Source organism: Argiope bruennichi, chromosome 5 (assembly GCF_947563725.1).
Source record: "Argiope bruennichi chromosome 5, qqArgBrue1.1, whole genome shotgun sequence".
Classification (NCBI taxonomy): domain Eukaryota; kingdom Metazoa; phylum Arthropoda; class Arachnida; order Araneae; family Araneidae; genus Argiope; species Argiope bruennichi.
The window spans coordinates 50,050,483-50,194,661 of record NC_079155.1 but is presented as its reverse complement, the minus strand read 5'-3'; the positions used below and the strand labels follow the sequence as shown (position 1 = coordinate 50,194,661).

Below are 144,179 nucleotides of genomic sequence, written 5' to 3'. Positions count from 1 at the left end.
ATATATAGCAAATTTAGGACATGGGATATATCCGGATATAAACCCTGACAATGTTAAAGTTTTTGTTGATAGCATACATGCGGTTTCTGATAAACATAACAAAAAGAATTTTTGAAATCTGTTATATATTTTTACTGTTGAGAAAATCTTCAAGAAATTATATATTTATTTTTGAATAACATTTTATTAGTAATGATTGTTATTTTTTTAAATAGTATAAATGATATTTATATTTTTCACAATAAATATACTTATTTCAAAATACACAACTTTTTATTTTAGAAATTTTTTTTGGTTTTATAAGTACTTTTTAATTTGTATTTTATTAATCATATATTCATAATTTTTTTAATAAAATTTCTTTAGTTTTATTCTATATATAATTTGCATCTAATTTATTATAAAATTTAATGTTTGGATCTGATAAAAAATAGCATTATTTGCACTTATTGGAGTCTAAAAATTGAATAAACTATATGTTTTGAATTCCATCTTTGTTTCAGTGCAAGGGAGAAAGAACTGGACACTGAGGGACTATATTTTAATCTATTCTATACTTTGCATTATGTTCTTTAGGTAGTAATTGTTATTTACATTTCATTTTGGTTCTTAATATCAATTGAGATACTGGTATTATATATAATTATTTTATTTAGCATAATAAAGAAAGTTTTTTTTTTATTAGTGAATGTTTTGTTAATAAAAAAAAATTACTGTACTAAATAATTTTCAATATTTATTTTGTAATGTTTGAAATAGATAGAAATAGATTGATTACTACAATTCTGTCATGTTTTTCAGTTCATATTTATCTGAGATAATTTAATAAAAATATGGTGTTTTTTCAATTACTCCAGAACTTCTTAAAATACAATCAATTTTATGCTATGGAATATGTTTTTTGTGTGTGTGTGTGTGTGTGTGTGTGTGAACCTTTCTCTTATACACATTGCTATGGCTACTATATTAATTCAAATATTGAATTTCATCCATTATTTATGTTTGATGATAACTATCGTTGGGATAAAAAGAAAGAAAAACAATACTCATTGTGGCTTTCAGTTTTGTGATAGGTTTTATTAATATTTTGTAATATTAATCTTGAGTGATTAAATTGTCAATTCTGATGAAGTAAGCAGATACATAGAATTTGTTTACATATAGTGTTATGAAGTATACTAATCTTGTTTTATTGAACCATCTATTTCATGCCTTCCATTAAGAAAATTGTAGAGCATATTATTTTTTATAGTCTAAAAGTTTTGAATGATTGTTAATCAGTGCAATTGCTATCTTAACTAATTATTTGAATAGCATTAGAAAATGAATCCTATTCATTGATGAGCATATTATCTACAACTTATGTATTATAATATCATATTTCATAACTATATATATACATATAGCTTTTTCAGTTTTTAATGCTTAATAAAAACATAATGATTCATTTTTTTTTTAAAAAATCTTAATATATTTAATTGATTCTTATATAAAATTTTACTACAGCATTCTAATGTAAAATTTTGTTAAGCTAAACCAGAAATTTAGTTATTTAGAATTCTCTAAAAAATTGAATTTTTCACATAGTAAATTGAAATTATCAGAACTGAACTTTTTTTGTGGGCTGAGTAGATAATTAAAAACTGTAAATGATAAATCCAGTATTACTATGTACTTGTAGTGTTTTATTATATTTGTCATTCCATCTTCATTCCACATGCAATTGATCTGTATTAAAATTGAAAATACATACTCACTAACAACGCTGTTTTATATTTTAAAATTTATCCTTAAAAGCAATTTTGAGAATTACCTATTTAATTCTCAGAATAGTATATACCAAAATAAAACATAAAAAGATTTATTATTCACTATAGAATGAAATGGTAGGAATTTTTATTTTATTGTTTACATTTGTCATATTCTCCATATTCTATATCCTCCTAATAATTTCACCATTTTTTTTTTTTTTTTTTTTTTATGCAAACCACTTTTTTTTTTTGCCATCAATAAAAAAATCATAAGAAAAACGTATTTCATATAATTTTTTTGAGAAAAAAGAATTAAATGAAAAATTTTCTTTTTCTTTTTAAATTAAAATAATTTTTTTATTTATTATTATTTATTTATTTAATTTCCAGTATCAGTTCAGCATTATCATATCCAAAAGTACCTTAAACTTCATAAAATTACTGTAATCTATGCCATATTTATTTGCATTTTAAAACTATTTACTGATAATAGCATTGAAAGACTTAGAGTTCTTTTGTACAATATATATATTTCAGAAGTAAATATTTCAGTTTTCTTATATTATGGATCTTAAAGATATTTTTTACGTATGTAGGATAAATTGTATGGAATAATCAAGAATTTTTGTCAAGCATTTTATTATCACTTCTCCCTCATCCTCATTAATTTAATGGATTATTGAGTTTAGTTGCATTAAAACTATGTATGGGATATGAAATTGGAAAAAAAAAAGTTACATTTTGTTTTTATTAGGTTCTGAAGGGAAAAAGAGAGAATAATTTTAGACAATTCTAGGGGAAAAAACCCATCATGCAACTGCTTATTATAAATTTTTAAAAAAATGTTCCAATTACAAAATTTAAAAATTCTCTTGACGTATTATCCTTTTGGCTGCTTAGAGACAGAGTGTTGAAACTGGAGTAATAGGAAGAATGAAATGGAATAAAAATAAATTAAATGATAGAGCTTAACAAAAGGATTTTCCATGTATATGAAAATACATATTAACATATTAAATAATATTTGTATCCAAATGAATAGAAATATAATATTACTTAAAGTAATAAATCAATACATAAATCTGATATTTCTTTTTGAAAGTAATGATAAAGATTTAATATTTAAACAGCAAATGGGGATTTCTTTTCATCTTTTAAAAGGTGTTAACTAAGTTTTGTAACCATTTAAAGGGGAAATATTTGAGAAAATGTATGCTCTATTGCTTAAAATTCTCAATCAAGATGGTTTTAAAATAAATGAATTTTTTTGAAGTGAAGAAAATTTTACTATTACATGTAATTCTGTAATATATATATGTAAACATAACTTTTGAAACAGAGTCATGGTCGAAGACAGGGAAAACACTTTGAATTTCTTTTTATTTCATCTCGGGAGGCATGATTTGTGTACAAGAGGCTCGGACGAGGCACGTCCGTTCACAGCGTGATGCAAGAACAGATTAGCATAAAAGAGAGGAAGAATATTTTCCCCAGTGTTTAAATACTATGAGATTCTGATAGGGATATCTTTACACATGTCGAATTAGCTAAGGGAATTATAGGAATCTTTTAAACAAATGCGCTTGGCTGGAGAGTTTTTTTTTTTTTTTTTTCTATTTATTCGGAGTGTGGGAACCGCCGACCTAAGCAATTTTACAGAGCTTCAGTTGAATTAATTAAATAGAAAAAGTGGAATGGGATAAAAAAATAAGAGAGTATTTTAAAATGAAGTTAATATGGGCTAAATTAATTTAAAACTTTGGAAATTAATTAGAATTGAAATTAGAGTTTAAAATATCATTATATGTATCTATAATATATGTCTTTTTTTTAACTCAGAGAATTTTGATCTTTGTTATAAGAATTGAGTATATGGGAACTCTGTCGAGAACTTTCTCCGTAAAGAATATACAATAAATTATTTTGATTTCGAATTCTTATGGAAACTGAGAACGCTGGAACACAGGCAACCCTTGATCATGTAGATCAAGAAATCATGAGTTTTCATATGAAATAAAAAAAATTTGAAATCGTTTTGATGATTTAAACTGGGGAATTCTGTCGCAAGAGTTCCCCATAGAGAATATATATATATATATATATATATATATTTCGATTTCTCTCAAAACTTGAACTGGTGGAAACCACTGACGACATATCTGGAGGGTATGAAATTTCATATGAATTGGTAAAATCAACCCATTTGCTGGTGCTGAGTGACTGGTTCATTTGTTAACCTTACCGTTTTATATATACAGATGACTTAAACGTTCTCTATTGAATGCAACAAAACCATACTGATGTAATGCACGAATGCTTTTCATTGCCATTCGTGAGTGCTGAAGACGTTTGAGAGGTAAATAAAATAATAGGAAATGAAGAATAAAAGGCAAAAGTTCCCAAGATTTCTTCAGGCAATCATGAAAAATTGTTGGTTTTATGAACAACCATGAAAAAAGCTTCAATTCAGAAAGAGTTGATGATAGAATCCTTAGGAATTTTAATGTTAGTTATAGTTATGATTATAATTACATGAACAATCAAATATTATTATAGAGTGTAATATATGTATTCAAAATTTATGCGTGGGTAATATATGCATTCAAATCGTGCTGTTTCAAAAAGCACGCGATATATCATTATCATCTTTGAAAAGAATCTCGCCCACGTGCTTCAGAGAGAAAACACCGTTTAATGATTAGTTTCAACTAATTATTTGAAGAAATTTTTGAAATTTGCTTCTCATATAAGACTGTGGATGCTTCAAATTCAATCTAAAATGCTTGACGCGACCTTCAGAAATGAAAAATCAACGAAAGTATTCTTCCATATTTCACGTATGTTTACAAAATTCGACACTTTCTACTTTTTTGTATATCAAGTATGAAGGAAGTATTGTAATCATCAGAAAATTCGAACTCGAGAGTTTGAATTTTTTCCATTCCTAGGAATATTAGTCACATTTAATTTCACTGAAATCGTTTAGGTATAACTCCACATCTATGATTCCGTCAAATTGTCCCTTCAAATTAGATATGTGTGAATTTAATAGTCTCACAAATGTTCTGTTCATCGAGTACATGAACATTTCTAATGGAAATTAGTCCCATGACATCATAGCTCTATTAAAAACTAAACGTTTCTTTTCATCTATTTCCAGCTTTCACAGTATTGTAACTTTACTTTTTTACTTTCTCGTATATCTAGTATAGAGAAAGTATAGTATTCATCAAAAAAGTCGAACTCAAGATTTTGACGATTTTCCATGATTTAGATCTCCCTGAATTCGAAAAAGACATTTTTGGTTTTATAGTTGTCAATCTCTCTGTGAAAAAAGATAACTCAAAAACTGTGTCAGCTAGACGGATGAAATCTGGTATGTAGCCAGTATACCAAATTTGTTGGTTCCTGTCAAATTTTTAGCATTCAGAGAAATTCTATCTGTCTGGTTATCTAATAACAATAATAATAGGATAACAACAAAACGAAGATTGCTAGATGGATAAAATTTGGCACACAGATTTAACATTTAAATTTTAGATATCTGTCAATTTTGGAATGAATTCCATCGGTGAACTTTCTATTGGTCCCTACTTCCAGAAACATGTAAATGCGATAGCTCAAAAATGTATTGAATTAAATATATCATATTTGGTATGCGATTTTGTGATTGCAAGTGTAGTTCTGCGCCAAATTTTGGATTCAATCGGTGAGAAAGATAAATATATATCTGAAATACAAATTCGATTTTCGGATATCATTGACCACATATGAGGGATTAATCGCCAAAAAAGCGCCAAGGAATACACAATAGATTCAAAATTCACGCCAAAGGTTAATATTTATTGTTCGACATGTAATGCAAGGCATTCGCGGTTTTATCTAAGAACCACAATTTTATATCGGTGGAGAGGGATGACACCTTTATTACAGGATGACATCTTTATTACAGGTTATGCGAGAAAGTTTTGGGGAGATTACTTCCGCTGGTTGCTTAAATATCATACTATTATTCTGAAAGGAATTCTGTTCTTTTTCTTCATTCAATTAGGAATTAGGCTTAAAATTTAACATAAATCTACAATGTATCATATTTTCTTTATCTAGATTGTATTGCTTTTTAAGGACCTTGTTTATACTGCGTATGTGTAAAAATATACCTTTTGACAAATTTGAAGCAAAATGGCTCAATTTTATTTTAAAGATCACTCATCTGTCTAGTTTATTGCGTTTCCAAGGTACCGAATTTACAAAAACATGGACAAACAAGTCGACAGACTGTCAAACCTTTAACCAGTAACAGTTTTAGGTATTTTGCGATTATCACGAGTGGAAGTGTATATCACGAGGTCCTTAAGGTGGTCGATTTAGACCCACACTTCGGCACATTTTGGATTTGTTACTAGTTTATTTGTCGATAAATAATTTTTTATTTTAATAACTCTGTGAACAGCATATACAAATTTACGTTTGTACATAATACTGTTGCTAGTAGATGGCTATTGCTCATAAATATTGTAATACTTAACTGATCATAATAATAAAGAATAAATGAGATTGTAAAAAATAAAAATTCTATAAATGATAAAATGCTTGGATAATATTAAGCTTAGTTACATATTGTTGATAAAATCAATTACAACGAGCACCATCTGGATGAAATTTGTCACACAAAACAAAATTTAATGTGTACCAGAGAATTATGCACACAATGGATCATTGGTAGAATCGGGTTTCGAGCTTAGATCTCTCCGATTACAAAACCGAGAGAAAAGGTGGTTAGAAGAAACCGTATCTTCTACAAATTTCAAATATCTCAATTTGATATCTAACGGAATTATAAATCTTGTAAAATTCCATCTATTATCTATACTTATAATAAAGCTCAATGTGTGTGTGTGTGTGTGTGTGTGTGTGTGTGTGTGTGTGTGTGTGTGTGTGTGTGTGTGTGTGTGTGTGTTGGCGCTCTACAGGCCAGGTCATTTGACATACAGCTATCAAATTTGGTACATGTATACCTTAGAGGTCGGGAATGTGCACCTGGGGTCCCTTTTTTTGAAATTTTAATTAGAATTTTAATTATTAATTAAAAACTAACTTTCCCGCCAAAAAAATCTTCCATTTTCCCCACCGCCAACTTTTCCGCCAAAAAAATCTTCCATTTTCGCCACCGCCAAAAGAGTAAGGCTTCCGGATTTTTTTTCTCCCAACAGTAATGAGGCTAGGGTTAGTATTTTTCGGCGGATTATTTCAAACGATTCTGTTTATTTTCTTAATGTTCGATGCATTTAAAATTAAACATTGTTAATTAATCGATCCTTCAGATTCATTCTGAAGAACTTTTGAATAAAAATAAAACAGAATAAAGGAAATTAAAAATTTCTAATCCGCATAGCGTTACCCCAAATGGCGTAGAAAAAAAAAATCACGTATTTGCGTTACGTAACTGGCGTTGAAAATTCACGCATGCGCTTTGTGTTTTGAACTCCGCATTGTGTTGACGAATTATTATCAACCAATGCGGACTGGATTTAAATTTTTTTTAGGTTCGTTGCATGTTTTTGTAATTAAAATGTATTTATGTTAGTTATATATTTTTTGTATATGCTTATAGTTTTAAGTGCATCGTTTTTTAAGTAGTTTTTTTAAAACCTGTTTTAAACCGTCTATTTTAAACGATTCGTTTCATTTTCTTAGTGTTTGATGCATTTAAAAGTAAACATTGTTAATGAATCGATCTGCTCATGATGAATCTAAGAAAATTTTGTTGACAAATTCTTGAGATAATACGTAAATTGAAAAGGATATTCTTTAGTGCCCATAAAGTTTAAACGCTGAGTGACTCTATTTTCATTAATCAGATTATAAAAAAATTCTTTGTTTCAGTAAAAAATATTATTATATTAATTGCAGATTAATTCTTTCCACTTTAATTTAAAACATAAATTCTACGGGTGCTAACCGAAAATTAGAGAGATACATATTACGTTATGACTGAAGGCCTTTATAATATTATGAGTGAATTATATGACTATCAAAATTTGAAGTTTTAAAATATTTTGATGAAGAAGCTATTAAAGTAGGAATTGCATAAAATATTTAAATATAAAAATTTTAACGAGCATTAAGATTGGCGAACCGGTTGGTCTACAAATTCTTGAGATATTACATAAATTAAGAAAGATATTTTTTAGTTCCCATAAGGTTTAAATGCTCAGTGACTCTGTTTTCGTTAATCATGTTATTAAAAAAATTAACATTTATTGACGAACACGAACACACTGATATTCACCGTTACTCTGATTAGATATTATAAAATCTGAATAGATAAACATAAACGTGTAAACAGCTGTGCGCCGGTTTCTATGGCAATACAGCTGGAAAGGGAAAAGAAGTTTCCGAAGAAAATTCACGCATGCGCATTGTTCTGATTGTTGTCATGACAACCACTTTCAACAGACGATTTAAATTATTTTTAGGTGAGTTACATGCTTTTGTAAGTAAATTGTATTTATGTTAGTTATATATTTTTTGTATATGCTTATAGTTTTAAGTGCATCGTTTTTTAAGTAGTTTTTTTAAACCTGTTTTAGACCGATTATTTTAAACGATTCATTTTATTTTCTTAGTGTTTAATGCATTTAAAATGAAACATTGTTCATTAATCGATCTGTTCATGATGAATCTGCGAAAATTTTGTTGACAAATTCTTGAGATATTACATAAATTAAGAAAGATATTCTTTAGTGCCCATAAAGTTTAAACGCTCAGTGACTCTATTATCAGTAATCATATTATTAAAAAAAATGCTTTGTTTCAGTAAAAAATATTATTATATTAATTGCAGATGAATCATTTACACTTTAATTTAAAGCATAAATTCTACGAGGGGTAACAGAAAATTAGAGATATACATATCACGTTATGACTGAAGGCCTTTATAATATTATGAGTGAATTATATGACTATCAAAATTTGAAGTTTTAAAATATTTTGCTGAAGAATCTATTAAAGTTGGAATTGCATAAAATATTTAATTATTAAAATTTTAACGAACATTAAGATTGGCGAACCGGCTGGTCGCCAAAGGCGGCTAGTTTTTAATATTTAGCTACAACTAATATTATCGATATGTATGAATATTTAATACTTAAGAATTAAACTTAAATAAAAACATTTTTAGCATCTCGGATACGTAAAGTACAAAGAGAAGTTTTTTTCTAATCATCAATCAATCAATAAATAAATAAATAATTTTCAAGCTTTTGGTACATCTTTACGTTTCAGACCTCCATGAATTTATAAAGGATATAATTGGAGATATATTTGTCCCTGAACAAAATAACCTTAAAATATTTTGAGATAGGTAGATGAAATTGGATTTGTCGTCTTCACATAAAATTTGTAAGTAATAAAATTTGTTAAATTTTGTATGAAATTCATAACCAAAAAGTTCAATAGTCCGACTATCAATATTGTGTCCAAAATTCAATATACTATAAATCACAGAAAGCTTATGTGAGGGACTCTGAAAATAAAAATCTGAGCACTTTTGACTTTCAAGATTTTGCTCAAGTTCCACGATATTTTAGATGAGAGAAAGGAACATTACATTTATAATGAAGTATTTGGAAACATTTCGGTGAAACCATTCCGTCCAGTTATTAAAAGTTTTTCCAAATGCACCAACTAAATGTTTAATACTTGCTGGTATACTAACTCAGCCGCAATAAATCCAGGAATATGCATTCCAGTGAAGAATTTGTGAATTTTGGGATCCTAAGCATTTATGAGACTCTCTTTTTAATAAATTAGTCGATTTATTTTCACATTTCAATCATTTTTAACATGTGAATGTTTTATTTTAAATTAATTTTGTATTTTATCAACTTTTTGAAAATATATTCGTTTTTATTAATTTATTATGACTTTAGACTGCCCAGCATCTACCTTTGCACATAATATTATTGAACTAAATCCCAATTTTATTCAAATAAATATTGTAATAACAAAGTGAATGTAGTAAAACATAAATATCTGACCAATAATATTTGATAAAATGTTAATATTATCCTAATTATTTTATAATTTACAGAATTTGTAAGTTTTAGAAACTTATTTATATGGCAATTAGGAAAATAAAGGATAAATGGATCTACTGCAGTCCCTTCTCAGTCAAGCTGCTTAGTAGGAAATCCGGATCTGTAGACAATGATTTTAACTAGCTTAACGAAGAACACTTTCCTGAAAGTGATTTTATTAGTAACTCATGGCGATAATTAGTAGGCCTTTGCCCGCCTTTTTTTATGTATAATATGTCGACCATGCCACTTTTTTTAAAACAAAAATGTTAACGCGAGCTTAGCGCGTAGAGTACCATAAACGTTCTAAAGCTATTGTGCTCAATCGATCTCCATTGTCTACAATGAAGGACTCACGAACAGGCCGAACCTTAAAAGAGTTTTTACACGAAGTTTTAAATGCCTTCTTATAAAAGAAAGACATTTGGGAAATGAAAAAAATAAATATCCATTCATCTGAAACTATTCAAAGAGGAGAAAAAGAATTCCAAACTGGGCACTTTTCTTGCGCGGTTGGAAAATAATTTCGTTTGTAATCTAATTGGATAAGATAAGTTCTTTAACCTTTTTATCGTTCTAAGACTGCCTCTTCTTACACTACAATAAAAAAAAAATCTTGTTTTATTAATTCGAATTAACTTCGCTTCTTGTCACGGATAAAATTTCTAATTCCTCGCTTTAAATTAATCCTCTGTGATTCGTATTCTGGATATTCCAGACGATAATAATAATATTAATTGAAAAAATTATTAGGAAATTTAATTTTAATTCTTAGAAGATTCTGTTGGCAGAAACGATCATAGAAAGGAAAGAAAAGACAATTTCTTTAAGGTATATTATTAGTAATTTACCTCAAATCTCCTTTTAATATCTGAAGAAATCGAGATTTCAAGATTCAATTGCAAAACTGCATGGTTCGTGTAATGTATTTTTTCTTTAAATAAATGGTTTTTACTTATTTGGAAAACTCAATTCCCTTTAAAAAAGGATATATAATTGCAATATAATACTGTATTGTTCAATAAATACCTATATTGTACAAATTCATTATAATAGTACAGAATGTTCAATGTTACTTGGGATTTGTAGCTTTGAATCAAATTACATGAAAATTATTCTCGTAGATTTCAGAATGAATAAAAAAAAGAATAGTGACATTTTTATTGTAATATTTTCTATTGTACTAGCCACCTCTGGCGAAGAGCTGGTTTGCTAGGGATGTTGGTTATATTTAATTTCAATTAAATCATTTAGATATAACTTCATGTCCATAATTGCATCAAATTATATAATTAATTATATATTATGTAATATATTAAAGATATATAAATGTATTAAAGATATATTTTAATAGTCTTACAAGAAGTTCTTAGTCTTCCATTAAGAGTCTCCAAGAAATTTAATAGTCTTCCATTAAGAAGTTCCTGAACCTTCTTAATGGAATCCATTCAATGACGTCATAATGCTATTAAAAGCGAAATTATCTTTCTTGTCTATTTCCAGCTTTCACAGTATTGTAACTCTATTTTTTTTTATTTGTAATGAAAAACTACCCAGATATGAAACAAAATCTTTCTTCCTTAGCTTTCAACAGCGGGAAAAAGGCATTAGGTAAAATATTCGATGAAATAATAGAAGTCCTTTAAATTATAGTGCAATAAAGTAATCTATTGTTGGAAATTATGCAAAAACTTTTTTAAAAAATTGCTAAGAATTGGGAAAAAATTTCACGACTAATAAATAATCATCATTAAAAAGACATTTTTAAAAAGTTTTAATCAGTAAATATTTTGCATATTCGTATGTCTGGAAGTTTCTATGAAAAAAAAACGCACTAAAGTTCAGCTTAACTTTTAATTAATTAAAACTGTAATTTAAATTTCAAAAAGACAGCTTCAAGGTGTATATTTCCATTTTCCAAGGTATATAAGTGCCAAATTTTATAGCTGTAGATCATATGGTCTAGTCTGTAAAGCGACAACACACACACAACTCACACATACACACACACATACACATACACACACTTTTATCTTTATTACTAGTAGAATTTTTTTTTTTTAAATCTGTTGGAAAATAATTTTTATGTTATAAATAGCGAACGAATGTTTCTATCCTTATTTAGTGAACACAACATACAATAAAATATTTCTTATAAGACCAAATCGTGTGGAATATTTCTTATAAGACCAAATCGTCCATGCTAGAAGAAAATAATTCAAATGCCAGTAAAATATGTTTTGAAACTCTCATTTACCCCAACGATTCCAACGAAAACCCAGGTAATCTATATTCATAACAGAAGTAAATTTGACTTCATTGCTTCTAAAATTAAAACCCCGTCACAAGCTAAAACGAAGACTTCAGAATATTGAAATGGTTTGCAAATCTGATTTAAGAATAATTTCATTTTAACACACCTTTTATTTATGTTAGGGACAAATTGTCTTGACCTTGCAATCGTGAAGCGTAAAAACCATCTGCTTACAAACGACAATGGTATTGCTGTTTGAAAATTCCCCATTATATCCATTATCTCCATTTCATTTTCTGAAAAGAGTTGCAACGAAGACATTCCGATGTCACATCAATGCCACTCGCACAGAATGCGCAATAATTCACCGAGCTGGTGTGAAGAAAGAATCAGCTCGCCGGAACCACCGAATGATCCGGTGTTTTTTCCGCAATCGGCACTGTCAAAGGCATTGTGGTCGAAGATAGTCTGATTCTAAATATGCCAGAAAATAGACAGAACAAACTAATTGCACCGACACGTGATAAATCGCAGGTGTTTGTTAAAACCTCTCTACTTTAATAAGAGAAATACCTTCCCCAAATATCGCAGAACAATACCCTATAGGACCTTGACCCTCGTTGGACAATCAGAAGGCTACCGGCAATGTTTAACCACCAGCGTGCCGTGGCGTGACATGCCAACTGAAGATAATTATAGATGTGCCCATGTAATGGATGATTAGCAAACAATGAAAATATAAGTTGATTGTTTGTGTGAGAAAACTCACACGTCTTGCTTGCGTTTCTAAATTATTTACAGAACCTTACTCTTGAATATTTCGATTTCTATTTATTTTTTTTTAAAGAATTAATTGCGGTAGGCTTTTATTTGTTTCTCCCCCTTTTCATTGCAGTTTACCAAACAAGATTTTTTTTTTTTTTCATTTCAATAAAAATAGTGATAAATCTCCTTTGCGTAACCCGGAATACTTTTTTGCCATTACATCAACCAGAAGTAATTATAACATTTCCTGATTTTGAACGTCTGCTCATATTTTGACATTTTTAAGGTTTAGGCTTTTATCGTAGGTGTTCATTTGACTAGATTACCATACTAAAAGATAGAGAACTCTATTTTGTTTTGTGGATTTAATGATTGTTTACTTTTTAGAGGATTATGGCATTTGACGTTTCTGAAATAAATTGTAGAACGTAACCTGCATTATTTCACTTTCAATTTACATTTCTCCTACCAAATGTCAGAAATTGTTTTCAGAAGTTTCAGAAACACCAAAAGACGTTTCGCAAACTTCAATAAAGATGTAGGCGCTTAGAAGATAATTTTAAAAATTTCTAAACATTTCATTCAACTCTCAATCCTTTCCTCAAAAATTAGGTTATACTAGAAATAATCTATGTTTGATTAATATTATTAATATGCAGTATTTCTTAGATTGGTTAAGTTAGAGATTGCTGCTTTTTCATAAAGCTTGAAAAAAATCTGAAATTGCAGTAATTTTGAAAATTTGCTTTTATTAGATCCTTTGTAATCTTCTAAATCATAACAGAAGTCATTTAAATAATTTCGATAATATTTTCCAATAATATACAATACGATTATAATACAATAAATTTCTTTTTAATTAAGAATTCGATTTAATTTCAGAAGCACCAAGAGAAATTTTGCAAACTTAATTTCAATAATTTTTAAAGATTTCATTCAACTCTCCATCTTTTCCTCAAAAAATTAGCTTATATTAAGAATAATGCATCTTACTTCTTCGTAAGGCTTGAAAGAAATTTGAACTTATGGTAATTTTGAAAATTTGCTTTAATTAGATTCTTTACAATCTGCTAAGTCATAACAGTAATTATTTAAATTATTTCGATTATATTTTCCTACTAATTATAATACAATAAACTTCTTTTTAACTAAGAATTTAATTTAATTTCAGTAGCACAAAGAGAAGTTTCGCAGATTTCAACAAAAATGTAAGAACTTAGAAGATAATTTCGATAATTTCTAAAAATATTCAAATCTAAATTTTTTTCCTGAAAAAATTACGTTATATTTGCAATAATGCATATTTGATTAATATAACTAATCATATAATATCATTCAAATTGGTTTAAGTTAGACATTCCTGCTTCTTCATAAGGCTTAAAAGAAATTTGAAGTTGGGACAATTTTGCTTTTATTAGATTTTTTTACAATCTGCTAAAGCATAACAGTTTTTATTTAAATTATTTCGATAATATTTTCAATTAACTATAATATAATAAACTTTTTAATTAAATAATGCTTCTTGTTTTTATTTTATTTATCAACAGAATATTTACACCGAAAACTTTAAGAAATTTTCTTACGTAACGGAGGGTAAAGCATTCATGTAATCTTTACTCGATACAAATATGGGAATCAATGAATGAGAGACGAAATTCAGGAATATTGTTGAGTTAATTATTAACAAAATCATTAAAATACATTCGCACTCCTTTTTCCGAAAAAAATTCTCTCTAATACGAATCCGGAATTTTAATAATCAATTCAAATTATAGTTTCTTTTTCTTTATGATACCAAGGAACGAAAGATTTATAAACTTACAACTTCTCTTTCTATCTCTCACTTTAACCCTTTAAAGGGCCATTTTTTTATAGTCATATTATGTTAAAATATTTTTAGGCTTGAAATTAGAATAAGAAAAGGGATTCATTTAGCTTATTAGATAAATTTAATTTGATTAATTAATAATTAAGTAACAAACCAAGGCGCATCATTTTGTGTGTGATAAAGAACTGAAGCATCTAAGTTTCTGTCTTTCTAAAAAAATTTGTCAGAACTTATGCCAACCTACATAATTTCATACAAAGATTGATAAATTTGGTGGGAAGCATACTTCCCACGGCCCTAGAAAGGGTTTACTGGAAATAATAACAAAAAAAAAAAAAAAAAAAAACAATAACTTTCAATATGTTTCTCTAGTAATATGTAATTATAAAAAGAAGCGTATATGTGTGTGTCTGCAGAGTTCAGGAAAATCTATCTCACTTATAATCACGAAATTTGGTCATCATACAGTGACTTAATACATTTGGAAATTTTAAAATTCAATGTAGAATTCTTTTTAATGTCCTGTGTTGTGGATGACTTTCCGAATGTATTTGTCTTTAGCGCCGTTTGAAATGATTGTTAAAATAATCCATGCACCGCCGAAGGAAGCAAACAATTGCCATTCTAAAAAATTTGTTTTATGTTTCTGACATAATTTATTGAATTTTGAGAATTTTTTTTAAAAAAAATCAATCACTTAAAAAAATTAAAAATTGAAATTAAAATTCCTGCATCCGTTTTTCTTATTTCTTTAATTTCTTTCAAATTTTTTGAAACGATAATTTTAACATTTCTTTCTTATGAAAAGCAAAAATGTTCAAAATACTAGATTGATTGATTTTTAATTTTTTTTCACAATATGTTGTTTACAACAAAATATATCAAAGAATTGGAAAAACTTTAGGTCTTCGATGGTTTGATAAGATGACAAATTAGGAAACTAAAAATTATGAAAATTGCTTCCATTTAATTTAAATTCTAATGTCAAGCAAGCTTGCAGGGAAATTTCTATTTCCATTCTCACTCTCTTTTTTTACTGCAACTTCAATTTAACTGTTTCAGTTTTTATCATCTGTAGTTCACTTATCATTGCCACAAAGAAAAATAAAAGTGCAAAATCTATCTATGCAAATAATTGTTATTTAATTTTCATGGATTTATTTTATGCTATTTGATTTTGATTTTGCTGAAGTCATCATACAGAAAGTGCGAAATGATTTCCTTATAACCTACTCCTTTTTTTGTTGTTGTTACACTCTTTTTCATTTCCCATTGCTTGTTTTGATTTTAATCATTTATGATTCATCAAGTGGAATAAAAAATGAGTTCGCAAAACCAATGCTAAGTATTTTGGTATTATAGTTTTATTTTATGTTATTGTGTCTTTGATTTCGTTAAAATTCGATATGTCATGGGCAAGACAAAGATTTTTATACATCTTTTTCAATTTATTTTTTCAGATCATTATTGAAACATTTCTCTCTAATTTAAAACAAAAACGAACAATTTTTTTTTTTCATTTGCTACAAATTAATTGTTTGCTGATATTTCATAGATTTTCTTTCCGGATTTAGAAAGAAGCGAAATTAGAAAATCAAAAATCGTGAAAGCTTATTTAAAATAGTTTGAATTGTAATAGCATCGATTGCGGGGTATTTTCTATTTTCATTGTATATATGTAAGCAATATTTTATGTGAAGCAGAATGCAGTTTCGAAGACAGTGAAAAGACTTTTTATATTTTTAAATTAATTTTTATATCCATTCGGGGAAAGCATAATTATTTACAAGCAGAGATGCAGACAAGGGACGTCCGCCACCACGCGGAACAAAAGCAGAAGTGGAAAAGGGACAAAATAAATTATCCCTCGTCTTATATAACCTGAGATTTTGATAGGGAAAATATTTCTTCATAGTGCTAATATATTAATAAGATTCTGATGGGGATTTCTGACGCATGTCAATCACAAGTAAGGGAAACACAGGGATCTTTTAAAAAGAATGTGCTTACTGGACATTTTCCTATCCCTTCAAGTGGAGCGTGAGAATGTGTCGTCGTTTAACCAATTCAGCAATTTTATAAAGCTTCTCTTGAATTAATTAAGTAGAGAAAGTGAAATTTGGATTAAGAAATAAGAGAATAAACTTACTATGGGCTAAATTAAGATAAAACTTTGGGAATTAATTAAATTGAAATTAGAGTTAAAATATCATTATATATATATATATATATATATATATATATATATCTTTTTTTTTCTGCGCGTTTTCATTTTCATTTTTTTTTTCATTTTTAATATCTGTTATTCATCTGTCTGAAAAAAAAGTAAAAATAGACACGGAAAATTATTATATACACATATACATTCAAAGGAAATATAAGATCAAGATCAAAAATATCCATAAAAATACAAACAAAAAATCGGGGTAAATGTCCTACAGACAGCCAGGGTTAAAAAGCAAAATGCAAATATTTCCAAACGAGCAAAACATGGAAAAATGGTGGGAGAAGGGATATATAAAGCACAAGCGCTATGCAAACATTGATTTCAGCCTGTGATTACATGACGATGTGCTGCCTGCATTTTCCCACCTTCTACTTCTTTGTTTTTGCATATTGATTTACGATGTCTATATTTATTTATTTACATAGCTTTATTTTTGGTTGTAGCGGTTTTGATTTCGCTAGCATCCATCATGTTGTACGGTTTCTACTAGTTTCTATTAATAATCAACGAGTATGTGCATGTCAGGACGCTTTCCAGGGCAAACTGTTAACCTAGGATTACTAAATTTATTACAGATATACTTTGAAGAATGGAAATATATCTCTCAGAGCAATTTTTAAAAAATTTCAATTGATAAAAAATTTAGCTAAATATTGGTGTTTTTCGCAATAACTTTCAAAGATATGATACAAAAGAAACTATTTAATATTTTAATGTTTTTTTAATGATATCAATTTACCTGACTTGCAGTTTTGATAAAAAAAAATTATTTGTTTGCATAACTTTTAACAATAGAACCCATTATTGAACTAAATTTCAAATTGTCTTCAATATTCCATCGAATATTTAATTGCCTGAATTTCTTCAATCGTTGAATACTGAAGAAGAATTCTCTTTAGTATCTAAATAGTAAATATGAGGAATAAAAACGTAAAGCTAAAATACCGCAAAAATTAGCAGCTACAGACAATTAATTACCCAGACAATTACATTTTTTTATTCGCACTATGATGTCATGGGACTTGACTTCATTAGGAAAGTTAATGAACAAAACAAATATAAGGGTAATATAAAACGACTTTAACCTCTGTCACAATTTGACGCTTAAAAATATTGTCTTGAGTTATATACTACTTGAGTTGAGAAAAATATTTTCTTGACCTTCTCAAGGGCATTAATTTATGCATAAGAGACTTAAATGAATGTAAACATAACCAATATTTTCGACGTACAAGCTGATCTCCAAAGGCGGCTAGTGTTTAATATCTACATAGTTTACATGAAGAATTGGGAAATTAAGTTATAATTCCATGGAAGTTAGTGAATAAATACTTTTTTAATAATAGTATGACGTCATGATCTTTACCTCTATTAGAATTATCCGTATAGACGTTTAATAGAACTTAATTAAACTAACATAGCTATAATGTCTGCCACAGTTTGATGCGCTACAAATGTTGAAGCAAATCATAATCATAAAATTATGCATAGCAGATTTAATTGAAATTAAACACAACCAATATCCTCGGCTGACCAGCTGACCGCCAAAGGCGACTGATACTAGACAAAGTACCTTTCAGAAAAATTTGGGCACAGCATTATTGTTCTTTGAGTAATCATTTAAGTAAGTGAAGCTGGGAAAATAATTGATCATTTTCATAAACCTGTTTTCTTATAAGTCGATAAAATGTTCATTTTTGGCCGACGAATAATTTTTTTGTTGTCCTTCGAACTTCATTCTCATTTAGAAGCAGAAAGGTTAATATTTTAATATGAAACATGGCCGGATTATCAAAAAGGCAAATACCTAAGTTCCCGCAACATTAAATGACCCAGAAATTTCGATATTCTTTTTAAATATCTTCTGAGTACATTAATTTTATGCTTGCATTTAATTTACAACGACTGTGCACTCGAACTGATTTAAATTTAATTAAATATCAGTTAAATGCTAAAACATTATTCTGATATTCTTAACTAATTATCTTATGCAAGTTTTATACTAAGCTTTATATATATATATATATATAATTGTCCAATTCATTAATTAAATAGTATTTAGAATGTATTCAAATTTTTTACAATTTTGTTTAAATTATTTTAAATTTCAATCTTGATTTTTTTTATATGAGATCTATTGAAACCAATAATTCTAATCCAGCAATTAATTGCTTTATCAATTTCTCAGAATTTGCTTGTAAAATAGCTTGTCAAAATAATTAAGATCAATAAAAAAAAATCAGGTGCCCGAAGTAAGGGATTGTAAAAAGAGGCCCAAAAGACTTGCATCGTCTCAAGGCTGTTAGAGGCTTTAATCCGGTTTTGTTACGAAATCCTACAAAAGGGTTATTTGTTATTGTGAACATTACTCCGGCTTTCTTTTATCTCTAAAAATCATTTTCAATTTCTTTTTCTCTATTACTAAACAAAGTTTATTTTCTAAAAAGCATGTAGTTTTAAATTACATCTCTTTTATTCTCGGTTTATGGTTGTAAAATATGAATCCCATTATGCCATAGCAAGGAACATGACATAGGGTATTAATATGATTTTTTATACTTCAATTGTCAGCATTATTCTTCACTTATTTTAATTTTTGTAATAATATCTACATATAAATGTTTAATTTCTATGTTATGTCTACCTATATGATGTTAGTTTAATGTTTATCTGCATATTATTTTTTTAGCAAATATCATTTATAAACCTTATTTATCATGAAATATATTTATCATTTTTATGGATATCTAAATATTTATATGAATATATTTGTAAAAAGTAAATTTAAAGAAAAATTTTAAAAAAATAGTATGTTATCTAAAAATGCATGTCAAAATATTTGTTTTTAACGAAAATGCTTTGAATATATATATATAAAGAAACAAATCAGCAATTGAGACAAATATAATTTTTTCCAAATAGCAATTATGCTGTATAAGAGAAAAACTTAATTTTATTAAAAACACAATCCCAGTGTTTGTTCAAATATTTTCAATAAACATATACAGAAAAAGGACAATCTCCACAAAAGCTTCAACACAGTAAATATTTTTAAATTCTTCACTCTAGACTGTCTTCCTTTTGTATATTTGAAAACGTCTTCGTTGTTGTTCCATTCAAATAAAAATGTTTCAAATCTTTGTTATTGTGAAACGTTTGCATCTCAAATAACTGGTGCATTGACCCACGTTGATTTTCTTTGAGGGAGAAAAAAGGGTTAAGAAATTATATGCTCTTAACTCACGAAAGGTCAATCATTAATATTGTTCTTTCAAAACAATATTCCCACTCCGGGGCAAGTTTCGCTTACATATGAAGAAATTTCTGTGCCCTAATGTTGCTTTACGTGGATTTTGAGATCACGTTTTCTGTGGCAGTATGGATATATACTCTTCTTTCTGGGCAGTATTTCATAAGCTCTGTAAAAACAGAGTGGATCCAAACCCACAATTAAGTTTAATACCGCGTTCAAAACACTTTCTTCACCAAGAATAAACTTTACAAGTTGGGTTTGCTATCCGCTTGCTCATAAAAATAAATGCATATTTTTTTTCTTTACTTCTTTTTTTTTTTTTTTTGTAGTTACAAATTCTTTTCAGAATTCACGAAATGAATAAATGTTCTTTCATCTTGTCCAATGCTGTTCTTTTATTAGCTGTTCTAGAATTTTAGTTCTTGTATTCGTGTATTCTTACAAGTCAATAAGTCAGTTAAGTACGAATATTACTTTTAACATAGGCAAAGAAGCAACTAGATTTTTATGACTATTATTATAAAGTTCGTATAAGCTCGTATTAGAAAGATTATTCTATTTCTGTAGAGAAAATAGCTGGTCTTGTTGAATTTACGCGAAGAGGTGGTGCAGATTTATTAATATAAAAACGAAAGAAAACACTTTTCATATCCGGTATAGTTACATTTATGAGGATTGTTCAATGTAGAGATCTTTTTATGTCTACTTTCGACACTGCTTATTAAAGTGATTTAGAAAATTCTATACATTACCGTGTTCTTCCTCTAATTTCAGTGAAAGAGATTCCATATACAATTACAGCGAGTGAAACGAGTTGATTATTTTTCGATTTTAAGAGTTGGTCATTACTCTAATAAAAATGCCATCTCAGTGAATGCCTTGCATAAAATTGGCATACAATAGTTACGAAATATTAATCTTTGGCGTGAATTTAACATTTTTACTGAATCTATCGTATCATCCTTGGCGAGTTTTTCAGCGATTGATCCTTGGCGTTTTTATCAAATTTAAGTTTTAGATCTGTTTTTTCTACCTGATTGAAACAAAAATTTGATCTAAAACTACACTTGCAGTCACAAAATCTCATTCCGAGTTTTATGTATTTAAATAATTCCATTTTTATTTCCGTGTTTACATGTTTCCAAAAGTATAGACCGATAGACAATCAAACCCTAGTTGAATTTGGCTCAAAATTCGATAGGTGTTATAGACTATAGAGGTTAATTCTTCGTACCGAGTCTTATCTATACAGCTCTCTTCATTTTGTAGTTATCGGGTTAAATTATATTCGAACAACCGGACAGACAGATTTCGTATGAACGGATTTTGCTTAAAATTTGATTGAAATCTACAAATTTGGTTTTAAGCAAATATACCAAATTTCATCGATCTAGCTCAAAACGCTTTTCAGTTATCTTTGTCGCATTCAGACAGACATTTTACAAAAATGTGTTTTTGAATACGGAAAGGGTTAAAATGGGAGGATTAGTCGAAATCTCGAGTTCGAACTTTTTGACGGCTACTATACTTTACCTGTACTTTGCATATGAGAAAGTAAAAAAAACAAGATGTCACTTTATAAAAAGAAGTATTATAATCTGTGAACAATGATTATGACTTTGAAATGCATTTTGTTCTAATTCTTATAAGAGAAGCGAATAAAATTAGTGTTTTTTTTTTTTTTTTAATATGGTAATCGTACAAAATATATTTCATTTCGAATTTGATTAACTACATCTAAAAATAATTTAGTTAATAATAGTTTATAGAATAAATTAGCCTAAAAGCGTGTGTACAATGATTTCTAATCAATAATATTGAATGAGGATCCTTGTTAGAAGTTTTGTTCGTTTAAATTTGAAAAAATGTGTTAGAAATTCGACGATTCCCAAAAAAAGATTTTTTTATGAAGAATTGATGGGTTCCCCCCCCCCTTTTTTTTTAACAATATGTAGTGTCGAAAATTGACATGCTTTCGTTAGATATTCTTGTCACCAACTAAAACATATAGTCGAAACAAAAGCAGACTCCAGATGAAGTCCAAACTAAAAGTTTTTTTTAAATATTTTGGGAGAGCAAAGAAGGTGGAAGCCTGTTTTTCCGACTTTATAATCACAGAACTGATTAACTTTATTACAAGCATGTCATATTTAACACCCATGATGACTACCGCCACCGTCAAACCAGTGGCGACTTCAAAATTGCAGCATAATTACTTTAAAGCCTTGTCTTCTTATTTTTAATTCTGTACAGTTCCTCTTTATTGAACACTGAAAATTAAATAATAAGAATTATTATTAATATTAATAAAACCAAAGAATACAAAAAAAGCAATAAGTAACAGACACATAAGAAAGAGCTACTAGCAGACCAATCCCAGAAAACATCAAAATTTCTTCATTATGTAGCAGATGTGCAAATAGCAGAAAAGATCTCTCCCATTGAATTTGACAATGGAGGAGCCGTTATGGTCTTTCTTCCATGAAAGATTAGCCTTTGCTCTCTTGATTTATTTTTCTTCGTTTTTTTTTAGCTGTTTTTTGTTTTGGTTTTGTTTTCACATTACAAACGACTGAAATTTATCTGCTTAAATACACATTTATATTCATTTGTTAGATGTCATTAAAAAATGAGTTGGTAATTTTCTAAAATATCTTTCAAATTATTAAAATTAAGATATTGAGCAATTTAGAGATAAAAATTTTTAAAGAACTGCATTCTAATTTTTTTTTTTTTTTTTTTGTACAAAATAATTTTTAAAGCTCTTTTTTTTTTTTTTTTTTTTTTTTGAATTGACAAGCCAAATTGCACTCAATCAAATAAAATTTCCATTTTGTTAACAGACTGTATTTGAAATAAAAATTGCTGATTTCAAATCTTTGAGGGACGAATTTTCTTTGTTTTGTTGTGCTTTTCTTAGCTCATTTAAGATCCGAAGAAACCAGATATAGCAAATCCAAGACACAGTTTTAAATATTTAATATGGTCTCTGTGAATACCAGTTGTAATTGATCAAAGCATATGTCGCTCATATATATTGATTTTTTTTATTACCTTTGCATCACAACATTTGATGATGGCCTTTTCTACTCAATATTATAATCCTGTATATGATTGTAGCATTCAACCTTTCCAGAAGTTCGTGCACATTATTGAAACATACTGTATATAGATTACAAAATAAAATTATGTTTATCTACATTGCAATTGACATTCTAATTCCTTTATCTTTTTTCAAATTTTTTGCCGTTTTTCGAACATTTTTCTCTTATTTAAAAGATGAGTGATAAAAATATATGTATACATTCATATTTGCTTAATTGCTTTTCAATTGAATTCTAATAACCTTCGTTAATAATGGCAGAAAGCGCAAATCGCAGGGACAAGTTTTTCTTCTTCACTGATTCCGCAATGATTCAAATTAGGAAATTTAGAATGATTAAAAGTATTTTCATCTAATTTAAATTCTAATGGCATCGTTTGCTGAAAGCTTTTTAATTTCATTTTCTCTCTCTCTCTTTACCGCGCCTTCATTTTTAACTATTTGTTTCAATTTTTATCGTCTGCAGTTGCCAGACGATATAATTGAGTCTAAGGAAAAAAAAAAAAATACATTATTAATTTTTCTATTGCGTTTTCATAGTTTTTTTTTAAATGCTATCGTGGTTTTAATTTGGCTGCCGTTCCTCATGATACTGATAATACAGTGCTCATTTTGCTAGTATCCTTTTATAATAACATTCTTGATGGATCACTATGTGGTCGCTCAAAACTTTCTTTTATATTGGATTCCACCAGTATCAAACGCAGTGCAAGTCTCAGTGGCATATCGAAAAGTAGGCAAGAAAGTTGTGAGGAATAATTAAAAGTTGCGAACTTGGACAATGATTACAATTCTCGAGCCATCTAATTCTCCTGCTACAATCAGATTAGGCAAACAACAAGTTGGATTCAAATCTCCTAAAGTTTAGTATCGCCGATACTTAGAGGGATAATTTTATGGTGGTTCATGATGAGATGTGACACATGATTGATCTTCAAACTTAACCATCAACTAGAATTATGTTTCTGAGCTGCACTGAATTGTAGGGATCTGAAAATTCAGTTTATATAATTCTAGCAAATCTTGGTCCACTTTCCAATTTGATTCCTGGATCTTTAAAATCCATGTTTTTATAGCCAGTAAATAAATTATTCATTTTTTATTCCATTGAATACAATTCCAGGAATATTAAACAATAAATATTCGATAGTATAATATTCTTGATTCTTTGGGTGCTTAATATACCTTTTTATAGACTTGATTCATTAATCATCGTCCACATAATTTAATTCCACTTAGACTAAAAAAATTATTATTCGATCTTCTAATGAAGTTAGTGGAAAATTGACTGAAGTGTTTCAAATATAAGCCCCAGTCGCCAGTCATGTGGGGAATGGGGGGGGGGAGAGAAATATTTTCTTTATTATTTTATAAAGACATACGTATATAGGCGAATGAAACTGGGAGGGGGGGATGAATTTATCTATGATCCAGGTATTATTTATCCTCGTTATAGAAATGATAGGTTTTATGGGACTACTATAGCAACCATTGCGAATTGTATCAGTTAAAGTCCAATATTTTCATGAGCTTCATGCAAGTACAAAAGTTTGAAAATTGTTGTTAATTGACAGAAAAAGTTCAGAATAAAAGAAAAGAAAGCACAGAATGAGTGTCTACAATTGAGCCTGGATATTTCCACTTTTGACTTTTCATTCCGTTTTTGTATAAAATGCCCAAAGTTGTTAAGACTTCTTTGTATATTAGTAACGCATGTTTGAAATTCTTTCTAAACATGACTAAATTTTTTAACTTAAATTTTGATAATATTATCTATCTATCTATTACTTATATAAAGCTCAATGTGTGTGTGTGTTGGCGCTCTACAGGCCAGACCGTTCGACCTACAGCTACCAAATTTGGCACTGCATACCTTGGTGGTCGGGAATGTGCACCTGGGGTCCCTTTTTTTAAATTTTTAATTAAAATTTTAATTATTAATTAAAAACTAACTTTTCCGCCAAAAATTCTTTTTATTTCCCAAACGCCAAATGAGTAAGGCTTAAGTTTTTTTTCCCACGCTAAAGAGGATAGGCTTAAGAAATTTTCGGCAGATTATTTCAAAGGATTCTGTTTATTTTCTTAAGGTTTGATGCATTTAAAGTTAAATATTGTTAATTAATCTATCTTTCAGATTCATTCTGAAGTACTTTTGAATTAAAATAAAACAGAATAAAGGAAATTAAAAATTTCTAATCTGCATAGCGTTACCCCAACTGGCGTAGAAAATTCACGCATTTGCGTTACCATAATTGATGTTGAATTAAAATGAAACATTAATTATGGTTGTCAACAATCAGAACACACGCATGCGCATTGTGTTCTGATTGTTGACAACGGATACGGACTTGGTTTTGACAGATTATTTCAAATGATTCTGTTTATTTTTTTAGTGTTTGGTGCATTTAAAACTAAACATTGTTAATAAATCGATCTGTTGATGATGAATCTGAGAAAATTTTGTTGAAAACTTCTTGAGATATTATATAAATTAAGAAAAATATTCTTTAGTACCCATAAGGTTTAAATACTCAGCGACTCAGTACTCATATTAAAAAAAAAAATGCTTCGTTTCAGTAAAAAAAATATTATTATATTTATTGCAGTTTAATCATTTCCACTTTAATTTAAAGCATAAATTCTACGGGAGCTAATAGAAAATTAGATACATATTACGTTATGGCTGAAGGCCTTTATAATATTATGATTGAATTATATAACTATTAAAATTTGAAGTTTTTAAATATTTTAATGAAGAAGCAATTAAAATGGGTATTCTATCAAATATTTAATTATTAAAATTTTAACGTGCATTAAGATTGGCGAACCGGCTGGTCGCCAAAGGCGGCTAGTACTACATAAAGTAAAAATAATTTTAAATTGTATCTTAGAAATTTTGGACTGAAAATCTGCTATCTTTGGGAAAATCTCAATTAAATCTAACTAGTTTAAAGAGATAATCATTCACTGCAGTTCAAAACTGTATGAATACTTGATTAACGCGCACATCGAAGTGATGTATCAACAGCAGGAGGTAATCATAGTTACCAGAAACTAATATTCATCCAACACCTCCTTTCTGTTTCTGTCATCTTCGATAGATTTTATTAATAATTTTTCTTTTCCCCCTTTTTAATAATTCCCCTTTATGTCGATTACATATCATTTAAATACTTATGTTTTCTTTTTATAATTCTTTTATTTATATAAAGACAATAGTCCTTAAAATATATATACATATATATGTATGTATGGAGGTATCATATAAAGTTTTGGTTTTAACTCGGAATATAGCAAATTAATTACTAATTATTTAAATATAATATTTAATAACTATTAAAATGCAGAAAACCGTAAACATCTAGCATTTATGGTACGGATGTTCGGCTGATACAAAGTAAAAAGCATTTTTTACTTTCTCTTATAAACGAAGTATACAAAAGGAAAAAATGTAATCATCAGAAAATGTTGAGTCTCAACATTTCAAACCTTCATGAATCCAGAAAAATCATTTTTGAAATTATTTCTGAAAGTGTGTGAGCACATAAAAAATACTTTGAGCTAGATAGACGAAATTCGGCATATGGCATCTCCAAATTTATAGATTTCTATTACATTTTGAATTAAATCCGTTCAGAAGAAGTTTGATTGTCCGATTTTCGAATACAAGTTTATACAATAACTACAAAACATAAAAAAATTAGTTGCATAGAATTTGGTATACTAATTTAGCACCTAAAATACAGATCAATTTTTGAACGAAATTCAACAAGGGGTTTATCATCTGTCGATCAGGACATTCATATGTATATAAACGCGTTAATTCAAAAATACAATGATTTAGATAAATGAAATGTGATACAAACTTCTATTATTTTAAGTATTGATCCTTATCAAGCTTCTGATTTAAATCCGTCAAAATTTTAATTATCTGTTGGCCTGTACATTCGAATGCATGTAAATTCGGTAACTGAAAAAAAGACAACAATTTAAGTAGATGAAATTTAGTATGTGATCTCTGCACAGAAATTGTAGTTTTATATCAAATTTTGGTTTCAGTCTACCAGGAAAAAAAAATATGTCGGAAATGCATATTTTTTTTCACCATACAAAAATGACCAAAGCTCTTATGAACAAAACACTGAAAATAATAATCTGAGAACTTATAGCGTTCATGGTCTAAGCTAAAGGCCCACAATTTTAATGAGGATGAAGGGGTATAAAACTTTTATTAGAGAATTTGCGAGAAAGTTTCAATGAGAACACTTCTGCTGACTTTAAAATATATCTTAAGCATCCCCACTCTTTCTTCTTTTGACAAGCCACAGTCATTAATAATGTTAAATGGTGTCTTACCGTCTAATTAAATCCTTTTGCCATAAATCACCAATATCAAACTGGCAAATAAGATAAATAAGAGTAATAAAGATGATTATCTCACGTGACCTCAACCAACATAATAAGTATGGTTGTGATTGATAGAATTCGTTACATAAATGTCGTAACACTAAACCCATAAAAGTATATGAAAAAAATTATTGATAGGTCTTACTTCCCCGTGATTTCTTTACCACCCAAGGTTTCAAAACAATTTCATTTCGCCTCATTCATCATTATGGCAATTAATTGTATACTCGTATCTAATTGACACAACCCTGAACCTGGACCTTGAGTGGACTCAGCCTTGAGAATCTGCGGCCCCAGAACTCCCGATAAGACGGACATTTTCATTTTATTTTCGTCTGGTGAAGTCAGCAGAGTATATATTCTTTTCTTTACCGTATTATCTAGCTTCAATGTCAAGGAAATGTTTCATTTATTCTTTATAATAAATTGGAAAAAATAAATAAACGAAATCTTTATTGATGCTCAAACCAATGAGAGTTTCTTAGTCTAAGATTCGTTATAAGACTTTCTTAGTAAAAATTATCCAAAGAATAGAAATGTACCAATACAAATGTTTACTTTAAAGTGAAAGTCGTTCTTTTTTTATATGAGCGCTGTAATTGGACGCAATCATGCAATAGGACATCAAATTATTCGCCGTGTAGTTTCTAATTGGGACCAAAGTCTAATTAAATCTAATGCGTTACAATTAAAAAAATAGACGTATAGAGATGTAACTTTTGTCACGAAACATTATCCAAGAAATTCTTTAATTACAATTACTCAACATTTATTTTTGCATTATAAAAAGTCGCTTACGGAACGAAATTGTAATTACTTAAATTTTTCAAAAGTAAGTACTACATCGTAGAGTAAAATGTTCAACAGGGAGATCGATATCCAAGAAATGGTGGTTGGCTGTCAATTAATTGTGTGATGTGTCCCGATGCAGAAACATTCGACAAAATACAATTAAATGTTTGATATCTAATATAACAAATCAAGTGTGGATTTAAGATTAGGAACCTCAAAATAAAAGGAGGCACTAAACTACAAAAAAAAAAAAAAAATATTGAGATAGGTTTAAAAAATTGTGAAATCTCCAAAAAAAATTTTTTAGTTCAGCAATGCAAAACTGATTGACTGTTCATTAACAAATTATATCTATTAACAAATTACAGAATTATGGCTCAATAATTATTTTCTAAAGCTTGGGGAAAATATTCATTGACTATAAAGAAAGGACGTTTTCTCAGGAAGTTGCCGTTTCATTGATCAGATTAAAGTATGAATTTTCATTTTCAATGGTTTGTAAATATTTCAACAATAAATAATTGTAATATAGTTCTATTTAAATTCACCTGTATTCAATTGAATGTTTAGAATAATTGTCAATTCGGGAAAAGGAAATCTACCACTATTGATCCATCTATTTCTTCGACCTATTGATGTTGCAATACTATTTTGTGTCTGCTCTTCCGTCATATTATGATATTTAATCCATTAAGGGATATCTCTGAATGCAGAAAGGATGTTAATGTTAAATGTTAAATGATGAAATATCATCGGTGATTTTAAATTTTGTTATTTAGGGAAAATTTACTGCTTTCTAAATACGTTTTAAAAGTAATAGCATTTTAACCTGTATTATGGCGGCGGTAGGTCTAATTCTGACGGTATTCCATCAAGTAATAAATTCGTCCATAGTGAACAATTCGAGAATAATGGGCCATATTAACTATAAAAATAAATGTATTACAATTAATACAAATGATAAAGGATCAAAAATCCCCAAGAAAGTAAAAGCACGTCTACTTCGTATGATTAGGACTTGGAAAGTGACGTATTTTTTAACACACACACATACACGCACACACACACTTGTTTAATAATATGTTTGTTTTGAAAGATATTTAATAACCAATCAGTTTAATCTGATATCTTATCTTTAAAATAGCATATTATTCAGAAATAAACATTTCATAGAACTTTCCTCCTGTTAAATTTATTTAATTACAAAATAAATAAAAGAAAAGAATAACAAAAAAATTCTTATAAATTTCTTAAAAATACAAAAATAAATAAAAAAAATTACGAATACTCGATTTTAGCATTATAATCTCAGTTTTATTAAATGGATGCAACATATGCAGCACTTTTTCATTGTGCCACTGTCTTTATTTCATTTATAAAATAATTAATTCATTTAAACACATTAAAATTCTTCATTATTTAACAATTTGCATTCTGTTTTCATATTTTTACAATTAATTATTCCGATAGATTTAATTTCATAAATATAAGGCATCGACTGATTTCTTTTATAATACCGTATAATGAAGAGCATTATAATGTCATTTGAAATTTAGCTGTGAAACTATTACATAATAAATTTTAAGTAAAAGAAATTAAAACGAAATAAACAGTTTTTACATTATTGATGACAATCCATAGTTGGATGAAATTGTAATCAAAATTTTTTATTGTTTTAAAAACATTATTTTGAAATTGGATTTCAATTTCTTTTAACAGCTTATATTTTCAAAACCACACACACACACAAATAACAAGTTGTATATTATTTAAAAGGCGCTTCATCTGTTCAAAAGAGAGTAGTGCTGCGAAAATATCCGACAAAAGAATATAATTAAGATACAATTCTTTTAAAAAATACTGTTTTCCTTTAAATAGCAAAAAAGTTTTTATTGCAATTCTTTTTTGTAATATTTAATGTAAATTATTAAAAGGTAAAAAATATATATATCAGAAATTCAGATAGATTACAAAGTTAAATTACATATATACATTCTTTTAATACAGAATGAAACACACTCTTTATTTTGCGAGCTTCTACATTTAAGTTTATTATTTTTATCAACTTTATTTCAATCTTATTTCAATATTTACTATCAAATTAAACCTTTTTTAAGCTTCATGATAATGCAATGTTACTTCTCAAAGGAAGTTATTTAATATTTAGTTAAGCTGAAAGTAATTTTCCGGCTAAAGACCAATTCTTTTGTATATATAGACTAGTATATATACACATTTACCGTGAATATGTGAGAGAATCCCATATATGATTGTTTTTTTTTTTGTGTTCTCATTTACCAGATGTACATTGTCAAGCTACATAAGGCTATATTACATTGGTGTGCAGAACTTAAGCAATAGGTGCTTTTTTGTCATAACTCCACGAGAAATCATATGAGAGAGACATGAAATTCAGAAATGAGAGACAGCATTTTGTACTTAAACGATGACGAATTCATAATTACGCAAAAATGAATACAATGCATATAGTATGGAATGAAATAAAAAAAAGGCTTTATTGAACTCATAGTATCGCTACACATGATTGTCTGTCCAAGAGGAAGAAAAACAAGCAGATGTTCCTTAATATGGGATATACCTACCTTTTACTGCAATGGTTGCTTCGCACCATGCTCAACACCAGATTGTCCAACAGTTCTTGAGATAAGAGTGCCCATTCCTCAATCAGCATCTGTTTCAGTGTTCTCCAGAAGATGTAATCGTGCCGCAAGGCGTCACCCGAAAGCATCCAACACATGTTCTATGGGGTTTAAATCAGGTGAGAATGCTGGCCAATCCATTAGGCTGATATCTTCACTTTCCAGTAACTGCTGAACATCAGCAGTCCGTTGTGGCCGTGCATTGTCATCCATAAAAACGAGGTCTGGTTCAATAGCACCTCGGAACAGATGCACATGAGGAAGGATCACCTCCTTACAATAGCGATCTCCGGTTAGCGGTGCCGAAAACGTGCAGCTCAATCCGACAGTCCATCATAATGCCTCCCCGACAATTCCAGGACCAACGTACCGGTTTCTTTCCGTGATGTTACTGGGATGAAACCTTGCCCCGACCTCTCTCTAAATCAATCGACGTTGAGAATCACTTGTGGCACTGAAACGACTCTCATCCGTAAAGAGGACACGACTCCATTGAGGAGATGTCCAGTTTTTGAGTTCCTTGCGCCACTCTAAACGGTGCCACCGATGGCCAACTTTCAAAGGGATGCAGTATTCAGAACGGTGGGTGAATAGGCCACCTTTGTAAAGACGTCTGACCACAGTAAATCGCGACATTTGTCGCCCTGTTGCTATACACAGTTGCTGAGCTGTGGCGCTTGCTGAATGGTATAGGTTCTTTTCGCCTGCTGGATGATATATCGGTCATCAAATGCAGTTGTTTTCCTAGGGCGACCACCACCATCAACCTTTCTAACAATTGTACCTATGGTTTGGAAGGCTTTCCAAGCACGTGAAACGGCACATTTGTTGATTCCGAACTCTTCAGCTACACTGATCAAACTCTACCCCTCCTCCAACTTTCCGATCATTCTTCCACTTGTGAAGTCATCCAGGTGGTTTCTACTAGCCATATTTCACGAAAGAAATCAGTTGCGCTTGCAGCGAATGTCTTTAATTGCGCTTCCGTTCTTCCTTTCCTTGAAGTCTTGAGCTGCGCGCGCTGACTGTGCGCGTTTTGCATACACTCACGTTGCCTATGGTGTTTTGTTCCTGACATTTGCATTCGCATCACTTTTCTACTAAATTGCCTGTTCATTATACGGATAGTAATAGCTCCTTTTCTGCAATTTCATGGCTACCTGCTTAAAATTTACACTGTTGCTAAAGTTTTGCACTCCAGTGTAGTATCTCTAAATTCTATAACGATATTAGATGATGATGACTGCTTCCCCCATCCATTTGCCATTAGACTTACCTGAGACACTTGATCATTAATGGAGAATTGCCGAGTATCAAAACCATATATAAAGCAAACAAATCTCCAATAGAATCGGATATTAAATTCAAAGTTTTCTAAACATTATCCTCTACTAAAAATACAATCTTCCATATAATGTGAAGTTTAATGAGAAATTATTGCATCTTTCAATATCATTAATGCTATAAAATTACAATTCAATTCATTTTTATTAGTGTATACACTTTCCATATCACAGTGCAATTTAACAAAACCTGCATGTAACTACTTAGTTAAATTAAGTTCATGAATAATATGTATATTAAGGTTAAGATGCGAGATATGACAGCTTATTCAAAGATGATTGATGTATTTTAATCAGTTATCAATGTGCTATTTTTATACATTTGTATATCATTTAAAAAGTCGTTAACATAATAGGCTTCTTAGGTAAAATTGCCATTATAAACTTAGTTCACATTTCATCCATATTTTTAAAGCAACATTCAATCGCATTATATTAAAAAAATTATGTAAATCACTGCAATCTGTTATTAATATTTGATAACTATATTAGGACTTCGTCAATAATCTAACATTCATAATAATTAGTTTAAAAAAAACATATTCTTTGGACCGAACTAAGTACAATTGTAGCAAAGAAGTACTCGTAAATGAATGGGCAAAGAAGAAATCCGAAACCATTAGCTTAAAAACTACAGGACTAATCTCTGACATTATTCAGAAAACGATAGATTTTATGCATATGTCTTATTCCACCTGTAATCATCCTCAATCTAGCCAAGTAATGCAAAATGCCCTGGTTCCATTAGCAATCGTCGAAAGGTGTTCATTTCATTAAGTACTCTTGCATCATTTGCCGCACCCTTCAGGCACTCAACAGGTGTTTTTTTTTAACAACTCAATTAAGGAACGTTCTATTCACATGCAAGGTTTCTGCATTGCATACACTTTCATAATTTGTTCAATTCCGGTTTGGTTTGAGGAAATTACGCAAGCATTTCGAGTGAGATAAATTTTTGTTCATCGCTAAATGCTTCAGGTATGTATACGAATATTAGCAAATTAATTCAAAGAATTTTAGTCGCAGACATCATCCAAAAATTAGAAATTCTTTTTTTTTTTTTTTTTTTTTTTTTTTATAAAATGTACGTTTTAGTAATATTCAGAAACGAAAATGGGAATAGATACTTACTGAATAATTATTCCTAATCGCTGAAACGAGAAAATTCCAAGAAGCCAAGTCAAAAATTATCAGTACTTTAATTTTGGAAAATAGATAAATAAAGTCAGTGTGTACATAAGGATGGCCATAGTCTCCTGCTTTTGTGATACATTTAGTCCAGCAGTCCTCAAATTTCTGGATTGCCGGAAGAGAACGGTTTTTAGATGGGAACCAACCATTGTTGCCTCGCATTTGAACAATCTTTTACGTAGCAAAACTATATATAGGCAATACATCTTTGAGGGGATGTAAGAGATAGATAAAATGAAATCTGCATTCATAAAAGTATCTCAGGTCAATGAAACTCAAGCAGTTAATGACTGCAAGGATTTGCATGTTATTGTATGAGCCTACATTGTCATGCAACAGGCTTCGTAGTTGGCGCGGCTGGTGAATTTCACTTTCGCAATATTGTATGGGAAGATTCCTGATTAATGTAGGTTCTTTTCGACCAGAGAAATTTTGTTATTCCTTCTTGGGATATGTTGTTAATAGTGAAGTTGGAGTCAATCATCTGGGAAGTAAGGTACACTGACCCCATAATTTAAGAATGCCTCTATGTTCAATAAGTACTAAATGTTCACTTTTGTCTCCTATTTTTAAAAATCAAAAGTTATACAACACGAGTTTATTCAGCGGTGCTCGCGAACATTTTTTATTGAACCTATACATAAAGAGCCTATACATACAAATACATAAAGGTACGTAAGATAATGCAATTATGAATACGTCAAAAGCTCAGTCGTAAAACCACCCATGATTTTCACATATTGTCAATCTTGCTGACCTGGTGACTCGCTTCAGTGATCTTCGATCTTCTAAAACATTTCTGTCACACCTTTGATAATGACCATTCTAGATTCTTCTCATTGTAAGAGTGGATAAAATTTTAAGAACTTTAGAGTAGGGGAGAAAAAATGGAGACATGTCTGAATGTAGACTATCTTTCATTACAGCACCGTTTTCGACAGCTTTAAATGTAATAAATTATTATGAATTTCTAAGTATGATGTTATGCACCATCCCAATTAGCACAAAATGCCCAATGACATTTTGATATTCTTTGGCATACAGAATTTCAAATGACGTCGTGGGAATACTGTCAAATGTGTTAATAGGGATAGGTCACCACCGCTTCTGTCCTACATAAGTCACCCAAGTAGAAATAAAGATATTTAAGTAAATACAATTTTCGTCAAACTTGTTTATTATTCATTTTGAATTCTCTTATTTGTATCTTTGAAAAAAAAAATGTTTTAGGGTTGGTCCTGAATGTGGTACAATGGCGTAGCGATGGTTGACAAAGAAGTACAGATGTCTCATCCACTAATTTCAGGGGCAGCCAAGAACTCAAATCAGAGCGTTTATTTCACTTTTTGATGTTAAATATGAAGGGGCAAAAAAATAATAATACTGCATTCCAGACGTAATTCATATTTTTTTAAGTCGCTGATGATGGTGAGAAGGAACAAAAAAAAAAAAAAAAAAAAAAAAAAAAAATATCCTATTATGCCTCGGGCGCCGCTTAATTTCACTATGCCACTGGTATGGTCATGTATACCTTCAACAAAATGAAGAAAAATGATGATATCACAATCAGTCTTCATTCCTGGGACCACAACATTACAGACCATGTAAATGCATCCAACACTCAATTTACTCATTAGAACTATTATAAAACTGAGTACTGAACTTACTTCAGTAAATAAATATATATATATATATATATATATCGGTCACTGATTGTTACCACTAATGTGACAAAATTCGTGAAAACAAAATACTTAATATTCAGCGTAACATAGTAGATGCTATATCGTATTATGTTTCCCTTTACCGATCCAATGAAAAGACAGTTTAAATTTTCTAGAGGTCTTAGACAATGCAAGCTTGGAAGTTCCTCATCATGTTCAACTTTCAAAGGAAGGTATTTTTACTGACTTTAGTTTAATCTTTATATAAGCAATTTTACATATAAAAAATATTAAGGCAAATTTAAATAACAAAGCATTTAATTGAGGATCACCTTCATAAGAATTAATTTTGGAAACTTACATAAAAAATATAATTTTAAAGGAGTTTTAAACAAAATGGTTAAAAAAAATGATTAAACATTTTTAATGCATTCTAAATATTTTAATAAAGAGTTTTCTAGGTCTTTCGATTTGTAAGTCAGTTAGCTAATTGCGAGGAAGATTGAAATATTTGTTTGTAAATGAATTTGGAAGCATGAAAAGTAGTATACTAAGAATTATGATCTGAAGTTTAAACGATAAAATGATTGATGCTAATTTGTATAAGCTTGAAAAAAATGGGCGCTGTAAATAAAATGAAAATACAAAATTAAAATAATCTGATACTTCCAAAAAAATATTCCTCATAGGCAGTTTAGTTTGCTATTTTTGATTTTCCGCGTAACAAATATAACTATGAATATCATTAAATCACGTAACTGCACGTTGTTCCATCCTATATTGTAACATCATAAACTTTTTCTTCTTGGGAACTTCCCAATGGATTTGAAAACTATTGTCGCGATATATTCGGCTTTGCCAGTTGAGCATGAAGTGGTTTCATCGAGAACTTCCAAAATGGTAGATCATAGAAACATTATCCTACCTACTTTGCCTACCAGAAGAGGACTACAAGTAATTGCATGAGAACTTGCGGACTAAGTAGGTAGACTCGCTTCCTCATTTGGTATAGCGATGTTATGGAGTCATGTCTATGACTATTTCGAGCTGCTTCTACTTTCTCTCCTAATGAATGAACGAAATTGTACTAGGCCGGTATTGGCATTAAGAGCCTATACATTTCGGAGTCACATAGCAATACCCAGACGGAAATGCTCTTCAGACAAGGAGGGGCTGCACTTGCGCAGAATTTTCGAATGTTTCCTAGGAGATTCTTAATTTCAGCATATCTTAACGATTTCAATGATCATAACCAATGAACTCAAGTCAATTAAGCGAACAGAGCGTTATCATAATGAATGATGTAGCAATGGCGTCAGCAGATCCAAAATTTCGATACCATATGCACATTTTATCTATTAAAACACTCTTTTCACTCTCGCACATCCATATACCGGTATTTCATTTGATGATAACATCAATGCTATTAGATTTTTAATTACAAGAAAAAATCACTTCTTTGGCATCTACTTGCTCGTTATCAATTCTTTTTTTTTTCCTTTGAGAAAAAATATGTATCGAGTAAATTTCTCCAAGTTTTACTGTCGTCTCAAGGTGTCAACCGCCAAGGTGTTTTTCGCAACTTAGTTACGAATTTGACATTATGGATCCGTTGACGTCATTCATCAATGATCACATTCTGTTCAGTATGATATTGCGATGCCACTGCTTAAGATCTTCGAACATGAGATTCTCTTAAGAAAAGCTCGGGAATCCCAAGTATGTGCAACGCCATCTACCGTGTGTGGCAAGCATTTCCGACCTAGCATTACTATGCGATTCCGAATCACTTAAGTATATCCTATCCCTCCTAGAAATTTGTAACTCTGGTACTTAGATACCCTGCATAAAAACGACAGCTGAAGTGATTTAGCCATTTCTCTTTTAGGAGTGCTGATCGTACTGCGAAAACGTGATGCCGTGCTCCGAATATTTAAGTTGTTGCTGTTGTTTAATTAAAGATTTACTGTTATTGTTTGTGTTGTTGAAAATGCGATTCTTTGCATGTATGGCTGTTATTTTTATATATCTTTAGTATTTTCGTAACTCTATACAATAATAGAACTTCAAAAAGATTTCCCTTACCATATTACTTTTACTGTTAATTTTACCGATGACAATGTTAAGATTAACAAGTTTTCATTGACCAAAACTAAAAGGAAAACTTCCTTAATAAACAATAGCAATAATTATATATCTAGTTTTTGCACATAAAATTTTTGTCACTTCTTATGCTATTTACGTTTTTCATTGTTGTAATTTTATTATATTTTTTTTAATAATGCATGATTTGAATACATCTAAAGATTCAAAGTGTTGAACTCTAATTTTTTTTTCTCTGTTATTTTTAATAATTTTGAGAGTTATTCCATTTTGAGGAGATCAATGTTAATTTCCTTCATTGTTTGGTATCTTAAGTCAAATAGTCAAAAACACTAAATTCACTGATGGACCACTGCATTTTTGAAAATTTTTTGATTCATATATTTGATATGCAACTACTTTTATATTAATTCATATTTTTTTTAACAACTTTAACTTTCTTTCTATAACATTATCAAAGCCTCAGCATTTAAATAACAATTTAGTAAATTTGATAATGATTTCTTTTTGGATTTGTGGAAGATTTATGTGGTAGTCAAGATCTATAAGCATTATTAATGTGAATTTTGAAATATTGCATTAATTAATAATGAAAATTTGAATTTCTATTATTTTATGAATTTTTAATGCCAAGACAACCGTATGACACACAAGCAATATAGTGCAGTTGTTTCTAAATACTTTCTTATTCATACAATACGAATTTAAGGAGAAATTTTATAATGTTTATAAATACATAATTTCTAATAAAAACAGTTATGAAATGAGCAATAATAATTACAAAAGGTTTAGAAAGCAAATACATAAATGAAAATCAACCCTTTCACTTTTCTTCATTAGATTTAAAATTTTGTTAAAATATGAAAAATTGATTACAGCCCTTAATTTCATTTCAGATAAGAGGGAGGGGATTTACGGTTGTGTACAATAATAAAATAGAACTTAATCCAATTTCATGAAATTAGATCCTTTATTTTTCAAGCTTATTATTAAAATGATAACAATCATGTAGGCCTTATTACTCTAAACTAAAACAGGTTTAAATCAGGAAGATGCCAATGGATCATAAAATGTTCTACCAAGCTGCAAGAGTTCATCACCCAATTTTTTTTCATTACCACCATCCAGAAAATCTTCAGCTAGCTCTCTAAATGTCATTGCGAGTCTACGAGAAGTAATGGCTTGCCTTTTGATACTATGAAACCAATTGTACCTGCTACAACCAGCAAGAACAAATAAAGATCTTGGTAGCAACTCAACCTGAATTTCAACTGGTATTACATTAGAATTTTTTCGATACACAGAACACATGTCTATTATTTGATCTTGATTTTCAGTACTGTCAACCGACTGTTTCAAATGTGAATGTGTACAAGTATTAAAAGTAGGCAATTTATGTTCACAGATTGAATATTCAATATGCTTAACTTTCTCCTCCAATATAACTTGGTCTATAAATGCTTTTTTGCACTCAAAAGTACATTTACATTCTTCTAGATTTGAAGGTGAGATTGTGAGGACAGTAGATGATGCAAGATTAATTGTGACAAGCCTTTCTCCCCATATCCAAAAATCATCTAAATGGGGATCAATGGCAGATCCTCTATCTGGAGAATAGTCTAAATGACACAGTTCAACAGGTTTGAAATCTGATAAATCTTCAAATTGCTGTAATCGTTCTACCACGGCTTTAGTAAAACATGGAAGTCCTTTGAAGTCACCTATTTTTGCTTTCTTTTTCTTAAAGTTCACTTTGGGTCCAAAGTCCTGGATGGGAGGAAAAAATCCATGGATTAATTATTAGAAGAGAGTTTTAGCAGATATAATTCGTATTTTATCAACAATAGCATTAAATCTAATGTCATAATTTAATGCTATGCATGTCAATTTCTGAAAAATTACTTCTTTGCTTATTTAAGTACAGTAACTTTAAAATAATTTTCTACAAAATAGTTAAGTTATGTAGTTAGCAAGCAGGTTCTTTATATTTGAAATATAAAAGATCTCTAAATACTCATTTGGAATGATTTTGATAGACTAATTATTATGTGAAGAAAATATTTTATACAATAGTCATTATCATTTTTCTAAGATTTGCATATTATTTTCAAATTATCTTCTAAAATTATAATTCATGATGCAGATAAGTCTTAATATCAGAAGAGCAGGTAGCAAACTGTAACATCTATGGTAATTTGTTCCTTAAAATTACTTTTTTAAAGATGTTCATAACAGCCTGCATTGTTTTATTGCTAATATTATACAATATACTTTTTAATTTAATTTCTTAACATATAAAAATAAAACTTTTTAAAAACAAAAAAACATTTAAAATTACATTTATATCATTTTTATAATTGGAAATCAGTTCATAAAAATGTAGTTCTCTTAAAAAAATTTCTAGTTTGTTAATGCTATTTATTACAGTAGTCATTTGCTATTTTTTATTATGGCTTATGTTCAAATAATATGCAAGAGTAAAGGTTCTAAGCATAACAATTTTATCATTTTTCTACACAGATATCAGATCTTTTTATAAACAGCATCCACAAATCATTAATTAACTTCCTTAATGAATTCTAAATTATTAGATTTAATAATATCATTTAAGAATGAAAATTTACATATTTCATTTACTTTGACAAAATTAAATGCTGCTTTTATCAATAACCAATAAAACAACCAATGTTGCTAGGCAATCAGCAAAATATCATTTTGCAATATTATTTAATTCGTTAGATTTTTCAAAGAATTCTAAATTATAATATATCAAGTGATTTTGATTGCTGGCTTCATCATCCTTTCTTCATACATAGATATTTATATTAGAGATATCAATGTTCTGTTCAATTATTTAGTTAGTTGGATGGCAGCCATTATGCTGGGGTGAAGGAACAATCTAAGATTAAATTCTAATGCCCATCATTGGTCAAGGTAAAAATCCTCCTGTAGGAAGTACACTTGTCATTGGTGTGGTAGTAATTCAACGCCACACACTCATACCATTATTATGCTCAGCAAGGAAGCAAGAATCATTCCTTGACTTCTCAAATACATATTTGCAAAGACCTTTCACGGTAGGAGTTACCATTAGATCAACACTTTAGCAGGACATTAATGTTTTCTCACCCTGAATCAAGATAAATCAGAAAATTCGTATTAGAATATCCATTTCTGAGCAAAAATAAGACGCTGGCCTTATAATGATTCTAGATGTCTTTTATCTTGCAAATATAGAGTTGATAAATATAGGTATCATTAATCTATGTAAAACTAAAGAATAAAATTGTATTTTTAAAAAAATTAAAAACTTAAATAACATAGTGACTCTTTTCTAATTTTTGTCATTCTAATAATAATAATAAAAGATAAATATATTTTAAAATTTATAGTCAGCAAAATAATAAACTTTGTATTATTCTAACAACAACAACAACAAAAAAAAAAAAAAAAAAAAAAACACATTGTTATTATTTTTAAAAAAATGTAATTTTAATCAATTTAAGTTCAGAATAAGAATAACTTTAATATATTTTTTTGAAAAGGGAAAATTTATTTTTACTGTATAATAAAATCAAAAAGAAAGTCAAACCTGTTTTTTCCTTCCTGATTGTGATGGCATCCAAGGTATTTGATCAATGCTAGCAATAAGAGATTTTTCTTCTTCTTTGCTAATGAAATCCGGAAACAACTTCAATCTGCCCAAATATAGAGGACTTCTGCACTTTGTACTTGATGCATTAATTGGCCAACACAGATTACAATAGTGACAGTAGCTGTATTGATCAACTTCCTATTAAAATTGAAATCTTTTTAGATATAAGTATGCCAAGAGAAAATATTCATTTTCAATAGTATCTTATTGAGAAAACAAACAAACAAACAAAAAAAAAAAAAAAAAAGGTTTATTTTAAAAGAAAATTAAATATCTAGTAGCATATGTTGAGATGTGCGAAAAAAGAAATTTTTTTTTACAACATTCAAGTAGGCTCATTGTGAAAAATGTGTCACTAGGTGTCAGAAACTGAAAATTTTTTAACATTTTCTTAGTCAAAACTTTAATATGCTACAAGCATTTTAATCTTTTAATTCTGAGAGGTAATATGTAATACAGGGAACTAAGTCTTTAATGCATCTGATATATATAAATCATGTTACAGATATGGATAAAAGATAAAATTTTTAAAATTATTATTAATAAAGGCTTTGGGACTGAATAATGATAGTAATGAGAGCAAATACTGCATATCATATAAATATTTTTCAAAAACAAATCAAAATTGCTAGTATTTATTTTATATATTAGATCATTATAACCAGAAAACACCTTGTAGAAGTGAATGCAATATTTGTAAGAAATGTTTTCAAAACATACAAGGAACATAAGAATATAATATCAAAACAAAAGAGAAAACTGAAGAAAAGCCAGATTGACTGCAATTTTATTTTATACTAAAAAATGATACCGAAAATCAATAATATAATTGTTGACCTAGAACTGAATTTCTTTAAATGTAAATATTATATTTAAAGCATTATGTAGCTTTTGCTTCATTAATTCTTCAGATCTGAAGAAAAATGTTTGGTTTATGTTAATCTGGTAAGATTTAGGAGATAATCATTTTATACTATATAATAATCTGGATAATCCAATTTCATATTATATTAAAATCAATATATTTGTATTTAATTATAATTAATTAAAGGCATGCATTATAAGCGATTTTACTTAGTACACAAAAATATATTAAATTTGGGAATGAAGGAATAACAGAATGTTAATAATCATACATTAATAAATAATATTCTTACCAGATTTTCTTCCACCGACTTTATAGATTCAGATTTCTCACAAAGTAAACACATTCTTATACCTTTGCAGCCACATATTTTATTTGGATCCATTGATAAATTACACTTTATTTCTGTAATTTGTTTAGTATTTACACAAAGAAACCACGTTTATTTGTTTCCTATGATAAGAGCACGTATCGCCATCTAGTGATAAAATTTTAGATTATATAAAAATTTAATGATTAATATGATTTCACCTTAGTGACCTTTTCTAAAAAAAAATTAACAAGAAACATTTTGCAATGAACCTAGCAGATAAAACAGCAATGAAAAATCAAACTGTCATCGAATTTCTCTAATAGTTTATTCCTTAAACTAGAAGAAATTAGTATAAACTAACAAACGAAAAATTTTTTATAATAGCAATGTGCATTATTTCATTATCACCCAATAATTTTTCATTTCAATTAAATTATAGCGAAACTTATACTTTTACAGCATCTGTAGGGACTAAATTAGGAATACCATTCGCTATTTTGAATCCAATACCAAGCTCATCATTAATCAAAAGTTGGCGCTCAGAATCATATCTTAACTTTTTCTTGGTTAATGGGCAAACAATGAGATTCAATACACGGTCATCAAGTTTCTCAGAATTTAAAATATTTGGTTTTTCAGAAGTAAAAGATTCTTCATTTGAAAATTTTCGGCTAAATACATTTGGTAATAATATTCTGCTGCGGGAAAATAACAACTGTCTCAGCATATTGTTAAAATTTTTAAAGATTTTAGCAAAAAATCACTAATATATTTTAATAATAGGCCTTTTGTAAATGAAAACTGTCTCAGACAGGTATTAATATTACTATTTAATTTATCAATACAGGAAAAATTTCTTTTCACACCGAAAAACAAAACAAATACACATGTAATAGAAGTAGCAGTTATTCACTGTCAAATCTCAGAGAGCACATTTTGCTTGAAAAAATTTGAAGAATAATTCTTCTCTTAAACTTTAAAATATAACTTGGAAAACATTCATTAATTTTTATGTGATCATACACATATAATAAATTGAGATTTACATTTCTTGCCATTGGAATATTGATGATTTTCTACTGGTTCATTCATGATTTTCTTGTTCATTTTCATTGATTATCTTTGTTTTGTTTTGTAATCTGACAACCTTAGGAGCGGGAAATATTTAAAAAAAAAAAAAAAAACTTGAATAATTCATAAAAGCATTTTTTAATGGGTATAATTTTTATTTAAATTTGCGATTCTGTAATTTTAATTTCGGATAATACTTTATGTAAAATGAGTTGTAAAATATACAATGGGCTTATCATTTCGCTATGAAAATTCATTTGAATCTGAAGTATAGATATATTTTATATATATATATGTTTAAGTTTTATTCAAACTATTTGCAAGTAAATGTTTGAAAATTTTTTAATAAATAAATAAGAAAATGTATCTTCAATAGACATAGATAAAATTGACTGAATATTCAATTTTAATCATTTGTATGTCAGATAATATATAAAATTAAAAGATACAATTTTTAACACAGCATGAAAAAATTAGTAGGTTGGGAAATTACTTATACATTTTGGCCAGTGATATTTAATATAAAGAAAATTGCCCTGTAACGAATATTTATTACGGAAATTCTCTGTTAGATTATCATAGTATTTTCATAGTATCATAGTATTTTCATAAGTATTTTTAAGAACCGAGAAGGAAAAATAAACCCTAATATTATGCATATAATGGGGGTTCCAATGCATGCATGAAATTAGTATGAATTTTGATCTACTATAACTGATATTAAGTTGTAAAACTTCTTATGTAGATGCAAAAAACCATTAAAAAAAAGAATAATATTACTTTATATATGTAGATTTTGAGATAGTTTTATATGATTAAATGAAATAATCTCTTTGTTTTTTCATTTCCAGATGTTCTCTTTAAACATAATATAATTCATTCAAGTATTTTCTATGTGTAAATATTTATGCAACATTGTACATGAGAACTTTTTCATTATATTTTCTTTTAATCTTCTATCTTTTTCTTTTTATTAAAATGGCAATTAATTTATTTTTAACAAGCAAAATTATATTATTATCTCTTAAAGAAACCGATTTTCAAATTAGAGGATCAGAATATGAAAATGGCAATTTTGTTATAATTTTCCTTCTTAAAATATATATTCCTTTAGGGACAAGTAATAATAACAATAATAAATTCTTATATAAATGTATATAAAATATACATTTATACAATTTATTTGAATATTTATATAATGGGTAAAAAATAAATTATAATCTTGTATAAATGTAATCAAAATTAATGGTTGTGGAATTTCAATTTTGGAGTTCTGTTCAATATAATATTATTTACTCCTTAGTATTTGACATTTTCCAGCTATCTTTTATTTATATTAATTTTATTTAATAAACAATAAAACAAGTTTCTTATTAATTAAGTTAATTAAAGATCCTGTTGAAATTGAAATTTGAGGATAAAAGTAAATTAAATTATTATTGTTTCTTTTATTTATATTTTTGGAAAATTACTTTGATTTTGATTTAATATCTCCTATTTAGATATTTTTTTTCTGGAAGAAAGGGAAATTTTAGTAAATATTATTGGTCAATTTTATGAATTTTTACTTTTTGAAGATATTTAGAGTACGATATTTATGTTTGTAACAAGCTTTCTTTCTGTTTTAAGGATATTGGAAACCATATTTTACTTTATAAGGCAGCATGTCTCTTTCATCTAAAATCACAGATGATGAGATGAGGTACTTCCAATTTAAAGCCAGGCAACTGTATCTGCTTCGTAAAGAAGACCATGAATGGAATGAATTCTGCAAGAGGAACACTTGCACTTGTTGTACATGTCAAACAAATTCAGTTCCTAAAGTAAAGGAAGTTGGTGTCCAGTCTTTTCCCAAAAGAATCCTCCCTTCTTCAGGTATTTATCTATTTCATATAAACATTACACTAAAATTTTAAAAAATTTATTTGAATTTGTGGAATTTTTTATTTTAATTTAGATTCTTTCTGTTATTTAATAAATCTATGAAATAAGTTGATATTTAGAACATATTGTATGTACAGAAGTGATAGTATAAATTTTCCGACAGGAGAGCAAGACATCTCTGATAGAGTAGGGGAACACATGTAGGCACAATTTCTCTAATTTGGTTTCAAAATAGCATACAAAATTGATACATATTAAAATCAAGGTGATTACGTATTTTATAGATGATTTAATTATAATAAATAATTATTTACAATAAAATAAAATATAACAAATCAGTAATTTTATCTCAATTGAAATGTATTGCTCTGATATTGGAAACAAATTTTCACCTTTATTTAAATTTTATAACAAAATAAAATAATAGCCCAAATGAGCAAAGATAATTATTAGTTTGTTACTACTGAACAGTATATCAGGTAAATTAAATTAAATTTATCTGAATTAAGTGAGTATGACATGAAATGAAATCAATCCATTCAAATTTTAGTGAATTTTCAAAATCAAATTTGGGTTGTTTACGAAAGTATCAAAAATATTTATTGTTATTATTTTTGATGAAATAAATATTTATTTTTCAGCTATACACTTATAAAATACTTATACTTATTTGACATAAAGGTTACTATTTCTCAGCAAAAATAAGAGTATTTGTACCATTTTTTAAAAAACTGAAAACTATTTTAGGGTGAATATTTCTTCTGATAAATGTGTATTTTTTTTTTTCTTTTTCTTATGCTTAAAGGTTATATTTTTCAGTTCTTCAAATTAAACCAACTATTAATTCTTTAAAATAAGAATTAAGATGAACAACATAAAAAAGTATTCATATGTTGTAAAATTCTTGCAAATAATCTCTTAAATATTATAATTGTTTGAAAAAGGTTTTTCTGGAAATTTAATGTACATTAAATGGTAACAGAAGAAAATATTTAATTAGGGAAAAAAATTTACTCAAATTACATTCAAAGTATAGAATATTCTAATTATTATTTGTTGGTTATTTGAGTAATTAACATTACATAAAAAATAGTTTAGTGATATACTTTAGGAATATTTTGAGTTGTCATAAAAGTTGTCTTGCAAAAAAATAAGGAATTAATTGAAATGCACCTTTTATAACATTCTAGTGTGTCAAATAATCAGTAGCAATTAAAAAATATAAAAATAATCAAAGAATTTTCAAAGTGTAATCATTTTAGTACAGGATTGATTAGTGTTTCAATGTTATAAATGTATGTACTAGGTTTTCATTAATTACAGTTTTAAATGGAAATGACTTTTGATTTGTTGCAAATTATAAGTTTTAATTAAAAATGTGAAAAAGGATTCAATAGATAATATTTAATAATAACTGGATTGTATAAAGTGACAATTTTCAGGGGAAACACAAAAGTGTAGCCTTGGACCTTCCTCCTAAAAATATTCTTTTTTAGAAGTTATAACCAACATTTTCAAAATCTCTTATTAGATTATTTATCATTAATGTTAAATACAACTTTATGAGTATTGAATCTTCAGCAGAAAATAGATTTTTTACTAGCAGAAATGATTTTTTTTTTTTAAATTGAATATTATAGTTGAGAAACATAATAAAATAGGGAAGAAGTCATCTTAAATTGTTTCCTTTTTAGTCCTCTCTCATTATAAATATTCAAAATGATATCTAGTGATGGAATGGAAAATCATTTTATTTTAGGGTTGTTGGTTGATTAAGATTTGCATTATATTAGTAATAATGTATCTGTTTCATTTTTTTCAACAAGTATATCTGATAAATGTATTTCATTATTTACAGCAAAAAGCACAGCTGCTATATCACATTCCAATAATAAGAATCTACCACAGACTCTAAATGAAATAAAAACAAAATTGGAAAAAATTGATCTTACTTTATCTGAAATGAAAGTACCTGCAAATGGGATGAAAGAAATGACAAGACCTAAGGAAATCTTTGATAAAGTATGTGAATTTTTTAATCTAAATGCAATTCTCAATTTTTAAAACATGTTGTTTTTATTAAATTTGCTGTCACCTACTTTTACTGTAATGATTAAAATAAACAAGTAAACGTATTTGCACGTTAACCTCATGCCAGTAATTAATTATTTAAAAAAAAAAATCACCTGTGATGTCATGGGTTATGGTAATCAACTATATGAAAGCACTAAGTTGTTAAAGATCATATTTGTAGGTTCTGATACTATATCTGCCTATGGATATGGTGTTATTTATTAGCTGGCATGCAGTTAATAAATAAATAGCAAACAATTATTAAAAGTATACATTTTTTTTTGATGGAGTTAGATACTCTGTGCAGAAAGTTCACACAAAAAGAAAACTTTTTATAATTTTTCCTGGATTTTTATTAAAAAACAGTTGTAGATGCTCCCAAATAAGAATAAAAGTAATGAGATATTTAGATTAAGATTTAATGAGGCACAGTTATTTTAATAAAATCTATAATTTAAGAATGGTATTGAAGAGAATCTCTTAAATTGAAGCACAATTTTGAATTATTTTTGTTTTAAATTCATTTCTTTTCTATGTTAGTTATAGAAATAAGATGGAATCTTGTTATTTTTATTCAAAAATTAAGTGAGTATTATTTTTATTCAAAAATAAAATAAAAAATCTTACTGCATCAACAATTTCTTTCTTAAAATTTTATTTGATCCATGTTGATGTTGTTTTTGTTCACACTTTTACTTTTAACTATTGATAAAGACAAGACATTTATCAGTAGTAAAACTCTACATTAATCCTTATTCACTTTCTGAAATATTAATAGCTTTTTTCTTTTTCTTTTTTAGCAACTAACATTCCCAATAGAAAGTGATATGGCTGAATCAGTAAAAAGTGTTATAAATGGTAAGCTAAAAAATAGTTAAAAAAAAAAAACTGTGCGATATGTATGAAGGGAATATAAATTTATGTTTTAATGTATAATACATTTTCCTATGAAATGTTAATGAAGTATTTAAAAGTGCGAAATTAATTATGTGTAAAAATATCAAAAGTGATGTATTCGTAGACGATTTTTATGATAATAAATTGAAATATTCATTTAATTTTTAATTACCATTCTATGAAATTTTCTGGCTTTGCTATCAATATTTACCTTCTTCTGTTTTATTTAAAATATGCATTATTATCTTCATTATAAAAAATTAATATTAAAGAAATCAAAATAATTTTTCCCCAAGGACAAATTTTTAAATTTTTATTTAAATTTTGGTCAAGAGTTTTTTTAATAATAATAAATTTTTTATAATAGAATTTTCAATAAAATTTCTTTAATCATTTTTTATTAAGTTCTTCTATGTTTGGTAAGGATATTTCTAACATAAGAAGTTTTAAAATATTTTTGTTGGCAATTTAGTGTTTTAAAGCAGATTATTTTTGTCTGAAAGTATAAAGGTAGAAAAGTTCATCCTACCCCATTGCTGTTTTTGCATCTAATTTTATAAAACTGGAAATATGGGAAAAAAAAACATAAAGGAATGTAAGCAAAGAGAACTGACCAATGAGTTGTCATATAGTTTTGGGCTTTTATCATTTAGTTTGAAACAATGCACTGAACTGTACTGAATTTTTCTCAAAGTCCTGTCATGAGAACTATTACAATAAGTAGCTCTTCTAGAAGGGATCCACCTAAACAATTTTGCTGTTATTTATAATATAATAAAATCCTTACTATTTTATCTGAAATCACTTTAAAATATTTATTTAAGTTAAAGGGTAATAACACTTTATTTATTTACTTGCATTTTATTAAAATTTAACCCTTTACACTTAAGAGATGACTCAGTCAACATTTTTTTTATTGCAGCAATGTATTAATCAAAGACAATGCAGTTAAATAGCTGAACATAAAGATAATAAAAAAAGAGTTTATTTGAACATCATTATTTCATTCTACTTCGGTAGCGCATTCCTTTTAAATATGTTGTTCGGAAACTGGTGCATTGTAAGAGAAAATTTAACTGGAAGATTGATATTAATGCTAAACTGCTCAATTGAATTGGAGTCTTTTATTTACTAAAAATGCTTTATTCATGCATTAAATTAAGGATCAAAGTTAACTGAACCATATTAAATTATTGAACTATAACTGCTCATAAGTAAAATAAATATATATATATTTTGCAATTTTAGATTTTATTTAATCTTTTCTAGAAAGAAAAATGCATTTGATACAAAATAGCCTGAAAATGAGTTTGCAGAGACTGCATTCTGCTGCTGTAAAGATCACAAGACCCGATTCTAATGTTAAAATTAAAAAAAAGAGTACTGGGTATTTCATTCCTCGAGAGCTGGAGGTAGTATTATTTTTACACCCACTCTAAAAATTTATTAAGTTCAATAAAAAAAAAAATAATAATTTTGTTGTTTTTATATTTTTCAACTGTTTCTTGGTAGCAAAATTAATTTTCTGAATTACTAATTATTAGAGATAAATATAGAACATTGATGTGCATGATTGGATTTTTCTGATAATAGATTCTTATGGGATAAGGATCCAGTTGTATAATGCATAAAATTGATTCTGTGTATATATAGGATACTTGGAAAACATCTAGTAACATTTTTAAACATGTAGTAAGGATAGCACTCAATATTTTTTTATGATGGAAATCAGTACTTTTTTTCATAGAATGCATGCCCAGAAATAATGTGTTTAAGTATCAGTAGATGGTGCAGGCATTCAATATAATCTAGGAGTAAAGGTATCGCTTTTTCATGGATATTTTCATTCAAGTTATGGGCTGATACATTGCATGATTACTGATTGGACTTGAGTTCTTAGTGTACATCAGTATGTATGTTTACATCACTTAGATGGACACACATTTTCCATCTTCCTGCAAGAGATATTGCTGAAACTGCTAGCTGAAATTCATGTTTCTTTTTGGAGCTGAATTTTTTCAATAAGATGATACTCCCACATATTTTATTATTGCCCAGAATTACCTGAACTCAATGTGCATAAATATCAGGATAGGCCGAGGTGGATTTGTTGTTGGTCATCAGAATTGTCGCATTTATCAAATTTAGATTTATTTTTTTAGGGTATTTAATAGACATCACTTATAGTATATTTATTGATTTGCTGCTAGACTATCTGTTGCTGCTACTGGAGATGTGAAGTATATGCCTGGCATCTCTGAAAATATACAGTCATCTATGCACTGTGAGTGTGAAATATGTATTTATGTTAGTGGTCATTCATTTGAACATTTGGTATAAAGTAGTGCTCATTAAACATTTTGTTGTTTAATATCCATTGATCTGTTTTTCTTTCACCTTTTGTATTTTCCTTGCAACAAGTGCTTAAATGAGTCACTTCTGAACACACATTCCACGACACAGTGGATTAGTGCCTTTTACTTCTCCTCTTTTAAAATTTTGCCATATTTTTCTAAACATTCTGTATTTTGTTAAAGCACATTTTATGTCTTTGCAGAGACAGAGAGTTGCTGCAAGGCGAGCATATTTGGCATCTTTAGGCAAGACTGTTGTTGAACCAAAGGTTTTACCTCACTCTATCAAGGAAAAAGCTGGTGCTAGAAAAGATAACCTGAAACCCAAAGTATTGAAAACTACTGCAAAATCTAACTTGTGAGTGATATAAATAGTCATAAATTTTTAAAACTTTGTTTGACTTTAAGATTAAATAAATTATCTGACTTTTTAAAATCCAAATGGGAATGATGTGTCTTTTATGTCACTTGATTTTAGTATCTGAAATAAGCAAAATTAGAAAGATACATCACAATGTCTATAAGCAAAATTATGGAATAATTGTCCATTGGCATATTTTACTATCAAATAGACCATATAGAAGATGCAACATATGTACAAAATATAAGTATAACAAAACTACTTGGGTATGTAAGAAATGTCTTGTTCCTGTGATATTCCTGATTGAAATAATTTCAAATAATAACTATTTCTATTTGATCCGAACAAGTTTGCAAAGGGTATCTACTAATTAACTTACTGATTAAAAGATTGAATGGAATATATTTTTAAATTTTTATCTTTCAAAACAAGTTATCCTATCAGATTCAGAACAAATTTTTGGCATAATTGCAAATGAATACAAACTCATTACCATTTTGATATCTTATTTTGCTTAATTTTGAAATCAAGCCATAATATTAAAATGATCACTATTTTCGAATTTTCACTTTTTATTGTCATTTTTTATTAATTCAAGCCTTAATTTATTAGTGAAATTTATTAATCAAACCTCAATTAACAAGCACCTTACATAATGAGCAAACAAAATATATATAAAAAAAGGACTCTCTTAATGAGAGATGTTTCACAAAATGATTGTCGAAGAGACAGCATGACATCAATACTGGATTGTTTTGTATCAATCTGTGTTGAGTGCTTGTTTGAAGAAAACCTTTATATCTGTCTAGAAAAACTTTTGGTCCAATAGCTTTATTGAACATGACTCTGAGGGGTTTTAGGAAGTGTTTGTGGAGCCTTAATCAATTAGATTATGTCTCTGACCAATTTTATGGGACTGGAGGTGGTTAGCAATGGCATCGATGAGCTGGTGGAAGAATATAGCCAGAACTACTGAATGCAGCTACATTCTGTATCTGCAAAAAGTTCCGAAGGGCAGGAAAAAATAATAAATGCATCAAAGCAACAATCTTTCTGTAAAATGAGGGAAATATTGAAAGCATGTGAAATTATTGCATCATATTCCAAGAAGTATCAGTCTAAAAAGATAATATCTATGCACACTACAAATTTATTTAATGATAATCTGTGCCTCATTCTTGACAAATTTTAAAGCATAGCCAAAGACAAATTTCTTTATATGTTTTTCTTATTAAAAAAATCACACATTATAGATAATATATTATTTTATTACAAATTTGAGTAATTTTTTTCTGGTAGAGATTGCATTGCTCTATTTTACATAGTTTTCTATGAAAAAATTATTTCTCCTAATGATTGTATTGCATTATGAGTAACTCTGAAAATATAGTTTATTTTTTCATGATGAATAGATTTCTATTTAAAGCATGCTTTTAATAAACTTACAAGATTTTTTTTTCTTTACTTATAGTCAAGCAAGGTTTAATTTAACACATAAACAGTGAAGACAAATGTTGTATATGTGTCCATTTTTAAATATTTCAGCAAGAAAGTTTTTATATTAGTTGAAGTTTCAACATCTGTTTTTCAGATTAAAATTCAAATTGAAGATAAGATGAAAAATATTAGGGAAATGCATAGTACAATATATAAAATGATGTAAGGCTCTGAAATAATAGATTACATGTCACTATTTTGAAACTTTTTATTATTTCTTTGCAGGCAAAAGTTTAATAAGAGTAATAATCAAAAAGAAGAAGAATGTACTTTAGTTGAATCCAACGACTCAGCTGAGACAAAAGTAATTTTTTTTCATGGTTTATTTGCTGATTACAGTTGAAAATGTTGGTATTCATCTAAAAATTCAAAAAAAAGACATTAATCTAATAAATGTAATCTAACTTATCATTTCAAATCATTTTTTTTAAATCAATATCTTATAAAATAATTTATTATGAAATTGATATCAATATATACTTATTTAATCTTAAAAACTGGTTTTATGACTTTCATGTACAGCTCCAGATTTTCAATGGCTGAAGAAATTTAGATGTAATCAAATGAATCATATAAATTATTATCATTATTTTTTTGATAATTTTTTGGCATCTGTTTTTTTATTGTCAAGTTAACGATGTTGTTTTAAAATTGAGCGAAACGAAATTCTACATTATTTAACTTTAAAATGCCAATCAAATTTTTATTCAATAAGCTTTTAGATGATCATTAATTAAGAAACTTATTACATATTTCTTCTTTCCTTTTAAATTTTTATCCTATGTCTGCATTGTCTGTTTTTATCTTTTAAAAAGTTGCATTCCAAAATGTTACAGTGTTTATCAAAGAGACCAAATCACACAAATACTAAGTTTAACTATGTAATACATAATTTTGCTCCTTCTCTCTCTCTCTCTTAAAAACAAAATTCTATTTCTGTATTTTTAATTTTAAGAAAGAGAAATTTTCATTAGTATTTGCATTGCTTTCCAATTGTCTATTTGGAATATTTTCAGTTAATCCATTTGTTATCATTTTTGAGGGAAGAAGGGAGAATATAATTTATTTCTCAAAAACCTTCTTTTGATGTAATGTGTACTTAAAAAATATATAGTTTATCATTATATAAGAAAAAAAAAAAAACCAAACTTACTGTTATAAACATAATAGTAACTCAATAACTCTGGGGATAAATAAGAAAAACATGAAGTGTGACTGAATTCATTAGAATATTTTATTCGAAAAATATTTTAATAGAAACTTCTGCAGATATTTTAAAATATGTAATTAATCTTTCTTCATCAATAATCACTTGTTAAAATCATAAATATTAATTTACCATCTATAGCAAATCAAAAGTTCTTAAAAAAATTTTAAAAAATGATTAAGGATATTTAGACAAGTCTTATTGCATATGGTTAATGCAAAAATAATATACAACCATTTGAAAGGGCTGCATTAGCTGTACATAAATGAAAAGAATGGAATACCATTTATAATACTAATATTATGTCATATAATTTTATATTGGTTTCATTCCTATATTAACTTAATTGAATGAATGATGCAGCATAATAACAAAGAAAAGCAAGCTTTTACTGTGTTTGTGTATATATATATAAAGTAACAATAAAGATGAAACTTTTGCCTTGCCATATCATCCAGATGAATTGAATGACCAAGCTATTGCAATACATAATTTTGGGATTGTGATCAGCTCATATGAGCAGCACATTCATATTTGTTGTCATTTTATTTTATCCATCAACTCAAACCAATTTTACAAGCTTTGGGATAGCTGGACATTTGGGGAATAATAATAATAATATAAACAGCATACTAATCCCTCATACTATGATGATCAACTATGGGAGTCCATCTAGAGAGTAGCACAACAATAATGAAAGCTTGATGTCTCTGCATTTGAGGTGCTTTTCAGTAGAATAGATACTTAAAATAAGTTGTCTGTTTTAATATAAATTTCACAATGTTTATGGATGAATGTTGGTCACTTTGAAAATCTCTGTGTGTCACCACTGCACATTATTTTGGGACATTAGAAATTACATGATGGTAATACTTCAAATAATCAATCTTTCTAAGTATAGTACTTTGTTGCTGGGACATCATGAAATAACTCTGGAAATGCTTTATATAAAAATATACAATGTGTTCTCTTTTGAAGTCACACTGACCAAGTATGGGATGGGTAAATAATCTCGCTCAATGCCAGCATAAATGTTGTTGGCCACTAGTATTGATGATGTATTTTAAAATGCATACATGTTATCATTTTTAATAATTTTGTTAAAATGACTTGCCTATGTATTCCAGACTTAAATTTTGTGTATGTATGTTTGTATTTTCATTTGATGAATTAATTTTATGTATTTATGCTAATTCAATTTTTTATTCTTTGAAAGCGCATATGTAGTTTATAAATGGAGTGCAAAATAAACGGATGAATTCTATATGATATGAAACTATACTTTATTAATATGTTTATTTTTATATAGGATGAAAATATTGAAACTGCCATAGATGCAATAATGGATGATGTATTGGGTGAAACAGTTTTAGTTATTAATAAAATCAAACAATCAAAAAGTGGGAAATCCACATCCCTTATACAAAATACAGAGGTATGTGAAATGCATTATAATATATTTGTATATGAGATAAGTTTCTCTAGTAAAACTTTGAGAAATTTACTACTTTAATTTTTCAATGAACTGTTTATTATCAATTCTGTTTTATTAAAACATTACTAAAATTGTATATTTTCATACCATATGAAGAGTAAGCAATTATATTGAATCCATTTCTAATAAATAAATTGTTGATATGTGAACATTTAACATCTTTTTTAAACTTTATTTTAAAACCTTGATAACACAATTAAGAAGAATTTAGAAATAAATAATTCATAAAATTGGATACATGCATTTTCTCTAATACTATATATCTAAAAATTATTTATTCAATTCAAAATTGTTTAAAAGAATAATGAATAAGTTTTGCCAGTTTTTCTTTTTCATTCAAGTTTCAATTATTCATGACATATTCAGCAATAATTTAATCTCAATGAATTATTGAAAAATTTAATATTGTTTTGTGTTCCTCCTCTTTGTAGTACATTTTAATTCATTTTTCATGTTTTCCAAAAAAAAAAAAAAAAAAGCTACTAATCTTTATTTAACAGAATCATTCTTATTTAGCAGGTTGCAAATAATTCATCTTTAAGGAATCTGTCAGTGAATTTAGATTCTAAAGAAGCTGATGCTGCAATGGTAGAGCAATTTCAGAATAAACTGGAGAAAATCAAACATCTGCATTGTGCTAAGAACGGAAGTGAACCAAGGTATGAAGTAACATATTCATTCTTGTTCATAACTTTAAACATATCTTTATAATTTATCATGGATTTTGTTATAGTAATTGTAGTGATTGGATTTTGAAGCGTTAAGAAAATAAACGTTCATAGATGGCGCTAGGCAACTAGCGCGAGTATAATTCAAAGAGTGATGTCATTCGAGTGTTGGCTCTTGGTGGAGAAGGAGTTTCTGAGCAGAGTAACTCGAACGAATCTGAAATAAATCTGTTAAGTTTTCTATTTGCCTAATTTTTTTCAAAGCACTCACGAACCAGCCACGACATTTGGCGCAGTCGACCAGATTGAGAATCGAGTGCTATTTTTGACGAACTTGAAATCGAACTTTATTTGATAAAGGTGTGTGCTTTCGTTATCGATATGGCCTTCCTAGGCAGTGCGAAAAAGGAAGATTTGAAGTTGTTGGCGGAAGAGCTGGGTGAAACTGTTTCATTAGAGATGAAAATTGTGGACTTAAAAAAATTAATTATTGGAAGTGAAAATTACAAGGAAGAGTTTGTGAAGAAACAAATGATAGTTATCATAGAGGATAGAAAAGAGAGAGAAGATCAAAAACGAAAGCAAGAAGAACGAGAATTTGAAGAAAGAAAAATTAAAGAAGATCAAAAACGAAAGCAAGAAGAACGAGAATTTGAAGAAAGAAAAATTAAAGAAGAACGAGAATTTGAAGAAAGAAAAATTAAAGAAGAGTGGGAATTGCAGGAGAAAAAGGCACAAGAAGAACGAGAATTCGAACTTGAGAAACTGAAGCTGCAATATTCCAGTGTACCCGTGGATGTCGAATTACGAACTCCCAAGATAGAACTCAGGCACGTGATGCAAAAATTCGATGAAAAGAACAGTGATATCAGTTTATATTTGCTGTTGTTCGAGAGACAAGCCGAGTGGGCTCAAATAAAACGAGAAGATTACGTGTCGCATCTATTAGGATTATTGCCAACGGATATAACCCAACTCATCGCTCGAGAGCCAATCGAGAAAGTTAAGGACTATGACCACATCAAGAATTTATTAGTGAAACGATTTAAACTCAGCCCGGAAAAATTCAGGCAAAAGTTTATGACTCATTTTAAAAGACCGGAGACTACCTGGTGCGATTTTACTTACGAACTTAAAAATTATTTTGAGCAATGGATTCAAGGATTGGAAATAACTACTTTTGAAAGTTTGTCGGGTTTAATCATAACAGAACAGATAAAGCGAAAAGTACCTACGGATATTAAAGAACATTTTATTGATGTTTGGTCACAATTCACGAATCCAAACGAAACTGCAAGCAAATTAGATGATTATGAAAATGTGCGATCAAACAGTGTGAGGAAAAAGAAAGAACTATATCAAGAGAATAACTGTTCTAAACATCAAACCTACGACGAAAGAGAAGAGAGATATTTTTCGGAACGGAAATATGTACCCCCGCATCAACGAGAATTCAGAAACAAAAACTTTCATAAAAACGAAACTACAAATTCAAGAAAAGTAACAAGGGACTGTTACGTTTGTGGATTGTCGCATTTTGCTAGAGACTGCCCAAATAGACATAAAAAATCGCAGTTGAGAGAATCTGCGGCAGAAAAGAAACGGGAAGACATTTTAACCGCGGAAATTCAGTCGGAATTAATTAATGGTGAAAAAAGCTTAAATATCAACCCTTTACAATACGTTGATATTTGTGTGGACAATAGAGAACTGAAAACCCTATTTAACTCAGGTGCTATGATACCTGTTTTAAATTCTAAATATGTGTCGAGTGAACAAAAAGAAAAAGGAAAAATCATTTTAAAAAGTGCATTTGGAGAAAGGATTAACGCTACTCTTTCGAGTTTCCAAATATCATTAAAAGATAAAAACAACGAAGGATTTTCCAGACCTATTGAGATAGTTGCAGCTGTCACGGATAGAATTCAAGAGCAATTCATCATCCCCCCCCTCTGTATTAAATTTATTGGGAGAAAGCATAAACCACAGCCGCAGCAAAACTCGTCTGGATTAGAGGCGCCGATGGAAGAGAGCTTTGATGAATTTATGATTTGTTGTGGAATTAGTCAGAGCGAAGAACAACCGATCGGAAATGAAAGCGATTCTTTGGATAAGAAAAACAAAATTAATGCGTTGAAAGAAGAACAAAGAAAATGTGATACTTTGCTGTCAGTAAGAAAAAATTTATCCCTTGGAAAAGGAAACTTTTTTATGAATGATGAATTAATATTCCACCGGGATAAAATATTAGGCGAAAAAGTGAATCAGTTGGTTTTGCCCAAAAATAAGAGACAGCAAGTTCTTAAATTAGCACATGAATCAATTTTCGGATGCCATATGGGATTAAAAAAGACTAGTGAAAGAATTAAATACAGTTTTTATTGGCCAAATATGACAGATGATATTAAAAACTTTTGTAAATCCTGTAAAGAATGCCAGTTGAGGAGTCCGGAAAAAATGATTGATAAAATTCCTATTACTCCTGTTCTCCGTCCGGAATTGCCATTTGAGATAGTAAATATAGACTTAATAGGACCCATTGAACCCCCTTCTGCTCGTCGGCATAAGTATGTATTATGTCTAATGGACCAGCATTCTCGATGGCCTGAGGCTATCCCTCTTCGTTCGTTAACGGCTAAAGCTACGTGTGATGCTTTATTGGAGATATTCATGCGGACTGGAATACCCAATGTTATTGCAAGTGATAATGGAACGAACTTTATTTCTAAGTTAACCCAGGAATTTATGAAAAGATTAGGTTGTGCTCCCAGATTTACTACGCCTAACCATCCAGCTGGGAATGGCCTTATAGAAAGATATAATAGGGTGTTCAAAAATTCACTCCATCACATTATCAGAACTGATCCGAGTAATTGGGATAAATACATCCCGTATATGCTTTTTGCGTACAGGGAAGTTCCTAACTGTACGACGGGTGTATCACCATTCAAGTTGATGTATGGACGTGAAGCAGGAGGACCTCTCAGTGTTCTAAAATCGAGCTGGTGTGGTGATATTGCCATTCCGTTAAACATGGAGAAATCAGTTGTGGATTATTTACAGGAGCAAAAAATAAACTTAGAAAGAGCTGCAGAGGAAGCATATCTCATCGCTTCTGGTAAACAACAGGCATATGCAGAATATTTTAACCGCCGAACCGCTTCTAAGGAATTTAAGCCAGGTGACCAAGTTTATTTATTAATACCTGATTCATCGAACAAATTGTATGCCCGTTGGACTGGTCCTGGAGAAATGATCGAGCATTGCCGTCCACATTCATATAAAGTAAAACTTAGCAATGGAAAAATTCGGCATTGTCATGCAAATAAAATTCGGAAATACTATCCTAGAATTAATGCTGTAGGCATGATCTTTGAAGATGATGCAGACTTTGGAGAAGTTTATTCATCCCCCAGTTATAAAAATGTATGTTACCGGAAAGAGATATTTGATCAAGTGGATTTGCGACATCTTTCTGAGGAAGTGAAATGTCAAATCCTGAACTTATTGTGGAATCATCATTCAATATTTACCGGACAAGTTAGAGTTGCAAAGGTTGGTCATCACAAGATAAAATTAGAGGACGATAAAGAAAGGAAAAAACCTTACGTGTACAGGATTCCTGAAGCGTTGAAACCTCAAATAGACTCCCAAATCGAAGAACTCCTAAAACTAGATCTAATCGAAGAGAGCTCAGCTGACATTGCTTATCCTATAGTCTGTGTAAACAAGAAGGATGGATCTATCAGGATGTGCGTGGATTATCGAGCTTTGAATGCAGTGACTAAAACCGACGATTTCCCCATGGAAGACGCAACGGAATTAATATATTCCATAGGACAGGCAAATGTGATTAGTGTGTTAGATCTTTTGAAGGGGTACTATTCGCTTCCCATGGAAGAAGATTCGCGGGATTATACATCTTTTAAGACCCATAGAGCACAATATCGTTTTAAGGTAATGCCTTTTGGGCTGAAAAATGCAGCTGCAACTTTTCAAAGGGAAATGAACAAAGCATTGTCGCCATACAGAGAATTTTGCCGTGCTTATATTGATGACATTGCTATATTCTCCAATGATATTTCCTCTCACTTGAAACATCTTCATTTGGTGCTGGATAGATTGGAAGAGCTGCAATTCACTGTTAATCTTTCAAAGTGTGCTTTCGCGAAATCTGAAATTTCATACCTGGGACATATAATTGGCTCAGGAAAGCATCAAGCTGATCCAGCTAAGTTAGAAACGATCTCTTGTTTGCCCGTACCTGAAACCAAGAAACAACTACGTAGTGCTCTTGGCCTGTTCAACTATTATCGTGATTATATTGCGAATTTCGCCGAGATTGCCTTTCCATTAACGGAACTAACAAAGAAAAGAAGCCCTGATGTATTAACGTGGTGTGAAATGCATAGTGTTGCTTTTGAAAAATTAAAATCAGCATTGTTACACGCTCCTACTCTACACACTCCGAATATGAGCAAACCCATTGTGATTCATTGTGATGCCTCGTCAATCGGGATTGGCTCGTGTTTATCACAGACTGTTGGTGGAAAAATGTGCCCTATCGCTTATGCAAGTCAAAAATTAAACAAAAGCCAACAATCTTGGTCGACAATCGAACGGGAAGCATTTGCTATAGTTTGGAGCTTGAAAAAGTTTGAAACCCTTGTGTTTGGATCCGAGATCCACATTTTTACCGATCATAACCCCCTTCCTTATCTGACCAAGTGCGCTCCTCAGTCATCTCGACTACAAAGGTGGGTATTTGCCTTGCAGAGATTCAACATAACATTAAAACATTGCCCTGGTTCTAAAATGCCGCATGCTGATGCCCTGTCACGTTTATTACCAAAATAGACTGAAAAACATTTTTTTAGTACTAATATCATTTTTCTGTTTTATATATCAATATGGGATTAGTGACTATAAAATAATAATAATTTATGCTTGATATTATGTATATTTGTTTTAATGTTTTTTTTTTGTTATTATCATTTTCTTAATATGTTGAATAATTGGTATTCGCAAGTTTAAGAGTATAATGTGCAAAACTGTTTGAAATAGGATTGGTTACAGGAATATAACTTTTTCTAGTGTTTGTTATAAATTTTCATTCAGCAGTTTTGGTTATATTTGAAATATTATTTGAGTAATGTTTATCAAGTGAAATCCTTTCTTAATTATGTATTAATGTTTACTAAGTGATTATATTCATTACAAATTTTTGTTTATTAGTTGATAAGTGATTATATACATTATTAAGTATATATTAACTGATAAGTGAGTTTCTTATTATCAAGATGGTATTTGTATTCAATTGTGCATTTCTTATTTTACCTCGTTGCTTTCTTAAATGTTTGTTAGTAATTAGTTATTCATTCGAGTTAACTTTGCATTTGTGTTTATTTTTATTTGGATAATTTGATGTTATTAGATACGTTTTAAAATCCAATTCATAATTTTAATTCAGAGGTATGTTTATGTTTTCATATAAACACTACTCTTACGTTGGGGGTGTAGTGATTGGATTTTGAAGCGTTAAGAAAATAAACGTTCATAGATGGCGCTAGGCAACTAGCGCGAGTGTAATTCAAAGAGTGATGTCATTCGAGTGTTGGCTCTTGGTGGAGAAGGAGTTACTGAGCAGAGTAACTCGAACGAATCTGAAATAAATCTGTTAAGTTTTCTATTTGCCTAATTTTTTTCAAAGCACTCACGAACCAGCCACGACAGTAATATTAAGTGCTTATTATTGATTCAAAAGCAGTAAGACCCAATATATATAAAAATATTAGTTTTTTTGGGGGGGGGCAAAACTATGAAACAGCTATCAATAGGCAGTTATGCTCTTTGTTATGTATCGGTACTAGCATAAACTCGACTAATTAGTTAATGTGCATATATAAGTTGGAAAAGAAGGTTATAACTTAGCTTCCATAATACTAAGTTAAGACAATTAGATATAAAAGAAACAAAAATGATAGCATGAAATCAAATGAAGAATCTGTGTAGGTGCAGCTAAAATAATTATTGCAAGAGCTTAAACTTCCAAGGATATTTACTGTATATCATACAGGAAGATTTGGTTAGAAAGAAATTAGCAAATGAGTAGAAGTTAATATTACTTAAATATTAAAGAAATGAAAGTTAACCTTTCTGGCATGGGTCGTTAAAATTCTTGAAAAATAGTGGGGGAAACAAAACCAATCAATGTCATTAATAGGTTGTGTACATATGGATTTTGCTGTCAAATTTTTTTTTAACTTGCCTCCATTTGCAAGAAGTGGTGTCTTCAAATGAGGACATCGCCCATCTAGAGCAAACTCTGTGTAAGAAAATCTTTCGAAATAATTGCTTAAATTTCTTATGACATAAGCAGTAATTATAAATATTTTAGGTTTGCAGACACTTTTATTCATGTTCTAGGTAATTTGAAATATTTAAAGTGTTAAATATACAAAATATAATATATTTACTACAAAAGTTCTAAAATAAATCTTATAAATATAAACAATTAAAAAAATAAGCACTATTACAATTTAATACAAATTATAATTTAATTCAACTAAGAGTAAAAATTATCCAATTAAAATGCTAATAATAATTACAATTAAATTTTATTAATTATTTGTTAATTTTATTAATTAATAAAATGAAAAATATCAAATAAAAAAACAAAATGAAAAATAACTTATTATTTGGCATAAAAGCAGGTGGAAGTGTCTTTTCGTCATATATAATAAATTATAATAATAATAATGTTTATATAAGTAATGTTTAATCTCTCTTTAAGTGATCTAGAGTGTTGCCTTGTATACTAAATCAATTAATAAAATATTTATTACCATCTATTTACTTATTCTAAAATGCTTAAAATAATTTTGAATATTATGTTATACTGAAATGTAAAATATCAAATTTTCTACTTAATAAGCTATTGCTGATTGTTAGATCTATAAAGTATCTGCTTTTATATATGTTTTATGTATAACAAAACACACAATAATGATTTTTCATTATTCATTTTATGAACAGTATGTACGCAATTACTATTGAGAAATATCTGTGTCAATTAATGACACTTCTAGCAATTAAACAATTTAGTCAAGTTGTAATCGCTATATGCTTATCTCTTGAATCTGACGTATGGATAATGAAACATAATTAAGTTATTAATATAATCAAATTACTTTCAAACAAAGTAAACTACACTCATTTTCATAAATTAGGGATAATTCAGAGTCATGCAGAAATCGAACTCTAAAATGCATATATCACCTGTAAAATAACTACACACATCTTCAAAAATCATATGCAAATTGCAGGAAGCTACCAGATGACACCGATAGTACATCATAATGACAAGAGTGTAAGAGAGTGATGTATAAGGAATACAGGCAAAGAATTAAAATTGTTCGCAAGTGCTTTATAAACCTTTCAGTGCAAAAACCGCATAGTTATGACACAAAGGACACATTTGGATGATTTTTTACATGGTAGAATTATCAGCCATCTGGAATGTGGGCCTACCCAGCTGGAAGTGTCCAAGGAACTTGGAATCACCCAGAGTGCCATCTCCAGGCTTTGGCAACAATTCCAAGATGATGGTAATGTCAGTAGACATTATAGCACAAGTTGTCCCCGAGTTACAACGCCAAATGAGGACCGATATTTGGCAGTTACTGCCAAAAGAAACAGATAGAGCACAGCATCAGACATGTCTCGTTAATTCTCATCAGCCATTGGTATGACACTTTCTAGGCAGACCGTGTACAGACGTTTAGGGCAGATTGATCTATATGCTCATAGGCTTGTCAGATGTGTTCCACTTACTGCAACTCACTGTCGCCTGCGGTCAGCCTGGAGTAGAGAGCATGCATTGTGCACACTGCAACAATGGGCTTGTGTGATGTTTTTTGACGAATCCAGGTTTAGCTTGCATTCTGATTCTCCTCGGACTTTCATATGGAGAGAGCCAGGTACCAACCACCAAGAGAACATCATTGAACAACACCGTTACAGTGGTGCAGGATTGCTTGTTTGGGGAGGAATTATTCTGGGTTCCAGAACTGACCTGCTTGTTCAAATTGGTACCCTGGCAGGCCAAATCTATCGGGACATCATTCTGGAACAACATGTATGTTTGTACCATGTCTGGTACCATGGGCACAGAATTCGTGTTTATGGATGACAATGCCCGTCCTCACTATGCAAACATCGTAAACGAATGCCTTAGATCAGAGGATATCACCCGTATGGACTAGCCCGCATTCTCTCTAGACTTGAATTCAGTAGAGCATGTGTGAGACAAGCTTCGCTGACAAGTTTCAGCCCGTCAACCCCCTCCTACATGTCAGCTGGAACTTCAGAGAGCATTGCTTGATGAGTGATATAATATTCCCCAAGATTAGAAAGATAATTTAATACTCAGCATGCCTAGTTGTTGTACGGACTATATTTCATCGTCTGGGAGGCATATTATGCGTTAACCATCATACCAAACATGTATTATTGTTTTTGTGTGTGTGTGTAATTTGCTCCATGGAGCAAAAAATCGCAATTCTTATTAATGATATCAAACATATAGCATCTTTTTTGCTCTTTACCTTTTCTTTAATAAATAAGCTTTACAAATAAGTCACATTTGTTTTGCTTTTGATTCTTTCTTTTCCTGAACTTGCATTATTCTTAATTTATAGACATGAGTGTAAATAGATTTTACCATTCTGTAATTACTGGAAATTATATTATATGCTCGTAATTTAAATAATGTAAAAGAAAGAGTTATTCAAATAATGATTTCCAAACTCTGGAGAAGCTCAGTACCATATACAGATTGCATAGGAAAATCTAATAGTTTCTAAATCAACAAATGTTAGCAAAAAAAAAAAAAAACTGTGTATGCAGTATTTTTATATTCTGTATTGTTCAACAAATGTTTTGAAATTTATTAGTCCATTACCTCTAGAAGTTATTTACAATTATAGAAAATTGTTTGATAAAAAGTATTTTATTTTTACCCCTTGTTTGTTTTGAAATGCAGAGATAAACAGGGACCTGTTGAAATCAAGAAGATAACAGAAGCTGCCAAGAATGCAACTGAAAGTGAACTGATTATTTCTTCTAGTACTAATTGCAGTATCCAGCCTAAAAGTATACCTGAAATCAAGCATAAACAGATTCTAAGAGAACTTACATTTAACCCATTAAAGGGTAAACAAATTTCCAAATGCAGGAAAGATTTTTGGAGTTATTTGGATAGAATATCTCGCACTAAAAAAGGAAATTTTGATCCTTGGGCTTTATCAAATTTGTAAGTTTATTGTTTTTTTCCCTAAAAGGTTTTATTGAATTCATTATATAATTCATAATTTTACATCCAAAATTATTTATATTTTTAAAAATATAGTTCATTATTAATTTTTTTTTGTAAAATTAATCTACTCAAACCAATTTTTTAACTTTTTCCTTTTATAATTTTAACTACTATTCCAATTTATACACAAGTAATTAATTCAGAAATCTAGAAAGGGCAGGATAAGTAGTGATAGGAATTTTCAAAATTTCATTTTCAGTAATTTCTGTTTATAGAAATCTTTTTTGAAAATGTTATTTAAGAATTGTTAAAATATCCATAAAATTTGATTTCATATTCTGGATATAAAACATGATCTCTAATGAAATTAATTTTTTTTTTTTTTTCAAAAATAGCATTGCAAATTTGGTGGAGGACTTACCTACATGAAATGCATCATAAATGGTGCTGAAGTTTGTCAAGCTAATAAACTAATTCTTATTTCAAATGGAAAATAATAATAATAATAATAAATAAATAAATTTTGTGTAAATTTAATCTTTTAACCGGTTGGGATGTAGAAAGTAATCCCAGTGAATTACCAACAGTAGCTGAAAATAGTAAATCATTCTTTCTGTAAATCTTAAATCTTCAATTTCAGTTTTTTTTTACTTGTTCGATATAAAATTGCAGACTACTTTTAATAATTATTTATAAACACACAAATATGTCCTAATACTTTATAACAAAGCATATTTTTACATGGAATGGCTGCCAAAATTTATGAAATAATTCAGAAACAAATCTGGTGGTAGATTTTCAAAATCAGAACTTTGTATAATAAGAGAAGTCTATAGAATAAACTATTTGTTTCTATCTTTTATTATATAATCAACTGGTATTTTTCAACAGAACATTAGAAATTTCATTTTATTCCTAATATAAATTCACATTTAATATATAAGATAAGCTTGGTATTTGTAAATTACTAAGATTTTAGAGAAAAAAAATCCATAGGCTACATAGTTGATAATAAAAAGAGTTAAACAGTTGGAGCTCTTTAGTAATGACTGATTTAATATTATGATAAAATCATAGTCTTTAAAAGGAAAAGAAGAGCAAGATCAAAATAACTTATCCACAGTTCTTTCTGTATTTGGTTCATCAATTTTGCTTAAAGTATGAATCTATAGAATATGAAAAAATATTTTTACTATTTAAACCACAACAATAGTTTAATGCTTGCTGCTTCTTGTGTATATTTTTTTTAAAAAAATGTTTCTGTAAATGATTTTGCTGACTAGTCTAGATTTGGAGAAATGTCTGATTTACAAAAGTGGGTATTCATAAAATGTTGGCACTCTTATTTAGTTACGTTCTACTTTTCCACTTTTTGCAGAAAAATTGAATGTTTGGAACTTGTATAATTATAAGAATGCATTATGAAAATACGCCTTTACAATAATACTTTTAGAAAAGATTACCACTTATGTTATAACTAGCAATATTTTTCCAGAAGTTAAATTTTCAGCTACCAAAACCTATGCAATATCAAGCATAATTTAAACTCGTATTTTCTTCAATAGGGTTGCAGAATCCTTATTAGATGACTGCATTCAAGAAATTGCTGAAGAACTTCAAGATGTGCCAGCCTCTTTAATTGCAGATTTATATGACCAAGAATTTCTTCAGTCTATATAATAAGTGATTTTTAAACTATTTATTCAACACTAAAATTTTTTTATTTATTTTTTATTGTTTTATCTGTGATGCATTCAAAACATATCAAAATCTGTGATAAATGGAGCTACTGTATATTTTGGTGTTTTTTAGTTTCAATAAATGAAAAATTAACTTTTTAAATAATTGAACTATATGACAAATAGTCTAACATAAACAGTTTTATTTTCCAAATGTTTAAAATAAAAAAGAGAGAAATTACTAAATCAGATATTATAAAAACACTATTCCTTCTACATTTGTATAATATATAGCTTTAAGAAAACATAATATATAACAATATAGAAAAAAAAAAAATTAAATCAAACACTTCAAATTACATACAACTTTCAATTTAAAAATATGATTGCAATTGATGGATAGATACAATAAAAGTAGAATTGGAAAGCTCTAATAAAATTTAAATTTTCATTGTCATTTCATTTTATTGGCATTATTCAACAGAAAATTGTAACACATTTTGTCTACTACATTTAAAGAATCTCAATTACTTGACATATATGAAGACTCCTGATATTGGATAATCAAAAAAGAAAAAACACTTTTTTACATAAATGTCTTGTACTATGTATTAGCATGTTTTATATTCTACATTTCAAGGGGAAGGAGAGGGAGTTAGATAATCTTTAATTTTCTAGGCTTATCTCAAGAAAAGCAAACAGCACTAGAATGATTTTAAAAATACAACTTTCTTTTATTGTTAAAATTTGTATAAATAGAGTAGCAGATTTAGGGATTTTGCAGCTTAAGTAGTGCATATTATTTTCTTTTAATTAATGGTAAATTTAATTTCACATTTCAACAAATTTAACACTAAGGAATGATATTATTTTTTATTTAATAATCATGCAGATTTAATCTATTTTTACAAAAATGTAAATTTCAGGTTTTTTTAAAATTGAATTTTATCATTCTTGAGATCAATACATTTTTTATACAATTCTACAATATTCTTAATATTTCAAGCACTTTTTGTATAAATTTATTCATTTTATTTTTAAACTTGTTTGTTGGTTATATTTGGCTCAATTCATTATTTTATGAAGTTCAGCTCCCCCCACCCAAGCCTGTGTCATGTCTACGCTAATGACATTTTTGAAAAACATGCCCACTTCAACTCAATGGTTCTAGGCAGTTACCAAGATTGAAAACAACCACTGAGTAAGTTCCTTCCTTGAAAATCAATGTTTTCTAGCTGCTAAATTGAATTTTGTTACAAAAAGCACTGGATCTATACTTGAAGCTCTTTCTTACTGTTTGGTATGTTTAAAATTTGCTTAGTCTTATAGATCATTTTAGCATCATTAATCTCTTTTGATTGATCTTCAAGCATCTCCCTATCCATTAATATACAGATCCTTTTTCTTTTAATTACCATATTAAAATACTCATGTATAAAATTATTGACACTGAAATGATTGATTTAAATATGGAATTTTAATAATGAGAGATTCACTATTACAGTTGTCTATTCAGTCTGCAGTTTCATCAAAGACGTTGTCCATCACTCGAATATCTTTTTTCCCCCTCGTTTATCATTCACAATAAGATATAACTTTAAAAAAATGTATTTCCATTAGTTAACTTTACTAACTGAAAAAATATGTAATATTTTATAATACAAACGTTATTAAGAAATTAAATATACAGGCCGAAAGTATTTGATGCAATTTTTCTGCTTTCTATAAATAAATAATGTTTAAAATCTATTCGCAAAAAGTATTTAAAGATAATATGAAATAAATAAAACAAACAAATTTGCATTCAACAAAAATCTTAAACAACATAAGTAATGGAAATTATTATTTCTACAAATGAAAATACTAATTTTTTATATAATTATGTCTAATTATATAAAATATTTTTAAAAAAAGATGTTTTAATACAACAACATTGAATTATACCTACTTGATGCCAAAAATAAAAATTTCAATGTAGAATATTATAAGAAATAAGGGATTTATAATTTTGACACACATTAAATTAATAGTATAAGGGGGGGGGTGAAACTTTATAAAATTAATTCAAATCTGTTTTATACATTTATAAAAATATTATAAAAGTTTATTAAATATATTTTCTCTTTCCTTATCAAACACTATAGAATAAGTGTAATGTGAAATATAATATTTATACAACTCTTAATAATTTGGCAGATACTAGACCAGAGATTGTTGGATTCATAAAGATTCATTAAAAAAAATGCATATTAATTACAAAACCTATAATTATTGGATAAACTATAGATAATTATGCAATAAATATAATTCAAAACATGAGCAGTAATTTTTATTTATTTTACCCATAATGGGATGATGGATAATTATTTAGATCAGCACTCACGACCACGTTTTTCTTTTAGCACTCTTTTGTCTCTTTTAAAAATGTAGAATTACTAGTGTTGCCAAATTATAGAAAAACTTCTGTATCTTATATTAAGTAGCTCCTTTAAATACCATTTTCATATTGTAATTTTTTAACATTAAACAATTTAATTTCATTGGGAAACATTTATTTAAGAAAAGCTTGCAAACATTAATTTATTAACAGGATGAATTTTTCTTCTTTAATAAGTATTTTAAGAGCTGCAGTCATTTATTTTTACTTGGATAAAATTTATAATACTCTGCTAATAATAAATTTATATAATACTATCATGCTTAATAATTTAACAATATTTTTGGACAAGCAAATTAAAATCTTTTTTAGGAATCTTTTTTTTAAAAAATTAATAGCAAGATTTTGTTTCTTCTCAATCTTCCATCAGATGGTTACAAATATTAAAAATAAAAGTGTCCATGATGCATATTAACTGAAATTAATAACCATTAACAGAATTTTATAAATTAAAGAAGTAATTATTATTAATATATTTTATATAAATTATAAAATATATTTATCAATCTTAGAAAATTATATTTGGCCTTTACATCAAGTTCCAAGTGATGTATTTGTTTAAAAACTGTTGACCTTTTATTCATATAAAGTTTCATCACAATAAAAATGTCACAAAAATACTTAAATCATAAATTGTTCATATGATTTTACAACAGGGCTTCTTAGTAATGGGAACATTTTAAAATATATAAATGTTGACAATATTGTAGCATACAAAATTCTTTAACTTTCTAATTCAAATTTACATCTAAATATATAAATAAGGTAACGTTGCTTCAACATCATAGCTAACTAGCATCTCTCTTAATTTATTCTGTCTCATATTCTTCTTTTTTTTTTAATTTTTAAATCATTATATTTGATTTTAAATTCAGCTTTACATGCCGTAATTAAATATGTTAGGAATATTTATTTGCTGATTAATTCATTAGTCATGCACCTAGTTCTATTCATATCATTTGAATTGCTGGTATCATACAAACTGATAGGATCATCCCGTTTCATTATCTTTGATGTTTGTAAATTAAAACATAAAAAAATTGATTTAAAGGAGTTTAGTGAAATTGCTGAATAGCTGATTTTAATTCTTCTGGTTTTGAACTAATATTTATTTTATTATTACTCATTAATGTGAAAAAAAAGTAAGAAACCCTGTTTAATACAATATTTTTATGCATTATAGAAGAAAGCATATGATAAACAGCAAATATAGCTTTTAAATTAACAATAACCAAATCAGAAAATTGGTATATATCTTAACAAATTTATATTTCTAACATTCTCATACAAATTTAGTCTAAAAAATCTAACTGTATAAAAATAAGCTCAGTTTAAACCGAATATCGGGCAATAAATCATTATCTCATAAAGTACATATGAGTTTCAAGGAACTGGAATGTCAGATAATTCATCATCCCATTCACCTGGTGGCAAAAGTGCCACCATTTCAGCATCTATTTTTGGTTTTTTCTTTTTTTGAAAAATCTGTCTCAATGATTTAAATCTGTGCTCCATCACATCTGAAAGAAACATAGAAATTAAAAACACAAATAAAAAAATGTCATATTAATGTGCCATTTAATTCCTTTAATAGTCAAAATCAGTAGCACAATATTCTTTTTTAAAAATAATTTTAATGTTCTTGTCTATTAACCATATGCTAGGGATTCATTATCAAAGATCACACTGTATCAGGCTCTTTCATAACTAATGTTCATCAATAGCATATGATTAATAGTAAAATTTGCCAATGGTGTTTAATATTTAAGTACCAATTTTAATATTTTATCTTAAGGAAAAGTTACAATTACCATATATTCATACAAATCATTAAATGTAACAATTTCAAGTTAGACACTCAATAAATCATTCCAAAACTAAAGTGCATTTAATTGATTTTTATTATCATATTTTAGCTGCAGATTTTATATATTGGATGAAATAACGAAGGAAATGAATAAAATATTTAACAAAAATAATATAAATATAATCAATTGCAAATAATGTATCAAAATAATCTTCAGAATTTTTTAATATAATTAACCCTTTTCAAAAGTGAATAAATTAGAAGAGAAAAAAAAAAATATGTTGCCTGACGAGTTTTTGCAGTTGAAATACATATAGCAGTTATAATATGTATCTCAACTGCAATTGTTTAAATCAATAATTAATGATATTTATAATAATGAAATCTAAAAATACTTTAAGTTCTGAATAAAATTTGTAAAAACTGTGTATAGCATTTACAACAGGGGAAATTTCAAAAGTAAAGTTTACAATTTTGTGATCTAATTGTGCAGAGAGAATATGTTACTCACTACAATGACTATAATTTTTGTCTTCGGAAAGTAAATAGCCCAATCATTATAAGAAAAGCGAGTGGAATTATGATAATTTTGGAATACAAAAAAAAAAAAAAAAAGATATTCAAACCAGTTTCTATATCATTGAATGATATTCCTTCATCAAAGAAGACACATAGAATTTTGTATTTAATAGTAAAAATGAATATCAAATAATAATAATAGTTCTAAGAAGAAATTTGACCTATCAAAGCAATGTTTAGAATTTAAATAATCAAGATACAAAAGATGGAAAAAAAAAAAAAAAATCAAGTTAAAATGGTTGCTTAAAACAACTATTATTATTATTATTATTTTTTTTTTTTTACAAACTATTCAATTGGAAGTCTGAAATCACGGTTTTAGAAAGGCAGGTTTTTGTATATTAACTACATGCCAGAAATTACAAAATAATAATAATAAATAATATAAATAAAACCAAAGATGTCATTCTCATTACAATTAATTGCCACCACAATAACATGCTGGTCTACTGACTATATTCACCAATAATATATAGTACTATCTAAAATTTGCCAATGGTATGTGGTTAATATACAAAACAATGAAAATAAAATAAATTTTTTCCCTTATTTGTTCATTCTGTAAAACTTAAGAAAAATATCTTAATGTAGGGTCCGTAGTGAGAAACTGCAACAAAAAATAAGAACTTTTAAGTACCTTAGCCAAAAAAATTAAGCACCTCTGTACATGTACACATATGTAAACCTGCATATTTTCTAAGCATGTGATATTTTGTTATATAATAATGCATAGTTTTTATTGAAACTTTTTTTTAAAAAATTAATTTTAAGTGTGTATTTTTTAAATTTTAGTATTTATTGCTGCATTTGCATAACATCTTCTAATGTAATGCAAATGATGACATTTTGGTTTTTGAAAGAAAACAAAACTATCAATACCAAAAAATTAAATCAACTTTTATAAGATGAACAATAAAAATATGTTATTTTTTTTCAGTATTCCCTAAAATTAGCAAACTACCAGTTTATTTAGATGGATACATCATTTCTGAAAATATCAACATTGATGTAGAAGCATAGCATGACCAAACAGTTTGTACTTGATTTTTATATATGTAACAACAAATAAGTTAATAAAATAAACTGCAGTTAGATGCAAAATGAAAATAAAAAATGTTGGGTGAAGCATTTTTTTGAAGCCAGCACAAGACAAAATATCGCATTGTTTCAAAATTTAACGAAACTCATCAAATGAAGAATCTTATTCACTGAACTGCTAAAACTGTTTTTATTTTTTAAATATAAAAGCAATGAAAGCATTTTTCCTCTTTTATTATGACTTTAATCACGGTAAAATAACCCAAATGTGACGATTTGATGAAGCAATGACATTGTTTTGAAAATCATCATAATAAAAATCATTTTTGTAAATTGCAAGCAAAACTAATTTTTCAAAAATTACTAAAAAAATGCATTTATGCAAATAAAATTTTTATCATAAAAAAGCTATTTTTAAGCTTTTAAAACTGGTATTAATTTCATTAAAATTTTGGTTATAATTTCATTAAAATTTTGAAAAATTTGTTTTAGTCGGCCTCTAATATTACAAAAATAACTTCCCAAATTTCATGCTCCTTGAATGGTTCATGCTGCACATTGCTCTGTCAATCTGAACCAATCTTTATATGTACAGATGTTACATTGGGAACAAAATTTCTATAAGAGTTATAAAAACAGAATATATATATATATTTATATATATATATATATATATATAGAATGATAGAATTCAGACCTTGAAAAATAAAAGTTTTTGAATATAAAATTAAATAAAATTATTCAATGAATTGCTTGAAAATTTAAATTAAGACAAAGAAAGCATTTCCCCCTTTTATCATGATTTTAACAGTGGTAAAATAACATGATTCAATGAAGCAATAACATTGTTTAGAGTTTCATTATAATAAAAATTATGTCCAAAACTAATTTTTCAAAAATTGCTAAAACTGAAGAAGAAAAATGCATGCATTCAAACAAAATTGGAATAATAAAACAGCTATTTTTTTAAACTTTTAAAATATAAAAATAATTTTTGTGTGATGATGCTTTGATGTTAAGGCGACTGTTAAAATTCTATTTTTATTTTTCTAAAATGTTGAAATATCCATTCTTAGTGGGCCTTTAATACCCAAGAAGTAATTTTTTAAATTACATGTTTCTAATTTCAATGGTTTATGTTGCGCATTGCTCTCTCATTCAAGAGAAACCTTTATGTGTAGGAAAATTCTATAAAAGCAATAAAAATAAAAAGAGAAAATTGTTATAAAAAGTTTTGAAATTTTTTTTATTTCATTAAAAATTTTAAATACCAGAACTAGCAATTCTTTTTTCTTGGTAAAAACTAAAATTTGGTGAGATTGGTCCAACACATAATAATTTTCAAATGGATGGGGTCATTTTGAAAAGCACATCGTGAAAGAAATCACAATAATTGAAAACTTATGGCTTCAAGTTAAAATCTCATCATACTAGATTTTACATGATCGACTAATATAATTACACATAGCATTTAATTACATTTCAGTATAGAACATTAAAATCAATCTAATAAGTCTTTCAAGGGATTGGACCAAAACAACATATTAATGATCATCGAATGTGTAATGCACTAATGAGGCTTCTCTGCGTTTTCAAGACAGTTTCTCCATGTTCGATATCTTTTTGGTACATTAAATTCATCCTGCTGTATTTTTTTCCCCATTAATCGCACCAATCTGCATATTCTTCTTTAACAATACATGATCGGTACCGAGGCATAACTTAAATAAATTTTTCAACATCTCAAACACCAAGAACAAATTTTTCAAGCAACAAGCACGACACAGTATACATTTCATACTGCATCTTCCGGTTAACTATTCCAGTATTTCAATAAGTGACAATGCACATTGTTGAAGTAAGAGGAAGTGGGAGAAAAAGTTTCATGAGCATTATCTTAAGTTGTGCTGACACCCCTGGATTCCAGGTCCAAATTCTTCCCTTTTCTTTCTTGATACACACCTTTAGACTATGCTTTCAAATTATCGTATTCAACATGTGGAGAAACAAGAAGAATAAATTTGTACTTCTTGAGAAAATTAAGCCCTTTTCTTTTCTTTCTCTTTTCTTTTTACAAAATTAAGCACTTATCATGACACTATGCATTTTAGGTCATGCACAAACTCAACATAAAAATATCTGTATTTTATTTGTGCTGCTCTAAATAAGATTAATTTCTGACTGAAACAACACAGCAGACCTATTTAGTAGTATTGTTACATTTGCTAGTAGGATATTGTGTACACAGATATCATGGAAATGAGTGAAATAGCTTTTACAAGACTTGCTGATTTTAGGTACAGTAATTATTAACAAGGAGACTTAGTTTATTTATTCTTTTACCACTTAATATAAAACTTGGTTTAATAGAACAATTCATTGACTACTCCTACAGCCTTTGTAGAATGTTTCTTGGACAGATTAATGAAAAGCTGCAAACAGTTTATTACTTGAAATTTTTTAATGGTTCTTTAATTTGTAACTCATTAAAGGCTAAAAAAATCGCACCAAGGGTGACCGTACAGTAAATCTGATCCAAATTCTGTATTTTTGACTGCTATTGCTCAGTAATTTTTCATATTTAATAAGAATTTTTTGGGTAACTACATGAATGAAAAAATGCATAAAAATTACAAGAAACTTTATACTAATATTAGAACAAACATGTATATTTACATACTTTGACAAATTTCCCAACAATCAGATTATTTAATAAAGGAATGAGGATATCATATTGGAACAAAGATATTAAAGCAGGCAAGTTACATATTTGATGGCAGGTTAATGTTGAAGCTTTCGACATGTAATTTCCATGGCACATTCAATGAAATCATCAGTACTTTACCATGAACAGACTAATTTTTTTTTTTTAGACTGAATGCAACATTATCATACATGTTATTCTAGCTTACAATTATTACTGATATACTTTGATTTGCTGAACTTTTCTTTATTTCATATGATTTGTGATTATTATATTGATCATTGATTGATGTATGTCATAGTTTCAATCCACATTTAATGCTACATACATATTAATATAGAAATTTAATTTTCAATTTATCTCAAAAACCAATATCTAATTCAGAATCAGCAACATGAAATTATCCTAAAAATACTAGAATATCATTGGTAAAAAATAAAAATAAAATAGGCAGTCTCTTTATGCATATTTTATGCATTAGATTTTGGGATTATTGTCAGAAGATATTTTTACATTAAAATCTTTATAACAAAATGTCTAATATGACATTGAACTATTTTTTTTAACGAATTAATTTTTTAAAATTATTGGAAATGGTCAGATATATTCCTAATACTTAACAAAAAGTAATAATTCGATATATAACATGATATATTTGCTATGTCACAGTTATGAATAGATGATAACTAGTATGATCCTAAATGATAAAATTATATCCTGCATTGTCATTATTATCAGATAAATTTGTCAATTATTTTATCAAGTAAGTTTGTTCTATGGCATAAAATTGCTAACAGACTGATCCATATGTTTTCATTAATGCTTTATTTGAATATATTTTAATCAAGATTTTCATTAAGCCATTTTATTTATTGATATATACATATCATCCAATTATATGACACACTAATTCAAAAGAGAGCTCAGTGAATACTATAAGTGATGCAATAATACCAGAATATATAAAAGAACAAAATGTATACATATGCATATAAATTTGTTTGTTTTTCCTGTCAGAAATTCCAAATTTTTAACCTTTTTATAACAATTTATGAAAATAAATTATAAAAAGTTAGATGATTTTATAAACCCACAGAGACAGATCACAGCTTGGAATGATTAATAAATAAATTTTTCATTGAAAACAGAAACATAAGTAATAAAACATTTACCTCTAAAAAGGACTCGTTCATTGAAATTTGGTAAAGGCACACCTTGTGTTTCTGGACCTCGATAATCCTTCCACATTCGTGATTGAGCAACAGCAACAAGTAACAAAACACATATGAAAGTCAACGTGATAGTAGCCCATACAGCATCTTTAGATCTGGTTATCGTCCGATGAATTTTTAACAAAAAATGTGGTGCTGGTGTTTTTTCTGTTTGGCGTTCTACTATAGATAATCCTTGAGTTGCAGTAGAAATTTTAGTTACTATATTGTGTTCCGATAATGTTACATTTTGAATCCGTGCTGTCACATTGTTTTCAGCAGTATTTACATGCACTGCCGAATTATTTAAATGTGCTACTGTTCCTGAAATGGAACAGATCATGATACAAAAAGCTTTATACATTTGATTAATTAAATCAAAAGCATTGTTTTAAAGACAAAAATATTTCTCTAGCATCCAACCAACCAACAAAATTCATTTCAACAATTATTTCAAAACTGAAGACACGTCTACAACACAATGATCTACTTACATTTTTTTAATGTTTACATTTACTTCATAGAGTTTAAAGCCAGGACTTGTTTCTACCTTACTCCAATGAGAAATGAATGTGTATGAAACATGTGCTTTTGATTGGTTTACACACGTGATGTCACCAGTAGCAGATCAGTAAGATTTAACACAAAAATGTTTATCAACAATGCTACAAAATTGTTTCGTGTATATAATAGTTTAGGAAATTATAATTACTAATTTTGGTAAACGGCTTTTTCTTTGATGCTTATTGAAAAGAATTTTTAAAAATGTAAAAATTTTTTCAATTCGTTAATAATTTCTAAAATTCCGAAGAGATACGAGGGTGGGATGGGGGAACCCCATATATCGAACGTGAATTGGAATTGACTTAAAGTTAATCTGTGATTTTTGTAATCAGTATATCTGCTTTTCCTGCTGTACAGAACACAATGTAAAAATAAAAATACGACACCAAGGTACAATGAATATTCTCAGAATTTTCACCTTTTCATAGTTCAGAAGAAAATAAGTAAAATTGAATGGCAATTATTAATTTCATTTTATTTTACTCCTAGTTAATCTACATTTTAGAAGATATTTGAGAAGTCGTACTTTTGATTTAGATAGTAGTATTTTTTTTAACTAGCTATTTATAATTGATAAAAAATACTCGCAATTTAGGAAAATCGGGAATAGCATTTCACTGTGATCAAGATCTACAGCAATAATGGAAGATCTGTAACTAAATAGAATGTCTTTTAACCTACTAAAAATCTGCATATATGAAAGAGATATCATGCTTAGTTTATTCTTTTTTAACTTGTGATCATTGTAGCAGAACTTGGAGAATACCTGTATCATGTGATATGTCTTTTGCTTATTACATGTTCCCTTTGATTGGTCAAGATATAGCGGATTCGCGCTATCGTCAACAGTACATTCATCTATCCTGTCTGCTCTGTGGCCTATTCTATTGCTGTAGATCCGAAACGAAATATTTATAAAACTCGTGTGCGGTGTGGAATCATGGCTGCAGTAGTAGGCAAATTACTACGAAATGACTTTATTCGTCTGCATAATTCCTATCCTTCTCGCAAGGTAAGTTGTTTTGCTTTTTATAGTGTTCGATTGAAACTTACTTGAACCTTTAATACCTTTAACGAGTGTTTGACCTTGTCGTCGGCACAATTTGTATTTTCCTTTGAACTGATTTGATCTGATATTTAATTATTGTATAAAAATTCTTTATAGTTTATTTCTTATGCAGAATTTATGTACGTTTTTTAATGTTATTATAGGGGCATTTTTCGCAAGGTTGTTATGTAATCATTTGGCATGGTAAAAAGAGGTTTATTTTAAGATACTTAGTACGTTATTTATCTGAAGCTAAAAAAAAAAAAAAAAAAAAATTGTTCTGTACTTACATAAACAATTCCATAACCGATTTAAAATACGCATAATAAAACAAGTCTTTTGGAAATTGAAAATCCGATCAATACCATCGGTTTCCCTTTAAGAAACGAACAAGTTCTAATGTAAACAATGAATTATTTAAATTCTACCTTTTATTTATTTAGGTAATATTCTTATGTGGTTTACAAAACAATTGTATTATTTTGACCTTGCATGAAATGTTTGTTTATTGAGCTCTAAAACATATAATATGATAAGAAATTTGGAAGCTTAGGATAATTTAACTATTATAATTTTGAAACATAGATATAAATTGCAAGAAAATATCTTTGAGTAATTGAAGTGTGAATTTGGTTTTTATAGTTGAACATTTAATGGTTATTTTTTTTTAATTTTATTCAATCGGTAAAAAAATCAATTATAAAAGTTTTCTTTGTGTTTGAAAACAGCCAGGATTGTTTTTGTGCACTAAGCATATACTGGATATGTAAGGTACAAATGTTTTCATTTTTAAATGAAACTTTCCCAGAAGTTTTATTCCTGCTTTTAGACTTTCAAGAAGCAAGGTCAAGTGCTAGTCTTAATTTCTAGGTCAAAAGATTACAGGTTTAAATTATAGTTTACAAAAACAATATCTTGTATAAACCATGGTCAAATGCCCTCGTATTAGTGTAATGCGGAATTCTGAAGAGTGTAGTGTCAGTTTATATGGATAGTTAAAAGTGGAATTTTATTGCAAAATAATACAGTATTATATATATAGGGGAGAGTGGCTCACCTTGGGACGCTTTTTTTCTCAAAATTTTTTATATTGATGAATTATTTTCAAATTTTTACCTTGTATTTGTTTAACCTTTGCCTACATTATTTAACAGCTTTTAATCTTTCATCCATTATAGAAAATTTTAAAAAAAATATTTAGTAAACTTGTATTTTTTCCCAAGGTGTACTACCTGGTGGCTCACCTTGGGACAGCTGAAAAACAGATATGAAAAGATCAATAATTGAATTACATTACACTTGAAATTGTTTATTCGAGAAAAGAAAAGTATATAAAGTGATAAATATAACTAATTAGAAATTAATATTTCCTAATTTTGTTAAGAAAGCTTTTTATTAGTTGAACACACAAAAAAATTAACAAATTTTATATTTAATTGTAATTAATTGTTGGAAATCAAATACCAAACCCAAAGAACGTTCGGTACTTTGCTTTGGTTCTTTAAGTTTTAATAAAATGTCATTTGAGTTTACATAAGATTTGTCCTCTTTTTCAGGATAAATAAATGTCAATGATTGATTTAGTCGTCTCTAAAAAGATAACTCATATTCATCGCCATCAATTCTTTCCACGTGACCTATGAAAGCAACAACAGACCTTTTACCAGCAAATTTGGCTACAACAAAATCACCAACATTTAATTTTTTTTCATCCTTAGTTTCATCTAAACTGTACACATCATCATCACTGTCATCATTACATAAATCACTAATCACTGGTTTTCTTCCAGTTGTATTACTTCCTACCAATTCTGAGAGTATTAAATCTTCATCTTCACTACTGCTACTAATGATCAACTGAAACTGTTTTTTAATCCTTTTTTTCGCTTTCATATTCATACATTCTTTCTCTTTTACTTGAGTGTTCTTTTCATTATTAGTGATAGCATCTTCAATTGCTTTTTTTTTTAGGAGAGTCTGTATATATAGCTGATCTTCCTCTTTTTCTTCCTCGGTTACTTGCCTTTCGAGCTGCTGCCTTTGGAAATGGTCGCACACATTCAGGTGTTTTAGGCACGGACAATTCTGCAATTGGGGACTCATCATTACTTTGAAGGGATAAACTTGTTGATGGAATTGGCCTATCAGTGACAAAAGCTGATAAAAATTCGCTGTCATCAAAAACCTCTCGGTTGAAAGGATAAATCCCAGTTACTTGAAAACCAGAAACAATGTTTTTTGGTGTATAAGAAAGGGGGTATGCATTGCTTACACATTCTGCAACATCATAAATTGATATAGGCCTCCCAGCATGATTAACCATCCATTGACTACAAGCTCTATTATAATGCACTTTAAAAGAGCTAAACACTGAGCGGTCCAAAGGTTGAAGTTTAAAACTCGTGCGAGGGGGTAAAGTGAGCATAATAATTCCATTTTCTTTGCAGAAGTCGATAGCTTCAATAGTTATATGTGTGTTATGATTTTCTAAGATTAAAATAATACTGTTATCTTTGGATGTTTTAACATGCTTCAGAAAGTGTTTGAGATAAAGCATAAATATTTGTGGTGAAGTCCAACTACTTGGATTTGCAGCCCCAATAGATCCAGGTGGTGCTCCTTTCAACATATGATCCTTGAAAAACTTTCTGGGGAAAACCAAAAGTGGGGGAACTGAGTTGCCAATTGCATTTACAGCAGAAATAATAGTAACAAGTTTCCCACGTTCTCCGGATGTCATTTGACCAACTTGTTTTATGCCTTTTCCAGCAATAACTTTAGGTGGAACATGTACAGTTGTAATTCCCGATTCATCAAGATTATAAATCTCACTAGGTCTAAAGTTCTGACGATGAAGAATTGCTTCTAAGTTATCATAAAACTTATTTAGATTCTCTTTTGTAAAGCTGGTGGCACGAGAAAAACTAGTTGCTTCTGGTTTTCGAAGAGAAAACATAGCACTATGTCTTCTTTTAAATCCAATGTACCAGTCCTTTCCAGCTTTTTTTTCATGCTCCCAGCTTGGAGGAATATTCTTTTTATTTGCTGAAGCATATTCATATGCAAGGGTACGTGCATCATTAATTGTTAGTCCATAGTGATATTTCGAAGCTTGTAAAATGTAATCTACTAGTTTTTTTTCCTCATCGTTGATGAATATTTTTTGACCTTGAATCTTTGATACGTACTTGAAGTTAGAATTTGGCTGTTCACTTTTTTTAAAAGTACTAACATGGCGATTCAGAGTTGTCTTACTAACATTGTAGACTGCAGCAGCTTCCCTAAAAGACATTTCTCTTGATAAAACTTTTGCAGCAGCTTTCTGAATATTGTTACCACGAACTGTTTCGTTTTTCTGGTATTCTTTATTTCTAATCCTTGCCATTGTTAAGCCTAATGAGTTCCTAAAAGTAGAAATAATAACTATTAATAAACACAGATTATGTAGATTAAATAAAAAATATTTTAAACATAATATATTTTTGTAAAAATATTTGAAATAAAAGTTAGGTAGTTACATCATGTGTCCCAAGGTGGACCATTCACACACAATGAAATTTTAGAATGACATGCTGTTAGGTTTAGCATCAGAACAATAATTACACATGAGTTTTATAGAGAAAGCTTTAAATTTCATTATAGTACCTTTTATTTCAAAATATTTTCATTAAAAATCCACCTAACTACTTATCAAAGTTTTACATGAAAGTTACTAGACATGTTCTCAAAATAAAAATCTTAATAAATTTTTACCTGCTGTATCAATGGAATCAAAACACATCTGAAGATTTGACTGTGCTGCCGTCTATCTGCATCTATAAAAGCTAAACATTAATTTAAAATCTAGGGCAAAAAATAAAGCTGTCCCGAGATGTACTGTGTCCCAAGGTGAGCCACTCTCCCCTATATATACAGTAATTGCAAAAAATTGTTTACAGATTTTAATGATTGGTGGTCGATAATTTTAATGCACCGTACAAAGTGTACAAGATAGGTTTGATGGAATTCAAATTTTCAATTGACTGAACTTAAGATTAATGTAGGTCACCAAAGCTTGATTATTTTGGGATGATTTCTCAAAAAAATATAATTGTGATGATTCTTTATTGCAACTCTAAAACCCATTTGTTATGACATATGGTAGCTATTCAAAGTGACAGACTTTTTACGAGTTTTTGACAATTGAAAATCATGAAATATGTAGTCAGATAGCAAGTCCTACTTGAATTTGTATCTGTCATGCTGCATATGACTTGTAATGCTGTTATTAATATATATGAATTTTAATTATTGCTTGTAATAAAGATGAATATGTGTGCAGAATTGGTATTGAATGCAGAACTTGATGTGTGTGTATATATATATATATAAGGTGTTGCCGAATTCGACCAACAAATTCAGAGGGGTGATAGTAGGCATCAAGAAGATAAAGAATCGCCATACAACATGAGGTCCCAAACAACGTTTAGTAGGTGAAAATCACAAAAATATAGGGAGTCGGAGGACTGTTGGAAACTGTAAAAAATTAATAAAAAAATAAAAAATGGTGTTTCAATTATGAATTTGAAAGTGAAAGCGCATTCTTAAAAGTTTTTTTTTTTTTTTTTCATGTTGGTAATGTAGATTTGAGGATTTAGGGGGTCGTAATTATTGAAAACGAAAATGTAGTTTAGAACCCACGTTTGCAAAAATATTAAAATTGGAAGAAAAATTAAAACTTGAAAATGTAAGAAAGATTATATTTTATAATTTGATATAAGTGTGTTGTGTGAAAACTGGGGAGTTTTACAGATATTCAACAAAAACTAAAATAGGAACCAGAAAACATTGCTGCAACATCAGTATCGATGTTTACAGAGATTGTTGTCAAATTCAAAAGAAAAATTCAGAGCAAGGATAATAGGCATTAAGTAGATGAAAGATTACCAGAAAACATAGGGCATTTACAGGCAATGTTTTTCAATGAAAATCGCAAATTGGGATGGAGTTTGCATGCTAGATGCTTGATGCCACACAGGAAGATGCACATTTTTCTCTTAGAGTTTCATTATCAGATGAAGCCTGCTTTACAAGAGAAGGTCTTCAGCATGCACAATGCCAATATTTAGTCATTCAAAAATCTTTACATCAATATCTTGTCGAGTGTACAACACAAAGTACCTGGTTTTCTTCCAGCACGTTCCTCCAGATTTACTGCAGGAAATGCCGACAATTGTACGCCAGAACATGTGGTTAATGCATGATGTTACACCAGCACATTTTAGTTGCATTTGTGAAATCTGACTTGTTGTTTGCGAATGAAGCTTAACGACCATCAATTTTGCAATGCTCATTAATGAATACTTGCTAGCTGTTTTTATTTTTCTCAAACGCATGAAAAATTTACATACGAGAAGGCTTCTTTTTCTTGATTATCTTGTTCCTAATCCTCGCATTCATAGGGCATTCTCTTCACTAGACATTGTCTTTTCGACGTCTATTTTTGCGATTTTCATTAATTAAACTTTATCTGTGACCCTATGTTTTCTGGTACTTTTTCATCTACTTAATGCCCATTATCATTGCTCTGAATTTATCTTTTGATTTTGACAATACTGGTGTTGCAGCGATCACTGCGAACATCAATACTGGTGTTGCAGCAATGTTTTCTGGCTCCCGTTTTAGTTTCTATTGAATATCTTTAAAACTCCCCTGTTTTTATCAAATATAGCTTATATCAAATTATAGAATATAAAATTCCTTACATTTTCAAGCTTTTATTTTTCTTCCAGTTTTAATATTTTTGCAAATAAGAGTTCCAAACTAATTTTTTGTTTTCAATAATTTATGATCCCTTAAATCCTCAAATCTGCATGTTACCAACATGAAAAAGAATTTTTAAGAATGTGCTTTCACTTAATAAAAATTCATAGTTGAAATACTATTTTTTTATTTGTTAATTAATTTTTTATAGTTTCAAACAGTCCTCTGACTCCCTATATTTTTGCAATTTTCGCCTACTAAACGTCGTTTGCGACCCTATGTTGTATGGTGATTATTTATCCTCTTGATGCCTACTATCTACCTTCTAAATTTGCTGGTCGAATTCAGCAACACCCTGTATATATACATATATACACCCTGCATATATATATGTTCTTTGGAAGGTAGAAATTTTTTGATTAAAATTAAGTAAGTTAAGTTTTGTAATTAAAAATTAAGCTCAATTTGGGAGTTTTCTGTGGTAGCTTCTGAAAAAATTATAGTATAATGTATTATAGAAAATATTATTTATATATATATATATAATATATAATTTTGTCATATAAAAATTCGAAAAATTATTTTCTTAATGATACCATTAATTTTTTTTACCATATGAATATTTTTCTGTATTGAATCATTAAAAAAAAAATATTTTAAGCATATTGTACAGCAAGAATATAAAGATGCACAAGAATTCTGAGCGATTATTACTTGCACCGTGAATCACATCATCATATTACAAAAATATTAACTGACTTAATTAAAACTCGCAACTAATGTTGCATATATATATATGTTTCACAATGTAAATTATTACCCATATAAATACAAAAAGAAAAAAAAATGTCCAAAACAATGACATTATAAATTTCTGCCTTTAACTCAAATCATTATTGACAAAGCAGATTTCAGGAAAGCAAGTAATATGTTTTCTTAATTTTGAAAAGGATCTGTTAAAGATTGATAGTTAAAACATATTATTTACATGAAGAAAAATTCTAGGTTTTATAATGTTGTAGTTTTAGGTTAGAAATTAAGTTTGTTAAAAAATTAAAAATAGCAGAGTGTAATTATTTATTTTTAATATTGTAGGGGAGCTGACAGAAAAAAAAAAATTATAATAAAATGAACTGTTTGGCATAAGGCTTCTAAAATGATGTAAATTATATATCTATAAAAATCTGTTGCTTAAAAATATTTTGCTGAAGAAATGAACACCAAGTTACATAAAATATGTAATTGAAAATTTTCCGGTGCTGTTATAAATTTACTAGCTTATAAACATGTATTGTACATTTCTTATTTATTTTTCATTCTTGGAAATTTTTAAAAAAATTTCATTGTTCTTTTAAAATCAATTTTTATATTAAAAAAAAAGCTAGTATTTTTAATTAAACTGTACAATTTGAAAGCTTAATTTTAAAAATCCTAAAAATAATGTTAAAACTTTTAACCCTTTTTTGCATGATGATGGAAATTTCCATCATAATATTTAGTGAACAAAAAATTGTGCTCAAACAGATGTACTGCGAATTGGTTGTTGCTGACATTTTTTTTTTTTTTTTTTCACGACTATTGCATAATAAGGAACATAGCTGTTTTAAAAAAAAAATCAAATGTCACAATCATTATAGCGGCTTTGAACTTGCCATTCCGCTGTTTGTTGTGGTTAGAAGAAACATATTCTTTTTTGAATATTTTTTTTTAACTAATCTGAGATTTTTTTTTTTTTTTTTTTTTTTGCTAATAAAAGCGATAATGAGTGGAGAAATTTAGAAGAGAGGGACATTGAAGATTTTGTATTGAGCTTAACATGCAAATTTGTATGCTGATGAATATTTTTATTATATTGTTTTTTAATTATATTATATATTTATACTAGGAGTTTTTAAAAACATTTTTTGTTTTATCTAGAGCATGAATTATATCATCTTGATCCATCACACACACAAAACCATGCAAAGAAGGGTTGAAATTATATTTTTACTAATTTATATGTTTAGTGGCTTAAAATTAGGTTCTGTGAATTTAATGCTATGCTTGTTTCTCCACAATAATGGGGCTTAATATTATGATTATTTTTAATAACAAGATTTTTTATTTGTTAGATTAATTTTACTTTTTCTTATTAATTTCAGTTCTCAAGCTTCCCTAAGTTTACAAGCAATACAAAAAAGGTAAGAATAATAAATTTTCGTGTACTTTTGTAATCTGTATATATTTATTTTACTTACTTCCACAATACAATTGACATTCCAGATAAGAGGTTGTATATCAGAGCCTCTAAATTATACTTTTTTTTATAAATTAAAAAAGTTTAATTGAAAAATAGAGATAACACTTTGGTATTAATCCCCAGAAGCCAGAATTTCATTATTTTAATTTGGAAATAGAGTATCTTTTATATATGTGTAATGACAGCTCTGAATATTGTTTAAATCCTAATTAATTTCCTAATTTTTATCTCAGTTTAACCCATAGTAACTTCATTTTAAAATGCCCTCTTAATTCCTGATCCAGTTCCCACTTTTTATTTAATTTTTAGTGCATATACTAGATTTAGCTTTTAGCTTTCTCTCCTGCTCCAAGTGAAGTTATTAAAATTCCTAATGCTTACAGCATTTTTTAAAGATGCATAAGATTCTCATTCCTAAGTCTTCACGTGTTAATGAAATCCCTATTAAAATCTCATTGTCAGTTTCTTCTGCTGTTGTGGCGCAATGTAGACTGACACATCTTTTATGATTTTTTGTTTTTGTTTTTTTGTACAAATTATGCCTCCCAGGATAAAATAAAACAAAGTCAAAATTTAAAAAAATCTGATAATCTAATAAATCATAACTGATTAAGAAATAACTTTGATGTTTTTTTAGTAATTAATAATTGATATTATTTTTTGCAATTAATATTTAAAATAATAATAATTTGTACTTATTGTTTGTTTTTTACAAGGGAGCATGCTGTTCAGTTCATTATAATATATATTTTAGGACTACTAGATTTAGATTTTAACCATATCTCTTATTAAATTAAAATAAAAGTGTTAAGAAAATTGCAGACTTTTGAGTTCTATTATTTTGCAGATATAAATTACTTTACTCGTGGAAAAAGGCATTTTTGAATAGGCTCGTATAGCATTTTTGAAACCACTGTGTAATGTTATTCCAATTGTTCTGAATAGATTTTAAAATTTCATCTTCATATAAATTTCACTGTGTCTGTTGCAATTACTGAATAAAGCTAATGATTATGGGATTCTTTCACTTTAATCAATCTTCATATGATAGAAATCTAATATATAAAAATGAATTTTTGTTTGCTTATGTTTTATTTGCTGCTTTACTGTTCATCCAGTTGCGATAAAACTTTGCCAATTTGTTGCTTGCATTTGCACGAAATGCATAGTCCAGTTATTGTATCAATAATAATCAACAATAATAATCAAATATATAAAAATGAATTTTTGTTTGTTGATATTTTATACATTGCCATACTATTCAACTAATTGCAATAAAACTTAGCCAACTTATTGTTTGCACTTGCATGAAGGTTATAGGCATAGTACAAGTATTATCATTTATTTTGATTGCAATAAAATTTACAAACAAATCATTACATATATTTCTATTATTCAACTTTATTTTTAAATTGGCAAAAGACAAAAACTAAATGGCACATGTCATTTGGAGTTAATTCCACTTATATCAAACAAAATGGAATTATTATTATCGATGCCAATCAAGGTCAGTTATTTATAATGGGAAATTTTCTAGTGCGAACAGTAATTTTTCTATTTATTCAGTGAATCAACAAATGATATTTCAGTTATACAAGTGTATATCATGTTGATTGCTTCATCAAAAAATATGCCTTCCAAATGTTTGATCTACCACTGCAACATGCAGAAATAAGCAAATTCGAGTTTCTCAAACAAATGAGGAATGACAAGTGAGCAATGAAGCAGATCATTTACGAATTGTAAATTCACATACTTCAGATTCTCAAGATCAACATGCAGCAAGAATCGAAAGACAATGTTTATATACTACCTGATCACATGCTTCAGAATCAGAAGACCAACATGTGGCAAGAATCAGGGCAAATATTCTAAATGGAAAGTCGAATAGGAGAGATGTGTTCATTTCATGCATTCCCATTATTTCCACCAACATACTTTTTGATTTAAAACGACAGCAATTTCCCATTTGACTTGCATTCTTCATGACCATCAATAAAGCGCAAATCAATCATTTCAAGTGTGTGGATTGAACTTAGAAAATTCATGTTTTTCCCATGGTCAGTTGTATGTTGGATGGTCAAAAGTTGGACAGCCAGAAAATTTATTCCTTTTTGCTGAAATAACAACAAAAAAATATTGTCTACCCTAAAGTAAAGAATAATAAAATTATATATACTTCTCTTTTTTTTATAACATTAAATTTCAATGAATGTATTCATTGTTGATAAAAAATAAATATTCTATCATCCCTAATTAAACAATATACCTATTCAAATTGCAAATGATATATCTAGAATTATTTCTTCTGTGGCAGCTAAGTATTGGGTACCAGCTAGTATACAAATATAGTATACAATAAAATTAGAAGAGACCCCCCCCCCCCCCCCGGCAGAACTTATTTAATCGATACGATTTGACAAAAAATTGTTTGAGAATCTTTACTTCTATTTAGACAATCATATTTTTCAAGGTATTTTTGAAAGAAAGTATACTTAGTTGATTCTCTATGATTGTTGATTTATTCATGTTATATTTTATTTATGGTATTCTTTAGGTATTGGCATATACAGGTTTAGCTTTAACTGGGGCTGCAGGCTTAGCTTTAGCAATCCATGAGACGGTGACTATATCTGCAGGAGAACTTGTTGTTCACCCTCCAAAGCATCCTTGGAGTCATAATGGACTAATAAGTTCATTTGATCATGCAAGGTATACTTTTTGTAAATATTCACTTAAAATATGATAGTATTGAATGGATTGTATCAATTTGAATTCACTTTTTGTATGTAACTTAAAATATGATAATATTGAATGGATTGTATCAATTTGAATTCATTTTTTGTATATAACTTAAAATATGATAATATTGAATGAATCGTATCAATTTGAATTAACTGTTTATTTTAATTGGGAAAAAAAGATTTTCGATTAATTAAAATACTTAGAACATTTAATATTTGCAACAAAAGTTTTTGTAGTGATGAAATTACCAATTAATATTATTTGAACAATATTTTTACGCTTTATTTATAAGTAGAAAGTTTCAATTCCGCAATAGTTCTTTTTTTCCTTTTATCCTCTTTTGCAATGTGAATGATACAAATGATATACCAGCAGAATTTTCATCACTTATAAACTATACCAGTAAATAATTAAGATCTCACTATCCTTATTTAAACTAATTTGTATTTATCTGATCATTTTATTCCAGTTATGATAGATAATTTGATTGCTAATATGAAGAGACAAAAATAGTATTTCTATTAGTTGCAGAATTTGCAATTATTTCAAAAGAGGGGAAAGCATTTTCCTCACTCTTTCTCAATATTCTCAGAGTAGAAATTTTCCTATGTTTTATTTTTTGCTTTCAATCTAAAGATTAATAACATTTTTGAAATACATTTAAAAAAAAAATTCCTTTGCTTAACATTTTTTTTTTTAATTTCCAGTATACGGCGAGGTTATGAAGTATACAAGCAAGTTTGTGCAGCATGTCATAGTATGCGATATGTACGTTATCGTGAATTAATAAATGTATCTCACACCGAGGAGGAAGCAAAAGCAGAAGCTGAAGAAGTAAAAAGTGTTCTGTTCATCAAAATACCTTATTTTTAAATGAAAATTTTACTTTATTTCTAATAATGCCAATTTTGTCTTTCATTACAAACCACTGAAAAGATAATTCTGATAAAAGTGAATGTTTTTCTTCTGGTTAATTTAATATTTGGAACAGTACATCTTTAAATTTTGCGTTTAGTTTACTATATTTCAGAATGTCTGTTGAAATTAAAGAAATCTTACGTTGAATTTTAAATCTCAATTTCATAATTTTCTGCCTAAAAATTATAATATAAGCATATGTCTGATTATGTTAAAATATTTTATTAATGCACATATTTTATAGATAATGGTACTTGATGGACCTGATGATGAAGGTCAGATGTTCAAGAGACCTGGCAAGCTGTTTGATTCTTTCCCCAGTCCTTATGAAAATGAAGAACAAGCTCGTGCTGCAAACAATGGTGCATATCCACCAGATCTTAGTCTTATTACTAGTGCCAGACATGGTGGAGAAGTGAGTGAACATTATATTTTTAAATGTTTTAAAATACACAATATTATAACTCAATTTTAAAGTTCACATTTCAATTACTTCCCAAATTTCATTATTCCTTGTAATGAATCTTATGGTCAGAAATAAAATTGTAATAAAGTTCTTAAATGTATTTCTAAATGTAGGTATAATTTTTTAAAAAAAATTAAACTAAATTTCTTAGTTAGTTGGCCTTTGTATTAAAATTTTATTTTTGAAAAAAGTAATGTAAAATATATCTTAAATAAAACATTTGTCTAATTTTGTGATTTAACTCTTCTTAGAAAGCAATTTGTAACGAAGGAAATGTTATACTGATGATTACAATTATTTTTACAATATTATAGATTGTGAAAAAAATTTAATTTAGTGCTAAAGACATTGGTGACCAAATATTAAATGAATAATAATATAATACTTAAAATGTACAAATGTTCTATTTCTATTTGGTAATTTTTTTTTTTTTTTTTTTTTTTTTTTACATTTAAAAATCATAATGTAGCTTCACAATTGTTAAAATTGTATTAATGCATTTATTTTTCTGTCTATATTTATTGTTTTCATTTGTCAACACTTCCATATACTCTTTTATTTATTCAACCAAATTCAAATAAGAATAAAATTTAGAAAAACAGCTTACTTGTATTGTAAGTTGGAATAAAGGCATTTAAAATAATTTCAAAGGCAATTATATACATAAATTAATTTATTTAATAGAAGGATCACGAAAGATGAAGCTAAACTACTTATTATCTATCAAAACTGACTTGAATAAAGTCTTAAAAAATGTAATGAAAACTGATTTAATCAACATAGAAGGATGGAATAATATTTCTAAATTGAAATAATCTGAGAATATCCCTGCCCATCCCTTATTTTGTTTAATTTGTTAGTTAACTGAAGTAAATAAAACAATTAAATACAAATAATTTGAAATTTGCTTTAAGATGAAAAAATTGCAGGGGGCTCCTTTATGAAATGATTCTATGATTTTTCCCCCCCTTAAGAGTTTTAAAGGATAGCTCCTTTAACCATTTGTGATAAAAGTGATTAATAATAATAATAATTATTATTTTTTTAAGGATTATGTCTTTTCTCTGCTGACTGGATATTGTGATCCACCTGCTGGAGTGGAACTTGCAGAGGGTCAGTATTATAATCCATACTTCCCAGGAGGTGCCATTGGCATGGCCCAAGCATTGTACAATGAAATAATAGAATATTCTGATGGGACACCTGCAACCCTCAGCCAGCTGGCAAAGGATGTGTGCACATTCCTCAAGTGGGCAGCTGAGCCAGAACACGATACTAGAAAAAGGATGTTCATCAAGGTATGTTACAAATAAGATATTTGCTGGTAAATATTTTAATATGTCTTATCTAATATAGTAAAGAGCACAGGAGCTGTTTGTACACTTAAACATTCTATCCTTAATCATTGACATGATCCAAATTATGTAGAGTGTTGTCCATGTTAGCATATGAAAATTATATATTTTGCATTATCTATGTACTATCTGTGTGTAATATGATAGTAGTAAGTAGATAATAGTAGCAGGTTATCTATGAACTAATATTTTCTATGAATTTCTGCCAATCATTTTGCTTACTACAAAATACACTGAAATCCAAAGGCTTTTATTTAAAAATGTATTTTGCGAGAGATGTTTTGGGAACATATTATTCCAAACTCGAAATATTATATTCCCTTTGTTTAGGATGTCTAATAATTTTTATATCAACCATAAATTAATTTTTAAGTAAAAAATATCCATTTAACCATGATGAAAAAAAATTATCACAATTATTTATGACGATGAAAGTTTTATATATATTAATTATTCAGTGTAGCAATAATTTTAGTGTTATATGTTAAAATGCTGTATCTCTGAATATTGCTTAATTTGCAAACTGGATTAACAAAACTTCTCAATGCAAAGTGAGTAGAATATAATTTAATTATCTGGATATCAGGTTAAGGGAATTATTGATATATCAAATTTTATAGACTTATACCTTTACTTTTCTTTATGTCATAATCAGTAAACTTGTATAAAAAATAATATACAAAATATTTATTTTCTTAAATTATTATTAGAAAGACATTAATTGTAAAATTTTTATACACTTGTTTTCTTAATTATTTACTTCCTTTTAATATTCCTCTGGAAAAAAACTAAATTTAAATTTAGATGTTAACTACATTATTAAAATATATGACCTTCTTGAACATACTTTTTAAAAATATTATTCAATCATGATGGTTAAAAAAATTTTGCTCCCAATCATAGTCTGAGCCATGCAGGAGAATTTTCATAGATTGTAATATATTCTAAGTTGGGAAAAAAAAAAAAAAAATGTTGAATCCTTTAATTTTGTTTATTTCTAATTTAATACTTTTATCTCAATTGTTCATAATTTTTTTTCTATAAACTAAGAAAAATATGCATTATTAACTTTCTATGGTCTTAAATTCTTTTAAGCTATTCCAGCAGTAACAATTTTTAATGTCTAGCATAAAAGTGTATTAATAAAGGAATATTGATTAATTTTTTTATTTTTTGACTATGATTTAAGCATGCTTTTCTGCTTTGCAGTTTAAGTATAATACAACATATTTGTTAACAAAATTTACAAAGAAGTGTGAAATATTTTACTGAATTTTTTTCAACATTTCAGGTGATGGTAGTTCTTTCACTGCTTACTGGAGTCTCCTATTACTATAAAAGATTGAAGTGGGCTCCTCTAAAAACACGTAAAATAGTTTTCAAGAATCAACAGAAATAAAGAGTAATAAAATGTCACTAAATAAATGAAAAATAAATACACTTTGTGCATAAATTATTTATGGATCAATTTTTCTCAACTAGTTGAAGGGGATTAGAAATATCTGTAGATATCACAATCTGCTTTTAATAAAAGGAACTGATTCTCCACATAATTAATTGAATTATGCTCATTGTTCATAATCTCCTTGCTCTTAGTTTCTTCATTGATCTAAATGTGTTACACCCTGTAAAAAGTATAAGCAATTGTTAACAGCTATAGTGTATATCTATATGTTAAAATTAGATTGAGAATGGTTAAATTATGAAAGGTTTATTGTGAAAGCCCCAGAGTATATTTTTTTAGTATTAAATTATCTATAACTCAACAACCCTATATTGTAAATAGGCCCAATAAATGCATTGTTCAATATTTATATTTAGTTCTGCATATATTCTTGCTCCTTAGAATTTTTTTCTAGCAATATTATGGTGTCAATGTTCATGTCAAAATATATTTGGATTGGTTTAACAATTTAATCACAAGCTAATTTTTAGTTTGTTATGAAAATTAGTGCATGAACTCTGATTGCATGTAAATTTTTTATTAATAAAAATATCAACAAATCAATAAAATAATTCATATATTTCTTTACATTTTCCCCAACAGTGCATTTTTAAACAAATGGAGATTCCATAATACACCTTTTCTACTGGACCTGAAAATATAGGAATAATGATGTTTCATCATAAAATTTATATGCATGATTTTTAAAGCAGCTGTTTGCAAAACAACAATAGACTGAAGTTTAATGCAGCAACTGAGTTTTAAAAAATCTTTTCAAACTCTTTTTGCTGTTACATATAATATTTAAATCTCAATTAACAATCCATAAATTTATTTATAACAATGTCTAATTTAAAAGTACCACAAGAACTATTTTGGAATGGATCTCATAATTTTGAATCCACTAACTGGATAGTTTTGTTAATTTCCACATTAATATAACAATAAATTAGACATTAATTTGACAATATCCAAATTTATCCTAATTTTTTAATTTTATCTTATTAGACACATTTTTAAAGGAGATAAAGTATACTTGTAAAATATCCGGAAGAAATTGCAAAGTTCTCTGCTGTATAGATTTAAATTGATTAAAAAGAAAATCACTTCCAGTTTAGTATAGGTTAATGTTTACTTTTTTTTGCTAAGCAGCAAGATCTATGTGAATTACAAAAATGATAAATGGAAGTATTTCAGAAGGAAAAAAATTGTACATTCACAAGTGCAGAATTTTATAGTTAGAAATTCAAAAGAATATTCTTGTAAATGAATTTATTTCAAGAGCTTGCAACATATCATGTTCATAATCAAACATCTGAGCACAAATTTATTTAAAAAAAAAAAATTGAACACAGTATGTAATTCAATTTCCAGTAGTGATACTTAAAACTAAAAATTTGATCAGCTGTAAACAATGAAAATCTTACCTTTAATTTCCAAACCAACTACTACTCATGGCAGTGACTCGATCATAAAAGGATGCTGCTGATTTCATGGGATTAGATGGAATGTCAGCAGCTGTTAGGTTAGGGCTAGAATTATGTGAGGGTAAATTCGTTCCTTCCAGCTCCTGTTAATAAGCAGGGCATCAACTCATAACACAAAGCAATTTCACTCACACCAATGCATTATAAATAAATAAAAACTATTTATCATGCTCTAAGAAGTTAGTATAAATTTCATGCATGAACACAATAAAATTGAATTATGATGGATAAAAAATTTGATCAGTGGTCTTTTATACAATGCCACTTTCTGGTATAAATTTTACAATACATTTATGTTATATTGATAAATTGGCAAACCCTAAGACTTAAGCATTTTCCGCTTTAATGCATAATGCTTATTATATAAAAATTAATTCATATATACTTATCATATAAGTCCAGAATTTTCATCACATTTTCTATGTGAGATATTTCATTATACATGAATGAAAAGAGAAAATAAATGCAGTGCAGATGTATTGTTTATTATAAATTTGTTTCTACATAAAATGTTGGCATTTTTAATAGCAAATTCATTATTTTTCATTAATCTTTAATTTATAATTGCAGAGTTTATAATATTTAAATGAGGAAAAAGATTGTTTATATTTATGTTTTCAACACTTGCTATGCTCACTGACAGTATTTGATAAATTCTTCGTAAGTTTTTATAACTTTCAACAGAGTTGAGCACATTCAAGGATTGTATGATGAAATATTGTTTTAAAAGAACTATGTAACTAATGATAGGGTATAGCATAAAGCTTTTGCAAAGAATCAGAAATTGTTTAAAAAAACTCATGAAATTGGAAATATCAAATTGGATCTTTTCTTATATGCCATTAAAAAAGATTAGAAAAAAAATTTTTTTTTGCAAGCATTATTTTATTAATTAAAACTGAGTTACATTTCAAAGAACTGCAGACATGCGTCCTCAGACAAAATAAAATATCTTTTTCTTTCAAAACATTATGGAATGAAAATACAGGACATTTTAATAAATGATTAGATAATGAACATTTTAAATACCTGCTGGAAACTTACTTGCAATATGCATATGTTTTTTTTGAAATTTAAGTGATCTTCCCTCTTCCTCATTCAAATATTTCCTATAGTGAACTTTAGGTATCAATTAAAAATCATTCATAGATATTTTCTATTTTGTCCTACAAATTTTGAAATTTCAGAAATTTTAATTTTCATAAAAAAAATATGTCAAAAGTTTTTATACTACCAATATAAGTTCACTACAATTATAAGAAATCACTAATGGTGCATGCTACTGTTAACATAATACAACCTCTAAGGGAAATTAATAATTTAGAGGATTAGTATTAAGGAGTAAAACATTTTATGCTAATCTATGAATATTATTCTGGCTATATTATTTCCACAGACCTAGCATCTATAAAGCACATAATTGGGATATTAAGGGAAAAAAAGTCTTTACATGCATGAATGAAATTAAAAATAACTAGTTGTTTGGTGGCATTAAGATTGGAAAAAAGTACCTTTGATGGAGCAGAGAATTGTTCTGATTGACTGGTCATCGTTGTAGATTTGGATGACAACGGCAGTAGAGGAAATCGGCTTCCATTATTGCATGTTAGCATGATGTTATGGTCCATCTGGCCACTCATTAGAGGTGATTTAATGCTGTTCAAGTAACTTACTTGGTCTGGAGAAGCAAGCAGACCAAACAAAGACTGAAAATAAAAGAAACAAATATTTAATACTCATTTATTATTTTATAATATATTTTATAGTAGGGCTTCTGTAAATTAAAAAAGCTAAGAAAATAAATTTTACTTAACATATTTTTTACGGAATTTTCTTTTAATTAATGCTTAGCTTTCTTACTAATTATACAAATTAGATTTAAATGTGTTTATAAAGATTTCTTCTACCCAAATAGGAAACATAAAGGAACATTTTTGACACCTTGATTTAAAAAAAATATATTTTTAATATATATTGATGCCTAGAAATCTTTTGCAAGAAAATATACTAAACTATCTAAGAAATAGGGATAATGTACCGTTCGTAAAATATAGAAACTATAATGGCCCCCAAAATTTATGGTACAATCTGTTTTATGCCTAATTTGCAAATAAATGGATATAAATATATGAAAATTGGAATAAGAGTGCATGCATTAAACAGCATATTGGACATCATCTAATTTTAGCTTGAAGAATAATTTAAAACTGAATTATTATTATTATTATTTTACAATAAGGTTCTCAAACTTTTTAACATTCTGATCCACTTTTTTAGAAATGAAATCTATAATAACCCACTTCATCCTTGGTGAATGAAATTGTTTCAATTGTTCTTTCCATAGGATGTTTTAGGGTTCCAATTGGAACTTTTGAGAAGATACAAAAAGTGAGAGATAGAGATAAAAGAAAAACATTTTTGGGTATATAAATATGACTACATCTTATTTTCCTTGTTTGTTACAAAAATTAAAGATCGATTTATTCAATACAACAGTTGTCCATATTTTGATCCACAAATGAATTTCTTAAAGAAAAATGTTTTATTATATGGAAACAATATAATTATCACGTCTCTTTTTGATATCTCTACAGAAAGGGAACTTAGCATGGAATAAAATAAATAGATGCCTGAAGGAGCAACACATTCCAGGAAAGTAATTCTAAGTCTTTTTTTTCACTAGTTTGGGTGAACATTATCACATTTCCAAATACAAATTGAGTTACATTACATGGATTTATTTATAAAGAATACAGAGGTCCACTGTTGCCCAATCTAGGTAACACACTCTCTTTCTGGTATAAATTGGCACTTTTTTGCTGTTGATTAAGAAAGACACACAAATGATTTTCTTGCAATAAATTCTTGATTGTACAGAAATCTTTGTGATTGTTTTGTCATTCATTATTGTCATCCTTATTTCAGCAAAATAATCTGAAATGAGTTCAGACAAACTAAAAATGCTAATATATTATCTCCAGAAAAAAGAAAAGAATAGTAATACTTGGGCAATTGTAATAGGCCTTGATATAAAAATTTCAAATTAAGATTGATTAAATTTTTTAGGCCATACTATAAGACATATTATACCTCTTAACAGTATTAGCTTGTGTCAAATCTATTTCCATCCAATTAACTGCTCACCATCTTAATGAATCAGATAATTGACTTCTCCAAAACATTAACAACAAATCTTCAATTATGGAAGCTATATATTGATAATTTTCATTAGCTTTAACAAAAATACCAATTTCTTTTTTTAAAAAGTGTAAGATTATTTACTTTGATTCATTAATATTAATCAACATCCTTCTTATAAACAATATTTGTTAATTTTTTTATTCCCTTAATGATATGTTTCAAAGACAAGCTGTACCTTAACTTTTGGTGGCCAGTGTAATATTGTTGCTCAGTATTGAGGAGGAAACATCTTAATAATATGACAAAGATAGTATAAAATGATGCAATGTTTTGATGAGTTAAATTTAATGAACTTAAGATGCTATTCAGTAACATGTTGTATAAAAAGTTAAAGATGAGTTAATAGAAATGACTTTTTTTATGATGTAATATTTTTTAAAAAGTTAATTTAAAGTAATAATGTCAGTATTGTCAGAAATTACAAATTATTGGAATCATTTAATGAATGAAAATAAAATTTTATTTCATTACTTAATACAATTTTAACAGTAAATAAAATACATTGTCACTCACCAAAGACTTTTGCAATGCTTTCTTTATATTTTGTTGTAGAGGCACAGAGAAAACATCCATATCAAAAGGATCAATATGTGAAACTGCTTTGTCAATAATGTATTGCGAAGAACTACTGATGAGATCACATGTATTACCTTTATGTACAAGCAAACCTACTAGGAATTGCACATCAAACAATAATTGTAATGACTGGATCTGTAGCAGCCTAGAGTTGAAACTTTCTGCACTAGCATCAATTTTATTCTTGTAAATGTCTAATAGTCCAATTAACAAGTCTTTGCTGATTGAAGAACGCACTTCACTGAAAAAATTGAAAACAGAAAAAATTATTAATAAGTGCATTAAAAAAAACCCTTTTAATAATCTCTTTTTTTATTTAAAAAAAAAAAAAAAACTTCAACATTATATGTTTTTTGTTTTTTATAAAAACTAAAATTTAATTTTTATAATTCAGAAAATAGAATAAATATAAATCATTATTCCATGAACAATAATTCCAATTTCTTGCTTAAAACATAAATTAAGATATTTTCTTAGTTATTATAATAAAATTTTTTCAAAATGAGAATATTTTACCTGCTCATAGCATATCCTCCAACAGCATTTAATTTGCAACAAAATGCAAATAAGGCATTGGCTGTTGGTGTAGATACCTAAAATTTTAAATGAATTAATTATTAATAAGAAATATCAATTTAAATGCTTTATTTCCTTAAGCAATAGATATGAAAAACTTTTTTAAAATTAAAAAAAAAATTTTTAATTATCTTTTTGATCCTTACAAAATGAATTTTTTTAATGAATTTGTCTTCATGTAACCGAGTAAATAGAAGATTTTTTTAATGCATCAAACTTAACCCATTAATAGATCCGGATTTAATCTTCTAGCAGTCTTTAAGCAAAGCAATTAAGTTCATATACCATACATTTTTTTTTTAATTTTAAATTCTCTGTATGTACTTCTTTATTGATTTTAATTCCCTACATATTAATTTATGTAGCAAATTCCCATAAACTAACAAAACATTTAAACATTCGACCCTTTTGAAAGATTGATTTCAGCCTTTTGCATATACAAAATCAGGATTAAATTATAACAGATATAACAATATTTCAATAAATCTAAATACTCATTAGTTATAGAAAAAAAAATTAATCAGTAAGTAACATTTTTTTAGACTTTTTAGATAGCATAATATAAAACTTGTAAAAGACAAATAATTAATAATATTATTAGAATAATATTATAATATTTAAACAGTATTTGATTTTGATTTGAATTGGTTTGAGTGGAAGGTTCTAGCAAATTAAATGAAAGTAGAGAATTAATGCACTCGGAAAATAAATATTGCAACTTATATATCAAAATTTTTGAGGTACTTAATGTTAAGGCAGTTGCATCATAGCCTATATTTATAATTGCCCCGCCCAGTCACATCTCATTCCTATGGCTAACCTACATGCAGTCTTTTGTTAATTTTTTTTTACTTTGTTTACAAAATCAGTTCAATTATGAAAATTGTAATCCATCTTTAAAAGTTCGCGACTGGTAGGAGAGAGACTTTGTACGACTACTCATGCTTCTGCAACGCCTACTATTCTCCACTGACTGCTCGCTTGAGCTGAAATCGGTTAGCAACCCTCTACTTGACTCAATACTGAATATGTATCCAGGACACAATTGACTGCAATTCTATCTCTAGGGCTTTTATAGTTCATTGATAGGGAAAGAAGTTTTTTCAAGGGTTATAAATGGCATCCATGTTCCCAGAAGATGAAATTTATTGAAATGCATGTCTTAATATAAAGATTCTTGCTGTTTCTGGAAAATTCGATTTTGTTCCTAAAATCGCCAAATTTGTCGGCATGTCACCAAGATTGAAGGTCATGGATCTGACATCTATATATCAGTAAAACTGCCTTTCTTATCAGGAATAACTGCTTTGGAAAGTAGCATTACAAATACCTAATACATGTATTCCCAAAGTTTTTAACAATTTCCAGTAGGCCTATGCTATCCATTAGTCAGATTTTAAAGTCTAAATGCTGTTTTTTTTTAAATTTAATTTTAAGATATTGAATTTTTTTTTTCGTATTTTACTGCATTGAATTTTTTTTAAATGTGTATAAAAGTTATTTAAATGCATTTTGTTGATTTTTTGACAAATAAAAAATAATAATCATATTTTTAAAACAAGATTTACAATTTTATGATGTTAAATATAATCTAAAAGAAATTTATTGAAATCCATATTTTAATTCAGGTTGGACATTAAGGAGTTAATCAGATAACTAGTAATGCTACAGGTAATAAAATATTTATTGTTTATAACAGAAAATGACTTTTTAAATAAAGTTATGATTGAATGAAATATAGAATAATATATTCAAAAAGCAGAATATGCTTGTTACAATAAAATGCTCATTTAATAATGTATAATATTTAAAACTAAGCATAAGTCTAATAATTGTTATTTAAAATTATTATATGATATCAGTAATGCAGGAAATAATAATACACATCTGAAACAAAATTTTTCTCCAGAGATAACAAAGTAAGAATTTTGACTTTATAGGTTCCAACCAAACTATGGAAGAAAAGTACAAAATAGAATCTATAGTTTTTTCATTGATTAGTAGTTTTTGCAGTCAACTGTATAAATGCTTTTATATGATTCTAAGCTAGCTTTCTATTAATGAGTTAACCACAATCTCTTTTTTTTTATGATGGTTACATTTTAAGCACTGTCTAAATTGTGAAATACAGTATTTATTTTTCTTTCTTTCTTTTTAGCTATTTTTTAACATAACTAGGTCTCTACAGAGTAATGAAATACAATGAAATAAAACAAAATACTTACATGCTGAGGTATCCTTAAAACAGAATTAACAGCATTTCCTTGTTCTGATTCTTCCTGTATTTCTACTTTATCCCATCTCTGAAAATTAAATAAAAAAAATCTAAATATTATAACACATTTAAAGAATATATGAAAACTTAAAAATTGGACAAATTGAATACTAATAAAATTATAAAAATGATCCTTACTAAAAGGGATTTCAATAAACCTTCAGGAGAGCCTGTTACTAAGTCCGAATTGACAATATTTAATACATGTTGTATCTGACATTTGCTCCAAAGTCTAAAAAGAAATTTTATTGTCAGAATAATGACAAGCCAAAAATTGAATGGGAGGATATTTGAGAAGCAAACTACATCAAAATGATTTCATCACCTAAAGGCAGAAGCACTGATATCTAAGAGTTTCTTCTTTAGATCTTTCCACAAATCATTTTCCTATGAAAAATGAATAAACCGTTCTAAAAAAGTTATAATAAAATGAATGTTATTTTATACATTAATTTATAATTTTTTTAATTTGAAAATTATAGTCAAACGTGCATAAAAGAGTTGAAATAAAAGTTAAAATGCTTCATTTTTATGCATTCATATCTGTTCAATAATTTAACATTTACTGCAAGTGCATATAATTTCTCAAACAATTTTAATTACAAAAGTACCATAATTCTATTCTGAATAAAAATTAAATTTTGAGGAAGAATAGGTTACATTTATTATTATTTTTTTTTACTCTTTAAAAATGCTCAATTGTATCAAACTGGCAAATGAGAGATATTTATTAACAATAACTCAAGTTAGTGTCAAAAATATTTCATTCATACAAAGTAAAAATTTATTTGGCTATTTTTCATGAAGTTGCATTCTCAAAAATCATTTAAGGTAGACAGCAATTAAAAATGCAAAGTGTTTCCCAAACTGATGCAGCTACAAAATAAAAAAATAGTTTATAAAATGTATTACTATTACAAAGGGGAAAACACTTTGCAGCAAATTCAATGAAACCAGATAATGGAGATATATTTTAATTTCATAATATTAAACAAGGAAAAAATATGAATAAAAAAAGATCAGTTTAAATAAGTTCAAAAAATTATTCACTAGATACTTAAAAAAATTATTTTACCTTCAGAGAAGTAGCAGAAAAAGCAGTCTTTGCATTTTGCCTAGCATATCTTTCAATACATTTAATTAGAGTATCAGCTGACATAGTACAGTTGATATGAGGGCAGAGATTTCCTATTCCACAGCACAAATGACCCAGAAACACTATTCTATAAAAATTAAAAAAGTAATAAATATATAAAACTGCAATAAAATAATTTATCTGCTATGTTAATAACAAGCAATATATATATATATATATATAATATGTGACAATCATTTTCATGTAGCTTGATTTAAAAATAAATGCTGTTTTAATTTATGAATTATAGAAACATTAAGCTTTTCTCACACTTTTCAAAAGTTAACTTTAATCAACTACTGTCTACTAAAATTGTCTAAGCTGAAATTTTTCAATTGGTTAACATCCCGAATTCCAATAAATCTGTCAGACTAACAAAAATAGAAGAATTTTTCTTATATCAAATGCATAAAAACTGTATACGCACTCCAACTCCCTCTTTTTACTTTTGGAATTTCTCTTATATTTATGTCACCCTGAGTACAAGATTTAAACAATGGCCATATTTTGTAACTTCTGGAGTTTGTAAAATCATTATTTTATTAATAATATAAAATAATAGAAAGTTTTAAATAAAAGAAAATTGGATTAAATGTCTGCAAGCTTTTTTTTAAAATAACAACACAACTCCAATAAATTTTTATTGTATATATATGTCAGCTATATTAGCTTAAATTATAATTGAATGAAACATTTTTCAAAAATAAACCTAAAAAAAAAAAGCCCAAATTATTGACAAAATCTCTGATTTTAATCAATTACCATGTATGTTTTTGCAGTCAAAAACATACATTGACATATATGTATGTCAAAATCATGAATAAAGAAAAATACTGAAACAAATTTTGATTTTTGTTGAAATTATGGTATTACATTCAAATATTGAAGAGCTTGTTTGAATTAAAAATATGAGGAATAGTGTGTGAAGCAAAGAGTAAGTAAAGTTCCTAATTATTACAACATTCATTTGGTTTTCTTTTCTTTACCTCCCAATTTTTAAATATTTATTTCCAAACAAGATTTATAAAAAATATTTTTATAAAAGCCAACAACATCTAAATCAATATTATAAAACAAAATAATTAGCATAAGAAATAATAACTTCACTTTTAGAAATTTTTGAAATTAATTTTTTCACTCAACTTTAAAGGAAAAAATTGTTAAAAAATTGTTTTTACCTGCAACTATTTTCATAACTATAATTTTCTTTTTCTAGATACAAAAGATTTGTCTCCATGTAGCTTGATAAACTAAAATGCACAAATATTAATGAATTAATTATTCTATATCAATAATTACTTATCATTTAACAGTTTCTGACTTCTTGATTTCTAATATCAAATGTCAAAATAATAGCGATGCAACTTATATATGTATATTATAGGAAACAAACAATTTTATACTTGAAACTTAAAGAATCATATTTATTATTTACAGCATAGTCGAAAAAGTGATTAAGTTTAAGCTTAAACTTCTTCAGTAGATAAACCTATGATTACATAGAGAAGAGTTATGCATAGATATATTTCAAAAATAAGAATCAAGGAAATTAATCATATGACAGATATTCTCAGCAGAACTAAATAAAATGTATACAATCTTATTACTTTTATATTATTAATGAAATTCATATACATATATATCTAATTTTAAGGCATATGACAAGATAGTATGATTGCCTTATTCTTCATATATGCAATCAATTCAGATGAAATTGAGACTTAAATTTTAATACTTTTTAATAAAAATCCAAACTTATAAAAATTTCCAAAGAATTAGATACCAACTTAAATGAACAAATATATATAATTACTCAAAAACATGTTTTTCCACAGCTTGTGTTAGATACTTGTAGATATCACTTGCATCCTTAGATAGTTCCTCAGCTAATTTCTGTGTAAAAGGTGTTCCATCTTTAGGTGGTGAATCCTCTGACAGCTGACTTTGCAAACGTGAAAAGTGTGAAATATCTTCAAGTGCACTTAGTAAGCGATCATCCAAATCTTTACAAATGCTTTAAAAGTAAAATCTTATTTCAGACATTTTACACTATAATCTAAAATTGAACAACTTCATAATATATATAAAAAAAATTATATAAGTAAATATATTATACAAAAAAACTATATAAACCAACTACTACATCACCAATGGACAATGTAATAGGCACCGTGTTTTAAGCATATTATCATGTTGGACTGTCAATGCCAACGGAGATTTATTGATTAATATAAAGATACATAATAAACACATGATACTTTAATCAAGAGAAGAAGCAATTCCAACAAACCTTTGAACTTTAGGGGTAAATCCCATGGCTTTCATACTTAATTCTCCACTATTCCAAAAGTTTCTATGATGTCTAGCATGCCATGCAATATTGTCTAATATATCATTTGGTGATTCCAGCCATACATATAATGAAACATTTTTTTCTACCTCTAAGGTAGAACTAAGAAAGAAAACAATGATCTATAATTAATAATATTCACAAAAATTAATATATTAACAGAAAATTTCATTTTTAGCATTGATCTAAATAAGAATGAAAAAGATAGACTATAAATTTAAAAAAATACTGAACATCCCCGAGGCTCTTATGTCATAATTTACTTTTTATTCAGATATTTTTTGCCTAATTTCACAAACATAGTATGATAAGTTTTCACTAAAGATTTTAAATAACTCTAAAATTAAACTGAAATGTAATAGCATCCTTTCAATTTTTATCAGATGAATGATTTTTCTACCTAAACTGGCATTTTCCTTATTGTAGCGCATAATAAATTTATAATAATTTGAACATATATAAGGATATATTTATTTTTAAAAAAATAATTAATGAAGAAAATGATATTTTAATGGCTTCTATGTCTTTAAAAAATATACCTTGAAGAATTACTCGGACCGTAAAAGAAAAAAAACATACACCTGGTTGCAAAAAAATTTCAAAAGGAAGAGAATATCAAAAGACATGTTAATTCTAAAAAATAAAAAAAAAGTATTTCTAACACACACACACGCATTTTAATTAATAATTTCCAATAAATAAACTTACTTTTTACTTTCTAAGCCAAGTTTATATAAGGTTTCTTCAATGTCCTTTTCACAAAATTCAGTTGCTGATTTTACTTGCTCATTAACAATTGTCTGAAAGTTTGTGAAAGGAAAAAATAAATTAAACAGGTTTTCATCATTATGGGCATAAAAAATTTTCCCTTTATTATTTTCTTTTAATATTCAGATATGATAGAGGCTTGAAGCAAACCAACAAAAAACCTCCATAAATAATGAATTATGCCGAAAAAAACATTAAAAAGTAAAATAAGTATCATTAATTGAACAATAAAATAAATAAATCCAAACAAAAAGTGCTTAGTATTAAAAATGGTGTAGAATTATTACATAAATGAGAATTAATCAATCTCAAACATGATAAAATTGGATTCCCAGAATGATGAAACCATTGCTTATGTGGAAATGTGTCTTTCTAGACAGACACAATATTACTACACAATGTTATTATCAACTTCTTTTTTTTTTTCCTTTTTTTTAAATGTAAGTATACATCTATCTTCCCTATATTAATCCAAAAATGTATAAGTAATAAATTAACAATTTGAACTTTTCAGTTGATAATTACAATAATAATCATATTCTGCATAATTTAAGCATCTTTAAATGAAAGGCTTTTCATTTATAGAATTCTAGTAACCAAATAAAACTTAACATAAGAATAAATTAACACCATTAAAATAAAATGTATACATACAGGAAAGGAACTGAGTTTTTTGTAAAACTTAAAACCCTCTACAAAGTAAGGGGGAAAAATCACTTAGTCACATAATGCACACTTAATTAAGTTAATTTGAGTTTTAGATAAATAATTTATTTCAAACACACATTAAAGTTTAATTGTTTTTACAAATAGGAAATAGGAAACTTTGACATTAAAAAATAAATAAATACTGTTATATTTTTATACATACAAAAAATATCATTATTAAAAACAATTTTTTCCAAAAGTATATTTTTTTACTTTACCATGATTATTTAAAACTATTAACTTCCAACATTTGTTTATTATTATTACTATTAATTATTGGCACAATCATTCTATATAAATTTTGTCATTATCTTGGTTTTTTTTGGTAGTATACTTTTGAAAAATAATTGCTCATTTATATGCACATGTAATTACACTAAAAAGATTTAATTAAAATTAAATGTAACCATAATCCTTAGCAAATGAACTTGTAATCAAAGGTAATTAGTATGATAATAAAATAATTAGTAATTTAATTAAATAACATATACATACAGATAATTTCAGTATATTAAGTATGTGAGAAAAAATTATGCAAACATATGCATACATACTTCTATTCGTTCCCAAAAGCAATTTTTTAGGAAAGAATCCCAAATGGAAAAGTGATGGTTGAGCAAGTCAAAACAAATTTTGTCCCAATGCATCACCTAAATTAAAGGTAGATTCATCAGTGATATATAGAATAATTTTCAATTTATTTCGAATGAATTTCAGGCACAGAATGATTATAAAACAATTTTGCTAATAATATTTACAGCAACTAAGCAATCCATCAACACACATGAAATCTGGTTTAAATTTATTTCAAGACATGCATTTCAGAATAAATTTTTTTAAAAAATGTAAAAATTGATCTCTTAAAGTTATAGTTATAATGACAAAATTTTGGAAATAGCCAATTTTAAGCAATGATAAATATTAACACTATAAAAAAAAAACATGAATGTCATTAGAGTATGGAAAATGCTGGAGCATAACATACTCAAGGTAAAATGGAAAAACATCTATTAAGAATAGAACAAGAAAGCACAGCATTTAGTATAACTCCTGAAATTAGAAAAACAGTTGTCACATGGTGCTGCCATGTGACAGTCACAAAAGAACAGACGTCGTTTCAATCTATTTTAATATATTAACATGGAACAAATCTGAAAAAATTATTTAATATGAAAATAAACAGATTTCTTTTGTTTTAATATGTGCTTCACTAGAGTCAAACATTCTTTGTATTTAAAGTTTCATTATGTGAAATAACAGGCATGCACAATGCTTGTGAAACAAATTTCTGATACTCTTCCCTTCCTTCTCCATTTATATATTTTCTATTGTCAGTGTCTTGTACTGTTGTTTTTCACTATACAGATAGCATAGCATAAATATGGGCATTACTGCTTGAAATTTAAGCATTGTAAATATAGCAATGAGATAGGTTTTGGTCCTTTAGTTCATTCTCAAGAGCATATATTAAAATTTTTATATCTAGAGTAATTTGTATTTACTGACATGACAGCTGTAACTACTTAGAAGTGGTATGTTATTATTATGATATATTTATTATTGAAAAATATAAAACATGCTTGAAATAATTAACTAATACAATAAAGGCATAAATAGATACTTTTCAATCAGTTGAGAGTAACCAAATGTGGGCAAAATTAATTACTCTTAAATTAATACTTAACTAAATACAGAAATTTAATACTGCAGTTTTCACACAAATTTAGAGAGTATGCTTGTTACCATATATTTAGTACAACTTGCAGATCAATCAAACAGAAAAGTGATAATTTCTGCCAGTACCAATGCTTGGCTATAAATGCTGTCAAACTAAAATACTTATAAATATAATTATTTAATAATTAAGGATGTAACTTACCAAAAGGGGAAAAAAAGAATAAAAAAAAAAAAGAAGAGGAAATCCAAAACATGATACAAAGCAACACATAATGGAGAAAACAAACAAAAAGTATGAATTAAATAGTATATGCACAGAAAACATCCAATTGGTTTTTATATTCATTTCAAAATATTTATAGAAGTAAGAAATCAATAGAATATGATCTCCCCAAGCTACTTTAAGAAGTATATTATCCAGAATAAATTTAAATGAATGCAGGGCAACAAACATAAAAGTGAAGTCAGTACTTTATTTTAAATATACCATACTAGCATATTTTAACAAATATTTCTTTAATGGTCAATGGAACTTTCTGGCATGTCTCAGACACATTATTGGCATTTTTTTTTTTTCACAAATCTTTCGTTGACATGACTAAATAGGCCTTTCATCGCTTGCTTTTGAACATCAGTCATGTTAATGCAACAAGCAGCTTCATATTATATGCAAGATTCAAATGTGGGAAAATTTTTTGAGACATGGGACCTCATTTTTTAAAATGAATATTTCTCTTCAATTTGGCAGTCCCCCCCCCCCAACTACTGCACTGTAGTTCCTTGCTGCTAAATTCATATTTTCACTGAGATTTTTTGCCCACTTTATCTTGTCACATAGTTCTTTATATACAATAGAGCAACAATTTTCTTAATTCAGGAAAAGATTAGAAATCCAAAAAGTGGAAAATTGCAAATCTGTATAAGAATCACATTCTTGGATAATGTAAAAAAAGGTATTCAAAATAATTAACACAATATTATGAAAAATTTAATACAATTTAGTAAGAGCATAAACATACAGAATAATTCAAAATAATACAATGATCATACTGATTACAATGTATGATCATAAGTTCCTTGTACATAACAATGGAAAGAAAAAAAATTCAATACTATGGTAAGAAGCTCAAAATCTTTGTTTGTATACATAATAATTGATGAGATAGATAACTTATGGTAGTCTTTTTCAAACCAGATACTGCAGAACACATTTGCACCCATTGATATATATTTGACACCACAACCATGTAGTTTAACATAATTTAAATTTTCTGAAATTGTTATTTATGTCATCCTTTTGTAGTTTAACATAATTTAAATTTTCTGAAATTGTTATTTATGTCATCCTTTTGCTGGAATATATTGTAAGCTGTTTTAATACCTCCTTTGTGTCCATATGATAGTGAAATGGCTTACCATTTGGATGTTGTCTATGTGAACAAAGATTACCACAAATGAGCAATTATTATATATGCAAACAAAACTTTTAACCTTCCTTCGGTCTATGCTCAATTTATTTATTTCTATCATTATTTATAAGGAAATTATATAGCACATTGTCAACAATACATTACTATGAATTACTCTAGTATTAACAAATTGTTAAAGAAATATAAACAAAGACAGAAGATTACCTCACAAAGCTTGTCATATACAGCTTCTCTAACAAGAGCTAGACTCTGCACAGAATTTACATAGTTCAGAAGATTCCTGATTTCTGGTTGAAGCATTTCCTGAATTCTGAATAAACAAACCATATAACATTTAATCGTTCAAACATCAATCATTTTTATTAACGTTATTGAAAAAAATTTCAATGCCATTAATTCATATAATTTCTACAACAATTTAATTAGTGTATCTTTCTATAAATTTAAGAATGAAAAAGGAAATATTACTCACTCATTTAGCCAATCTTTGCATTTAGTTTGTAAGAATTCAACACTGCATGGTTCTAAAGGTACTGTGAGATTAGGTCGGTAGTCTAGAATAAATTATTCAGCAATTAAGTAGCAGTCCTTATAAAAATTTTGAAGTCATTCAAGCTTAATTTGAAATATTCAATTATTTTCATACTATTTGTGCAAAAATGGCATGCAATATGTTAAACATGAAATAAAATAAATACAAAAAAAAATAAAATACAAATACTATTGGGGAAGGAGAAAAAAAAAAATACAGTACCATAATTCATACAAACATTTTTAAAAAAGATATTGGTGGGTGAAAAAATTTTGTACATGAAGTTAGTAGTAATGAATATTTACATTAAGTTAATATTATTACACTAAAGTCCAATTTACAAAATAAAAATAAAATTATGTTATCAATTGCAAACCATTGCAGTAGTGAATGAAAATGAAGCTAGTTTTGTCAAATGCAGTTTCAGATGTAGATCAGAAATTTGGAAGGTGGGCAATCACAAACCCACAGGGTACAGGATTTTCTGTTTTGCACTTGGAATCATGATTAAATTGACAATTCTAGGAGACTGATAACATATTAAGAAGTATTGCACAAGATCTTTGTGAACTATAACTGGCAAGAAAGCAAAATAAACATAAAATATTTTCTTCACAGTTATGACTATTCTAAAAATATTATCTTCACAACCTGCAGCAGCTACTTGACCATTATCAGATTAAAACATGCATTAAATAACATGCAGATAAAACATGCATTAAAAATTTTATTAAGTTAGTCAATTTGTAAAGATACCCATAATTAGTCTTCCTATTGTCTTTTCACCATCAAAGTTGTTTGAAAAGAATGGAAAACAACCATTTAAAAGTAAGATAGATAAAAAAAATGAAGTCTTCATGCACATCACCATAAAACAATACATTTTAAAATGTTACATAAATATGTGTTAATGCTGTTAACTTCAAAAAAAAAAAAATTCGTTGAGGATTTAATAATTTTTTTTTTCCTTCATTATATTGCAATTTTTTTTATTTCTTGCCTTTTTACAAAAATGTAATACAAACTGTCCTTTTTTTTAAGTGAATCAAATACTTTTGTTCAGTTTGCAGTAATCCTCTACTTTCTTATTGGATTTAAATTTGAAATGTTGACTTCTCTACTAGCAATTTTATCATTTATTTTTAAAACACATTGAAAGCCAGTTCTTCATTACACGAGACACTGCATTGCTCAGTGTCATTATTGCTATCAATTTTCAAATCTTATAGCATCAAAAACTCTTAAAATTACACATGCCATTTGATCATTTTTTGACATTGTTTCATAACATTTTTTTAAAAATGAATAAATTTTCTGTTCATTTTTAATATTTATTTTCATTTATAAACTAGGCATTTATATTATTAAAACTGAAAATATATGAAACTAGAGGGGACAACAAGAAGCTGCATAACTCAGGGCATAATGTATATACAAATATGCATATAATGTAGTGAATATAAGCAAGAGTGAAAGTATAATCAAGCTTGCTAAATGTTAGAAAATTGGAATAATACCTGTGATTGATGTTGGTAAAAATTTGAAGGTTGCACTAGATTTTAAGTCTAATAATGATACAGGACCTTAAAATAAAAATAATAAATAAATAAAAAATTCTTCACTTATTTTGATTAAAAAAGAATATAATCTAAAAGATATATTATATATATATATATACTTAAAATTATCTTCTTTTATGCATTTATGCTTCATATAAACATATTATTTCCTATATTTAATGCATAATTTATATGGATAAACACAATCAACTCATATTTAAAAGAATCAATATCATTGCTAAAATCACAAGTTCTAATTTTAACAAAAGAATATGATTTGTAATATACATTATTAAATTTTAAAACAAATAAAGAAAACAATTTATATACATATATATTCATATACATACAATCAAAATTAGACATCATAATTTCTGTGCTTCATAAAGTGTCAAGTCTCTTAAATATTTTGAATATTTTCCTATATATCATACATGAAATAAAAGTTGCAACTTGTCATAAAAAGGTTTATGACAAGTCGTTATATATTAATTACTACATGTAATAAAAATTGCTGAGTTGGATTTTTAAAATATTGCATAACAAGTAGAAGAAATTTAGTCAAGACTGTTTTAAGCGTTTTACACCAGTATACTATAAAATTGCTCTAATTTATTCAATGCTTATCGATTATCATAGAACAAGTTTATATTGGAAAAAAAAAAATAATAAACAATTGAAACTCAAAAGAAGCATTTAATGAGTTCAAGCATTAAGTTCAATGTTTTGAAAAAATTGAAGTAGCAAAAAAATGGGCATAAGAAGAAAAGATAAAAAAAAATAATAATTAAAGGTGAATATCAAATAATTTACGACATGAAATTTAAAAATATCTATAAATCCATTTTCTGAGTAAGCAGTATCAGACACTGAAAGAAAGAAAATGATATAGCATGGAATGATGTTGCATTATTGGGTCCATTTGCAAAAAACAGAGCAATAATATTTGCACAGTCTTTTATTTCAAATTTACATCCACTTGAATTATAAATAGTTGTGACAATAAGAAACTTCAATTTCTTAACTTTAAATAAATAAATTAAAAAATAGCAATATTTTTAACTAATTTTTTTTTCTGTTTTTAAATAAAAGTAAAAATTAAATGAGTAAAAATTACCTGGATGATCTTTACTAATTAATTTTAAAATTTCTTGATGTAGAACATTCGTTTTATAATCTAGAGAGAAATAATTAATATGGAGTTAAAACAACATACATACAATTTTAGAGCAAGAAATTGAAATAGTTTTTTACAATAAAAGCAGTAATAGTACTAAACAATATACATTACATTTTCTACAAATAAAAAAAATTAATAAGTTAGGCTTCTATGATATAAAAAAGATGAAAGTAATCAAAATATTTAGCCAAAGGTCATTTAAAACATACCATTCACTGAAATTTATAAACATATCACTCAATGCTTACAATACAATATAGCAAAGCAAAAATTATTGCAAGAGGAATGTAAAAAGAAGCATCCATTATTAAGTACATGGGGAAATGTAACACAGAAGGAAAATATTTGATTGAGAACTATATAATACTTAGAGAAACTTTTTATAAATAATTTTTAAAATATTGATAAAAATAAATTCTTAAATATGTTTTTAAATCAGAAAACAAAATTTATTTCCCCTAATTTAACACTAAAAATGTAGAATAATTTTTTAATAATCAAAACAGAAATAACTTTAATTTTACTGTGATTAAAAAAAAACTTCTCATTTTTCTTCAGCATAACAAAAATACATTTGTGTAACAGCACTTATTATTTAAAAAAAAAATGCTTATTGAAATAATCATAATAAAAGCCTATTTTGAATAGAAAGCATCACTGATTTTAAACCTGACTATTTATAATAAACAAAACATTACTAATAAAAATTCTGAATAAAAAAGTAACAAAGTTTGGATACAAAGATTACAATCATAATTCAGTATATTCATCTTTAAAGTTTTTTTTTGGGGGGGGGGATTGCTTTTATTTGGAATAATAAAGGGAAAAGAATTTCAAAAAATTAAATCAAGATCAATGATTATCACAATTTGATAATTTGGAAAAACATATGGTTCTTTAATTTATTTGAATTAATGCATTACAGAAAAATCTAGTTACATACAAATAAAACACTTCTAATAGGATTTATAAATTAGAAATAATTATTTTACCACTATCTGCTTCAATTTTATCATCAGAGTAAAGTAAGACATGAATAATTTTCAAAGTTAGTTGAACAACACCCACAAATTCACATATCTGAGATTTTGCTGAAAAAGAAAATAATAATAATAAGTTACAAATATTTAAGCTAAAGAGTTTAACACAAAAGATGAGCAAATTTTGTTTTTGATTCAAAACACGAAAAAACATCTTTAAAAGAAATTGAAAATAATAATAAGCATTGCATGTTTCATTTCCAAACAAAATCTATATTAACTGAATATATAAGCTCAGTATTGGGCAGTAGATCTAAAGAGGTTAGAGGATTAATCGACATTTAAAATTTTTTTTAATACAATTAATATTCTCAAATTTTGATGTATGTGTTACTGAATCTTCAAATAGACGATAAGCTACTATTAATTAATTAATTCTTTTTAAAAAAATCTTTATCTATAGTAAGAAATAAAATATGAAATTACATACATTAAAGTAAAGGAAGATTTAGATTTATACAAAAATAATTGAAAGTAAATGATTTTAAGAGATTTTGTGGAAATTTCCAAATTTATAACAAAAAAATATTCTTTTTGTTAAAATAATATATTTTTATATATTTTTGGTAAATTTTACAAAGGTACACAAAAACTTTTTTAAAGGAAAATATAAGCTCAATAATACTGGATACATACCGGACTTTTCAGGGCGAAATATGGACTTCAGTACATCCTAAAATGAAAATAATAAGAATAATAAGGAATTTTAAAAATTAAAACAAATATGAAATTTATACCTTAATAAAATACAATGAAAATGTGTTTCTTACTTTCCGAACATCTAAAATTTCTAAAAAGATTTGCTGCAATGAGGTATTTGATAATAAGCATCTGCAACAAAGTGGGCCAGCAACATCCTGTAATAGTTTAAAATTACTAATTTACTAAAAGTGAAATTTTCAACTGCTGTGATTTCAAGATTTTATTATATTCAACTAACATTAAAATTAGCATAACTAAAAAACATCTAAAAGACTCACTTCTGGTTCACTTTCTTGAGATTTTAAAACAGTTTGGCAATTCTGAAAATGATTAAAAACAATGTTGTAAGTATTTAGAGACAAATTAAGTCCCCCCTCCAGGAAATATAACTGTTTAAAACAAAATGCATTTTTGAGAGGAAAAATAGTCCCTAAAAATTTAATTGGTTTCCAATTGATTTTCTCAAAGATGAATTAAATAATTTTACATCTAAAGTCTTTTAGAAAGTTACATCAGAAATTTTAATCAATGATTTTGTACAAATAATACAGGTACTTAATTTTGTACAAAATACAGGTAATAAAACTGCATCTTCAAATATGTGACTACGTCATTGCAAACAATTTAATTATACAACATAAGTTGTTTCAAATATTGTACTATTTTGGCTGTTTCACCAATTACCAGCTATATCCCATTTTTTTTAATACTCGTAATGTCATATTCAATACATACTAATAAAAATTTGAAAAATTATTATTTTTTAAAATAAATAAATTTATACTAATTTATTACATACAACATTTCAGAAAACCATCGCAAATTACATAACTAATCTTTTAGTACATTATTCTATAACATGCTGTCATATTCCAAGGATGTTTGAAGGTAGAACCATGATCTGATGGATGCGTCTTAGCCCACAAATTGATTGGTTGTAGCTTAGAGCCTAACCAAACACTATTTTATTTTTTTGTATAATTTGTTTTTTAAATTGGTTCCTTAGCACAATTCACATTTAATTTCCCATATATGCAAATTTATGTAATTCATTGCAACTTTCTAATAGGTTTATTTAATCAGAATATTTCATTGTTAAGTTACATATAAGAAACTGTTGTCAAACAGATGGAAGTTCATTTATTTGAATGCTTGTTAATCTCGTTTAGCGAATAAATGCTTCTTTCTCTAATCTCAACTTAATTTTGCATTATTCTACATGGCAATATAAAAGGAAAATCTTTGACATGAATTTCAAGAAAATGTAAAAATTAGGAGATCCTTTTTAACTGATTTAGTATTTGTAATTTAAAAATAATTTCAAGTCAAATCAACATTTGACATGTTGGAACATCATGCAGTTGTTTGAATTTGTTATCATTTTTTTCATAATACTAATATTCTTAATTTACCGTCATGTAGGAATATATAATATTAATAATGTAAAAAAAAAAAAAATCATAAAATATACATCTTTCAAATGCCTGAAAAATTAAATGTGCTTCAAATAAGGGAAAAAATCAAACAAATGTACAGTTAAATGGTTAGCACTTGTTTATTTTTCACTTCTAAATTTTAATTTATTTTATAATACAGATTCAGTTTAAATAATTTTTCAAAAATTAAGTTACTAACTTGTAATAATACATGTTTAAAATGACTAATGGATGTCCACTGTCTGTTGATGATGGGAAAAGATGTGGAAACATTTTGTTCACGATATACAGGATCCAACAGAAGCATTGAATGAGTATGCCTTGCCAGCAAGTACAACGAAAGAGCACACACAGAATCTTTGTCCTCAATAAAAGACCAAATCTGAAGAAAAAGGATAAAAAATTAATTCTAATGTAATTTTCTACAAAATTAAAAAAATGCAATGAAGTATGCAATGAAGTAATTTTAAAATTAGCTTAAAAACTTACTTTAGTTGGACAATCCATCAATATTTTGATTTGGGACGCAACTGTATACAACAATTCATTTCTTTTCTTCCTATTAGGAAAAGAGAAAATCAATTAATAAACTTTTAAAAATGTATCATAAATAAATAAAATATAAGAGAAAACATTACACAAAACTACATAGTTGTCCTTTTATATTACACATATTGTATTTTTTAATTTAAAACAAAACTATCATATTGCAGATGGCAGTAATCTTTCAATACAAAAATGCAATTTTCTAAACAATAAATGACAGAAAAATGTCTTCCATATTTAAGCAAAGCAAAGAGCTGTTTTACACATTTTAGAAGAAAATAATTACTCTAATTACAAAAAAAGTGAATGACAGTGAGAACTCAATAAAACAAACAAACAAACAAAACATACAAAGCACTATCTGCTTATATGATACTCAAAAAATTTGAATTCTTATAAATAAAGATTCTATTAAAGAATTTAAATACTTATATATTTCAAAACAGTTTGTTAGACAGACTATGAAAGAAAAATGCAAAATGAAATATTTATAGCTATAATTAAAATGATTTGATCTTCATTAAGACAGCAAAATATGTCCCAAAATCTACTGAAAACATATTCTTATTAAAAAATTAATTAATTAAAAACAATTAAATGTTAGCCTTGAAAAGATGCTTATTTGAATATTAAGATAATATTAAAATAATTTTTGTACTGAAAACTTGTTTAGAAGTTATGGAGGAAAAATTTTCGAATTTCAAAGTCACTCCAAGGTACATATTTCTATGCACTAAATTTGGTATATTTATTTAAAACAATTTAACTTGTAGAATGTCAATACATACACACACTTATTCTAAGATAATTTATTTAATGCAATGATTATTTTTTGCTTCTTTGAATATCTTAAATAAACTGTAAATGAAATAATAATAATAATTAAAAAAAACAAAAAAAAAACAGGAAAGTTAAAAATTCAGACTGAAAGGAAACTAAGGCATAGTGGATATTATTTTTGTAAAGCAACAAACAGTGCAATATAGTTGTTTCCTGAATGACAACACAGAAACAGAGTTAAATCAATGAAATTTCTGTTTTAAAGCAAAAATTTTATTGATTTAACTCTTAAATCTTTAAGTTATTCTAAAATAAATTATTTTAACTAAATTTTCAAAATAAATAAATCACATATATACGTACTTCATTGCAACTTCCTCTTGAATTGCACTAAGTATACCATTTTGTAAACTGCTATTTTGTAAATGAATACTACTATCTTCAATAGATTTTACACAATATGTCACCTAAAGAAATAAAAGATCAAAATGATATATAGAGAACAAAAATAAACTTAATTTTTAAAAATATTTCATTTATTTTCAGAATCAACAGAGAAGAATTTTATACTTACAAAAAATGATAATATACAAAAAGAAATATAAATATGTCCAATTTAAAAACTTCATGAAAATCTCCCAAAAACTGAACAAAAAAAAATCTTAACAATATTTTTCATTTAAAGTTTAAATAAAGTAATAAAATTTAAATTAACCTTAATAATAACTGAATTAAAGTGGGAACAATAGAATTCAGATGGCTGAAAGGAAACACTGTAATAACATGTCAATTATTAAAAGAAAAATTCATAATAACAAATGAATGCATTCATAGATAAAAACATAATTTTCACAATTTTTGTTGAAACCTTAATAATTTGACAATTGGCATTTATTTCACATTCAAACAGCAACTTACACTTTCTGCAATTTCTTTCATTTCAGTGATTGTATCAGCTGCTTCCATCAGGTCCCGATAACGCTCCCTAAAAGCATGATTAAAATTATAATATATTTCGTAAAGCAAAATATATTACAGGAGAAATGTACTATTAAGTAAAACCTTACCCAACCATCTGTCGAAGTTCTTCTTTTTTGCGCTCAATGTCATTTCTGCAAGAAATATTTAGATATTTTTAAAAAAAGCTATAAATAAAAAATTCCAATTTTTCAGTCATAATAAAGTTCAAATGGGAAATAAATAATGGTAAGGAATACAATACCCAAGTAATTTAACAGGTTTAATTAATTGTAATTATTTATTTTATATCAGCAGTTTAAAAAAAACATGGAGATGCATGCATTTTCTAAAATACCAAGACAACTGAACTGATTAGGTTACAATGAAGTTTTCCAAAACAAGAGACTGAAGTTTGAATTGCTAGACATTTATTTCATTATTTTGATCACTATTTTCTAAAATTTTCTAAATAACTATTCTTCTCTTTACAAGTCAGTAGTGAAATTAATTCTGTGCAACTATATTGTATTAATAAAAGAACAAAATAAAATGATTTGATATTTTTTGAAGATAAAGGAAAATTAATTTTTTTCTACTTTGCTTAAATAAATTCTCTAATTAAATATTTGAAGTAAAAACTGTATAAAAAAATTGCTATTAATATTATAATTAGGTCCATGAGAAAATTATTATTAAAAGAAAATTTGTAAAATACAATGCAAAAACAATAATGCTTCAAATTCATATTTTTTAAAAAAATCATTAGATTCTTTTTCTTAATTAAACAAACACAATTATGAAAAAAAGAAAAGAAAAAAACCTAGTAATCAGTTATAAAAGTAATTGAAACCCATTTTAATCATTTGCTTTTCATCAAAAATTATATACATTATACAGTTATTTGAATTTCGTATATTTCAAACATAAAAGAAAATTAATGTAAGAATATACAAGAAATAAAAGTTATGAAAATATAAAATGATACAAGAATTTGGAAAGTCCATTCATTTTCTAACTCTAATACTATTAAGTAAGTTTCAAACAAATATTTTGAATTAAATACATGAACATCTTCCTATGTTTGCATTGAAAAGCAATAATTACATGATGAAAAGCAATAATTTACAAATTAACTACCCTTTCTTCTAATATAAAAATGAAAATTGATACTGAATACTTAATTTCATTAATTAATATAAAAAGAAAAAAAAAATACTGATAACACAGTAATTGCTTACTGAATGGTTAGCATGATGAATAAAACTGTTAATAAATAATTTTCCACATTCATAAAAATTTACTTAATATAAAAAAATGATGAAATAAGTACCTAAGCTTCTTTTCTATCTCCTGTATTTCCTTAATTGTGTGGTTTTCAAATAAAATATCAGTACCCATTGTCCTAATTTCTAAATAAAAAAAATACACATCAACAATTATTTTTAAAAAAATGTATTTTACAGAAAAATTATATATATAAAGCAAAAAACTCAAGTTTAGATTTGGTTTTATTGTTCATAATTTAAAACATCAAACTACTAAAAAGCCAAACTGATGATGAACACTCACAAAACCTGCTAGAATACATAAAGTTTATAATATAATGTACTTAATATGGCATAAAGTTGTCAATTGAGTAATAGACTTTGTACAAATAACTTTTTCTGCAAAAAAATGAAATATAAAATTTCTTTCCTTAATCTGAGAGTAAGTAAAGCTTAATTTGATTGACATCCTATCTTGGTTACTTAAGAATTACTTTGAGAAAGACTTCATAAATCTGATATATAGACAGATGATAAAAGCAAAAATAGAACTTCCTTTTCAAACTTTTATACCAAACCGATAGAAAGATTTTACCCAGTCAGATTTAATAAGTACATCAATGTAGAGAACATCACAGAAGATTCAATAAGTATGATTGATACCCAACACCACTAATGACTTATGGTACATAATAAATCATCAGTAGAATTGGATATCAAATCTGAAACCCTTCAATCTTAATGTCGAGATTATGTTATTAGATCAGTACCAACACAATTTGGTATTCAATTTTCCTTATTATTATTTTGAAAGTGTTAAATGTTTTCTGCTCTATCAAGAAAAGAAAATAACATACATAAGAAGAGCAAAGATGCAGTCGCATGCTTTATAAATCAATTTGCCCCTTCAGGACCAAGGTCTCATATAGGTGATGAGCTCTTTCCACTCTTATTGGTCCAACATCACATCTAAGCTAAGCACTCAGGTTAACTGTATAGAATCATCGTCTCATACATGCAACCTCAAAGCAGAATGATCAATTTGAATTTTTTAATGCTACTAGGTAGCAAGAAATAAAAAGCTCCTAGTTAGTCTACTGAAATAAAACATAACCTAAGATTAGCTTTTCAGTGAGAACTGTTGAGATTAGGATTTTTTTTTTTAAATTACAGTTTCGTTATGTACAGATTATTATTGCTTGATTTCAATTTTAAAACTTTCATATGGATAATATTTGTAATTTTATCTTCTTGAGCATAATTAAAATTTGAGTATTTTTATTGTTCAATTCATTTCTGTTAATGGTATATTCTTTATATTAATACATATTAAGTAGTGATATATTATACATATTGCTTATAAATTGGAGTAGTTACATTAAAATGTTGATTTTATATGAACTTTTGGTACTTGGGGATTATCTTGTCACCTGTCAATGCTCGCGAAAATGTGCCAATTCTTTTGCTATCTTTTGGTGAAAATGGTCTAGAGGATAATCCCAAAGTATTGAACTTTTTTAGTAAAATTATGCTTAACTATGAAAATTCATGGGAGCATGGCAATATTTCATTTTCAAGCACTCCCCTCGTGACAGGTTCTTCACACGCTGGTCATGAAGGGGTTAAACAATTAGCTTTTCTCTTTTTCAGTATAAGTTGAATTTTGCAAAGAAAATAATTCTACTTATTTGCTTTAACATCCAATTAACAATGATGTAATTCTGAAAACTAAATATTTTTAACACTTCAAATACTTTCTCTCACTCTCATATATTTTTTTAAATTTTCTATCCTGAATAAATTTTGAGATTTTAAATAAAAATTTTTAACATTCAGGATATTATAACTAGTATGTTTGATATAGAACTTAAGAAATTTATAAAAAGAACAATATATAAAAATACAAAAACAAAATATAAAGATACAAAGTTTTAGATTATTTATATATAATAGCATATTAAAATTTTATAAAATCGAGAATACTGTATAATTGCAAATTGTATGTTAGTAATCCAATTGCAGAGTAATAGTATAAATTGAGTGTACACAAAAAAATATGCAACGTGCCAATACATATAACTAAATAATTATGTATACAAGCTTAGTGCATTTAAAAATAAATATGAGTTTGAAAAATTCTAATTTTGAACACCTGTATTCGATATTTTGTGTATTAAATTTCTATATTTTAAATGAAACAAGAAATATAGTTTTCTTATATGTACATAAACATCTACAGCATCAGACACTTATGATGCAGCTGAGTCAGTACTGCCAACTTGACTGGTTATTGCTTTAAAAATTGAAAAATAATAACTTCACGGAACATACTTGTCTTATAATATAAGTCACTTGTACAGTATTACAATATGGTAAACATCTAAATTGAATAGATCAAATATTTAGCAAATAACAAATAAAAAATTATATGCAGTATAAATGTAGCATAATAATATAATATAGATATATTCATTAAAATAAAACTTATTTTAATAAAAATGCTATGTTCAGATATAAGCAGGAGGAATTAGACTTAAAATTGGATCAATAACAATACTTAACAAAAATGAAATCACTAGTTAATAATTCAGAATATAAGAATTATTTATAACAAGAATTAGTATTCTATCCACATACAATTTCTTGACATAAAGAATAGAAAAATTATTTTTTTATAAATTACTTAATATTTAATGAAAATGAAATAAATTTTTATATTTTCTCATACTAACTTCTTTTAATGATATTCTTAATTTTTGATTTTCTTTTTTTAATTAACAAAAAAAATAACAAGAAATGTGATTTTTGCAATGGTCTATATTTATGTTTAATATGACGATTTTTAATATAATTTTAACGTCAGATACCATAGATTACATTAGCAAATATGCTTACAATTTAGTCAAAACACTTAATTGTATGAAAATATTAGCAGGAAAATCAAGATAGAATAAATATACATATTACAAAATTGGACGCAGCTTTTAAATTTCTTTTGTGTCATTTACTTTAATTTTATTAATGGTTCAATAATTCTGAAAATTAACTACATCGTTTTAAAAAAGTCACGAAACTCACAATCACCATATTAACTTTTTATAAATAAATAAATAAACTTCATTCGAACATAATGTTTTTGAGCTATACCTTCAGAACCGGTATGTTCAATTCTGATCCTTTTTTTTTTCCTCATTATTTTTAAAAATGTTTAAACGTTCAGAATATTTAAGACATTTAGGAAGAAGCTGGTATATTTCTAATAAAAATGTTCTTACCGTACGATGAAAATTAACGAAAATCCAGATATGTAACTAATAATTAAATATTAATGAAAATTCAACAATACATAATTTCTAGAGATACATTTAAATAAGAAATTTTCTAAATTTAATAGAAATTTAAGACAAAAAAAAATCTTCTCTGTTAAAAAATGAATTTCATAAATATTGACAAAACAAAACCGATGTGTATATGGGAAGATGTTATCGAGAGAAATTGAACAGATTCTCTGAAAAATTTGGGAGAAATATAGATTCACTTTTCTCTGCCAATGAACGGCAAATATTCCGTATACCCTATTCCACCTGATATAATTTGCTTTCTCAATCAAGTGCTGCGGAGCATATATAATATCTTTTAATAACGTTCTCTCTGTTTGTTTTGAAACATCACCAGATAAAATAGCTAAGGTTACAGTAATTAAGTTTCAATTAGACCGAAAGTGGCAGAATAACAAGCGTGAAAGAACTACACATAATTTTACCAATTAAATTTATTATTAAGTGCAGCACCTGGAAAATTCCCATAGAATATTATATATGGTATTTAGTAGCTGACGAAGCACAATATTTTACAATTTCTTAACATTTTCTAAAGATTCTCTAGTCGAAAAGTGTCTAATATTGGCTTCATAATTTGAAAATAAGGGGTTTAATTTGAGACATAATTTATGTAGGGATATTGAAGATAGACCCTTATTCTTAAATTACATAAATTCCAAGTTTCGATTAATTTAATCAACATGCAATATAAGCACGATTCCGTTCATAAAATAGAAATTCGAAAGCCATTTCTTCCAATTTCAAATGAGTGGTTCAACTACCAAGCCACTGGAACCAAATTCTGTGAAATCAAACTATTGTCGGCTTCTGGATTTACTTATACACAAGTAAATTTTTGATTTACTTGTGTATTTTGAAAGTTAACACTTTATCTTAAAAACTCCACAATAAAAACCCTCATTCACGAAGCAACCCATTAACAATCCTTGACAAAAGATAGCAACTTTGTGTAATTTCATTTATTCCAAGCGAAAGATCGTTTCCGAGCTCATGGATATGGATAACTATAGCCCATTGAAATCTTTGTAAGCTCGGGATTTATAAAATCACAGAACCTTATATTACGGTATTTAATTTTTGCGAACTACATTTAGAGAACCAATCCGTAACTTGCTCTATTTATATAAGACATTTCATTATTTTGTTTTACGTGCTAAATTGTTAGATATTATCTTATATTCTAAATGTTATAAATCATGAAGATATTGTTGCAATAATCTTGAGCATTTGCTATAGAGTGGTATTATGATCAATCATTCCATATATCTATTAACAATTAACATGTGCTAACTCATCACCCATATTTTTGCGTTAGTGCTTTCGGTTATAAGAATTACATATAAAATTATACATAAACAAAATATTAAATAAACAATTATATTCACATTTGGAGAATATTTCCGATAGTTGACTTCAAATTTTAACGTTTTTCATCACATATCTAAGGGTTCGGATCAAACTTTTGATCCGTATTTAATTGCTCAATTCTTTGTTGTTGTATCTATATCTTTGGTTTTATTTTTGAAATATTGTTGTCCAAAATTCCGAGTGCACTTATTAATTTTAAATTTACCATCCTCTTTTTCTAAATATTTTCTATCATGATTTTCTTTACCGATTAGGGGAAAAAAATGCCCATGTTCTTTTGGATTTCCGTATATTTACAATTTTCTTCAATTCTCATGCCCACGGAGTGACTATGTGTAAAATTTTGCGGAGATGTTTAGAAGAAGATACACAATGCAGTAGTTACGCCTACCTTTACATTCAATTACGAGTTCAGGACATAAAGTTTCAAGAGATATTTCAGTGACACTTTTGACATTCTAGCCTATAACGGCAAAAGAACTATGAGGTTCGAGAAATAAATTTCTTTTTGCTGAACCTTTCGATATATTTTGAATAAATATAGGTAAGTTATTTTGCTTATTAATACTTATGTAATTTTTAACATAAATGTGAGTTAGTGATCTGTTATAATATCTTTTTAAAAAGTTCCATTCCATCTTTTTTCAGAATTGTTCTCATTAACTAGAAGAATTAGAATTTTTTTACGTGTCTTGGAATGTATTATTTTAATTTTAATTTGGAGACTTAATTTTAATGGAGATTACAGTTAAATAACACTCTTCTTTATGATTAGAAATGTTACACAAAATATTGTTATATGTTTACGATGGTTTTTAGTATTTTGAAAATGGTGTATCAATATCGTGGTGCATTTCCATTAAGAATTCTTTCCTTAAAAGGATTATCAGAAGGATTATTAATTCCTTTACAGGATTTTAAAGGAAATTTTGAAAGTTTAGTTTTCTTTTTTCTGTATGAAATTTTTATTGTATCAAAAGTTATATAGATTATCGCAAAAGATTTCCTGCTTTCAACGAGTTCCTATTTAATGGCGAGTATATCCTAATAGCACAATATATTGCATGATATTTGCACACTGTTAATCGACATTCTGAATGCCGGCCAACGTCTTGAAGATACTGTAAAAATGTTGTTAGGCATTTTTTTGCTAATAGGGGTGATTATATTTAAGTTTAGCTGGCTGCGGAATTTGTGAGTAACAGACATTATTGAACCTATTCGTTTGGAATCTTGCTTTGTAACCAGTGCTGGACTTTACCTAATTGGATCGATTGTTTCCAATTGGCCTCCATTCCAACTGAATAAGTTCAATAATGTCTGTTACTCACAAAAATGAGCTTATTCAAAACACAATCAAGTATCGATATATTTGTAGATTGTTAAATTTAAGATCATCTTTTTAAATTCGCTCACTGACTTATCTGTTTATACCTTTTCTGTACCTATCATAAAAATTTTAAGCCCTATATAAAAATTTTACTGGAGTGAAAACGAAACATTTGTTTTATCTTGAGTATCGCTGTTTCTTGCATAGAGGGATAGTTTCTCTTCCACAATACCATGAGCCCCAGCAGACACTAAAAAAACCTGAATTATCCTTTCGGGCAGGTCTAGTTATCTGTAACATAAAATTCATATTTATTTGTTTATTAGTTCGAGAAAAGGTTGCAGATTTCTAACAATATTGTGCAAAAAATTCTTCTCGCTCACACACGCATCCTGGGGTGGGTGGCGTACTATTATATGTGGACCATATGGTTAGTGGGCAATTGGTGTAATTCTACGGTCCTTCGAATTGCGACATTTATGATAAAAGGGTTCGAAGTAGACGAGCCCTAATAGACTTATGGTCAAACAGAATAATCTGGCATTTTAAAGTTTTTAAATAATCGGCTCTTCGAATTTTTTCCCACAGCCCTTGAATTTCTTATATATTAAAATATTGTTCGCAGCACGAATTTTATTTCTTTAAAGACTAGCACAGAAATCATAATTTTACTTTTAAATTCTCAATTATTTTCATTAAATACAGCTGTTTTATATCCATATTGATCAGGAATTGCTTTTTAATTCTTTCTCGCATTTGACTGCTATTCAATACATCCATAAAAGATAAGAGGTTAAGAAAACTTATCAACTTTTAAAATTATTTATCAAGGAATATTTCATTACTTTCTTAAATTTTCGTGATTTATTTGTTAAGCAATACTTATTAAAACTGTCAAAAATGAATGAAAAACATTTTGTCTATTGAAGGTGAAAATTCATAGTCTTCCCTTGTTGCATTTTTAGAAGGTAGAACTTTTCCTTGATCCAAAATTTTTGAATTAATGAGTTTTTGTGGATACTTCGAATTAGTTAAATTTAATTCTTTTCATTAATTTGCATTATTTGCAACAAAAATGATTGTTGCAATAGATCTGTAACATGTACGCGGATATGTTAGTCTGTTTCAAAAATTAAGTAAATAAATCAAGATAGAAGGAAATATTTTTCAATTATTGATGAGAAATAAGTGGTTTTTCCGAATGCCATAGACAAAATAAGGATGAATGAAAATTCTTGAGTTGAATTTCGAAGCGATATTTCTTAACATTAAATATTTTTGACCCTTTAATTCAATTTTGGCTGTCTGAAATATTACGATTTAATCCTTTTCGACAGTCATTTAAACAATCATTTTGATTTAAATCTGGAAAATATTTTTTAAAAAACCATTTGATATTCATTACTTATTTATCTTATGTACTTTGCAATAGAATTTTCAATGGGTGTAATAAAAGGAATGTCTTTCTTTATAAATGGAATTTTTACTTTTTGATGTGATGGTTTAAAATTATGTATATTTTATCTCTGACTATATAGGATTTTAGTTTACTTATAAATTTTATGTATCAATTTAGTTAAGTTTTTATTCTATGTTAGTGGCACTAATTAATAAAATGATTTTTCTTAAATTAAGAATCGAGGAATATAATTAATGACTAAAGTTAAAAAAAAAATTAAATGAGAATCTATTTCTTTGCCCATTAATAAGCGTTATTTAAGTTTAAAAAAATATTCTGGTTGAAAGTTGGTTAGGAACCAGACGTTTTCGAAAATTTTCAATCGGGCCTTAAAAAAAGACCCGTTTTTAATTGAAAATTTGTATGAGTATAATTTTTAAAAACTTCCTTCTGAAAAATATTACATTTAATAAATTTTTGTGGACTATATTTAATAGCCATGATTTTGTAGATTATATTGATGTTAGATTCACTATAATTTTTTCTTATGGAAATAGTCAACATATTAAAAAATCTTGTATAAATCCGAGTTGAAACTGAAAGGGATTGTGGATCATGGGAAAAAAAATGGATTCCTGTGAAATCGCTTGGATTCAGATTGGCTTGCAACATTCAACTTAAAAATTGTTAAGTAGTTTAAATTTTATTATAGTTATTCTAATTTAATATAAGTATAAAATATTTCCAACCAGCAGGAAAGATATCCGAATTTTGCTGAAGAGGTTGATATAGCGATTATTATTTTTAATTGAAAAATAAGCTTGAATATACAAAACATGGGATATAGCATTGATCGTTATTGCAATGATTTAAAATATTTAATTTTAGAAAACTCCTTAACATTTTGAAGTCTACATTCATTCTCGAACCTATTCATATCATAAACGTTCATTAGCGTTATTTTTGCATTAAAAATAAGTTTTCCAAAAACACACATCTTAAAAGAAATACTGCCACGTAAGAAACTAATAATTCAGGCCTGATATGGCATTTTTTTCTAAAAAGTTTTGACACTTGTATAATGTTAAGCCTTATTGAGTTAAGCCACAAAGTTTTGAAGATTCTCTGGGACATACCTTTTATTTCATTCATAAACAATGAAATCTGACAGAAGAAAAGGATAGTATGTGGCTTTGTGTTAGGATAATTTCACTATCATTCCATTTACCTTTCACTTATGCTGTGGGTTGTTCTTAGGAGAAAGAGCAAGTTCTTTCACATTGCATGGCAGTACTTATCTCGGGCTGCAAACGCTTTGTGAATGTATCCGATCAAGGAATATACTTATATGTACTTATAATTACGTTTTCACTGTCAGTGTCTAGTAATAAAACGGACTTAAACTTACCTGCATTTTTCTTATGAATTGGACTCGCAATGTTTTTCCAATAATAGCCAACAGTTGCAAATTATCATTAAACTTAATGCAGCTAAATGCTACTTAAAATTTATACTGAATGCTTTTTCTTGACAGCAATTGCAGAAAAATAAAACGTATGAAAACACAATATAACACTAAAAAAAGTTTTATCTTAAATTCAGTTGAAATATTTAAAAATCTTAATATTTCTCATTAAAAATAGTACTACTTGCTATTAGACACTTCACAACCCAAAGTCCATCACAAAAATACCGAGCAGCATTGTTACGGTATATTTTCGACATTCGCCGGCATTCAGAACACCATACAGCATTATAGGAATATCGTAAATCTTATGTTAATAGAGGTGTCATAATGTGAAATCGCAACTGTTTTCAGGATTACCTGTTATAAAATATGTGAACCCTAAGATATTGCATTCCATTTAGTAGTGTCGGTTATCGTTGTAAGTGAAATAAAGTTTTGGTCACTTCTGTCAAATTCTTATTTTTAACACCAGCTGGAGTCCTTTTTTTTTTCTGCTTTTTTCATATGATGGGATCTAAGGTTCCAGGTTCAAAATAGGATTCTGATTGCTCCTGCTTGTATTTGGGTCGAGTGAATTTTTTAGTTCTTTGCACTCGGAAAAGTAATTCGATGCATAATTCACCTAATATAGACTTGTTTATTGCATCAAAAAATAAATATTTATGATTAAAGTTTTGAATTCTCCCGTTTAATTAATTTGCATCTTCTTACTACTCTGCAGATAATTTTAGCAATCAAAATGACGTACTGTCTTCTATGGCGAGTCATCATCGAGACTCGCAATAGAAGACTCACCATCGGAAGTGCAAAGGATTAAATCTAACATACAAAGGATAAACTGCTCTTCCACTGATATAGTGTAGAGCTTGAATGAATGAGGAAGGAAAGCCTGTTCTCAGAAATTGCTTTCCTGCATTTTTACATTATCTTCAGATATTTTTCGGAATTAGAATATCGGACACAATCGTGGAATAATCTCACAATGTCTTCTGATAATTGTGATGCTGGCTGATTTATTCTCATTTGAACACAATTCAAAATAATGATGCTCGTCTAAAAATAGCTTTCCTGTTTGAAAAGGGAATGTTATAATAAGTAAACCAAACTAGTTTCATTCCTATACAGTGCAATAGCTAGCAATTTCGGTTACAGATCAAAAATCTTCAACAGAAGTTATTCTATTAAAAAAAATGGGAGAATACCCTATGTTATTGCATCTTAAATTTAAAAAAAAAGTAGCAATAATTCATCCTAAATTGGTTTTTGTAAAACAGGTTTATAAGCTCATATGCAGTTTCTACTTTTCTGTTATATTTTTCTTCAATAATTAGTGAATAATTAGGAATAATTAGTGAACTGTAAATTTAAAAGCGATAAATTTGTTTGAAATCGCTTGTGGGAAAACTTGTGGCGAAAGTAGAACATCTAAACATTTCAGTTTATGCTATCATGTACAAGGCACAATGCATAACTGAGTTATAATATGTTCAGGAGATTGTTTATAATTATTGAAGCATAAAATTTTGTAACTCAGTTCGTCGCTTAATAGTTTAAAGTGATGTCTATTAGAATTGCTTGCGAAAAGAAGTTATTGGAATGTCAATGTAGGTGATTCCTCGGAAATGCTCCTCTCATTTTGCGCATCTCGGTTTCGGATCCCTATTGTTTGACAATGTTGTCAAATTTACGAAAACCAGTATGGGGTACACTAAGAATAACAATTAATTTAGAAAATCGATGTTTGTTGATCACAATTCGATTTAAGATATTTTCTAGAGAAATAGATTTAAAGCTGACAGCCGAGAAGCTGCCATGTGAGTTTCGAAACAAAATATTTACATGAGACTCGGATGTGGAGGTCTATGCCGAACAACGAACAGTTCATCCGAGGAGTGAAAATAATGAAGTCGTATACATAGGGAAAAGTGCAGATTTAGTTTGTAAACTTATCACTTATAATACGATATGGAAAACATGAAACTATTTCTCATCTGGAGAACACAAAACAAACAGATTTCATTCACAAGAATTCATAGTATGGGAAAGTATCGTGTTGAGTAACTGCATAACTTTCATACTTTTTGAAGCAGATTTTGATACAACATTATTATAGACACGATTTCCTTTTTTCTTTCCTCTGTTTTATGGTATTGGAGCTCTGAATTCATATGGATAACCTTTGATTTATTGTTTCTTTGAAAGTAAAAATAATCGTTGCATTCAAAGCATGAATTTAAGCCTTCAATTATTAACTTTTGAGACCATTTCATAGGACTTTAGGACCATGCATCTCTGCTAAAACTTTGTATAATAACCATTAATTTCCTTTAAGTAAAATGATAAAGAAAAAAAAAATTGAAACATGTCTATCACTTTATAGTAAACCATTCAATATGAACATTCTTTAATGAAACATAAGATTTATCTATCAAATTCTATTTTTCCATAACTATAAATTACTTTCTTAGTATAGTGTAATTGAATCTATAGTAATTTCTACTATAAACGAATATGAAACATTTCACCATTTTTCTTGAGTGAGCGAATGCTGCTTTCTTGTAAAAGCGAAGAAGAATCTTTGGGTTTAATGAGTTTCACAATTTCAATAAAAATCGCTGATTTATTTCTTAAACTTTCGTTGCAAGTCATTTTGATCTATTGCCGAAACTAAGCATATATTAGCAATTGTAAAGGATTTCATCCAAAAGATGAAAAAAACTTACGCTACTTCATTTAACATTGGTTTCTATAGATATTTTTTTCTAGTTTATAATTTTTTAAATTATTTCTTTCAAATTAGATAGAATATATGCATCATGTTTCGATTTTTTCCACCTTCAAATCTATAAACTTTTTCCTTTTTTTTTTTTCCAGCTTCATAGTCTCATGGAAAAAGCTTTTGTATGAAGAAGTAGCTGTTGGCATTAACATCTCTCCATATTCAAGTCAGAGAAGATTGTCTGCTAACCTCGATCAAGCATTTGGCTTAAAATTCAGAATTTTAATGAATATTTCGTCAAAAAGCAGCCCAAGTTGTCCTAGATATGTGCCCTATTTATTTATCGTCAATGGTAAACTTAAAGATCTTTTTATTTGACAGTATCATTTACCAAGAGGCACAAGTTATGGAATCTTTGGATCATCAAAAGGTTTCAGCGAGCAAAAACGGATTCCTTCCTCAACCTAGACAACGAAAAAATAATTTTGGAACTTAAATGCATAATCGATTCTAAGATTTCTTATTAACGCTTAACTTTAACTTGCTAAGGACCATCTTAAATTAAATAAATTGCTTATCACTATGGAATCCTTAATAAATTCATCAAATGGTTTTATAAGAAGTGGCATGAATTATGATTCAGCAGCATCGCCTTTTTTGAACCATCAGCACTTGGCGTAATCCGGAAAGTAATCGCATCCAAAATATCTATCCCAAATGAATCTTTGTGGTACGAAATGAGGGAGAAGACATTTACAGTCATGCGTAGAAAATGCCATTAATGAAGAATGTTCATTCCTTTTCGACAGTATTCTGATTTATTAGTAACACCAGGTGATTTCGCTTTTTAAACGATCTCTTTGATATTAGATTTAACTTTAGTTAGCATACAAATATTCAACTAAAATCCTCAATTCAAAAAATTTACATTTAAAAGCAGTGGTAAAACTTTTTTGTAATCTTGATTTGAAACTAAGATCTGTTAGAAATTAGTGATTGAATTTTGAAATCATCGGAAGGTATTCTAAAATGCTTCAAGAGCAAATGCTACAATCAAATCGCAAACTTCGAATAAAGTGAAACGAAAACTTTAAAATGATAAAGTCGAAAAACCTTACTTTCTAATAGATTAAAGAAAAGCTATCTTATATATTCGATATTGTTTTTATTAAGTCTGTTAAACGTGTTTTTCGAAATCTGGAACCAAGTAAGAACTTCGAAAAATATGTAGTTGAAATGTTCAGATTATAATTTATATATTGTTAATTTTGTGTAGAATCGATGAATTTTACCGCTTAAAACTTCGGAATATCATTCAGATATTGAATGTAATTTTTAAATTAAGCAAAATGAATTTTAATCATTTATTTACCAATCCATCCATAGTATTTATAGTAATAAATGAGATTGAAAAATTTCAGCAAAATATAAAATCTGATGCATATCAGCTGTACCTTCTGTCCATTAATGTTTCCGTGGGAAGGCTTTAGTACTTCTACAAACTTTTCGTTTTCTGCTAAATTCCATGCTTTGAGCTGAAATTTGAAAACAGTTAAGGGGGTACTTATTAATTAATGGTGAAGGATTGGCGATTCATTGGCGAAAACAGCCAAACAAAATGTTTATTAGTATTTTATTAGTTTAACGTTAATGTATGTGCTCAGTGTATCAATGTATAATGGTGGTATGTGCTCATAGGGTTGTAATACCAGTTTGATTTTAGTGTTACATTTGGCGAGTTTTCTCAGTTGATCATTCACCTTTAAAGTTAGAAGCGAATTTATTAGTTACTTAGTGTATCGTCTTCCTATTCAACAGAAACCATTGAAAATTGAAGGGGAAAATGATAATTTGAAGACTTAGTTTAAATAATTAAAAACTTTGATTATATTCAGGATGAACAGAAGTTTCTAAAAACCTCAAGAGGAATATAAAACATTAACACATGAATAACAATTTATGTATGAAATGCCATTTAGGTCAATCATACAAGAACACCCCCCCCCTCCCTCTTTCCCACCGTGAGACGAATTTCTAGTAAGTAATAAGGTTGAAATTCTTCGAAAAAATTGAACTGATATTTCCATTACATACTTTTGAAAAATTTTGAAATGTGGGAATAAATGTTGATTACTCTAGATCAAAGATTGATTTTTTAAAATGTATCTGATAAAAAAAAATCGCATAAATTCAAAATTTTTAGTTTCGAAAAGCTTTAACGCATGCAAACTTTAAAGAAAAATGGAGCTTTATATTTCATTTTCATACCTTTGGATGCTTTCAAAATCAAATAAATGGATAAAATACAATAGATTTTAATAAGTTACTAGAAATGTTTTGCTAGCCAAATGATAAATTTAATATCGAGTACAAATCAATGCAGTTTTTCAATTTTTAAGAGTTAAAACCAAATTTCTAGGTAATATTACTTTTCAAAATTTTAGAAGTCCTTATCTCTATATTTAAAGCAGGGAATTAAATTCAAGACTAGGTACTATTTTGTGTAATTGACAAATGGTCATTTTTTTAGTTATTTTGGAAGTTATTTTTTACTGAAATTCATTTTTTATATAACAATGTTTTATATGAATTAAGAATTTAATATTTAATCATTCGTCTAAAATTGGAAACAAGAAATTCATTTATAGAGCTTCATCATATTGTTTAATGGGGAAAAAAATTGTTCAAGGGACACTCATTGAATGGGGAATTGTTAATTGTATTCAAAAGGAATAAATTGTTGGATTCAAATGCATTTTCACTTGTGAAATGATTCCAGGCATATGCGCTAGCTTAATCTTTAAAATCCTGATTTCGAAAATGTATCGTGTAAATTTATTCAATTACATTTAAATAGTTTTCATTTTAGTAGATATTGGAATCTAATAGGATTTTAATGTTCCATAAATTTATTTTAAAGTTTAAACAATGCAGTTACATTGATCAGTAAATTTCTTACTATTACATGCATTTAGTTTAGAATAGTTATTTAAATTTCTGAATAATCGGATGAGACATCTATCTATGGAAAAGTTCCTGGTGGTAGTTTCAATATGAAACAATGTAAATATTGTAATTTTTATTTTTAATCCGATTCTTAAAGATTTCTTCTTTATTTTCATCCATGGAAATAGATTATAATAAGAACTAAAGGGTCACTTGTATCATCTGATTTCTTCAAAATCTACAAAGAAGTGAGCTAGGGGAATATGCAATTTAAAGAAAAATGTCAAACTTAAGTAACATCTCGTAAAATTGAGGTTTCGGTGATATTTCTTAAATTGCAGTAAACTAATTAAATACCATTTCTTATAAAATCAAGGCCATACTAACAGAAAATTTACAGTAGTAGTTTTCCAAAACTAGTAGTAAAAATTTCCAAAAACTAGTAGTAAAACTTTTGGGTTTTGGTAAAAAGTAATAAGCAAGTAAATGTCTTGCATTATGGTACAATTCATAAGGATTGGCAATTGTAAAATGGGGCTTACAAAGCGAAAGATTTGCGATGTTTGGTGAGTAACAAGGCATATAATGATATGATGAATACATGCGAGATGAAATTGGGAATGTCTATTTTTACATGGCTTGGAATAGTTTGAAGGAGACATGGCGAATTGCAATCTGTGACTGCGATGCCTGATGGTTTGGAAAATGGAATGGACAATGTCTGCTGTGACGCCATGCCTGTTGGTTTGGAAAATGGAATGGGCAATGTCTGCTGTGATGCGATGCCTGATGGTTTGGAAAATGGAATGGGCAATGTCTGCTGTGATGCGATGCCTGATGGTTTGGAAAATGGAATGGGCAATGTCTGCTGTGATGCGATGCCTGATGGTTTGGAAAATGGAATGGGCAATGTCTGCTGTGATGCGATGCCTGATGGTTTGGAAAATGGAATGGGCAATGTCTGCTGTGATGCGATGCCTGATGGTTTGGAAAATGGAATGGGCAATGTCTGCTGTGATGCGATGCCTGATGGTTTGGAAAATGGAATGGGCAATGTCTGCTGTGATGCGATGCCTGATGGTTTGGAAAATGGAATGGGCAATGTCTGCTGTGATGCGATGCCTGATGGTTTGGAAAATGGAATGGGCAATGTCTGCTGTGATGCGATGCCTGATGGTTTGGAAAATGGAATGGGCAATGTCTGCTGTGATGCGATGCCTGATGGTTTGGAAAATGGAATGGGCAATGTCTGCTGTGATGCGATGCCTGATGGTTTGGAAAATGGAATGGGCAATGTCTGCTGTGATGCGATGCCTGATGGTTTGGAAAATGGAATGGGCAATGTCTGCTGTGATGCGATGCCTGATGGTTTGGAAAATGGAATGGGCAATGTCTGCTGTGATGCGATGCCTGATGGTTTGGAAAATGGAATGGGCAATGTCTGCTGTGATGCGATGCCTGATGGTTTGGAAAATGGAATGGGCAATGTCTGCTGTGATGCGATGCCTGATGGTTTGGAAAATGGAATGGGCAATGTCTGCTGTGATGCGATGCCTGATGGTTTGGAAAATGAAATGGGCAATGTCTGCTGTGATGCGATGCCTGATGGTTTGGAAAATGAAATGGGCAATGTCTGCTGTGATGCGATGCCTGATGGTTTGGAAAATGGAATGGGCAATGTCTGTTGGAATGCGGGGTGGTATGGAAGATAGAATTGGCAGTGTGAGGAGATGTGGAGTGGTTTGGGAAACGGAATACGAATGATATATTTTGATATGAGGTGTGCGAAGAAGGTATTGTGGTGTGGTGCAATGGATGGAGTGGGCGATGACGCTTGATGTGTGGTGTGATGTGGTGGACGGTATGGGTAATGCCTGGTGTAGTGTAGTGTGGTGTGATGTGGTGGACGGTATGGGTAATGCCTGGTGTAGTGTGGAGTGATGTGGTGGACGGTATGGGTAATGTCTGGTGTAGTGTAAAGTGATGTGGTGGACGGTATGGGTAATGTCTGGTGTGATGTGGTGGACGGTATGGGTAATGTCTGGTGTGATGTGGTGGACGGTATGGGTAATGTCTGGTGTGATGTGGTGGACGGTATGGGTAATGTCTGGTGTGATGTGGTGGACGGTATGGGTAATGTCTGGTGTGATGTGGAGTAAAGCTTTCGTTTAAATCGAACAATATTTATAGTGGAATGCCAAAGTATCTGGATAGAACAGGTTTCAGACCCAAGTTTATGCGATTCAATTCCTTTTCGAAAATATTTTAACGATTTCTTTGTAATATGTAATTCTGCAGAATTGAATAACTGTCCTATACTGTTCCAAAATTTGTCTCTTCTGTCGGTAAAATCTTAGTGGAATTCCGAATTGTCTTGATAAATTCTGTCATATTTCTTATGAATAATTCACTTTTTTGTAATAAAATATTTTTAACCATCAAAAACCGAAATAACTTAAGAAATGAATCCAATTGTAAGATTATTTTATTTCTTTTTGGAATAACGATATATTAGGGAATTCGGAGTAATTCAAGGTAACATCCTTTTATTGATTTCGGTATAAAAACAATGGTTTCACCCAAATCGATTAGGTATTCCGTATTTAATTGCAATGCAAAATACTAACATACAGACAATGGCAACCTTATTCTTAATATATCAAATCTTAAAAATTAGCTAATTTAATACATTTAGAAATACATACGAATTTTTTACATTTATGATTCCATGTAGAAATTAATAAACTGTTTTCAGTATTTGCATTGTATGATATTATCTAGGATACTGAAGCTCTTCTATATCCATGTTTATCTCGAGAATATTGACAGCTTATATGTAGAAAGAATACCATCTAAATTTTTCTTTTGAGCAAAAGAAAATGAAAAATTAAAGCTAATTGTCGATAGAAAAATAGTTTTACTTGTTACTTCTCTTACTGGGTTGGGAACATTAATTAGAAATTGACCATCTCTATAATTCGAGAATCGTTTGCAGAATTAGATTATCGTCAAATTCCTTATTTGAGATGTACTGATTACTGTTGAAACGAAAAGACCGAAGCCGATAGAATTGTAAGTGTGTGATTAGTGTCAGATTTTTACTGAAAATATTGTTAATAAAGTACAATTTTAATTGCTCCAAAAATTTAAATTTAAATTTAATTTAAATTACGATTCAGCTTCTAAATCGTATTTTCTTTCTGTTGTATCTTGATGAATTAGACCAATTAGTTCAATAAGATTTACTTCTGATAATTTTTCCGAGATTTCAATCAGTATTTCAATTTTGGTGTGAAAACTATTTAGTGATTTCAGAAAACAGGAAAATCGTTTTCTTTTAGTTTCCATGTTTAATTAAAACAAGTTAGGAACTAAAATGATTATTTATCAAACTGTCTTGATTAAATAAAAGATGCAGAGATAAAGAAGGACCCAGCCTTTTTTAAATTCTTGGAAATTAAATATGCAGGATCTAAAGAAATGAACTTTTATTTAGCATTTCAAAATTTTACCAGAAGTATGTAATTTGAATATTAATTTAACTTTTATAGATAACTTTTACTTTAATTACTTCTTAAAACACATCCCATTAGAAGAAAAAGGTAATGTGCCATTATTGAAAAAAGCTTGTATTATTGCCAAATATAATTTCGTGCATGAAGCGTTATTAGTGTATGAATACATATTCCCTATAATTATTTAGAACAGATCCAGGCGAAACAATATTTTTTGTTAATTTAAGGCAGGATGTTTTTTTTTATTGTGGGAAATTATTTTTAAACTATCGTTTCATTTAAATAAGAATATTGAATAGTTAATATGACCGCCTTTAAATTCTATTTTGCTGAAATTTCAACTCAAGCATGAAATTTAGCGGGGAAATAAAAAGCCTTGTAGAAGTTTCAGACATTTCTCATGAAATAGCAATGGACATCGTGACGCATTGACATACAACGGTATTTTACCCTCTAGCACCCTCTAATTTCTGATTAAACATTGGAGGTAACTATCGCATGTAAGAATTTAATTAAATTTAATTGATAGATAGTGAAGCGCATTTTCCATAAGAATGAATTATTACAGTTAAAATCGGTAGAAAAATCCTACTTAAGTAGAATGCAGAAAAGCTTTTTAACCTCTTTTAAATCGGAAGGAAATTATGAAATGAGTTCCTAACATGTAGGTTTTGAAGGATTTGTCTGTCTCAGTTGTGAGCAGCTGAATTTGCTAATTTTTTTTTTTAAAAAAATTAATGTAATAAAAATTTAAAAAGAACAAATTTAATTTTAAATGTTAAAAAAAATCTTCGGTGTGAAATTTCGGAAAATCTGTGTAACAAATTTCTATAAAAGCAACATCGGATAATGAAGTATGCTTTTCTTTCATCTACTGGAAAATAGATTTTTCCCGATTTCTGCATCATTTTAAAGCTTTATTTTATTTGGCACTTGAGACTTGTGACTGTCGTATTTACTCTTGGGATATTTTCGAATCCTCCCAAGAGCTTCAAAACCCAATCACTAATTTCGACCAGAATTGTTTGTGATCGATATTCAGCTAAAGCTTTGCCACCTGCTTTTAATTGTAAAAATTTTTGAATTGAGGATTCTAAAGGGATACGAGTATGCTGGCTTATGTCAAATATAATATCAAAAACATCGCTAAGGATATGGCCTTAATTGGTAGTTCTACACCGGTCTTACCAGTGGAGAGCTGATAAATCAGAAAGCTGTACAGAGGGAATTAGCATTCTTCATTTGTCATTTTCAGGGCATCACTTTGTGTAACTGTCTCCTCTATCACTTTGAAAACATCATTGAAGATTTATTTGACGATTTATATTTTGAAAGCGAAAGAGAACCTTTTTTCAGATTAAATCAAAGTGCTGATGATTCAAAGAAGCAATATTGTTGGATCATAATTTATGCATTGCTTATAAAACTCGCCTGATGAATTTTTTAAAGATTTCACTGTGGAAAGTCGTAAACTGCTTAAAATTACAACAAATTTATGCGTCGACCTTGCCAAAAAGAATAGTATGTGCTTCTAGAAGATAAAAATTTTCTGCTACAAGAAGTTTATATAATGGATTCCTAGCTCAGATTTGAAAAAGTGAAGGGAATCGCCAACAAAATGCTTCAAAGATCGTTTGAAAAGGGGCAGGAAAAATTAATGCCGTCTTCGGGAAAAATAATTTAACTTAGATTCAACAAATTGTGTTCTTGCATTTTACTCGTAAGCAGTTTATAAGCATAAATATTTTCTCCACAAAATCAAGTACTAAGAATTCGACTTATTACCATACAAATCTGGCACAATACTCTCCATTAGAGAACTTGTATATGTTTTAAGCTTGGAATGTTGATTACTACTTGCTTACTATTGCATGTTGTTCCAACCGTCAGGATATGCATATACAGCATTCTAGGATTTAGGGGCTTAAAAATCCATACAAGCTGCTGAATAGGCATTATAATTACTAGGAGTGTGGTTTATATCATATCTAACTTATGGATCACTGACTTGACAAATGCAATAGTGGACAAACATATTCTGCTTATTTTTTAAGAACAGTTCGTGCACTTGCTGGATGAAGAACTGTTATATATATTTATTCTGAATAGGACTTGCTCAATGACAATTTCCATGGAAATTAAGAATTTTTCTCAATCGCATCACCATACCTAAAATTATCGAGATCAAGGTCTTCATTCTGGATCTTTGCTTGTGAAATTAACTAAAAGACATAACATATTGAAAAAACTATCTTTTTTTGCAAATGAGTCATTTGGAAGGAATGAGAAATATCATCAGAGAAACGCTGCGTGAAGTAAAAAAAAAAGTATGAAGCTTTCGGAGGAAGTGAACCTTGATGGGGAAAAAACTTATTCTTTCAACATCTATTCAGATTCCAATCGAAGTATCGCAACACAAGGTAATTCTGATGAAAATTACTGTAGAGGTAAGATCTTTTGATAGACCTTATTTTATATATCAATTTTGAGAAACGTACTGTAATAAAATTTGGTCTTAAGATTCCATACTGAAAATATATTAAGTAACCATAGCCCATCTTTTTATCTTCACAATATAGAGCAAATATGAACACATAATAGAAATCTGTTAAGGCTAAACTGTATAGAAATCTTGCAGTTAAGAATTTATATTTTTATTTTATCAGAATCAGTAGGAATATTATTCAAGAAATATGATATCAAGAATGGTCTATTTTTTTAATTCTTGGGAGTAGGGCTTTTGTTTCACTATTAGTTAGCTATAAGAAATCCATTTATCAATTGACACCATTAAATAGTACCGAACATGTTCTGAATTAAGATTATTTTGAATTGAGAGTATACATTAACAGTTTACACACTGCATATCGAGCATTGACGAAGAAAAATAAAGTGTTCAAGAGTTCTGATTGTTTCTGTTTTAAGCTTTGCATTTATCTCTTGCACTTGATGTGCATGTATGAGGCGACCTCTAGCGGATGTAGTTTGAAGATAATAGAAATCGCCCATGATAAAGAGGTAGAGCAGTCCATACTGAACGTCTTGCCTATTTTACATTAAACTTTAAACATTAAATTGAGAATTTCTTTTCAATGATGAAAGTTAATGTATAATCATTAAGATAAGAGCCAAGTCTATTTTGGCGTCTTTTCCGTCCAGTGTATGGTATCAGATTTTTTTTATAAGTTGACAATCAGACCTATGTAAAGCTGCTGCAAAATTATATATATTAGATTACTCTGTTATCTATAGATCAAAACTTAAGAGAATATAATTATTTTAAAATGCACATCATCAGTCAACTATGACTAATGCAACCTGAATAAAAATTACTTCTCAATTATAAGTGATGTAGCATGAACAAAAAAATTGAAAGTCAGTCACAGGTGGGAATATGGAGTTTAACATGCTCACTCAGAAACATAAGCTGATTTTCAAAAATATACTTCTAAATCATTTCAATGTAGAAATTGCAAGAAGATATATTTTTAATTGGATTCTTGATGATCCAGCATGTGTTAAGCAGTATTACATTCTCTTTGCTATTCAAATTTTGAATTCATTATAACTAAATGCTTATTTGATATATAGTGATTTAATTATTTTTCTTTTCAGATTTCACTCGAATTCAAGCTTTATGGAGATCAAAATCTTTCAAGAAAAGTAGGAGTTTATCTTGAATCGTTATATTTTTTATTTTGAAATTTCAGCTCATTACAGGAATGCAGCAAATTGTTTATAAAACTTATGACGGATACTGAGATGGACAGGAATGATTACAATTCTCTGACAGCAACTTATTTGCATTCCTTCAGCCATCAACAAGTTTGAATAGTAGTGCATTCTAATTTTTTAAACCGCAATTTCGTTCTCACAACGTGTTTTTAAAGAAGTGTATCTGGCCATTAAATAACTTACGAATTCATGAAACAATTTTCGAAGTGCAGACTTCATGTTCATAGCTTATTTGTCAAGGCATTCTTAGCTGTATGATAGTATGCTGAAGAATCTAAAGTTCTGGTCGATCTTTAACTTTATTCACCAAGATTGTTTAGGAGAATTCTGCACATTTCGTATGCTAAATCCAATTTCTATTCTGAAGAATCAAGAGCATGAAATCGAAACACTATAATTCTACTTATGTTCATACGAGAGAAAAGATACGCTATATTAATACTAAGGATAAAGATAGAGACCTTTGTACTTTATTCATAGAATATTTTTAAATTATTTCATTTGTTGTGATATGAAAGTACTCAAAATTGCAATATATGGGTATTCGCAAACTTATGTAGTAAAGGAATAAACACTGTATACTCTGGAAATATAATACATACAAAAACGTAGATCTATCATCTTAGCACGAAGATAACAGCAATACATTTTTTTTTATTTCATGCTGTTGTAGATGAACTGATATGGATGATCGTAAACAGGATTAGTAAAATGTATCTTACCATGGCAGCATTTGACATGCAACATTCTTTTCGTAATTGGCCGTACATAAGATATTCAGACCTCTCAAATCCTTCAAAGCCTTTCCCTGATTTATTTCTGCGGAGTTGATTGTTGAACACTATATATTAAAGCAGGAATTGGATTATACTTAGAAGTCAGCTTGAATAAAAGTGAAATTATTAGAAGTATTTCACCAAGTTATATATAAGAATACACAGAACCAGAGGCAATGTTGCTTGATGGAAGAAGTTCAAAAGTTCAATATAGATTGGTCACATAATCTAGGTAAGTCATGTTTAAATCATCTGCACGCTGTGTGTTATGTTACAGCTTATTTTCAGTTTTTAATTTAAAAATTATCCTGTAATTCAACTCAAATTTAGTATTCCATTTGGAGATATTTAATGATCACAATTTCATTGGTTACTTTTCTTTTTTTGTGAAACAAATGGCGTATAAATCTATTGGAATCTTTGAGATTAGATATCTCGAACAGTTTTTAAGTAGAACATCTATTGTGTTTAAAATATATTGCAGTCGGAATTTTTTTTTTTATTCTGAAAATTAATAAATTGGACATAAAATTAGGAATGAAATTTATTAATCTAAAGAAAGCTTCTAATTAAGCTTTGTAGTTCCTACGACGAAAATATACAAGTTTACAGATGAAATAATTTTTTCTACATAGATGAGAAATATGGCATTTGCTATTAGCACAAAATATTGCACGATATTAGCACAATATTATTCGATATTCTGAATGCCAGCAAGATATCATAAAATGTTGCTCGGCATTTTGTACTAATAGGGCTCTAATGATTCAGTATCTTAGCTCTCTTATGATAGATGCAGTATCTGGGGAAGCCTAACCTCACTCGGCTGCTTTTGTAAAATCGTAAATAAAAACCTATCGCCTGGTTCGTTTGAAGTTATAAGCTAAATCGAACTGAATTGCAAACGCGGGATCGAAAATGGGAAAAATGCATGCGAGTCCAAAGCTCTATTCACTACTCCATCCCTGATATACTCATGCAGGTTATGTATAGCCACATGTCAATATTTAATTATAAAAAAATTGCCTTTTTTAATGTAAAATCACATTTAGAAAAGTCATATATTTATATGCAATATAAACTTAAAAATATACCTTATCTAAACATAAAGTTTCATACAAATCGTCTGAACCTTTTCCGAGATACAAGAATTACTCGCTTAAAGCTTTAACATTATCTATTGATCTAACGCTATTTTGTCTATTGAAGTTATAGATAAAATATATAGTATATGTAATGATTTATATCTTCTCTGATTTTAGCTATTTTTTCTACTTTATGACGAGTTTGAAGAAGTCCAGTGTTTCGAACAAGACAGAAGACTTTACTTCAATTTTGTTAAATTCCTCATGGAATTTCGATCCATCATGAAGATACTATGCATGGAGGACACGATTTCTTATTACTTAAGTATGGTAGAACTTATATTTATTTTGTATATTAATCATTAAGTTTCGGTATTACCAAAACACATCCCAAAACGTGAACGCATGTGAGCGTTTGGCCCATACTTGTTTTAAGGGAATTTATTTGTAGAATGATAATTTAAGATGGTTTTAATTATATTTTCATTCCTTAAATATATCTTCTTTAGAAATAGCTTTGAATACGATGTAAAATATTATTGCCTCTTATACTTTTCGATTCTATATTTGATCGAGTGATATGTGTATTCTAAATCTTGTATCAGTCAAATATTCACATTCAACAACTGATATATAATCTAAGAAGTCAAAGGAAAAGAACATCCTCAATGTCCCATTTTGTGTAGAGCTGTCCCGTTCCAATATTTTAATGGTTGTCGGTCATTATAAATGTTTACAGACCATAAAAATATTTTACATTAATTGAATTTCTTGTCAACAGAATTTGTGAAAAAATGAAATATTAAGCAAAAATGCCCATTTTGTTGAATTTGACAAAATTCAAAATAGATGAATTCTACTGTCGCATATATTCGTCAGTTCTAATCTCCTTTATCCCAATGGCATGAAATCCATGGTTGTTCTCAATTCCATATATTTGCTTACATGTATTTCACTTTAGAATATCTTATTTTCATTAAAGGCATAATAATATTCCGCCTGATATTCTACTTTGAAATTCTAAATTAAAAATTTTCGGTTTTGAATATTTTTTCCCCATTAGTTGGATTTTAGAAATAAAAAAAATGTCAAGGATGTTTAACCTAAACTCAAATTTGCACCGAACGCTTCCTCTGAGATTGTTTTGAAGATAATTATGTTCCAACGGAATGTTATGGAATGAAGTTTTTTTAACAAACATTTATGATAGAAAGAATCGTTTAAAAAATCTATTGCAAACATTTTTTATTTGTTTTTTTA

The 144,179-nt window shown here is 27.9% G+C and overlaps 6 protein-coding genes across 11 annotated transcripts in view; 3 read left to right on the top strand and 3 right to left on the bottom strand.

Moving 5' to 3' along the window:
- The window catches only part of LOC129968871 (uroporphyrinogen decarboxylase-like), a 1,807-nt gene extending 1,107 nt beyond the window's left edge, over positions 1-700 (top strand). Inside the window, exon 1 of the mRNA XM_056083180.1 lies at positions 1-700. This exon is cut by the window's left edge and continues 1,107 nt beyond it. Within this exon, the coding sequence (XP_055939155.1) occupies positions 1-115 (115 nt within the window). The 3' untranslated portion in view covers positions 116-700.
- Positions 701-38,373: 37,673 nt separating this feature from the next.
- On the bottom strand, positions 38,374-43,143 carry LOC129969703 (alpha-ketoglutarate-dependent dioxygenase alkB homolog 4-like). The gene is made up of 3 exons (XM_056084391.1): positions 42,235-43,143; positions 41,015-41,215; positions 38,374-39,189 (listed from the first exon to the last, which is right to left on the bottom strand). Exons 1-3 carry the CDS (start codon positions 42,325-42,327, stop codon positions 38,467-38,469), a joined length of 1,017 nt encoding a protein of 338 aa, XP_055940366.1. The 5' UTR covers positions 42,328-43,143; the 3' UTR covers positions 38,374-38,466.
- A 102-nt stretch (positions 43,144-43,245) lies between these two features.
- Positions 43,246-66,859, top strand: LOC129969540 (uncharacterized). Of its 6 annotated transcripts, none has more exons than XM_056084153.1 (11): positions 43,246-43,337; positions 44,956-45,201; positions 47,069-47,232; positions 48,084-48,141; positions 49,450-49,592; positions 50,738-50,892; positions 52,618-52,696; positions 54,909-55,034; positions 55,611-55,753; positions 64,806-65,075; positions 66,644-66,859. In XM_056084153.1, the coding sequence occupies exons 2-11, from the start codon at positions 44,991-44,993 to the stop codon at positions 66,756-66,758; spliced, it is 1,464 nt and encodes a 487-aa protein (XP_055940128.1). In that variant the 5' UTR covers positions 43,246-43,337; positions 44,956-44,990; the 3' UTR covers positions 66,759-66,859. The 6 variants fall into 6 exon arrangements, with proteins under 6 accessions (XP_055940128.1, XP_055940127.1, XP_055940130.1 ...); XM_056084152.1 differs by lacking the exon at positions 43,246-43,337 and adding an exon at positions 43,366-43,471; XM_056084155.1 differs by lacking the exon at positions 43,246-43,337 and adding an exon at positions 43,392-43,594 and having other exon boundaries at positions 44,986-45,201.
- Positions 66,860-67,150: 291 nt separating this feature from the next.
- Positions 67,151-77,139, bottom strand: LOC129969507 (uncharacterized). The gene is made up of 2 exons (XM_056084111.1): positions 76,495-77,139; positions 67,151-70,714 (listed from the first exon to the last, which is right to left on the bottom strand). Exons 1-2 carry the CDS (start codon positions 76,895-76,897, stop codon positions 70,578-70,580), a joined length of 540 nt encoding a protein of 179 aa, XP_055940086.1. The 5' UTR covers positions 76,898-77,139; the 3' UTR covers positions 67,151-70,577.
- Positions 77,140-77,942: 803 nt separating this feature from the next.
- On the top strand, positions 77,943-93,163 carry LOC129968639 (cytochrome c1, heme protein, mitochondrial-like). The gene is made up of 7 exons (XM_056082735.1): positions 77,943-78,109; positions 86,029-86,067; positions 88,684-88,838; positions 89,579-89,705; positions 90,034-90,204; positions 91,305-91,553; positions 92,902-93,163. The coding sequence occupies exons 1-7, from the start codon at positions 78,038-78,040 to the stop codon at positions 93,007-93,009; spliced, it is 921 nt and encodes a 306-aa protein (XP_055938710.1). The 5' UTR covers positions 77,943-78,037; the 3' UTR covers positions 93,010-93,163.
- Positions 93,164-93,575: 412 nt separating this feature from the next.
- LOC129968638 (conserved oligomeric Golgi complex subunit 1-like) lies at positions 93,576-122,828 on the bottom strand. The gene is made up of 29 exons (XM_056082734.1): positions 122,513-122,828; positions 119,303-119,381; positions 118,080-118,124; positions 117,931-117,997; positions 117,376-117,479; positions 116,176-116,245; positions 115,886-116,068; positions 114,529-114,570; positions 114,319-114,405; positions 114,185-114,221; positions 113,501-113,599; positions 112,446-112,505; positions 111,287-111,352; positions 109,710-109,791; positions 109,442-109,547; positions 106,685-106,780; positions 105,363-105,454; positions 104,595-104,756; positions 104,118-104,318; positions 103,483-103,554; positions 102,245-102,392; positions 101,495-101,556; positions 101,308-101,401; positions 101,120-101,197; positions 98,835-98,911; positions 98,256-98,559; positions 96,053-96,247; positions 94,482-94,624; positions 93,576-93,706 (listed from the first exon to the last, which is right to left on the bottom strand). Exons 2-28 carry the CDS (start codon positions 119,368-119,370, stop codon positions 94,484-94,486), a joined length of 2,838 nt encoding a protein of 945 aa, XP_055938709.1. The 5' UTR covers positions 119,371-119,381; positions 122,513-122,828; the 3' UTR covers positions 93,576-93,706; positions 94,482-94,483.
- Between the last annotated feature and the right edge of the window lie 21,351 nt (positions 122,829-144,179).

What these genes read in the sequence shown, in the direction of transcription:
- LOC129969703 (XM_056084391.1), bottom strand. Translation starts at nt 42,327, where the DNA reads ATGGATCCAAATAAAATATGTGGCTGCAAAGGTATAAGAATGTGTTTA. An exon ending in AGTCGGTGGAAGAAAATCTG is followed by an intron (nt 41,216 to 42,234) that starts GTAAGAATATTA and finishes CAATTTTAATAG; the next exon opens with GAAGTTGATCAATACAGCTA. An exon ending in AATCAGGAAGGAAAAAACAG is followed by an intron (nt 39,190 to 41,014) that starts GTTTGACTTTCT and finishes CCTCCCATCCAG; the next exon opens with GACTTTGGACCCAAAGTGAA.
- LOC129969540 (XM_056084153.1), top strand. Translation starts at nt 44,991, where the DNA reads ATGTCTCTTTCATCTAAAATCACAGATGATGAGATGAGGTACTTCCAA. An exon ending in CTAAGGAAATCTTTGATAAA is followed by an intron (nt 47,233 to 48,083) that starts GTATGTGAATTT and finishes TTTCTTTTTTAG; the next exon opens with CAACTAACATTCCCAATAGA. An exon ending in AGTAAAAAGTGTTATAAATG is followed by an intron (nt 48,142 to 49,449) that starts GTAAGCTAAAAA and finishes AATCTTTTCTAG; the next exon opens with AAAGAAAAATGCATTTGATA.
- LOC129969507 (XM_056084111.1), bottom strand. Translation starts at nt 76,897, where the DNA reads ATGTATAAAGCTTTTTGTATCATGATCTGTTCCATTTCAGGAACAGTA. An exon ending in TGAACGAGTCCTTTTTAGAG is followed by an intron (nt 70,715 to 76,494) that starts GTAAATGTTTTA and finishes TGTTTCTTTCAG; the next exon opens with ATGTGATGGAGCACAGATTT.
- LOC129968639 (XM_056082735.1), top strand. Translation starts at nt 78,038, where the DNA reads ATGGCTGCAGTAGTAGGCAAATTACTACGAAATGACTTTATTCGTCTG. An exon ending in TTACAAGCAATACAAAAAAG is followed by an intron (nt 86,068 to 88,683) that starts GTAAGAATAATA and finishes GGTATTCTTTAG; the next exon opens with GTATTGGCATATACAGGTTT. An exon ending in GAAAAAGGATGTTCATCAAG is followed by an intron (nt 91,554 to 92,901) that starts GTATGTTACAAA and finishes TCAACATTTCAG; the next exon opens with GTGATGGTAGTTCTTTCACT.
- LOC129968638 (XM_056082734.1), bottom strand. Translation starts at nt 119,370, where the DNA reads ATGGGTACTGATATTTTATTTGAAAACCACACAATTAAGGAAATACAG. An exon ending in GAACTTCGACAGATGGTTGG is followed by an intron (nt 117,998 to 118,079) that starts GTAAGGTTTTAC and finishes TCATGCTTTTAG; the next exon opens with GGAGCGTTATCGGGACCTGA. An exon ending in GCTTTTGGGAACGAATAGAA is followed by an intron (nt 105,455 to 106,684) that starts GTATGTATGCAT and finishes ACAAACTTTCAG; the next exon opens with ACAATTGTTAATGAGCAAGT.